Below are 144,179 nucleotides of genomic sequence, written 5' to 3'. Positions count from 1 at the left end.
CTAACAATGGTTCATGCCTTCCCAGTTTTAAATTGTTAGATCTGATTGAACTTTTGAACCCATATTGCTGGCATTTAATTGTTGCTAGTGCAATATCCAATGGCAGCACCGTAAGGAGAAAGCCAACCACAACATTCTGAGCTCATTGAGAAGTCTCGTCAGTGATACTGATATCAGTTTTTCTTATTCGTTTACTTACAGATCATTTATTTCACACTCAGTGGTAGCTCTGTTGTCCATTTATGCATCCCCTTCAAATGAGGCAGATGATATCTCTAATTCAGTAACTATCTTGGAACAAATATGCAGAGTCTAGTAATCGCTATAGCATGAACAGTGACCCAATCGAGCAAGGAACAAGAGTTGGTCACTTGGCCTTCAAGGCTCCTCCACCATTCAATAACACCATATCTGATTTGATTTTAATCTAAACCTTACAAAAAACAAAGAACAAAGAAAATTTACAGCCTAGTAACAGGACTTTCGGCTCTCCAAGACTGAGCCAATCCAAATCTACTGTCTAAACCTGTCGCCCAATTCCTAAGCATCTGTATCCCTCTGCTCCCACCCACTCATGCATCTGTCCAGATGCATCTTAAATGAATCTACCATGTCTGCCTCTACCACCTCTGTTGGCAACGCGTTCCAAACGCCCACCACCCTCTGCGTGAAGTACTTGCCGCGTGTATCCCCCTTAACCTTTTAACCTCTCACCTTGATTTTTTAATGCTGTGTGATCAAATGCTCCTTTTTTTTTGTTTTAACCCCCACACTACCGCCTAACTGCGGTAGTGCTTATTTATTCCCCAGCACCCATGGTGTATGACCTCTCACCTTGAAAGTGTGACCTCTCATTAGTGAATCCCTCACCCTGGGAAAAAGCTTGTCTCTATCCACCCTGTCTATACTCTTCATGATTTTGTAAACCTCAATCAGGTCCCCCCTCAATCTCCTTTTTTCTAATGAAAATAAACCTAACCTACACAACCTCTCTTCATAGCTAGCACCTTCCATACCAGGCAACATCCTCGTAAACCTACTCTGCACCCTCTCCAAAGTGTCAACATTCTTTTGGTAATGTTGTGATCAGGACTGTACACAGTATTCTAAATGCGGCCGAAACAATGTCTTGTACAATTTTAACATGACTTGCCAGCTCTTGTACTCAATACACGGTCCAATGAAGGCAAGCATACCATATGCCTTCTTGACCACTCTATCCACCTGTGCAGCAACCTTCACGGTACAATGGACCTGCACTCCCAGAACTCTCTGCCCATCAAATTTTCCCAAGGCTCTTCCGTTCATTGTATAATTCGCTCTAGAATTAATCTTGCCTAAATGCATCACCTCACATTTGTCTGGATTGAAAACCATCTGCCACTTTTCTGCCCAAATCTCCAGTCTATCTATATCCTCCTGTATTCTCTGACAGTCCCTTACGCTTTCTGCTACTCCACCAATCTTCGTGTCATCTGCAAACCTGCTGATCTTACAGTCCTGCATCATCTATATTCCCCCAAGGAATAAAGAACCTATTTATCTCTGCCTTAAAAATCTTTTAAAATTCTGTATCTATTATCTTTTGAGGAAAGGAATTCCAAAGACTCTCAACTCTCCCGGGCAGCACAATGGCTCAGTGTTTAGCACTGCTGTCTCACAGGCACCTGGGTTTGATTCCAGCCTCAGTTACCTATCTGCGTGGGTTTCTTCTGGGTGCTCTGGTTTCCTCCCACAGTTCAAAGATGTGCAGGTTAGGTGGACTGGCCATTCTAAATTGCCTCAGTGCACACACTAAGTAAATGGGAAATGCAGGGTTGCAGGGATAGGGTGGGTCTGGGTGGGATACTCTTCAGAAGGGGAGTATGGAATTGATGAGTCAAACGGCTTGCTTCCATAATGTAGAAATTCAATGATTTCCTAACAGAACAAAATGTTTCCTCATTACTATATCACATAGGTGCCCCCATTTTTAAAACGATGATTCCTACTTCTGGATTCTACCACAAGAGCAAATATCCCATTCCACATCCACCTAGTCATCACCTCAAGATCTTATATTTTCAATTAAGTTACCTCTGACTCTTCTCAACATCAGAGGACACAGGCCTAATTTGTCTTACCCTTTTTTCATAAGGCAATTCGCCCATTCAAGGCATTAGTCTAGTAAACCTTCTCTGAACTTCTTCTAACACATTTATGTCTTTTGTAACTACAGCGATGAGTACTGTGCACAGTATTCCAGGTATATTCTCAGGAATGCACTGTGTAATTGAAGTATAACCTCCCTACTCCTGCATTCAATCACACTTGCCATTAAACATAACATTCTGTTAGCTTTCCTGATTACTTGCAGTGCCTATATATGAACCTCTGTAATGCTTGCACTAGGAAACCCACATCTCTCTGCATCTCAGAGCTCTGCAATGTCTGCAATCAAACCATTTAGATATCATGCTTTTTTTCCCATTCATTCTGCCAAAATGGATAATTTCATACTTTCCCACATGTACTCCATTTGTCCACTTACTTAACCTACATATATTCCTTTGTCTTATGTCATCTTCAGACCTAACTTTTCTACATAGCTTTGTGTCATCAGCAAATTTACCTTCATTCCTTTCATCCAAATCATTTATATAAACTCTAGGAGTTGAGGGCCCAGCAGAGATCCTCCTGGCACACCACTCATGAAATCCTGTCAGCTTGTAAAAGTCCTATTTATTCCTACTCTCTGCTTCCAGTTAGCCAGTTAATCTTCTATCTATGCCATTCTGTTACTCCCTACACCGTGAGCTTTCATTTTCCACAGAAACCTATATATGGTATTTTTTGGAAATCAAAGTACAATCCATTCACTAGTTCCCTTTTATCTACAACACAAATTATTTCTTCAAAGAACTACAATAAATTAGTTAAACATGATTTCCCTTTGACAAAACTGTTTTAGCTATGCCTAATCACTTTGAACTTATCCAAGTGCCCTTTTATGATATGTTTAATAATAACTTCTAACATTCTCTATAACAGATGTTAAGCTAACTGCCTGTTGCTTCCTGCCTTCTGCCTTCCTCCTATTTTCCCATCATAAGAAACCTTCTGAATCTATTGAGTTTTGGAAAATTAAAAATATTCTATTAGCAATTTCACTTGCTACCTATTTTAAGGGTGAATCCATTAGGACCTGGGTCTTGTCAACTCACATGTCTAACAATTTACTTACCTTTCCCTGGTAATTGTAATTTTCTTGAGTTCCTCCCTCCCAATTATTAATTTACAGTTATTTCTGGTAAGCTACTTTTATCATCTCTTGTGAAAACTGAAGCAAAGTATCAATTCCTTGAAAATGGAGTCTCAGGTAGACAGGGAGTAAAGAATGTGCTTGGCAGGCTTGCCTTTATTGATCAGTGCATTGAATATAGGAGTTGGCATATCATGCTATACAAGATATTGGTTTAGCCTTTTTGGAGTACTGTATTCAGTTCTGGTCTCCCTGCTATAGGAAGGATGTTGTGAAATTTGAAAAGGTTCAGAAATGATTTACAAGGTTCTTGTCAGGGTTGGAAAGTTTGAGCTATAGGAAGAGACTGAATAGGCTGGGGCTGTTTTCCCTGAGCGTCGAAGACTGAGGGGTGACTCATAGAGGTTTATAAAATCATGAGGGGCATGGATAGGGTGAATAGCGAAGGTCTTTTTCCCAAGATAGGGGAGTCCAAAACTAAAAGTCATAGGTTGAAGGTAAGAGGAGAAATATTTAAAAGGGACCTAAGGGGCAACATTTTCATGCAGAAGGTAGTGCATGTATGGAGTAAACTGCCAGGGGAGCCAATGGAGGTGGGGACAATTACAATATTTAAAAGGCATCTGGACAGGTAAGTGAATAGGAAGAGATTTGAGGGATATGGGCCAAATGCTCGCAAATGTGACTAAATTAGTTTAGGATATCTGGTTAGCATAGATGAGTTGGACCGAAGGATCAGTTTCCATGCTGTACATCTCTATGACTCTAAATCATCTACCATCTCTTTATTTTTCATTACTAATTCTCCCAGACTCATTTTCTATAGGATCAACATTTTGTTAATTATTTTCTTTTCTAAACATTTGAAGAAATTTTTCCTGTTTTTATAATTTTGGCCAACTTTCTCTCATACCCTAATCTTTCCCTACTTGTTAATCTTTTAGTAATGCTTTGTCTTTTTTAGATTCTGTCCAATTTTTGACCTGCCATTTATCTTTGTACAATAATACATATTCTCTTTGAGCTGGATATTATCTTTGACTTTTTCAATTAACCATGTATGGTGGGTTTGTATCTTAGAATTTTACTTATTTGCTGGAGTGTACTGTTCAAATGTCCTGGAAAGTTGGAATATTCACTTAAAAGTTTGATACTGAATCTCTATTGTCCTATGCTCTAATTTAACTTTCCAGTTCACTAATTCTACTTTCATTCCCTCATAATTGCTCATGTTTAAAATCAAAACAGTAATCTTGAACATATACTTATTTTTCTTAAACTGTGTAAAATTCAATCATATTATGGTCATGATCCCCAGTGTTCATTCAGTGCAAGGTCAGTAATTAATCCCATTTCATTGTTTTAAACAAAGTCTAATATAGTCTGCTGTCTGATTGGTGCCATAATATGCTGGTCTAAGAAATTGTTCCAAAAACATTCAATAAATCCCTTACCTAGAATACATCTTCCCATTGGATTTTTCCAGTCTACATATAGTTTAAAAATCTTGACGCTAATTGCTTCTGCCACACTGCCACAGTTTCTGCCTTGATGTCCTGTCCTACCCTATGGTTACCATTACGGGGGACCTATAAACAACACTTATAAGTGAACTCTTTGCCTTTATCATTCCTCATCTCTACCCAGACTACTTCTACATTATAAACAAAACAAAAAAGGGTTACTGGACCCGTAATGTTAACTTTGCTTTCTCTCCACAGATGTTGCCAGACCTGCTGAGATTTTGCAGCAATTTCTGTTTTTGCTTCTATATTGAGGCTTCTTGAATTTAGGTAATCGTTTTCTATTGTATCAATGCAATTACTAATTAACAGAATCACTCCTCCACCCCTTCCTTGCTTCACGTTTTCCTAAATGTCACTAATAGTTTTGTGCTGAAAATGTGTTGCTGGAAAAGCGCAGCAGGTCAGGCAGCATCCAGGGAACAGGAGAATCGACGTTTCGGGCATAAGCCCTTCTTCAGGAATGAGGAAGGTTTGTCCAGCAGGCTAAGATAAAAGGTAGGGAGGAGGGACTTGGGGGAGGGGCGTCGGAAATGTGATAGGTGGAAAGAGGTCAAGGTGAGGGTGATAGGTCAGACTGGGGTGGGGGCGGAGAGGTCAGGAAGAAGATTGCAGGTTAGGAAGGCGGTGCTGAATTCGATGGATTTGACTGAGACAAGGTGGGGGGAGGGAAAATGAGGAAACTGGTGAAATCTGAGTTCAACCCTTGTGGTTGGAGGGTTCCTAGGCGAAAGATGAGGCGCTCTTCCTCCAACCGACGTGTTGTTGTGGTCTGGCAATGGATGAGTCCAAAGACCTGCATATCCTTGGTGGAGTGGGAGGGGGAGTTGAAGTGTTGAGCCACAGGGTGGTTGGGTTGGTTGGTCCGGGTGTCCCAGAGGTGTTCTCTGAAACGCTCCGCAAGTAGGCGGCCTGTCTCCCCAATATAGAGGAGGCCACATCGGGTGCAGAGGATGCAATAGATGATGTGTGTGGAGGTGCAGGTGAATCTGTGGCGGATATGGAAGTTTTCTTTGGGGCCTTGGAGGGAGGTGAGGGGGGAGGTGTGGGCGCAAGTCTTGCACTTCCTGTGGTTGCAGGGGAAGGTGCCGGGAGTGGAGGTTGGGTTGGTGGGGGGTGTGGATCTGACGAGGGAGTCACGGAGGGAGTGGTCTTTACGGAACGCTGATAGGGGAGGGGAGGGAAATATATCCTTGGTGGTGGGGTCCGTTTGGAGGTTGCGGAAATGACAGCGGATGATGCGCTGTACATGGAGATTGGTGGGGTGGTAGGTGAGGACCAGTGGGGTTCTGTCCTGGTGGCGGTTGGAGGGGCGGGGCTCAAGGGCGGAGGAGCGGGAAGTGGAAGAGATGCGGTGGAGGGCATCGACGACCACGTCAGGGGGGAAATTGCGGTCCTTGAAGAAGGAGGCCATCTGGGTTGTACGTTTTTGGAACTGGTCCTCCTGGGAGCAGATGCGGCGGAGACGAAGGAATTGGGAGAATGGGATGGCGTTTTTACAGGGGGCAAGGTGGGAGGAGGTGTAGTCCAGGTAGCTGTGGGAATCGGTCGGTTTGTAGTAGATGTCCGTGTTGATTCGGTCGCCTGAGATAGAAATAGAAAGGTCGAGGAAGGGGAGGGAGGAATCTGAGACTGTCCAGGTGAATTTGAGGTCGGGGTGAAAGGTGTTGGTGAAGTGGATGAACTGTTCAACCTCCTCGTGGGAGCACGAGGCGGCGCCGATACAGTCATCGATGTAGCGGAGGAAAAGGTGGGAGGTGGGGCCAGTGTAGTTGCGGAAGATGGACTGTTCCACATATCCTACGAAGAGGCAGGCATAGCTGGGGCCCATGCGGGTGCCCATGGCTACTCCTTTCATTTGGAGGAAGTGGGAGGATTGGAAAGAGAAGTTGTTCAGGGTGAGGACCAGTTCAGTCAGTCGAAGGAGGGTGTCAGTGGAAGGGTACTGGTCGGTACGGTGGGAAAGGAAGAAGCGGAGGGCTTTGAGTCCTTCGTGATGGGGGATGGAGGTGTACAGGGACTGGATGTCCATGGTGAAAATAAGGCGTTGGGGACCGGGGAAGCGAAAATCATGGAGCAGGTGGAGGGCATGGGTTTTGTACCAATCTAATAGTTTTGTCCCAATCTAAGTCATTCTGCAGCAATTTCTCTGTAATGGCCATTAGATCATACTTATTTATCTAATTTGTACTACTAGTTTGTCTGTTCTGCTTTGAATGCAAATTCAAATACAGAGCCTTATGCTTTGTCCTCTTATTATTTTTGTAGCTGCTAATCTTATCTGCTGATTTGCTCTGAGATCTGCATTTTCCGTCCTGACCTGTCATTGTCTGTTTCTCATTTCTTATATTAATTTCTTCCCCTGTTGAATTTTCCCCACACTGATTCACCACAATTTCCAAAATCTATGCCGAGAATAACTTCTGTAGTCCTGCTAACTATGTCTCTGGGCAAATATCTTAACAGGTGGTAATAGGCCAACTACTTAAACCATTGTAGTTTGTAATGGTTAGATACAACTGAAAGGCTTACTAAACCACATCCGATGATAGCTTAGCATCAACTATTGGCCAAATATGGCCTGATTTAATGAAGATAACAGGGCCTTTTCTTCAAAGGATTGATTATGATATATCCATTGTCGTTCACGGATTCTTTGCTATGTCACTGTAACCTAATTCAATTCCATTCATAATCATTGCCCACTATTAGTCCAATTACATTTTTATCATGGTCTCTGATCTTTTGGAATACTTGCAAGGGTGGGAAGAGAATTTGCTGGAGTGGATGTTACTGCTGGCAGTTGTTTTAAAAATGGTCTGAAAATTCCAAACAGGATGATCACTTTATATTACAAATTGGAGAAATGGGGAGACGTGAACCCAGTGGATGCTGGAGTGAATATGGTCTCTTTTCCTCAAGGACTATAATCCTATGGAGAGCATGTTGTAATGCATTTGTATTCAATATGGGGCTATCACTCACACTAAAACATTAAATGGGTTATCTTTTCTGTAATTTATTGGTTACTGGGAAATATTTAGTAATGTGTTTTTATTTTATTTGGTGTAGGAAAAGTCCTAAAATCTAAAATATTATTGTTCATTTCCCGTAATTTGGGTTATTGAAATTTGAATATCTATTTAAAAGTTATCAGTTTCTATGAGGATCGCAACAGGTTTCATGGTTATTTTTAAAATTTATGACTGTATCACATTGCTCAAGTTTTAGTTTTAGGACGATGTCAGAGTGACAGATGAGGAAAATATGTAAGATTCTGACTGGGCTTCTTTGGGTAAATGCTGAGAGGATATTTCTCCTTGTGGAGGAGTCTAGTATAATGGAGCATGACTCCATAATAAGGTGTCAACCATTTAGAAGGTAGAAATATAGGATGGTAGTTAAACTTCACCTGATGTAATGAGTGCAGTTCTTAGCCCTTTGCCTAACAACAGATATACTTGTTATGGGAGAGTGCTGTAGAAGTTCACCAGACTAACTCCCGGTTGGTGGGACAGCCTCTTTGAGGAGACAGTAAGAGCCTGTATTCTCTGGAGTTTAAAACAATGTGAATCAATCTCATAAAAATTTAGAAAATTTGAAAGGGATAGACAGAATAGTGCATAAAGACAACCACCTGATGAAGGAGCAGTGCTCCGAAAGCTAGTACTTCCAATTAAATCTGTTGGACTATAACCTGGTGTTGTGTGATTTTTAACTTTGCATAAAGGATGTTTCCCTTATCTGTGGGATTGAGAACCAGCAGATGCAGTCTCAGAATAAAAGGTAGCCAGTTACAACTAGATATGGAGGAACTTCTTCACTCAGAAAACAGTGAAACTTTGTGTGGAAAAAAGTGGAAGTTCTGCCATTAAGTAAGTTCAAGATAGAGGTTGCTAAGTTTCTAATTACTAACGACATCAAGGGCTATGGGGTAGTGAACTTGGCATTGAGGTAGTTGCGGCGTGGGGTTTCGCTGTGGTCTGACGATGGAGGAGTCCAAAGACCTGCATATCCTTGGTGGAGTGGGAGGGGGAATTGAAATGTTGAGCTACAGGGTGGTTGGGTTGGTTGGTCCGGGTGTCCCAGAGGTGTTCTCTGAAACGCTCCGCAAGTAGGCGGCCTGTCTCCCCAATATAGAGGAGGCCACATCGGGTACAGAGGATGCAATAGATGATATGTGTGGAGGTGCAGGTGAATCTGTGGCAGATATGGAAGTTTCCTTTGGGGCCTTGGAGGGAGGTGAGAGGGGAGGTGTGGGCGCAAGTCTTGCACCTCCTGCGGTTGCAGGGGAAGGTGCCGGGAGTGGAGGTTGGGTTGGTGGGGGGTGTGGATCTGACGAGGGAGTCACGGAGGGAGTGGTCTTTACGGAATGCTGATAGGGGAGGGGAGGGAAATATATCCTTGGTGGTGGGGTCCGTTTGGATGACGACAGTTTGGATTGAGGTAGTTGATCAGCCATGATCCAAAATGGCACACCAGGCTCAAGGGACTGTATAGCTTTATCCAATGAGGTGGAATTTCTTCTCATGGACAGTTAGTTATGTTATGAATCATTTATCTCAGAGATAGTGGGAGTGTAAAATTGACTATACTAAAGGACAATTAGAAAAATTTTCTTTTATCAACAAGGAAGTCAAGGGCCACATGAGGTTGCAGAGAGGAAAGTGGTTCTGAGGCCACAATCTAATTGGCCATATTTTTTTTACAGGGTACAGAAGGCTCATTAAGCCACATAGCCTAATGCTGTTCATAGTTTTTATGTTCTTTTATGTACTAAAGTGATAAATTAGCCAGGATTCTCACTCCTGATCACCTACTGGGAAATAAATACAGTGTATGTGAGCATGTGGTTATCAGATAGAAAAAAGATTCTTCTCAATGTAAGACAAGTTTTAGACAAAACATAATAGTTTAATTTTGTTGACTTTTACTTAGTCACGTTTATTTAGATAATCAGGGACAGAATCAAGACTTAATCCTAGTGCAGTGAGTAAGTCCATCACAAAATAGATGACAGCCATTTGTTTGCTCATTTCTCAGGGAAATGCCATCAACCAATCGGAGGCAACCTGCCTGGTTTATAATTTCAACAAAGCCTTGCTGTTAAAGGCTAGTCATCATTAATGGGTAAATTTTCAATGACAATTGCCCTCCCAATCAGAATCCACTTGTCAACTAATCCACACTCTCTTCTCCTGAAGTATAAATGATGAATATCCTGGCAAATACCAGGCAATGACCATCTCTAATAAGAGACAATCGAACTAGCACCCCTTGACATTCAATGGTATTAGCATCACTGAATCCTCCACACGAACATCCTGGGGTTACCATTGACCAAACACTCAAATGGACTCACTGTATAAATACAGTTGATAAAAGAGTAGGTCAAAGGCTAGGAATACTGCAGCACATAACTCACCTCCTACCTCCCCAAAGCCGGTCCACCATCTACAAGGTATGATTGAGGAGTGTGATGGAATATTCCCCACTTGCCTGGATGATTGCAGCTCCAATAACACTCAAGAAGCTTGACACCATCAGGACAAAACAGCCTGCTTGATTGGAACCACATTCACAAGTATTCTCTTCCAACATTGATGTTCATTAGCAGCAAAGTATACTACCTACAAGACACATTTCAGAAATTCACCAAACATCTTTAAAATGTCACTTCTATCCAGAAAGACAGGGCAGCAAAACCTGGGAACACCTTCACTTGCAAGTTCCCCTCCAAGCCGCTCACCATCCTGACTTGGACATATATCACCATTCTTTCACTGTTGTTGATGCAAAATCCTGGAGTTCCCTCCCTAAGGACGTTAAGGTACAACATGCGGTAGGTTACGGGTCACCAGATACAAGGGAACACCACATCTGCAAGTTCCGTTCAAGCGTCTCACCATCCTGATTTGAAAATATATTGCCTTTCTTTCAGTGTCACGAAGTCAAAATCTTAAAGTTCGCTCCCTAAAGGCATTGTGGATGTGCTTACATAAAACAGATGACAAAGGTTCATGAAGGCAGCTCACCTTCTCAAGGGTTACCAGGGATGGGCTATAAATGCTGACCCAGTCAATGATGCCCACATTCCACACATGAATTTGAAAAATGAAATAATAAACTAAAATATTGTGTGCCCCCACTGGATATGTTCTGTTTGTGGGGAGGGCACAACATGTAATTCAGGAAGAGTACCCATACAACTGATGCACTTAATGGTTTTGTATACGTTAATCTGCATGCAGTATACCATAGAACGTGGTTGTAATGGAACTGTCTGGTGTAGAGCATAGCAGCAGCAGCCCAGTGCAGAGAGGCTGCAGAGACCTGGTGTGGAGAGGAGGCAGCAGCATGGTGCAGATCATGATGGCAGCCAGTGGTCAGACCCCATGGAGGCCCCTGTTTCTGGTCTGCTGTAGAGAGCCCTTCAAGCAAGACTATGATGTTTACCTTTTTAATTTTGCTTCTTGCTTTTCTGATCCATGGCTACTGTGTATAGCTGTAATGTAACTTTTTGTTTTTTTAATTTGTCTATTCTGTAACTAAGGATTGTACCTAGGTTTTCTGTACCTAAGATGGTGCCATGTTGGTCACATTGTTATACTGTGACTAGTCTTGTAACTGAACAAGTTTTATCTAAGTACCTTTGTATCTAAGCGAGCGCTGTAAGTGGCAACTTATAAACTTTTCACAGTACATGTGACAATAAAGCTAATTCTAATTCTAATTCATATTTGAGCATTGTCAGTGTTCTCAGAACAGAGTGCAAGCATGTTTCAAAAATTAAAGATTTTTCACAATGATTGGGATTGAATGGGATTTAAACATTTGCCTTCTGCCACACAGAGACTGACCTCTTGTGGATTCCAATTGTATGACACATTTAATTGCTATATCTTAAAGTGTCTGTTTGAATGCCTGTATTGCAAAACACTATTACATTACTTATATAAAACAATAATTAAATAATTCATTGAAATTCACATATTTTCCTTCAATATAATTAATTTAAAATCTTGAAAATGTTACTAACTTAAATTTGGTTAAAAAACTGAAGTACTGCTCTAAGATATATCAAGTCATGGTGCTTTTTGTTATATACTTTTTCAAGATTTCATAGATTAATTTTCATACTATTTTCAATTCAACAATGATGGTAGGTTTGCATTGTGAGCATACAGTGGTGACCTGAATCAATGGGGCTCAAGTTTTTTGAAACATCAAACCAAATTCAATTTGAATAAAAGTGAGGTGAGATCAGAGTGATGTTGGAAAAGCACAGGTCAGGCAGCATCTGAGGAGCAGGAAAATTGACATTTCGGGCAAAAGCCCTTCATCAAGAAAAGAGGCAGGGAGGCTCCAGGTTGGAGAGATAAATGGGCGGGGGGGAGGGCCCTGGGTGGGTGGGCCTGGGGAGAAGGTAACAAAGAGTAAAATAGGTGAATGGGGGTGGGGATGGAGATGATAGGTCAGAGGGGAGGGTGGAGTGGATAGGTGGGAAGGGAGATTGGCAGGTAGGACAGGTCATGAGGACAGTGCTGAGCTGGAAGGTTGGAACTGGGGTAAGGTGGGGGAGGGGAAATGAGAAAATTGGTGAAGTCCACATTGATGCTAAACTCTGGCTTCCAGCATCTGCCGTCCTCACTTGTGCCTATAAGAGTGAGGTGATGCAATTGTGCAGGTCAAACAAAGGAAGGGAGGATACGATGAAGGGAGGATGCCAGGAAACACGAAGGATCTTGGTGTACATGTACTTAAGGGACTAGGACAGGTGGACAGAGATGATAAGATGGCATTTGGAATAGTTACTTTATTAGCCAAGGCATAGAGCAGAGAGGTTAAGGTGGGGCTATAGAAACGTTGGTTGGGTCACAGTGTGTGAAGTTTAGAATTATAGGAGGGATGTGATAGCACTGCGGAGGATGCAAAGGAGATTTACTAGGATGTGTAATGGAAAATTAACATTTATTGTGAAATCTATAAAAGCATGGTTGAAACAAAGAAGTAAGGGCCTGACTTTGCAAAGCATTGCAGACAGACAGAAAAAATGTAAAAGTTAAACTGACAGTAGGGAATTACAAGGACAGTAAACTATCATATCAACAGTCAAGGAATGAGAAAGACAACTCCATATATGGAAAGGAACTCCAATGTTCCAGGCTCCTGGCCTTGACATGTTGATAAGGAGAAGTGAAGTACAGTATAAAGGGAATATGTGAAAGCCGTCAGGCGCCCCTTACATGAGGTGTCTTGCCAATGTATTGGGTCGACTCTGCACAGTCCAAAAATAAATTTATTCTTTGCTCTTGCTAGCATTTGAGTTGAGTCGATTTAATTTCCACGACAGTAAATTTGGGGGCTCGTCCAGGATCCCATGACTGAGTAAGATTCTGAAGATTCCCAGGAAGCGTAGGCGCCAGCGCCTTGAAGGACTTTCACTTAATCTCAAGCGTTAAGTTGGCCCCTTTGCACAAGAGGGCTGGGAATCTGTGGATTGCCCCAGCGCCAGGGTCCGAATCAAATAGGGTTGGGATAAGAGTCGTGGCTTAAGTAATCCTACATAGAGACTCGCTCTAAGAGAATAAATGAATCAGGAAAAGAGTCCAGTGAACTCTCGCATGGTATTCAAGTAAAACTCAAGGGAAGGGATTGCCGTCTCTAGAGTGTTTAAGAGACAGCAAGTTTAAGGGTGGTTTTAGACTTGGAGCCACCACTGGCTGAGTTGGACTTGCCAACGCCGTAACAGGTACGTGGTTTCTTGGTTTACGAAAACCAAGGCATTGAGGCGGATGTGCCCAATGAGAAGGGACCTCTGGAGGTAAAAGCAAATCATATTGGGGAAAAAAAGATAACGGTACCGCAACACTTTTCCAGTAACGCTGAAAATGGGCCCCAGCAAGAGCAAACAAAAAGAGGGTCCACAGAGGACTTGGAATGGTCAATCAAAATACAATACATGCTAAATAATTATGGCCCAGAGTCTGTAAAGCAGTTAGAATAGTGGATCAAAGAATGTGGTTTTTCGGAGGGAGAAAGTTTTAGTAAAAGGCAGCTGGAAATACTGAAGTCACGGTTGGAGGAGAGAGAGACGGAGAAACAGAAGGGAAAAATAAATGAATTGGAGTGCTTATAACATGTGGAAGGCGGATGCTGATATCAGGGAAAGGAAATCTTCAATAAAAGATAGATCAAATACACATACAAACACCAGCACACATGCAGATGCACGTGGAAAACAACCTAATGAAGCTGTACAGTGTCTTAAGTTTGTTTCAGATCCCAACCTTAATGGCTGAACTCCGAGACCTACAGCCCCCCCTACGAGATCCGCCTGGCGAAGATTCCAAGTCAGCAGCGGCCGCCTCAGGATCTGCTGGATCACCGGTAGCATCTCATACCCATAACAAATCGAAGCAAGAAGCCCAAAAGAAAGATGGCCACTCCAAGACGGAAAGGCGTCCAGGGCCTGTCAGCAATCACTCCATGACATACAATCACCTAACCAGGTGGTTCTGCAGGCACCAATGGTTGATGTTGCAGGTCTGGAAGGGTACGCGATGTTGGTCCACCGGTCATGGACCATGAAGGATTTGGAAGGTGTCTATGCGCAGTGCCTGACCCACTCGAGATTGGAGGTAATAAGTTCGCCGAAGAAGTGTCAAAGTTCGGCATCGAGTTCCATCCCACATTACAGGAGATGAGACGTCTCCTGGGAAGAAAACTGGGTGCCAATGTCACCAAAATCAGGTATAACTGGCCAGCCGCAAACGTCCATACTAGAGCAGCCGACCCGCAAGCGGAGCAGAATGGTGACTTTAATGCTTTTGCTGCAGCGTTGGCAACTGCCTGTAGGAAGGCATTCCCGGTACGAATGGACATGACCAAAATTGCAATCTGTAAACAACAAGAAAGTGAGACAGTGTCCCAGTACCGTATGCGCCTCTCTGAAGTCCATAACGCCCATAGTGGACTGATACCACCTGAGGACATAACGACGGCAGAAATTACACTGTATGGGATAAACCTCAGGAACAGCTTCATCAATGGAATGAAGGACGAAATAGCAAAAAAGCTTAAAAACACGTATTACCTGGGACATGGGAAAGCTGAATTTATTAGAACAACATGCGATACATGCTGAAAAATTGCTGGCCCAAGAGAAGGATAAGCGGAAACTAAAGATGGAACAGCAAGCACATAAAGCTCAGCTTACTATAATGGAAATGGCTGCCCAGCTATTGCTGCGAAAAATGAGAGAGAGAGAAGTGGAGGTTGCGGAAGAGGTGAAGGTCGCGGAAGAGGGGCTGGCAGAGGTAGATCTGGCGGGTGCTTTGTTTGTGGAGCAATGGACCACTGGGTGAGACAGTGCCCGCACAGACAGCCTCAGTTGGTACGCCAGTTACCTTTTTGGTAGATACAGGGGCAACATATTCAGTCCTTAAATCAAGCCAGTTCAGAGAGTCGACATAAATAAAGATGAGTGGAAGGTTCCTGAACTCAAGGGGTGCATCAGGAGTCATGATACAAGAGAGATTTACTGCACCCTATTGTGCGAAACCAGTAATGGGAAACATTCCAATTCTTGTTTCTGTTATCGGAATTCTGTCCTTTAAATCTGATGGCTTGGGATCACATAGTGAAACTGGGGTTGGATTGCTGAGTACCCTGACGGGCTTGCAAGTAATACAAAAAGAAGATTTACCAGTGCAGGCTGTAAAATACGACTCACGACCCCTAACGTATATCTATGAATGGTGATTAAGCCAGACAACAATAAGTTCAGTGAGCAATTCACTCGCCCTGGAAGCAAGTAACCTTGTGAATCCTATGATCACCGATTTTCTTGCTGGGGATATGCTGCACTGCACAGCACACATACACCGCGATGGCCCTGACGAATCATACGAGAAGGATTGGTTCAGGAGATTGGTTAAACCAGATCAGTTGTTATTGTGCGAATTTTATTGGAATGATCACAGATGTGCAGTTAGTGTGAACTTATCTAAAGTATCTGTGACGGCAAGTAGACCCTATCTTTTTGATGTGGAAGGCTTTTTCCTCACTGTGTCATTGGCGAAGGCGTGCAGCGACAGGTGTCAGGAATTGGGACCATGGGTACTGAAGGCACAAAAACGTCTTTAGAGATAATGTGGGTGTCTGGTTCAATGCAGATATGTGGACATATAGGAAGAAACTCAGTTGGCTAACTCAGGCAGATAGGGCAGTCCAGGTAACCCACGGTAGCCCTGATGAGCCTAGGAGGGTAGCCTGATGTTTCACTAAGGTAGAAGTCTCGGACCCAAGATTAAAAATGGTCCCTACTGAGTTGTGGGCAAAAGGCAAACATGATGTGGGGCTTATATGAGGCTGTGAACCCATAAGAATAACTCGAAGTCGGGGACTCAGCAAGATGGCGGCCATTCTGTAGAACTGCTATGGACAGCTCTGCCGAACAGCCAAGGCATACTGGTGTTTTTTGTCATCCCTGCCCAACTTACGTGTTGGAATTATTAGTTTAAAACCTTACAGAACACATATTTGTTTACATTTGGGAATGGGAAGGATGCCAAAGGGAAAAGGAGTGAGCATACAGCAGCAGGGAGGACACTCCCCTGCAGGACCTACCACACCAGAGACTGCAGCAGCAGCAGCCTCTCCTGACAGACTCACAGGAAGTGGCTGCAGCAATGGAGAGTTGGAGCGGTGATTGAGGAGATCTGTGGGGAGATTCATGCCCAGGTCCAATCTATTGCATCCATGCTGCAGAAGCATGAACAGGAGATCCAGAGCCTCGGGGAGCGGCTGGAGGAGGAGGAGGAGGGTCGAACTAAGGCCTCGGAAGCTGTGATGGAGTCCTCATCCAGTCGAATCCAGGTGCTGGAGCGAGAGGTGCGGGCCTCGCGCGACCATATCGACGCCCTCGAAAATCGAGGTCGGAGGATAAATGTCCAAATGGTTGGGCTCCCTGAAGGTGAGGAAGGTGAGCAGCCAGTCAGTTTCTTTGAAAGCTGGCTACTGAAGTTTTTGGGCCTTCACATAGAGTCCAGCAGGCTGCAGATTGAAAGGGCTTATTGGGTTACAGTGCACAGGTCAGGGCCGGTTTCAGCACAAGCAAAAAGTCATAGAAGCTTCCAGTTCCCTGGGAAAAGATCCGCAGGCACTGCTGTACAAGGGGTCAAAAATCATGTTTTTCCAGGATTTCTCTGCAGCTGTAATTCAAAAGAGGAAGTCCTTTGATGAAGTTAAAAAGAGGCTGAGGAACCTGGGCATCCAGTACTCCATGAGATACCCCACAGTGCTCCATTTCAGCCACAAGGACTCAGTTTATACATTTGACTCAGTGGATAAGGCTAAAAACTTTGTGGACACTTTAAAATGGACGGATTGTCTTGAAGAATACGGTTAACATTTGTTCTCTTTTCTATCTTTCCCCATGTTTTCCCTCCTTTTTTTTATTCCTTTCTTTCTCCCTAATAATTTCCGTTTTGGAAAGGGGGGAAAAGACTTTGGAATAAGTTGTTCCTTTTTTTTAATAACTGGATTTTCTGATGGGAAATTTTGTGGATGTTCTTTGTTGTCTCTCCCCTTTTGTTTTGTTCTGTTTCTCTTTTAGTCACAAGTAAGAGTGACATGAAGCCAGGGATGGGTGGACTGCTCATCCTAACTTTGTCTTTTTTCTGTTGATTGAAGGATCATCTCCTTGTTTTTTTTCTGGCCTAAGGCTGGGGCACAGTCTGGGTTTGAAGGAGCTGTGAAGGAGAGGATGGGTAGAGTGAGTGCCCCCTATGGCAGGGGGAAAAACCTTCCATTCAAGATTTTATAGTTGTTTTTTTTGTAGTTTTTGGTAGTAATAGTTGTTTACAGTTATAATAGAGTAGTTTTTGTATATATGGTTCTTCGACTCTACGAGTCTTTATTTACTTAAGCTCGGCGATTTGTAAGCAGCGTTCTCCCTCTGAGGGGTTCAAGGGTTTCTGAAAGGGGATATGGCTCAGTGTCTTATTAAATGGTGCACCTGGAAAATTAAAGGAAGTCATTCGCCTGTTAAAAGGAAAAAAGTGCTTTCTAGCCTTAAAAGAGAAAGGGTTGATATTGCTTTGTTTCAGGAAATCCATCTTGATGATGGGGAATACCTGATTTTACAACAGGGGGGTTATAACCGGGTATTCTCTTCATCCTTCACTACTAAAAGTAGGGGAGTGGCGGTACTTATTCAGAAAAATCTTCTGTTCACATTATTAGAGCAGGTGAAAGATGAGCAGCGACGGTTTGTGATACTTAAAGCCCTGATACATGGGGAGGAATATGGCATTTTAAATGTCTACGGTCATCCAGCCATCCCCTCAAGTTTTTGATAAGTGCTTTCTCTAAGTTGAGTGCTTTTGGAACACGGCACATTATTATAGGGGGGATTTTAATTGTCTTTTGAATCCATCAGTAGACGGGATGCCTTGTGGGCCCCCAACTATTTCTTTGCAGGCCAAGCAGGAGGTTGACTTATGCGAGGAGTTGGGGCTGGTAGATATTTGGAGATGTCTTCACCCTACCAGCAGGGACTTCACCTTTTTTTTCAAACCCACATAAATGTCACATGAGGATTGACCTCTCTCTGGCTCCCTTGGCCCTTCTAGATTCAATTATGGGTTGTAAAATTGGGAATATAGCTATCTCTGATCATGCGGAGTATATTTGGAGGTTAAGGCCAAAAGTGAAGGGCTAGGTTTGCGGCACTGGCGTTTGGACTGTTTTCTCCTTAAGGATTCCAAATTTGTTGAATAAGTTTTGAAGGAGTTTCAGGAATTGTTGACTATCAACTCGGGCAGTAGTCCGTCTATGCTATGGGAGACTGCTAAGGCCTTTGCTAGGGGATTAGCTATTTCCTATTCAGCTAGCCAGAAACAACAGAAGGGGGAACAGCAGCATCTACTTGAGATGCGGTTGAAAGCTGCCGAAGCGGCACATTTTGCGCAGCCTTCGGTGACTAAGCTACAATGGATCACAGCCCTCTGGGTTGCCTTGAAATCAATACTGCCACAAAATGCAAAGAAAGAACTTGCTTTTGCTAGACAAAGCCTGTTTGCCTATGGGGATAGGCTAGGGAAGTATTTAGCGTACCTGACTAGGAAAAAGCGTGCTCCCAATCCATTACTGCAATCAGAGACAGCACCGGGGTCCTTGCATACGATGCTAAAAAGATTAATGAGGCTTTTTGGAGCTTTTACTCTGAACTGTATTTGTCTGAAGGTTGCAAGGACAGGAGGGCTAAAATGGAGACCTTTTTTAAGAACTTGGACCTCCCAGGAGTAACCTTGGAACAGGCCTCTCTCCTTAATGCCCCCTTGACAGTTCAGGAAGTACAGGAAGCAACTAAGCAACTTCAGAGTGGGAAAGCGCCTGGCCCTGATGGTCTCCCGGGTGAGTTTTATAAGGAGTTTATAGGGATTCTGTCAAGGCTGATGCTGGAGATGTACAATCACTCCTATATGCAAGAATGCCTACCATCTTTGAGATAAGCTAATATTTCTTTAATTCTTAAGAAGGGAAAGGCTCCTGAGGATCGTGCCTCATACAGGCCCATCTCTCTATTAAATTCAGATTTCAAGATTCTGTCCAAGGTCCTGGCGCTGAGATTGGAAAGGGTGTAGCCCCATATTGTTAAAGAGGACCAGACAGGCTTTATAAGGGGCTGCAGGTCCTCAAATATTAGAAGGTTGCTGAATATGGTCCAAGTTGTCACCAACGATCAATTCAGGGGTTGGTGATTTCCTTAGATGCAGAGAAAGCACTTGACAGGGTGGAATGACCATATCTTTTTTATGTCTTAGAACAATTTTGGTTGGGTGGAGTCTTTGCTAGGTGGGTGGAGGTTTTATATCGCCATCCTCTGGCCGCGGTCATCACCAACAGGGTGAAGTCTGGGAATTTTAGGATTGGTAGGGGTAGTCAGCAAGGCTGCCTCCTCTCACCATTGTTGGTGATAGAGCCGCTGGCAGAGGCCATTCGTCAGAACGTCCACATAACCGCTCCGGAAGTGGGACTGAGGGCACACAAGATTACACTGTATGCGGATGATGTCCTTCTGTTTTTATCGCACCCCATGATCTCCATACCCCATTTGATACAATGAATCAATTCATTTGGGGCTATTTCAGGATATAAGGTTAACTTTGCAAAATTGAAGGCTACGCCTTTGGGGAACTTTAAGGATGTGCCAGAAGTTGTAGGTGGCCCTTAGTTCCCTTTAAAGTGGTCACGGGCAGGGTTCCGATACCTAGTCATTTTTATTACCCCCAAGTTTGATCAGTTATTTTGGACTAACTTTGCTCACTTGCTCGACAATATTAGGCGAGATCTCCAGAGATGGGAGGCTCTTCCAATTTCATGGCTGAGCCAAATAACTCTCATTAAGATGAGTGTTCTTCCTCATTTGCTGTATCCCATGCGTATTCTCCCTATAATGTTTCCCAGGTCAACGCTGCGGAAGCTTATGGGGTGATTTGGTTCCTTTGTCTGGCATCGTGGGCGGCCCCTCATCAAACTTAGTAAATTGCAGTTGCCTCAAGGAGGGGGAAGAGTTGATTTCCCAGACATCAGAACATATCAATTGAATTCCCTGCTGTCCTTTGTCTGTGATTGGGTAGGTAACGATACAAATGCAATATGGCTGGATATTGAGGCTTCCCAGGCAAAGTGCCCTCTTATTAACCTGTTGTTCATGCTGAGGGGGTGACCTTATAGAGGTTTACAAAATTATGAGGGGCATGGATAGGATAAATAAACAAAGCCTTTTCCCTGGGGTCGGGGAGACCAGAACTAGAGGGCATAGGTTTAGGGTGAGAGGGGAAGGATATAAAAGAGACCTAAAGGGCAGGTTTTTCACGCAGAGGGTGGTACATGTATGAAATGAGCTGCCAGAAGAAGTGGTGGAGGCTGGTACAATTGCAACACTTAAGAGGTATTTGGATGGGTATATGAATAGACAATAGACAATAGGTGCAGGAGTAGGCCATTCTGCCCTTCGAGCCTGCACCACCATTCAATATGATCATGGCTGATCATCCTTAATCAGTATCCTGTTCCTGCCTTATCTCCATAACCCTTGATTCCACTATCCTTGAGAGCTCTATCCAACTCTTTCTTAAATTAATCCAGAGACTGGGCCTCCACTGCCCTCTGGGGCAGAGCATTCCACACAGTCACCACTCTCTGGGTGAAGATGTTTCTCCTCATCTCTGTCCTAAATGGTCTATCCCGTATTTTTAAGTTGTGTCCTCTGGTTCGGCACTCACCCATCAGCGGAAACATGTTTCCTGTCTCCAGAGTGTCCAATCCTTTAATAATCTTGTATGTCTCAATCAGATTCCCCTCTGTCTTCTAAACTCAAGGGTATACAAGCCCAGACGCTCCAGTCTTTCAGTGTAAGGAAGTCTCGCCATTCCAGGAATTGACCTCGTGAACCTACGCTGCACTCCCTCAATAGCCAGAATGTCTTTCCTCAAATTTGGAGACCAGAACTGCACACAGTACTCCAGGTGTGGTCTCACCAGGGCTCTGTACAGCTGCAGAAGAACCTCTTTGCTTCTATACTCAATCCTTCTTGTTATGAAGGCCAGCATGCTATTAGCCTTCTTCACTACCTGCTGTACCTGCATGCTTACCTTCATTGACTGGTGTACAAGGACACCCAGATCTCTTTGTACTGCCCCTTTACCTAAATTGATTCCATTTAGGTAGTAATCTGCCTTCCTGTTCTTGCCACCAAAGTGGATAACCATACATTTAACCACATTAAACTGCACTGCCATGCATCTGACCACTCACCTAACCTGTCCAGGTCACCCTGTAATCTCCTAACATCCTCCTCACATTTCATCCTGCCACCCAGCTTAGTATCATCAGCAAATTTGCTAATGTTATTACTAATACCATCTTCTATATCATTAACATATATTGTAAAAAGCTGTGGTCCCAGCACTGATCCCTGCGGTACCCCACTGGTCACTGCTTGCCATCCCGAAATGGAGCCGTTTATCACTACTCTTTGTTTCCTATCAGCCAACCAACTTTCAATCCAAGTTAGTCCTTTGCCCCCAATACCATGCGCCCTAATTTTGCTCACTAACCTCCTATGTGGGACTTTACCAAAAGCTTTCTAAAAGTCCAGGTACACTACATCTACTGGATCTCCCTCATCCATCTTCAGAGTTACATCCTCAAAAAATTCCAGAAGATTAGTCAAGCATGATTTCCCCTTCATAAATCCATGCTGACTCTGACCTATCCTGTTACTACTATCCAGATGTGTCGTAATTTCATCCTTTATAATAGACTCCAGCATCTTTCCCACCACTGAGGTCAGACTAACTGGTCTATAATTTCCTGCTTTCTCTCGCCCACCTTTCTTAAAAAGTGGTACAACATTCACCACCCTCCAAACCGCAGGAACTGATCCCGAATCTATCGAATTCTGGAAAATAATCACCAGCGCATCCACGATTTCTCGAGCCACCTCCTTCAGTACCCTGGGATGTAGACCATCAGGCCCCGGGGACTTATCAACCTTCAGACCTAACAGTCTCTCCAACACCAATTCCTGGCAAATATAAATTCCCTTAAGTTCAAGCCCTTCAGCCACTGTTACCTCATGGAGATTGCTTGTGTCTTCCCCAGTGGACACAGATCTGAAGTACCAATTCAATTCTTCTGCCATTTCTTTATTCCCTGTAATATATTCCCCTGTTTCTGTCTTCAAGGGCCCAATTTTAGTCTTAACCATTTTTTTGCCTTTCACATACCTAAAAAAGCTTTTACTATCCTCCTTTATATTTTTGGCCAGTTTACCTTCGTACCTCATTTTTTCTCTGCGTATTTCCTTCTTAGTAATCCTCTGTTGTTCTTTAAAAGCTTCCCAGTCCTCCGTTTTCCCACTTATCTTTGCTCTGTTATACTTTTTCTCCTTTAACTTTATATGTTTCTTAACTTCCCTTGTCAGCCACGGCCACCCATGCCTCCTCCTAGGATCTTTCTTCCTTTTTGCAATGAAATGATCCTGCATCTTCTGCATTATACATAGAAATATCTGCCATTGTTCCTCCACTGTCATCTCTGCTAAGGTATTGCACCATTGAACTTTGGCCAGCTCCTCCCTCATAGCTCCATAGTTCCCTTTATTCAACTGAAATATTGTCACTTCCGATTGTACCCTCTCCCTCTCAAATTGCAGATTGAAGCAATAGGAAGGGTTTGGAAAGATATGGAAGAAAGGCTCATGCCCGAAACGTCGATTCTCCTGTTCCCTGGATGCTGCCTGACCTGCTGCGCTTTTCCAGCAATACATTTTCAGCTTTGGAAGGATACGGGCCGGGTGCTGGCAGGTGGGACTAGATTGGGTTGGGATATCTGGTCGGCAGGGACGGGTTGGACTGAAGGGTCTGTTTCCATCCTGTACATCTCTATGACTCTATGACAGTTATGGACCACTGCCGGAACTCCATTGTCATTAGCACAGTTAACACACTTAGCATGGAGGGAAATGCGTCAGAGTGGGGGTTGTTTATCCAATACTTCGCCACTTACGCCTATAGTTGGCATGCCAGGGTTCCGATCAGGAACGATGGACTCAGGGTTCAAAATATGGGCAGCGAGACGGGTTTCTAATTTGGGAGACTTATTTGAGGGGGAGGTTATGATATCTTTTGAGCAACTGAGCCGCAAATACGGGTTGCCCAGCAGAGATCTTTTCCATTTGTTTCAGGTTAGGGATTTCATCCAGAAGAAGACTACGCTTCTCACTAAGCCCTATAAGCCAGATACAGAGAGGTTGTTGCTACGTTCCACAAACACCTTTTCGGTTAGTGCCCTCTATCGCCTGCTGTGTGGCAGGGCCTGATAGGATATTAACCAGTTATGTGAGGTCTTGGAGCAAGAGCTAGGAGTGGAGATCTCTTCTGAAACATGGGAGAACATATGGGAGAATACTCAAAAGATCTCAATCTGTAATAGGACATGCGCTACGCAGTTAAAAGTTCTGCACAAGACTCATCTGGCACCAGACTGTCTGGTGATGTTTAAAAAAGGGGCATCTTCAGTATGCCCTAAATGTTAAATAAGTGTAGGTACTCTTACCCATTGCTTCTGGACATGCCACAGGCTCCGTGTTTATTGGAGCGGTGTGGCGGGAGAGATAGGGAGGGTATTGAGGACTGAAGTCAAAGTAAGACCATAAGACATAGGAGCGGATGTAAGGCCATTCGGCCCATCAAGTCCACTCCGCCATTCAATCATCGCTGATGGGCATTTCAACTCCACTTACCCACATTCTTCCCGTAGCCCTTAATTCCTTGTGACATGAAGAATTTATCAATCTCTGCCTTGATGCAGAAACAGGCCCTTTGGCCGAACCAGTCCAGACCCATTTCCCTCTGACTCATGCACCTAGCACTATGGGCAATTTAGCATGGCCAATTCATCTAACCTGCACATCTTTGGACTATAGGAGGAAACCCACACAGACACGGGGAGAATGTGCAAACTCCACACAGACAGTCGCCCAAGGCTGGAATTGAACCTGGGACCCTGGTGCTGTGAGGCAGCAGTGCTAATCACTGAGCACCGTGCCACCCTAAGTAGACCCGATATCTCTCCTCGTAGGTCTACCAAATTTACCATCTTTAGACGGGCATGGAAAGAAACTATTTAATATTCTTGTATTCTGTTCACGGAAGAGTATTCTGATGAATTGGGTGTCTGAGAACCCACCGGGCTTGCTGAGATGGCAGAAATTAATTATGGAGCACATTCCCTTGGACATTTTTACAAACATGGTGCACCACACAACAGACCATTTTTAAAATACATGGCAGCCCTACTTGAGTTATTTGGATATAGATTTATCGGTTATCTTAACTAGGGTGTTTGTTTAACCAGGATGGTTAGATTTGTCAAGCCCTGGGCCCTGGGAGGGGTCTCCTGAGTTAATACAGGTGTATATACAATGCTCCCGTTCCTTTGTTTGGGAGCTTTGCGACGAGCATAGCTGTTCTGTATTTTGTGGGGGCTTTTTGCTATTTTTAGCTTTTCTTTCTTTTTTTGGTGTTGTTTTGCACAGTGTTACTGTTGTTTTGTATTATAGGGTAGGTTAGTAGTTAGTATTCAGTAGCTGTATTGTAACTTGTGTTTTTTTTCTTTTTATTATGCTGATAATTGTTATCGATTGTATTTTCAATAATTTTATATGATTGTAAAGTTAAAAAAATTTGCTAATAAATGTATTAACAAAAAAAAACCCCCAAAGTCTGAGTATCGTCCTTGCAGAGCTCAATACCCATTAAAACCCGAGGCTATCAATGGAATTACTCCAGTCTTTGAATCCCTCCGAAAGGCTGGAGTGATAATCCATTGTCAAAACTCACTGGTGGGAACCCCCATTTTTCCAGTCAAAAAGGCAAACATTCCAGGTGAACCGGAGGAATGGAGGTTTGTTCAAGACCTGCAGGCAGTCAATAATGCTGTTGTTCCCCGCGCCCCAAACGTTCCCAATCCCTATAGTATATTGGCTCAAATTCCACCGGACATTAAATAATTCTCTGTTGTGGATTTAGCAAATGTCTTCTTTAGTATACCGGTACACCCAGATAGTCAATTCTGGTTCACTTTTCATTTAAAGGGAAATCGTATACTTTCATGCAACTTGTCAAGGTTACTGTGAGTCCCCCACCATATACAATGAGGCTCTATGCAGGAGTCTGGAGACTCTTGTTTTAACCCTGGGGTCAGCATTTCTGCAGTATGTAGATGATTGCTTAATAGCAGCACCAACAGAGGAACAATGTGAGAAAGATACCCTTGCATTGCTCTGCCACCTAGCTAGGGAAGGGCACAAAGCTAGTCTCGCAAAACTACAGTTTGTGCAACACCAGGTCACTTGATATCTGAACAAGGGAAGGCCATTGGTCAAGACAGAGTTCAAGCAATCTAGCAAATTCCAAAGCCTCACGTGAAAAAAAATTGCTAACATTTTTGGACATGTGCTCCTACTGTAGAATGTTTATCCCACATTACGCAACCCTTGAGGTGCTCCTATGTGACATAGCCCATGGCAAAGGGTTGCAGAACCGTTGCAGTGGAATTGTTGAATTGAAAAAGGCACTCCAAACAACACCTACACTGGGGATTCCAAATCCAAAGAAGCCTTTTGTACAAACGGTAGATGAGAAGCATGACTGCATGACATCTGTGCTGTTGCAGGATCATGGGGGAAAATTGAGGCCGGTAGCTTTTTTTTGGCTAAACTAGACCCATGGCGACAGGATCGCCTAAATGCCAGCGAGCCATGGCTGCAGCTGAAAAAGCTGTTGTAGCATCCAGTGACATACTCGGCTATGGTGAATTAACCCTACTGGTCCCACATGCGGTATCCTTACTATTTTCCAAGCAAAAGACAGCACACGTCTCGGCAGCACATTGGCTCAGCTACTATACTGTGTTATTAGAGATGCCTAACATTACAAAAAAGCGATGTAACATCCTTAACTCTGATAGCCTTCTCCCCACAGAAGGAGACGGAGACCCACATGACTGTATTGCTGTAACTAATGAAATTTGCAACCCTATACCAGACATGCAGGATTCAGATATGGAGTTTTTTAGTGGATGGGTCAGCATTCAGGAGCAAAGAGACAGGCCAGAATTGTGTTGGGTATGCTGTAGTAACTACCCACGAGGTAGTCAAAGCGGGATCACTCCCTTCTCATCTGTCAGCACAAGCAGCGGAACTGATTGCCTTGACTGAGGCATGTAAATTGGCTAAGGAAAGGACAGTGAATTTTTACACTGACAGCAGATATGCATTCGGGTGTACATGATTTTGGAACCCTGACCTCCACCAGAAAGCCCATCACACACCGTGGCCTAATTTCTGACCTCCTGGAAAATCACTGTGTGTATATGTGAAGCCCACACGAAAACTAACGATTCCATTTCTCAAGGCAATGCAAAAGCAGACTCAGCAGTAAGGACAGTAGCGCAGCAGCCGATAAGTGATCAGGTTGACATGTGTATGACAAAAATTTGTACCCAACAGCAGACGTATGGGAGTTACAGTCGCAGGCCACGCCGGAGGAGAAGCGTGAGTGGACAAGAACAGCAGCATAAGGGAAGAGGTGTGGTGTGGCACCAATGGTAAACCCTGTCTACCGCGATCATTACTCCTATTCTATGCCAAACTGATACACGGTAAGGACCATGTATCAAAAGGGGGGATGTACGACAGTATTTCGGCACAATGGTACACAAAGGGATTTACTCATTACTCCCAGAAATATTGTGAACAATGTGTTATCTGTGCCACTAATAATGTGGGGAGGGGAATACAGATGAGTCAGGCAGCACACCCCCAACCCCAAAGACCTTTGAACATTTACATTGGATTTTATTGAACTAACAACTCGTGAAAGGAAAAGGTATTGTCTGGTAATGGTGGTTATGGTAGGGGGTTTTAACTTTCCAAAGATAGACTGGGACTGCCATAGTGTTAATGGTTTAGATGGAGAGGAATTTGTTAAGTGTGTACAAGAAAATTTTCTGATTCAGTATGTGGATGTACCAACTAGAGAGGGTGCAAAACTTGACCTACTCTTACTAAATAAGACAGGGCAGGTGACTGAGGTGTCAGTGGGAGAGCACTTTTGGGCCAGCGACCATAATTCTATTAGATTTAAAATAATGATGGAAAAGGATAGACCAGATCTAAAAGGTGAAGTTCTAATTGGAGGAAGGCCAATTTTGACGGTATAAGGCAAGAACTTTCAAAAGCTGATTGGGGGCAGATGTTCGCAGGTAAAGGGACGGCTGGAAAATGGGAAACCCTCAGGACTGAGATAACAAGAATCCAGAGAAAGTATATTCCTGGTAGGGTGAAAGGAAAGACTCATAGGTACAGGGAATGCTGGATGACTAAAGGTTTGGTCAATAAAAAGAAGGAAGCATATGTCAAGTATAGACAGGATAGATCGAGTGAATCCTTAGAAGAGTATAAAGAAAGTAGGAGTATACTTCAGAGGGAAATCAGGAGGGCAAAAAGAGAACATGAGAATGCTTTGGCAAATAGAATTAAGGAGAATCCAAAGAGTTTTTACAAATACATTAAGGACAAAAGGGTAACTAGCGAGAGAATATGGCCCCTCAAAGATCAGCAAGGCGGCCTTTGTGTGGAGCTGCAGAAAATGGGGGAGATACAAAATGAATATTTTGCATCAGTATTTACTGTGGAAAAGGATATGGAAGATATAGACTGTAGGGAAATAGATGGTGACATCTTGCAAAATGTCCATATTACAGAAGAGGAAATGCTGGGTGCCTTGAAACAGGTAAAGGTGGATAAATCCCCAGGACCTGATCAGGTGTACCCTAGAACTCTGTAGGAAGCTAAACAAGTGATTGCTGAGCCTCTTGCTGAGATATTTGTATCATCGATAGTCACAGGTGAGGTGCCAGAAGACTGGAGGTTGGCTAATGTGGTGCCACTGTTTAAGAAGGGTGGTAAGAACAAGCCAGGGAACTATGGACAAGTGAGCCTGACGTCAGTGGTGGGCAAGTTGTTGGAGGGAATCCTGAGGGGCAGGATGTACATATATTTGGAAAGGCAAGGACTGATTAGGGATAGTCAACATGGCTTTGTGCATGGGAAATCATGTCTCACAAACTTGATTGAGTTTTTTGAGGAAGTAACAAAGAGGATTGATGAGGGCAGAGCGGCAAACATGATCTATATGGACTTCAGTAAGGCATACGACAAGGTTCCCCCGGGAGACTGATTAGCAAGGTTAGATCTCACGGAATACAGGGAGAACAAGCCATTTGGATACAGAACTGGCTCAAAGGTAGAAGACAGAGGGTGGTGGTGGAGGGTTGTTTTTCAGACTGGAGGCCTGTGACCAGTGGAGTGCCACTGTGTCCTCTACATTTTGTCATTTACATAAATGATTTGGATGCAAGCATAAGAGGTACACAGTTAGTAAGTTTGCAGATGACACCAAAATTGGAGGTGTAATGGATAGCAAAGAAGGTTACCTCAGATTACAACAGGATCTTGACCAGATTGTCCAATGGGCTGAGAAGTGGCAGATGGAGTTTAATTCAAATAAATGCAAAGTGCTGCATTTTGGGAAAGCAAATCTTAGCAGGACTTATGCACTTAATGGTAAGGTCCGAGGGAGTGGTGCTGAACAAAGAGACCTTGGAGTGCAGGTTCATAGCTCCTTGAAAGTGGAGTTGCAGGTAGATAGGATAGTGAAGAAAGCATTTGGTATGCTTTCCTTTATTGGTCAGAGTATTGAGTACAGGAGTTGGGCGGTCATGTTGCAGCTGTACAGGACATTGGTTAGGCCACTGATGGAATATTGCATGCAATTCTGGTCTCCTTCTTATTGGAAAGATGTTGTGAAACTTGAAAGGGTTCAGAAAAGATTTACAAGGGTTTTGCCAGGGTTGGAGGATTTGAGCTATAGGGAGAGGCTGAACAGGCTGGGGCTGTTTTCCCTGGAGCTTCGGAGGCTGAGGGGTGACCTTATCAAGGTTTACAAAATTATGAGGGGCATGCATTGGGTAAATAGACAAAGTCTGTTTAGGTTGGTTGGTCCGGGTGTCCCAGAGGTGTTCTCTGAACACCTCTGGGACACCCGGACCAACCAACCCAACCACCCCGTGGCTCAACACTTCAACTCCCCCTCCCACTCCACCAAGGACATGCAGGTCTTTGGACTCCTCCATCGCCAGACCATGGCAACACGACGGCTGGAGGAAGAGCGCCTCATCTTCCGCCTAGGAACCCTCCAACCACAAGGGATGAACTCAGATTTCTCCAGTTTCCTCATTTCCCCTCCCCCCACCTTGTCTCAGTCCCAACCCTCGAACTCAGCACCACCTGTAACCTGTAATCTTCTTCCTGACCTCTCCGCCCCCACCCCCACTCCGGCCTATCACCCTCACCTTAACCTCCTTCCACCTATCGCATTTCCAATGCCCCTCCCCCAAGTCCCTCCTCCCTACCTTTTAACTTAGCCTGCTTGGCACACTCTCCTCATTCCTGAAGAAGGGCTCATGCCCGAAACGTCGATTCTCCTGCTCTTTGGATGCTGCCTGACCTGCTGCACTTTTCCAGAAACACATTTTCAGCTCTGATCTCCAGCATCTGCAGTCCTCACTTTCTCCTAAAGTCTATTTACGGGAAGTACGTGTCAGGAACAAGTTGAATCTTTTGGAAACAGTAGAGACAGATGACACTGCCAATCCGCAAGGTGGCCAGGTCTGTCAATCAAACGTTGGTGTGGAGACAGAGCGGAAGAGTCGGACATCGCACAGAGCCGTGGTAATAGGGGACTCCATTGTGAGAGGAACTGACCAGGGTTTTTGTGGCAGCAGGTGGGACTTAAGGATGGTGTGTTGCCTTCCTGGTGCAAGGGTTAAAGACATCACAGACAGAGTGCAGGAAATCCTCAAGGATGAAGGTGAGGAGCCAGAGTTGGTGGTACATGTCGACACAAATGATGTCGGGAAGAAGAGGAGGAACATACTACAGCGGGACTTCGGAGAACTAGGAAGAAGACTGAAAAGCAGGATGTCCAGGGTGGTTATCTCCGGTTTGCTTCCAGTTCCGCGGGCTGGTGAGGCCAGAAACACGGAGATAATGGACTTGAACGTGTGGCTGGGGTACTGGTGCCGGAAGCAAGGATTTAAATTCTTGGATCACTGGGATATGTTTTGTGTTAAGCATAAATTATATAAGAGAGATGGTTTGCACCTTAATAGGTTGGGGACCAGCATTTTGGCAGGCAGGTTTACTACTGCAACACAGCAACGTTTAAACTATGTAGCGGGGGGGAGGGGACAATCTGGATGTTTAAGAAGGAAATTGAAGGGAAAATTAGAACAAGGGAAGTCAAGAAAGACAACTGTATCAATGAAGCAGAAAACTCAAAAAAGGATCATGCTGTCAGGTTGAGTGAAAAAGGAGTTGATGGGAAGGGTGAGGGGAGTAACAAATTAAAAATACTATATATGAATGCACGAAGCATTAGAAGTAAGATGGATGAGCTTGAGGCTCTTTTGGAAATTGGCAGATACGATATTGTGGGGATAACTGAGACGTGGCTTCAAGTGGACAGGGCCTGGGAAATGAATACACGTGCTACACGTGCTATCGTAAGGACAGACTGACGGGCAGAGGGGGTGGGGTGGCCATGTTGGTAAGGGATGATATTCAGTCCCTTGCGCGGGAGGACCTAGAATCAGGTGATGTAGCGTTAGTGTGGATAGAGCTGAGAAATTCTAAGGGTAGAAAGACCCTCTTGGGAGTTATCTACAGGCCCCCAAACAGTAGTCTGGATGTCGGATGTAAGTTGAATCAGGAGCTGAAATTGGCCTGTCGCAAAGATGTTACTACAGTTGTTATGGGGGATTTCAACATGAAGGTAGACTGGGAGAATCAGGATGGTATTGGACTTCAAGAAAGAGACTTTGTGGAGTACCTGCGAGATGGATTCTTAGAACAGCTGGTGCTGGAGCCTACCAGGGAGAAGGAAATTCTGGATCTGGTATTGTGCAATGAACCAGAATTGATCAGGGACCTCGAAGTGAAGGAGCCATTGGGAAGTAGTGACCCTAATACAATAAGCTTCAATCTGCAATTTGAGAGGGAGAGGGTACAATCGGAAGTGACAATATTTCAGTTGAATAAAGGGAACTATGGAGCTATGAGGGAGGAGCTGGCCAAAGTTCAATGGTGCAATACCTTAGCAGAGATGACAGTGGAGGAACAATGGCAGATATTTCTATGTATAATGCAGAAGATGCAGGATCATTTCATTGCAAAAAGGAAGAAAGATCCTAGGAGGAGGCATGGGTGGCCGTGGCTGACAAGGGAAGTTAAGAAACATATAAAGTTAAAGGAGAAAAAGTATAACAGAGCAAAGATAAGTGGGAAAACGGAGGACTGGGAAGCTTTTAAAGAACAACAGAGGATTACTAAGAAGGAAATACGCAGAGAAAAAATGAGGTACGAAGGTAAACTGGCCAAAAATATAAAGGAGGATAGTAAAAGCTTTTTTAGGTATGTGAAAGGCAAAAAAATGGTTAAGACTAAAATTGGGCCCTTGAAGACAGAAACAGGGGAATATATTACAGGGAATAAAGAAATGGCAGAAGAATTGAATTGGTACTTCAGATCTGTGTCCACTGGGGAAGACACAAGCAATCTCCATGAGGTAACAGTGGCTGAAGGGCTTGAACTTAAGGGAATTTATATTTGCCAGGAATTGGTGTTGGAGAGACTGTTAGGTCTGAAGGTTGATAAGTCCCCGGGGCCTGATGGTCTACATCCCAGGGTACTGAAGGAGGTGGCTCGAGAAATCGTGGATGCGCTGGTGATTATTTTCCAGAATTCGATAGATTCGGGATCAGTTCCTGCGGTTTGGAGGGTGGTGAATGTTGTACCACTTTTTAAGAAAGGTGGGCGAGAGAAAGCAGGAAATTATAGACCCGTTAGTCTGACCTCAGTGGTGGGAAAGATGCTGGAGTCTATTATAAAGGATGAAATTACGACACATCTGGATAGTAGTAACAGGATAGGTCAGAGTCAGCATGGATTTATGAAGGGGAAATTGTGCTTGACTAATCTCTGGAATTTAGATTAGATTAGATTACATTACATTACAGTATGGAAACAGGCCCTTCGGCCCAATAAGTCCACACCGACCCGCCGAAGCGCAACCCACCCATACCCCTACATTTACCCCTATACCTAACACTACGGGCAATTTAGCATGGCCAATTCACCTGACCTGCACATCTTTGGACTGTGGGAGGAAACCGGAGCACCCGGAGGAAACCCACGCAGACACGGGGAGAACGTGCAAACTCCACACAGTCAGTCGCCTGAGGCGGGAATTGAACCCGGGTATCTGGCGCTGTGAGGCAACAGTGCTAACCACTGTGCCACCGTGCCACCCAATGCCACCCTGAAGATGGACAAGGGAGATCCAGTAGATGTAGTGTACCTGGACTTTCAGAAAGCTTTTGATAAAGTCCCACATAGGAGGTTAGTGAGCAAAATTAGGGCGCATGGTATTGGGGGCAAAGTACTAACTTGGATTGAAAGTTGGTTGGCTGATAGGAAACATAGAGTAGTGATAAGCAGATCCATTTCGGGATGACAGGCAGTGACCAGTGGGGTACCGCAGGGATCAGTGCTGGGACCGCTGCTTTTTACAATATATATTAATGATATAGAAGATGGTATTAGTAATAACATTAGCAAATTTGCTGATGATACAAAGCTGGGTGGCAGGGTGAAATGTGAGGAGGATGTTAGGAGATTACAGGGTGACCTGGACAGGTTAGGTGAGTGGTCAGATGCATGGCAGATGCAGTTTAACGTGGATAAATGTATGGTTATCCACTTTGGTGGCAAGAACAGGAAGGCAGATTACTACCTAAATGGAATCAATTTAGGTAAAGGGGCAGTACAAAGAGATCTGGGTGTTCTTGTACACCAGTCAATGAAGGCAAGCATGCAGTGAAGAAAGTTAATAGCATGCTGGCCTTCATAACAAGAGGAGAAAGTGAGGTCTGCAGATGCTGGAGATCAGAGCTGAAAATGTGTTGCTGGAAAAGCGCAGCAGGTCAGGCAGCATCCAGGGAACAGGAGAATCGACGTTTCGGGCATAAGCCCTTCTTCAGGAATGGGGAAAGTTTGTCCAGCAGGCTAAGATAAAAGGTAGGGAGGAGGGACTTGGGGGAGGGGCGTCGGAAATGTGATAGGTGGAAAGAGGTCAAGGTGAGGGTGATAGGTCAGACTGGGGTGGGGGCGGAGAGGTCGGGAAGTAGATCTCAGGTTAGGAAGGCGGTGCTGAATTTGATGGATTTGACTGAGACAGGGTGGGGGGAGGGGAAATGAGGAAACTGGTGAAATCCGAGTTCGTCCCTTGTGGTTGGAGGGTTCCTAGCCGGAAGATGAGGTGTTCTTCCTCCAACCGTCGTTTTGTTGTGGTCTGACGATGGAGGAGTCCAAAGACCTGCATATCCTTGGCGGAGTGGGAGGGGGAATTGAAATGTTGAGCTACAGGGTGGTTGGGTTGGTTGGTCCGGGTGTCCCAGAGGTGTTCTCTGAAACGCTCCGCAAGTAGCCGGCCTGTCTCCCCAATATAGAGGAGGCCACATCGGGTGCAGAGGAGGCAATAGATGATATGTGTGGAGGTGCAGGTGAATCTGTGGCGGATATGGAAGTTTCCTTTGGGGCCTTGGAGGGAGGTGAGGGGGGAGGTGTGGGCGCAAGTCTTGCACCTCCTGCGGTTGCAGGGGAAGGTGCCGGGAGTGGAGGTTGGGTTGGTGGGGGGTGTCGATCTGACGAGGGAGTCACGGAGGGAGTGGTCTTTACGGAATGCTGATAGGGGAGGGGAGGGAAATATATCCTTGGTGGTGGGGTCCGTTTGGAGGTAGCGGAAATGACGGCGGATGATGCGCTGTACATGGAGATTGGTGGGGTGGTAGGTGAGGACCAGTGGGGTTCTGTCCTGGTGGCGGTTGGAGGGGCGGGGTTCAAGGGCGGAGGAGCGGGAAGTGGAAGAGATGCGGTGGAGGGCATCGTCGACCACGTCGGGGGGGAAATTGCGGTCCTTGAAGAAGGAGGCCATCTGGGTTGTGCGTTTTTGGAACTGGTCCTCCTGGGAGCAGATGCAGCGGAGTCGAAGGAATTGGGAGAATGGGATGGCGTTTTTACAGGGGGCAGGATGGGAGGAGGTGTAGTCCAGGTAGCTGTGGGAGTCGGTCGGTTTGTAGTCGATGTCCATGTTGATTCGGTCGCCTGAGATAGAAATAGAAAGGTCGAGGAAGGGGAGGGAGGAATCTGAGACTGTCCAGGTGAATTTGAGGTCGGGGTGGAAGGTGTTGGTGAAGTGGATGAACTGTTCAACTTCCTCGTGGGAGCACGAGGCGGCGCCGATACAGTCATCGATGTAGCGGAGGAAAAGGTGGGGGGTGGGGCCAGTGTAGTTGTGGAAAATGGATTGTTCCACATATTCTACGAAGAGGCAGGCATAGCTGGGGCCCATGCGGGTGCCCATGGCTACTCCTTTCGTTTGGAGGAAGTGGGAGGATTGGAAAGAGAAGTTGTTCAGGGTGAGGACCAGTTCAGTCAGTCGAAGGCTGTGGGAGTCGGCCGGTTTGTAGTAGATGGCTGTGGGAGTCGGTCGGTCCCTCTTCATAACAAGAGGGATTGAGTATAGAAGCAAAGAGGTTCTTCTGCAGTTGTACAGGGCCCTGGTGAGACCACACCTGGAGTATTGTGTGCAGTTCTGGTCTCCAAATTTGAGGAAGGACATTCTGGCTATTGAGGGAGTGCAGCGTAGGTTCACGAGGTCAATTCCTGGAATGGCGGGACTACCTTACACTGAAAGACTGGAGCGACTGGGCTTGTATACCCTTGAGTTTAGAAGACTGAGAGGGGAATCTGATTGAGACATATAAGATTATTAAAGGATTGGACACTCTGGAGGCAGGAAACATGTTTGCGCTGATGGGTGAGTGCCGAACCAGAGGACACAGCTTAAAAATACGGGATAGACCATTTAGGACAGAGATGAGGAGAAACTTCTTCACCCAGAGAGTGGTGACTGTGTGGAATGCTCTGCCCCAGAGGGCAGTGGAGGCCCAGTCTCTGGATTAATTTAAGAAAGAGTTGGATAGAGCTCTCAAGGATAGTGGAATCAAGGGTTATGGAGATAAGGCAGGAACAGGATACTGATTAAGGATGATCAGCCACGATCATATTGAATGGTGGTGCAGGCTCGAAGGGCAGAATGGCCTACTCCTGCACCTATTGTCTATTGTCTTTTCCCTGGGGTGGAAGAGTCCAGAACTAGAGGGCATAGGTTTAGGGTGAGAGGGGAAAGATATAAAAGAGACCTACGGGGCAACTTTTTCACACAGAGAGTGGTACGCGTTTGGAATGAGCTGCCAGAAGAAGTGGTGGAGGCTGGTACAATTGCAATATTTAAGAGGCATTTGGATGGGTATATGAACAGGGAGGGTTTGGAGGGATATGGGCCAGGTGCTGGCAGGTGGAACTAGATTGGGTTGAGATATCTGGTCGGCAGGGACGGGTTGGACCGAAGGGTCTGTTTCCATGCTGTACATCTCTATGATTCTAAATGGGCGGAAGCATTCCCCACTTCCAAACAGGATGCCAGTGCAGTAGCAAGGCTTTGCTAACTGAAATAATTCTGAGATGGGACATCCCTGAAAGGCTTAGTAGCGACAATGGGACACCATTTTTCAATAATGCCCTACAGCAGATCAGTGATTACTTGGGAATAAACATGAGACAACATGTGCCTACCACCCAGCGAGCAATGCGGCAGTGGAAAGAGAGAATGCTACCCTAAAAAATAAATTGACAAAATGCTGTGAGGAACTAGGGGTGACATGGACAAAGGCACTTCCAATTGTGCTAATGTATATGAGATCTAGAAGGAGAGGAAGAGCCAATCTTAGCCCGTTTGAGATTTTGTTTGGTAGGCCGCCCAACACAGGAATTGGCCAAGACCTAAGGTAAGACAAATAACAGACCACTGTGAGGATGAGATGTTATGTTACTGTATATAAAACTCTCTACACTTTTGTCTCAAATACAGAATCAAGTGAAAGCAGCACTAACCCAACCAGCAGAAGCTGCATGATCTAGAACCTGGAGACTGGATAGTGGTGAAAGATTTCAGGAGGAAAAGCTGGAAGGTGAAGAGGTGGCTGGGACCATTTCAAGTGCTCCTTACAACACAGACAGCTGTTAAGATCACCAAACAAGGCACCTGGATACATGCCAGCCATTGCAAACGTGTAGCTGGACTTGAGGAGACATCGGATGACATTGGAACCAAATAGGTGCAAGTAGTGAAACTCCGAAAACCAGATTGGACTAATATACATAGGGATTGTAAGGTTGTTAGATGCCTTATATAAATATGGAGCTGCCCCAGCTCACACTGTTAGCAAGTGCCCTGGCAGGACTATTCGTAAGGGCAGGGGTGTCTGGGATACAGCCGCAGACGATAATCTTAACCAAGGGTGCTAAGGGGACCTTTATGTGCGACCCATGGCCGTTTAGTAACCAGGATGACTATAAATGGGACAATAAATATTTATGCAGGGATCCTTGTGGTCCCAGTGACTGGCACTTAGTAGTAGCCACTACGGCTACAGGGACATCTGACACGGAAATAGGTATTCTATTATCAAGGAAGGAGGTTCCCTGGTCACGGGTGATAATATCCAAGACTCACGAGAGTGATGAGGGAGCCTGGTGGTGTGGAATAGATAGACCCTTCTCTGACATCTATAGGCAGGTGAATATAATGGTACAGTTGCCCCCCCCACCCCCCTCCCGGAAATGCAGTGCAGAAGGTCCTACAGGAAATAGTAACACCAGGGCACGGCAACCAACCAAATCAAATCATGTGGCATCCCTGGGTGGGCACACAGCCCAACAGTGGACTGCCGAATCAATTACAGAGAGCCTGGCAAGAAATGCTAGCTGCCTGCTTCTGCAGGCAGAGACTACCCTGACCTTGATAGGGGGAGCAATTAGGGCAAATCTCGCACCACCACCCGAACTCAAGGCTAACTGCAGTCACAATGCTGACATGCTTCCGACCACAGCCTTCCATATAATGGAAGGCAAGGGAGAAACATGTATTTGCACAAATCAGGAGAGACTTCATTTGGGGATCTCCCAGTGTACTATTACACTGTACTTGAACAATGACTCTTGCTCAGCAACCTACGCAAATGGTATGATTATAAACATTACTTGTTCCTTTATCAATAATCAGACCATGATGGCGGGTATAATATGGGCCTATGGAGACAGAAGGTACCACCACCTCCTTCTGGGATGGAAGGGATGCTGCTACCCCACAGTACTGTCCACTGGCATGACAGTGTTCGTCCCAAAGGCCAGTAACATGTGAACCCGACGGGACATTCCACGGCATTGGAATGGGTACACACTCGCAGACCCAGGGGCAAACATTGGTCTATTCTTTTGGGAGTAGGAACAATGGTAGCAATAAACAAGATTAATGGCCTCGCATGTAGCGTATTACTGTTAGCAAATGAGATGGAGGAAAGTCTAACACTCATTAATACTGAGTTAACGGCAGTAAGGGAAGCAGTGATACAAAATCGATTAATACTCCACATACTGATGGCTGAAAGAGGGACTGTCTGCAAAATGTTAGGTACCTCATGCTGTTTTAATATTCCTGATGAGTCCCAGAATATCACTAGTGTAATAAATCATATGAAGGCGGCAATAAGACTGCCTCCCCCAGCAGATGACTCCTGGTTCCAATGGCTTACCTCCCCTTGGGGAGGATGGGGGTAGGACTGGTCATACACATAGTGCTTTGTATAGGACCCTGCTTGTGTACCTGCCTACGCCATTTGCTTATGAATGCAGCGGGATACCAAATGGTTAAACAATCAGAGGCCCCACAGCAGGAAGATCCGATTGCATGGATCCCATCATACCGTAATGTTGAAGTGCATGACGTGTGAAAATGGGCTATGTACAGGGCACACCAGAGCAAGTGATGATACCATCAGAAAGCAGTGTTGCAAGTAGATGATGTCTGAGGAAAGGCCTGGTGCTCCATTAGCAATTTGATGTATAGCTATCTGGCTCTGTATATTTCTTATGTCATTATTGTCATAAAATGACAAAAAGGGGGGAAATGTAATGGAAAATTAACATTTATTGTGAAATCTATAAAAGCTTGGTTGATACAAAGAAGTAAGAGCCTGACTTTGCAAAGCATTGCAGACAGCCAGAAAAAATGTAAAAGTTAAACTGACAGTAAGCAATTACAAGGTCAGTAAACTGTCATATCAACAGTCAAGGAATGAGAAAAACCACTCCATATGTGAAAAGGAACTCGAATGTTCCAGGCTCCTGGCCTTGAGATGTTGATAAGGAGAAGTGAAGTATAGTATAATGGGAATATGTGAAAGTCGTCAGCGCCCCTTACATGAGGCATCTTGCCAATGTATCGGATCAACTCTGCACAGTCCAAAATTAAACTCTTTTTCAATTAGACTAGATTCCCTAGTGTAGAAACAGTCCCTTCGGCCAACGAGTCCACACTGACCCTCCGAAGAGTAACCCACCCAGACCCATTTCCCTCTGACTAATGCACCTCACACTATGGGCAATTTAGCATGACCAATTCACTTGACCTGCACATCTTTGGATTGTGGGAGGAAACCCACGCAGACATGGGAAGAATGTGCAAACTCCACACAGTCACCCGAGACTGGAATCGAACCTGGGTCCCTATGAGGCTGCAGTGCTAACCACTGAGCCACCGTGCTGCCCTTTGCTCTTGCTAGCATTTGAGTTGAGTCGATTTAACTTCCATGACAGATGTTACCTGGGCTGTAGAGTTTCAGTTATGAAGAGATATTGGACAGGTTGGGTTTGTTTTCTTACAGCAGGGGAGATTGAGAGGGGACAGAAATGGGAGGTATAAAATTATGGGAGGCATCGAAAGGGTAGACAGGAAGAAACCTTTCTTCTTGATGGAGGCATCAGTAACCAGTGGACATTGTTTTAATGGGGCAGAAATTGTAAAAGAATTGTGAAGATCTTTTTAACCAAGAGGGTTGTGGGAATCTGGAACAAGAGTGGTAGAGACTGATATCATTATAACATTTAAAAAGTATTTAGATGTGCATTATGGGTCAAGTACTGGAAAATTGGATTAGATGTTGGGCCAGATGTGATGGGCCAAAGTACCCTTTACTGTGTTGCAGACCTCTATTACTCTATGATTCAGTGACAGACTAAGAATAAGCATTAAGGTGCATTCACATAATGCACAATTTCATCATTGAAAATTTGAACCAAGTTACCCCATAATGTTAAAAAAAAAGAGCAAGACAGAAAATTCCTTAATTAAAATAAGTGTAATTATAGTTTTTTTTAAATTTTGTTTCAGATAGCATTGGAAATTTTCAGCAGGTCTGACATCTTTTCCTTTAACTCACTCATGGGATGCAGGCAACAGTGGCTGGACCAGTATTTATTGCTCATCCCTTGTAGCCCTTGAGAAGCTGTTGGTGAGCTGCCTTCCTGAACCATTGCAATCCATGTGATAGTACCATTGAATTGTATCATGGCCAATATAAAATGCTCTCTTGTTCATAGTCATTGCCTGGCATTTGTGTGGTGCATATTTTAGTTGCCTCTTTTCAGTTGTGCAGTCTTCAGTGAACATCCTCACCTCTGACATTAAAATGGAGAGAGGATCATTGATAAAGTAGCTGAAGATGGTTGGGCCTACACATTATCCTGAGAAACTCCCACATAGATGCTCTGCAGCTGAGATAACTGATCTCCCACAACCACACAATTTTCCTTTGTACCAGGAATGATTCCAGACAACAGTTCTCCCCTGATTTACATTGACTCCAGTTTTACTAGGGAGGTTTGATGCAGAACTGAGTCAAATGTGGCCTTGAGTCAAGGCCAATCACTCTTACCTCACCTGTGGAATCCATGTTTAAACCAAGGTTGTAATGACATCAAAAGCTGAGTAACCCTGGTGGAACACAAGGCATCACTTAGCAGGTTATTGCTGAGCAAGTGCTGCTTGATAGCACTGTTGATGATAATTTCCAAGACTTTACTGAGATCAAGAGTCGACTGATGGGTGGTAACTGCCAAATTAGAGGTGTTCAGCTTTGTTGTGTACTGGACAGATCTGGGCAATTTCCTTAGAGCAGAGGAGATTGAGAGGGGACACGAATGAGAGACATAAAATTATGAGGGGTGTAGAAAGGGTAGACAGGAAGAAACCTTTCCTCTTGATGGAGGGATCAGTAAAATGTCATATTGCAGCTTTACTGAATCAGCTTGGCTAGGTGCTATAAGTTCTGGAGTACAAATCTTGATTGGTTGCTGCAATGCGGTCAAGGTTCATAGTCCTTGCAATATCCAGTGCCTCCAGCTGTTTCTTGATATCACTTGGAGTGAATCAAGTTGTTTGAAGACTGGTATTTGTAATGCTGGGAACCTCTCGAAGAGGTGCAAGTGGATCATTCACTCAACGTTTCTGGTTGAAGATCGTTGCAAATGCTTCAGCCTTATATTGTACTAGTGTGCTAAGCTCCCATATTCTTCAGGATGGAATATTTGTGGAGCCTCCTCCAATGAGTTGTTTAATTATCCACCAACAGTCATGACTAGATATGCAAAGCTGCAGAGCTTAGATCTGATCTGTCGCTTGTGGAATTGTTTAGCTCTATCACTTGCTGCTTTGGCATGAAATTAGTCCTGTTTGGTAGCTTCACCAGGTTGGCGCCTCATTCTTAGGCATTCCTGATGCTGCATATGGCAGCCTTGCAGATACCCAATCATGATCTGCTAGATCTGTTTGAAGTCTATCCCATTTAGCACTGTGACAATGCCACGCAAAACAAGGTAAGGTATTCTCAATGTGAGTGTGTGGAGGGAGAAACAGAATTGACAGGCCAGATTTTGTGTGGCTGTGGCTGGCTAATCTAGTGGTCAGAGAAGCAGCAGATAAATTCTGTCAGTTATATTTTCCTTACTTTTTCATGGGAGGTGGGCATTACTGGCAAGGCCAGCAATTATTGCTGATCATCCTTCGGAGCTTGCTAAGCTATTAAGAGTCAACCACATTATTGCAAGTCTTGAGCCACATTTAGGTCAGACACCAGGTAAGAATGGCATATTTACCTTCCTATATATATAAAAAAAGAGATACATAGGTTTTATGGGTAATCAATAATTTCATGATGACCATCATGCTGCTGAACAGGAGTTGCACTGTGCATTGAAATTGCCTTCTCCAGTTGTGAAGTTATCTTCTGTTGTATGCAAATTACTTTTTGTAGTAGTAATATATGATGTGCGAAATTTTCACACTCCCTTATTCTGCTTATCAACCCAGCTGGTAGCAATCATCAAGACAAGTATGTACAGTTCCAGCGCAGATGCTGAAAGAAATTGTTAATGTAGTGCCCTGGTATGTTAGTAAATTAGTGGAACAGGATCATTGGTACTCAAGAAGGTGAGAAAGGGAATTTAAAATAAAATACACCCAAGAAATTATGCTTGTGAAATGGTTGGTTTCAAATGTAATTAAGGGATGATTTAGTCCCATTCTTGATACTATTGGTGGCGTTAATTATTTTTTGTCTTCCAATTTCACTACCTCCCCTGGACAATGCTACTACTGCCCACTTCCTATCAAGCCTTTGCACCCAGAGTCTTGTTATACTATTTAACCCCCTGTGCCAATTTTGGAAAAAGGCAAGATGAAAAAGCAGCATTTCCCTCCTCCATTCCACTTTATGCAGCAAGCTCTAAATATTGATAGCATTAAAGTATGGGGTTATACTTATGTCATTAGACATTTCTGACTTGACAGGCAATTTCCACAAAAATAGCTGTGCACAGAGAACAGACAACAATTTCAAATGCAGCCCTCAATGGTGTGCCCAAAGCCAAGATGACTTTAAACAGTTTGCTCTCAAAGATGGGCATGTCTCAATCAAAAGGCATAGATCCATTCCACATGAATCAATTGATCCTGGTCAAAGGCATTTCAGCAGAGTAGCAAGATAAAACTTAACTCTTAACATCTTTGTGGTTTGGTCTTTGATTTAATTTCTGAATACTCCAGGGAATGATTTGACTTGTACTAGATTTATACTATTTGACATTTGTTTTTCTTAAAGACAGTGTACTCCAAGGGTTCTTGACATGCAGTTTTGAATAAAATCATCTCATCTTACTGCAACTATTCACAAAAGATCGCTGTTTCATATCAGAGGTAATTTGATTTTGGAAACCATACACTGTAAAAAAAAAGACAAATGATTCTGCCTATGGTCACTGGAAACAATCTGTGACAAGATGCACAGATCATGAATCCAGCCTGTAAACACAGACAGCAGCAAAAAAAAAAGTTTCTACATAACTCTATAAAGGTCATTGTTTGCCTAACAGTCAGAGAACTTGTACCTTTGTGCAAAGGCAGAAAAAAGGCATGTTAATTTTCTTTCTGCAATCCTATTTATTTCCGAATTCTTGAAAGAATTATGGGTGGACAAGAGAAAAGTAAGGAGACTACGAAAGATGTCGAGCATTTTTTATTTATTCACAGGATGTGGGTGCGCTGTCTAGGCCGGAATTTATTGCCCATCCAAATCACTCAGAGAGCAGTTAAGCGTCAACCACATTTGTGGATTTGGAGTCACATGTAGGCCAGATGAGGGCAACAAGATTTCCTTCTTATAAGGACATTCGATGATTGTAGAAAGATAGGAATCCACTCCAGTGCTACTCCAAGGTTAAAAGATCTGAGCAGGAGGAAGCACAAAGACTAAAAGATGTTTTCTTCTCTTGGGTATAGCAAAGATGCTGTAGAATTACAGCTTTTAGGTCCAAAAACGTCAGCAGCATTTGGTTATCCTATCCTTCACCTGGGCAAAAATTACAAGCATATACCACTGGCCATATGGAGATTATTTTCCATAGTTCTACAAGCTGAGCAATTATGAATTCACCACTTCCAATACAATTAATGAATCTCTTAACTTGACATCAACGTAATGTGGCCCAATGGTCTCTTCAAAAGCTCATGACTAGTGCCTACCTGTTTTTTGTGTTTGTGCGATGTAACAGTCATATCAATCATCTGATGTTCTTGGAACTTTTACAAGTTAAAGCAAACGGACACTTTGAATCAATTTAGTTGCAAAAAGAGCCATTTCATCCAATGGCAATTGCTTTCTAAACGTTTAGGCTATTTGCTGCATCATCAAAGTGCCAGGAAATGATCGTCTCCAAGAAGAAAGAACCTAATCATCTTCCTTAGACATTCTTTGGCTTTCCCAGCATGGAATCTCTCACCACATCCAGGGGAGGTCACCATTCATCAGAACTTCAATTGAGTGAACCATATAAATACTGGTAATTTAAGAACTGGAAATTCTGTCAAAACATATTCTGACTCCCCAGAGCATGTCAATCATCTACAAATATCCAGAATAAAGTAGCCCATTTGACTGGGAATCCATCTAATAGCCTCAACATTCACTCACTTGACCCATAGTGACAACAGAGTGTACAAACTGTAAGAGACACTACTGCAAATTATTAAGGGTCCTTCAACAGTACCCGACTGTGTGTCAGATCAAGTGACAGTATTGTTGCTTTGAAGTGCCCCTCCTCTTGGTCTTTAGCTTTAGGCAATGCTGACTGGCCAGGTGAAAGTATTTCAATCTCTGAAAGTAGTTTTTCACAAGGGGAGGGTTAGGATGAGTGAAGAGGAAGTGCACATAAAGCTAGAGGTATATTGCGATATAATCTGCAGCTTGCATGTTATCCAAGATTGCATCACGAAGGTGAAGTGTTATTTCTGACAGTGTGTAAAGGATGGTATGTACATTCAGGTCATACTGGACAACTCCATCAATCATCAACACCAGATGCCATGGCTTCAACATAGCCTCATTAATAGTCAAGCTCCATCTCCTACGAGAGAGTGGGGATATTGAAATATGCTTGACCTCTATTTATTTTCCTAAGTGTTATTAACAATCTTGTATTGCACAAGGTAGGGAAGAGTGCCAGTGAATGTGTTGCAATGCATTTTCATAATGTACCTGTCATGGTGGAATAACTGGAAGCAAAAAGAATCTTCAAGAAGCAGATATAAGACTTGCAGCAGTGGTAAATGTGTGTGATGAATTGGATTGAATGAATGTTAGACAGAATTATTGATTGCTAGAGATTGCTGACTGGTGAACAATTGTTCTGGTGTAACTGGTGAAATGTGTGAGATTGGTGGTTTTGTGAGGAAATACTATTTGAAGAAATAGTTTCTCACCTTGCCCACTTAGGCGAAATTGTTGAACTTTTTTAGCACTGTATCTAGATCCTTGAGACCAGATTATTGACATTGATTTTCTTTATTTTTTCATTGTTTCTGGAGGACCACATTTGTGAAGTTCAGCTCTATCTCCCTTTCCACCTTCAAAATGAAGACCTCCAGTCAGAGTAAATAAATTTATGTAGTGCCTTCAATGTAATTAAATATCCCAAGGTATTTCACAGGAATATTACCAAAGTATGACACTGACTCTTATAAGATGACATTAGGTCCAGACTTTTTAAATCAAATTCCACCATCTGAAATGGTAATAAGACACACTTCATCAAAACAATCTTCTACATGTCTTCCTCTGAAAGAGATTGAGAGAATTTTGTGACTTGCTGGTTGCTGATGTGGAAGAATTCAATCAAAATGAAGTCATATATTTTTCATACCTTAATCAAGTTGTGGGATGCGTCATTTTGTCTCTGGTTACTACCAGATCACATATCCCAGGCACTTCAGTTGCAATCTATTATGCAAAAGGTTATTTCAAAGGCAGTATTCTATTATTAATTTATTTGACTGAAAAACAAGTAGTAGCCTAGAAATAAAATGATGTAGACACCAAAAATGCAACAGGAGCATCTACTTATTTTTCGTCTGGAGAGAGATAACTGTAATGTCTAAGAGTTGGAAGGGAAAAAAATGGAATAAAGAACATGAGAGCTATATAAAAACAAATGAACTGTAAGTAATGCCAAACAGAAAGAGAGGGAGAAACAGCAAAAATCCTGGTGAAGAACAACTGGAGTGATGCAATTTTTCAGACACCTTTGAAATGCTTGTTCTCTTTTTCATATTGTATCCATTTGAATTATCCATAGAAATCCCATGAGGGCTTGAGATCTGGAGGTAAACTTGGGAATGACCTATGTTCTTCTCTTGGGTTGGAGCATGCTTTGGATATAGTTAGAGACGGAAAACCAGGTTGTTTTATCTGCATTTCATCATATCATCTACTATAAATGAAAGACAATCATCAGTCAATGTAACAAATTTAAACTTTTAAATAAACATTCATGCATGAATTATATGCAGGGTAACAACTATTCTATTCTGATCCTGCATCTAAGAGATGTGACACTTATTCCCATTCAACTCCAACTCAATAATTCCAAGATAGCGAGATTTCAGGTGGCAACATTTGTTACAGATATTTATCTAAGGATAGTTTCACTGTCCACAAGCTTCCACACAATGGTATCCAGGCACACACATTTATTGTATCATACTCTATATTATTTATAACTTTTCAATTTGGTCTTTTTAAAAAAATTTCAACCCACAATCTTGCAAACAGTCACCAAAACGTATGTTAAAATGTTAAATGATTACTGCCACAACCTTATGCAAATCATGACAAATACTGAAAGCAAAAGCAGCATGCTGTCACCCTCTTACAATGGGTCAAATGACCTCCTTCTGCACATAACAATTCTGTGATTCTGTTTTGAAATCCTATTCCCATTAAATTACCAACTATAACACTATTTATGACCAGACTGAGTGTCAATGTGAAAAAAATTACTTTTATTACACCTTTTGGATTTAATTACAAATTTCAACACTTCCTCTATTTGCAGTAATTAGCAGAACATTTTGCAAAATAGCTACAAAAAGGGAGTAGCTGAAATGTGTTGCTGGAAAAGTGCAGCAGGTCAGGCAGCATCCAAGGAGCAGGAGAATCGACGTTTTGGGCATGAGCCCTTCTTCAGGAATGAGGAAAGTGTGCCAAGCAGACTAAGATAAAAGGTAGGGAGGAGGGACTTGGGGGAGGGGCGTTGGAAATGCAATAGGTGGAAGGAGGTTAAGGTGAGGGTGATAAGGTGAGGGTGATAGGCCGGAGTGGGGGTGGGGGCGGAGAGGTCAGGAAGAAGATTGCAGGTTAGGAAGGTGGTGCTGAGTTCGAGGGTTGGGACTGAGATAAGATGGGGGGAGGGGAAATGAGGAAACTGGAGAAGTCTGAGATCATCCCTTGTGGTTGGAGGGTTCCTAAGCGACCGCCTCCAACCTCATAGTCCCACAACCCCGCACCGCCCGTTTCTACCTCCTGCCCAAAATCCACAAACCTGACTGCCCCGGCCGACCCATTCTCAGCCTGCCCCACCGAACTCATCTCTGCATACCTCGACATGGTCCTGTCCCTCTTAGTCCAAGAACTCCCCACCTACGTTCGGGACACCACCCACGCCCTCCACCTCCTCCAGGATTTTCGCTTCCCTGGTCCCCAACGCCTTATCTTCACCATCGACATCCAGTCCCTGTACACCTCCATCCCCCATCACGAAGGACTCAAAGCCCTCCGCTTCTTCCTTTCCCGCCGTACCAACCAGTACCTTTCCACTGACACCCTCCTTCGACTGACTGAACTGGTCCTCACTCTGAACAACTTCTCTTTCCAATCCTCCCACTTCCTCCAAACCAAAGGAGTAGCCATGGGCACCCGCATGGGCCCAGCTATGCCTGCCTCTTCGTAGGATATGTGGAACAGTCCATCCACAGTGCAGCTACACTGGCACCACCCCCCACCTTTTCCTCAGCTACATCGATGACTGTATCGGCGCTGCCTCGTGCTCCCACGAGGAGGTTGAACAGTTCATCCACTTTACTAACACCTTCCACCCCGACTTCAAATTTACCTGGACCATCTCAGACTCCTCCCTCCCCTTCCTAGACATCTCCATTTCTATCTCGGGCGACCGAATCAACACGGACATTTGCTATAAACCGACCGACTCCCACAGCTACCTAGACTATACCTCCTCCCACCCTGCCCCCTGTAAAAACGATATCCCATATTCCCAATTCCTTTGCCTCCGCTGCATCTGCTCCCAGGAGGACCAGTTCCAATACCGTACAACCCAGCTGGCCTCCTTCTTCAAGGACCGCAATTTCCCCCCAGACGTGGTCGACGATGCCCTCCACTGCATCTCCTCCACTTCCCGTTCCTCCGCCCTTGAGCCCTACCCCACCAATCGCCACCAGGACAGAACCCCACTGGTCCTCACCTACCGCCCCACCAACCTCCGTATCATCTGTCATCATTTCCGTCACCTCCAAACGGGCCCCACCACCAGGGATATATTTCCCTCCCCTCCCCTATCAGCGTTCCGAAAAGACCACTCCCTTTGTGACTCCCTCGTCAGGTCCACACCGCCCACCAACCCCACCTCCACTCCTGGCACCTTCCCCTGCAACCGCAAGAAATGCAAAACTTGCACCCACACCTCCCCCCTTACTTCCCTCCAGGGTCCCAAGGGATCCTTCCATATCCACCACAAATTCACCTGCACCTCCACACATATCATTTACTGCATCCACTGCACCCGATGTGGCCTCCTCTATATTGGGAACACAGGCCACCTACTTGCGGAACGTTTCAGAGAACACCTCTGGGACACCCGGACCAACCAACCCAACCACCCAGTGGCTCAACACTTCAACTCCCCCTCCCACTCCACCAAGTCATGCAGGTCCTTGGACTCCTCCATTGCCAGACCATAGCAATACGACGGCTGGAGGAAGAGCGCCTCATCTTCCGCCTAGGAACCCTCCAACCACAAGGGATGAACTCAGACTTCTCCAGTTTCCTCATTCCCCCTCCCCCCACCTTGTCTCAGTCCCAACCCTCGAACTCAGCACCACCTTCCTAACCTGCAATCTTCTTCCTGACCTCTCTACCCCCACCCCCACTCCGGCCTATCACCCTCACCTAAACCTCCTTCCACCTATCGCATTTCCAACGCCCCTCCCCCAAGTCCCTCCTCCCTACCTTTTATCTTAGCCTGCTTGGCACACTTTTCTCATTCCTGAAGAAGGGCTCATGCCCGAAACATTGATTCTCCTGCTCCTTGGATGCCGCCTGACCTGCTGCGCTTTTTCAGCAACACATTTTCAGCTCTGATCTCCAGCATTTGCAGTCCTCACTTTCTACAAAAAGGGAGTATAAAAACAAGTAAATAAGAGATCACTTAACTAACATTAAATATCTTTACAATTCTATTAGGAAACAGAGGTTAGTTAGGAACAATGCAGAGCCCTTGAAAACTGATTATTGTAATATTGTTAATGGAAAAGTAAGGAAATGCTCAATCTCAAGTTACTTCGCATCAGTATTTACAGCATAGGAAGAGTTCAGCATGCCAGACAAACCAAGGATATTATTATTGAATCTGGAATGAGAATATACCTGAATTAAAACAGGCAAAATGGTAATGAGGAAATTCATGGCACTTAAGAATGATAAATTCCTAAGGATGAGAAGGTTACCATTGCAATGTTTTAATGTAAATAAGTGAGAACAGTATAGATGCCCAAGTATGATCTCCGAACTCTGACTTCTAAGGAAGGATCACTCAACCTGAAATGTTAACTCTGATTTCTCTCCACAAATGTTGTCAGACCTGCTAAGCTTTTCCAGTAATTTCTGTTTTTGTTTCTGAGAATATAACATCTCTTGCTTTAAACAAAGATTCTCTTAACAGCTGCATAATTTCAATCATTTTTTAAATTTTTTATCTAAATTATGTAAACTTTACAAATGTAAAAATTAAATATATAATTCTGAACTTAAAACTTTTTGAATGCTTGTTTTCTTTTCTTAGAAAAGCCCATTATTCACTTTGCTGCTCAAGTATTGAAATGTTCTGCCCTCTTCTTCTGAACTGAAGTAGCACACTTGAGTCAGTCTTTGGCCTGCTACCCTGTCACCTCAAGATCTGCATTACAAATTTGCAGTTTGTAATTCTCTTCCAACTACTGCCTGTCTTCCACTAGTTTTTTCAACTTTCTGCTTTGCTTTACTTGTCTACTTGGCTTCTTACTTTCTGTATTTCCTTTTCCTTTTTTAAAAGCTCTAAAATACCTTGTAATTTGTTACTAGTCTCCAGTAATCCTTCTCTGACTGTGACTGTGTTAAGCTGCATTTACAGTTCTCTAATCATTCACAGAATCCTTACAATGTGGAAATACTCCCTTCAGCTGTCCCTCCGAAGATATCCCACCCAGACCCACCCTTTACCCTATCACTGTAGGCCTGCATCTCCCATGGCTAATCCACCAAGCATATGCACCTCTGGACCCTATGGGCAATTTAGATAGTCAATCTATCTATCCTACACATCTTTGGACTGTGGGAGGAAACCCACACAGACATGGTGGAGAATGTGCAAACTCCATACAGACAGTCGCCCTGAAGCTGGAATTGAACCCGGGTCCCTGGCGTTGTGAGGCCACAGTGCTAATCACTGAGCCAATGTGCTGCCCCCTGCTAATTTACCACCTTGTATAAACATTATTTTTATTCCATACTCTGACACTTTTGTCAGTCAAGAATCTACTTAACTTCTATTTACGTTTCCTCTGCTAACTGTACAAATTGCAGTTTCTTTTCTATATGCTGTTTTCCAGCATACCATTTTATGCTCTGCTCAGTATTCAGGCTTTCTAGGTCAGCGACTTTATTCTCTTATTATACCTTTTCACCTTGGAGTGCTCCAAATTTATGGAAATCTTCCTTTTTAACTGCTTAAATGTTCTGAGTTACCTCTCTTTCCTTTCTTATCACGAACTCTTTGTGTCTTTTGATATTGGCTTTGAGAACTCTAATATCTGACAGCAATCCACTCATTTGCCTTTGCATGTTTTTTCACGTAGCAATGAATTTACCCAAACTATTGATTCCAAGCCTTTGGGTAAAGTCAAACTATAGGTTCCAAGCTTTTGGGAGTCACTTCCATTTCCTGAAGTTCTCATTCAATGTTTCTTTTCAATTTCATTGGTACTGACACTACAAGGACTTGAAATACTAGTTTCTTCTCAGGATCATTGGCAATAAGATACTTAAAATCTTCAAAGAGTCCATCTCATCAAACACTCCATGTATATTTAGAACAGATTTTTTTTGTTTTCGATTGGAGGGCACTTTTAGTAGACAATAGACAAGAGGTGCAGGAGTAGACCATTCTGCCCTTCGAGCCTGCACCACCATTCAATATGATCGTGGCTGATCATCCTTAATCAGTATCCTGTTCCTGCCTTATCTCCATAACCCTTTATTCCACTATCCTTGAGAGCTCTATCCAACTCTTTCTTAAATTAATCCAGAGACTGGGCCTCCACTGCCCTCTGGGGCAGAGCATTCCACACAGTCACCACTCTCTGGGTGAAGAATTTTCTCCTCATCTCTGTCCTAAATGGTCCACCCCGTATTTTTAAGCTGTGTCCTCTGGTTCGGCACTCACCCATCAGCGGAAATATGTTTCCTGCCTCCAGAGTGTCCAATCCGTTAATAATCTTATATGTCTCAATCATATCCCCTCTCAAGGGGTTACAAGCCCAGTCGCTCCAGTCTTTCAGTGTAAGGTAGTCCCGCCATTCCAGGAATTGACCTCGTGAACCTACGCTGCACTCCCTCAATAGCCAGAATGTCTTTCCTCAAATTTGGAGACCAGAACTGCACACAGTACTCCAGGTGTGGTCTCACCAGGCCCTGTACAGCTGCAGAATAACCTCTTTGCTTCTATACTCAATCCCTCTTGTTATGAAGGCCAGCATTCGATTAGCCTTCTTCACTGCATGCTGTACCTGCATGCTTACCTTCATTGACTGGTGTACAAGAACACCCAGATCTCTTTGTACTGCCCCTTTACCTAAATTGATTCCATTTAGGTAGTAATCTGCCTTCCTGCTCTTGCCACCAAAGTGGATAACCATACATTTATCCACATTAAACTGCACCTGCCATGCATCTGACCACTCACCTAACCTGTCCAGGTCACCCTGTAATCTCCAAACATCCTCCTCACATTTCACCCTGCCACCCAGCTTAGTATCATCAGCAAATTTGCTAATGTTATTCTAATACCATCTTCTATATCATTAATATATATTGTAAAAAGCTGCGGTCCCAGCACTGATCCCTGCGGTACCCCACTGGTCACTGCCTGCCATTCCAAAATGGAGCCATTTATCACTATTCTTTGTGTCCTATCAGCCAACCAACTTTCAATCCAAGTTAGTACTTTGCCCCCAATACCATGCGCCCTAATTTTGCTCACTAACCTCCTTTGTGGAACTTTATCAAAAGCTTTCTGAAAGTCCAGGTACACTACATCTACTGTCCAACTTCTAATCTTCAGTGAAGTCTATGCACCTCATGATTTTGAAGTACTGTTCAACTATGTTCTTTCAACCTTTCAGGAACATTCAGATATATGCTGTTATTCTATGGTCCAGCTTGCTGTTTCAGGTTCAGATTTATTTCTCACCAAATTCTTAATCTGAATAGTTCTGGGAAGTGTCAGATCCATATTTTTGTGCAATTGTAAGATTCCTATGCTTGGTATGAAAAATTATTGTTTTTGTTTTCATTTATAATGTTGCTTTGCCTCTGCTAATTTCTATGCAATTTGTTTTTCATTATTTAGCATATCTTTTCCCCAAGGTTGACTTTCCCTCAAACTCTGAAATTTGATGCATATGTGTGAGATTTCCTTCTGGGAAATTTCAAACCAGCGCTCCCAGGAAAACATGTGGACCAAATACTGAACTACAGAAGCAATCATCCCAGCACCCACAAATGAAGCTGCATTAGAACATTATTTCAATGAGCCACGACACACCGCAGCACAGAGGAACTACGAAGAGCAGAGGAAAATCTCATATACAACATATTCCAAAAGAATGGGTACCCAATGAACACAGCCCGCTGATTTCTCAGCAACAAACCCAAACAAGCAGACAAAAAACATTCCAGAAACCCTAGCCACTCTCCCCTACATCAAAGACATCTCAGAAATGACTGCCAGAGACAAAAAACATTCCAGAAACCCTAACCACTCTCCCCTACATCAAAGACATCTCAGAAATGACTGCCAGACTACTCAGACCTCTTGGCATCATGATAGCTCACCAACCCACCAACACACTAAAACAGCAGCTAATGAACTTAAAAGACCCTATACAGCTAACAAGCAAAATAAATGTCATTTACAAAATGCCTTGCAAGAACACTACACTGGGCAAACTAGGCAGAACACTAGACACAGAAAGACATGACTCACTATCACTAGTATTCTTACATACAGATGAGGAAGGACATCACTTCGACTGGGACAACAAATCCATCCTAGGACAAGCCAAACAGATACACGCATGAGAATTCCTAGAAGCATGGCATTCCAACAAACACATCAACTTGGACCCCATTTACTACCCTCTCAGAAAATGAACTGAAAATGACATCACCACAGGAAATGACATTGCCAACCCAAGGAAACCTAAATAGAAAGGTCATAACACCAATGCTTCATCAGAGGCTCACTGATGATGTTACCCAGTATGGTGATGAAACATCTGAAAATGAACCTTCCAGCTCAGTGAGCAAAATTACATCCAGATTGCCTTCTGTATATGAATTATTAGTCATCCACAACTCTAGCACATCTTTCTCTATGTTTAGTGTTCATTCTTTAATTACTGTTTGATGCATCAATACTGTTGCCTTTGCCTAGACATAACTAAAGAATATCCATCTGAATATTTATTATCTTCAGCCTTTGTTTCAGGCATAAGCCTTCATCAGGAATATGGGGGTAGGACAGGAGGGGGCTGAGAGATAACCAGGAGGGTGGGGGTTGGGGGAGAGGCAATAGTCAGAGTCAAAACGTGTAGCGCTATTAAAGCTCAGCAAGTCAGACAGCATCCGAAGAGCAAGAGAGTCGACACACGCATCCAATAACCCCACTGTGCTGTGGCTGACCACTTCTATTCCCCCTTCCATTCCACCAAGGACATGGAAGTCCTGGGCCTCCTCCACTACCATTCCAAGCCACCTGACATCTGGAAGAAGAACGCCTTCTCTTCCACACTGCATCAATGTGGACCACTAGTTTCCAAACCTCCCCTGAAGAGCTTTGGCTCGAAACATTGACTCTCCTGCTCCTTGGATGCTGCCTGACCGGCTGTGCTTTTCCAGCACATTTTTTGATCTCCAGCATCTGCAGTCCTCACTTTCTCATATCAGATCCAACTCGCACCACCCTCTTGACCTGTCACACCTGTCCAACTTCCTTCCCGCCAACCTATCACAATTACCCATCACCTGCATCCACTTTCTCCTTCCCAGCTACCTCCGCCCCCCCCCCCTATTTATCTCTCAGTCCCCTTCCCTACCCCACATTCATGATGAAGGGCTTATGCCAGATGGGTCGACTCTCCTGCTCCTGGGATGCTGCTGTGCTTTCTCAGCACCTCACATCTCGATCAAGCTACGAAAGCCTGTGATTTCAAACAAACTATGTTGGACAAAGTGTCAGTTAGACTTGAAACGTCAGCTCTTTTCTCTCCTTACAGATGCTGCCAGACCTGCTGAGATTTTCCAGCATTTTCGCTACGTTGGACTATAACCTGGTATCGTGTGACTTCTCATTCTGGATTCGGAAGAACAGAATGGATTTGAAATAAACTTTAAACAGTGGAACTCAAAGTTTTGAGTGGGAGTTTGTCCATACTACGTTATCCCCATTGGAACGGGGCGAGACCATTTTCAAATCAAGAACCCCAATTTCGTATTAGGGAAAACTTTGATCTCGGCTCTCGCTCTCTCTTGGCCACATCAGTAACATCCTACCTTTCGACCAGCTGGGGTTCGGGCTCAGCGCACTCTGTCGGGTGTTCCCAGGCCGCCCCGCCCCGAGGGTGTGGTCCCATCCGCATCATGGAGCACCCACCGACCAATCGGAGTAGGGCTGCGGAGCTTGGTCCCCGCGGTGGCAGCGTCATAACGGTTTCAGAGCGTGGCTGTGCGCGAGAAGCGGGCGGTGAGACCGCGAGCAGGTGAATTGCGGGAGTGGGAGTGTTTGTGGGGTTGGGGAGGGGGCCGACCTGTCCTGTCCAGTCCACACTCCTACACCGCTTGGGGCCGCTTAATATTAGCACCGAGGGAGGGATCACCGAGCTCTACTCCTTTCTCCTACTGGCCGTGGGCAGACTCCCGATGTGGCGGATCAAAGGATTTTTCTTGTAGCAGCATCTGATTTATTTTAAGGCGGTTTATATTTGAGGGAAATGTCAGCTCCTCATGTAACTCATTACTGCGTAGGTTCATAAAGGATCTTACCTCACTCGTGTTCCTTTTAAAATACGGTGTTGTAGGATCAAAGCTAGAATACAATATTGTAAATACCCTTACTATGTGTATTATCTTTGAGGAGAAAGTGAGGTCTGCAGATGCTGGAGATCAGAGCTGGAAATGTGTTGCTGGAAAAGCGCAGCAGGTCAGGCAGCATCCAGGGAACAGGAGAATCGACGTTTCGGGCATAAGCCCTTCTTCAGGAATGGGGAAAGTTTGTCCAGCAGGCTAAGATAAAAGGTAGGGAGGAGGGACTTGGGGGAGGGGTGTCGGAAATGTGATAGGTGGAAAGAGGTCAAGGTGAGGGTGATAGGTCAGACTGGGATGGGGGTGGAGAGGTCGGGAAGAAGATCTCAGGTTAGGAAGGCGGTGCTGAATTTGATGGATTTGACTGAGACAGGGTGGGGGGAGGGGAAATGAGGAAACTGGTGAAATCCGAGTTCATCCCTTGTGGTTGGAGGGTTCCTAGCCGGAAGATGAGGCGTTCTTCCTCCAACCGTCGTTTTGTTGTGGTCTGACGATGGAGGAGTCCAAAGACCTGCATATCCTTGGTGGAGTGGGAGGGGGAGTTGAAATGTTGAGCCACAGGGTGGTTGGGTTGGTTGGTCCGGGTGTCCCAGAGGTGTTCTCTAAAATGCTCCGCAAGTAGCCGGCCTGTCTCCCCAATATAGAGGAGGCCACATCGGGTGCAGAGGAGGCAATAGATGATATGTGTGGAGGTGCAGGTGAATCTGTGGCGGATATGGAAGTTTCCTTTGGGGCCTTGGAGGGAGGTGAGGGGGGAGGTGTGGGCGCAAGTCTTGCACCTCCTGCGGTTGCAGGGGAAGGTGCCGGGAGTGGAGGTTGGGTTGGTGGGGGGTGTGGATCTGACGAGGGAGTCACGGAGGGAGTGGTCTTTACGGAATGTTGATAGGGGAGGGGAGGGAAATATATCCTTGGTGGTGGGGTCTGTTTGGAGGTAGCGGAAATGACGGCGGGTGATGCGCTGTACATGGAGATTGGTGGGGTGGTAGGTGAGGACCAGTGGGGTTCTGTCCTGGTGGCGGTTGGAGGGGTGGGGTTCAAGGGCTGAGGAGCGGGAAGTGGAAGAGATGCGGTGGAGGGCATCGTCGACCACGTCGGGGGGAAATTGCGGTCCTTGAAGAAGGAGGCCATCTGGGTTGTGCGTTTTTGGAACTGGTCCTCCTGGGAGCAGATGCGGCGGAGTCGAAGGAATTGGGAGAATGGGATGGCGTTTTTACAGGGGGCAGGATGGGAGGAGGTGTAGTCCAGGTAGCTGTGGGAGTCGGTCGGTTAGTAGTAGATGTCCGTGTTGATTCGGTCGCCTGAGATAGAAATAGAAAGGTCGAGGAAGGGGAGGGAGGAATCTGAGACTGTCCAGGTGAATTTGAGGTCGGGGTGGAAGGTGTTGGTGAAGTGGATGAACTGTTCAACTTCCTCGTGGGAGCACGAGGCGGCGCCGATACAGTCATCGATGTAGCGGAGGAAAAGGTGGGGGGTGGGGCCAGTGTAGTTGCGGAAGATGGATTGTTCCACATATCCTACGAAGAGGCAGGCATAGCTGGGGCCCATGTGGGTGCCCATGGCTTCTCCTTTCGTTTGGAGGAAGTGGGAGGATTGGAAAGAGAAGTTGTTCAGGGTGAGGACCAGTTCAGTCAGTCGAAGTAGGGTGTCAGTGGAAGGGTACTGGTCGGTACGGCGGGAAAGAAAGAAGTGGAGGGCTTTGAGTCCTTCGTGATGGGGGATGGAGGTGTACAGGGACTGGATGTCCATGGTGAAAATAAGGTGTTGGGGACCGGGGAAGCGAAAATCACGGAGCAGGTGGAGGGCATGGGTGGTGTCCCGAACGTAGGTGGGGAGTTCTTGGACTAAGGGGGACAGGACGGTGTCAAGGTACGCAGAGATGTGTTCGGTGGGGCAGGAGCAGGCGGAGACAATGGGTCGGCCGGGGCAGTCGGGTTTGTGGATTTTGGGCAGGAGGTAGAAGCGGGAGGTGCGGGGTTGTGGGACTATGAGGTTGGAGACGGTGGATGGGAGATCACCCGAGGTGATGAGGTTATGGACGGTCTGGGAGATGATGGTTTGGTGGTGGGGTGTGGGGTCATGGTCAAGGGGGCAGTAGGAGGAGGTATCTGCGAGCTTGGGCTAGAGGATAAATCTTGTTTCAGAGTCTGTGGTAGCGTTCTGTTGCCAGGAGTGAGACCCATGTGGAATTAAGTGTGAAATGACCCAAACAGAATCACAAGATGACTCAGTAAAGAAGGGGGTCATTTGACCATCTTGTTGGTGTCAGTGCTTTGCTTTAAGTGGCCCTTCCTGTGCTTGTTCCGCCCAGTCCAACAAATCTTTCCATTTCAAGTATTAATCCGGTTTCCTTCTGAAAATTGTCATGAATCCACTTCCGTCAGCTTTTCGGCCATCCCAGATCACAGTGTACTGGGTGATTTATTTTTTCTCTCTGATTTCCCTCCTGGTATTTTTGCTAATTTATCACTTAAAATCTGTGTCTGTTTGTCACTTATTACTTGTCATTAGAAACAGTATCTCAGCAAAACAATCGAAATCTTTCACAATGTTGAGCACTTCTAATAAATCTCCCTGTAGCTAGTCTCTAAAGGAGACTAGTCTCACCATCATCTGCCACCTTAGCATTGTTGTGAAAATGTGATGCTCAAAATTGTCCATAATACTAGGATTAAGTGATGCTGTCGTGATAATGTTACCGGACTGATAATTCAGGGGCTGAGGCTAATGCTTTGGGCATGTGGGTTCAAATCCTATTTGGCAGAAGGTAGAATTTTAATTAAATTTGATAAATTTGGATTGCAATGTTAGTGGTACTTTGTTGGACTGAATGGTCTGTTTCTGTGCTGTATATATCTATGACGCTAAACCCTTGTCAGTTGCTGTAAAATCCCACCTGATTCACTATTATCTTTAAGAAATCTGCCGTCATTACATGTACTGATACTGGCATTTAACTCCAGACTCAAAGAATGTGGTTAACTCTGAAATTGCCTAGCAAGCAAAAGCACTTGGGAATGGACAGCAAAATACTATCACTCCTGATGAGTTATAGAGTCATAAAGCCAAAGCTCTGTCAAAAATGCCTTTTTAACAACTTCTCAACATGTTCTGATATCTTCAAAGGACAAAATATGACTTTTTGTTCATTTTTGTGCCCTCTTTATAGTTATACTATGTTATTCATTTTGACTTTCTTCATTCTTTCTCAAATGGGCTATTACGCACCTGTTAAATTTAATTTGTCATATATATGCTCACTTCACCAGATTCCTGAAATCAGTTACTGTATGTTTCACAGTTTAATGCATCGGACTCCTTATCATTGTTATAAATGTTGATACTTTGCCTTGGAAACTGATGACCAGGATATTCACATATATTTTAAAGAAAACTGGCATTAATACTGACATCTATGAGGCAGCACTGTATACATCCCTCAAGTCAGAGAACAACTACTCAGCACTACCCCAAAGTTGTTGTCTCTTAACAAAACTTGTATCCATGCAACTACCATCCTTTTAATCTTTCAATTTTGCTGAATTTACTTTTTGGCACTTTGAAGTAAGATGAAGAACAGCATTGGTTTTGTCACACAGCCAATAATTATTAAGCACTAATTAACTATGGGATGTCTTTGTTATCCTAAAGTTGAGCTCAGATCTGTTTTCTTAGACTAAATGTTGCCATGGAGGAAGCAAACCTTACTTAGTTCTGGGTACTGATGCATACCAAGTAGTTCACCTAAAAGAATGACAAAATTTTAAGTCGTGTGATGACAATGTATTTCAGTGTAAGATTGAAAAGTAAAAAAAAATTTAAGGAGTAAATTATAAGAGATGAAAGGAAACCTGCAAGGATCGATGAGGAAAAATTTCAAAACTACAATGAGAAATATTTAAACTGGAGTTGAACCTCAGAGTCATAGAGATGTACAGCTGGAAACAGACCCTTCGGTCCAACCTGTCCATGCCAACCAGATATCCCAATCCAATCTCGTCCTTCCTGCCAGCACCTGGCCCATATCCCTCCAAACCCTTCCTAGTCATATACCCATCCAAATGCCTCTTAAATGTTGCAATTGTACCAACCTCCACCACATCCTCTAGCAGCTCATTCCATACACGTACCACCCACTGCATGAAAAGGTTGCCTCTTGGGTCTCTTTTATATCTTTCCCCTCTCACCCTAAACCTACGCCCTCTAGTTCTGGACTCGCCGACCCCAGGGAAAAGACTTTGTCTATTTATCCTATCCATGCCCCTCATAATTTTGTAAACCTCCTATAAGGTCACCCTCAGCCTCTGACACTCCAGGGAAAACATCCCCAGCCTGTTCACCCTCGCCCTAGAGCTCAAATCCTCCAACCCTGGCAACATCCTTGTAAATCTTTTCTGAAACCTTTCAAGTTTCACAACATCTTTCCGATAGGAAGGAGACCAGAATTGCACGCAATATTCCAACAGTGGCCTAACCAATGTCCTGTACAGCCGCAACATGACATCCCAACTCCTGTACTCAATTCTCTGACCAATAAAGGAAAGCATACCAAATGCCTTCTTCACTATCCTGTCTACCTGCGACTCCACTTTCAAGGAGCTATGAACCTGCACTCCAAGGTCTCTTTGTTCAGCAACACTCCCTAGGACCTTACCATTAAGTGTATAAGTCCTGCTAATATTTGCTTTCCCAAAATGCAGCACCTCGCATTTATCTGAATTAAACTCCATCTGCCACTTCTCAGCCCATTGGCCCATCTGGTCAAGATCCTGTTGTAATCTGAGGTAACCTTCTTCGCTGTCCACTACAACACATTTTGGTGTCATCTGAAAACTTACTAACTGTACCTCTTATGCTCGCATCCAAATCATTTATGTAAATTACAAAAAGTAGAGGGCCCAGCACCGATCCTTGTGGCACTCCACTGGTCACAGGCCTTCAGTCTGAATAACAACCCTCCACCACCACCCTCTGACTTCTACCTTTGAACCAGTTCTGTATCCAAATGGCTAGTTCTCCCTGTACTCCATGAGATCTAATCTTGCTAATCAGTCTCCCATGGGGAACCTTGTTAAAAGTATATAATAGCAAAGAAAAGATAATTGGTTCCATCGATGAATACACAAAGTAGAGCTAGCTTGAAACTGAAAAGATAAACATTATGCAGCAGATAAAACAAAAGTCGGAGCACATGTATAGAACAGCGGATATCTGCAGAATGAGTGTTTGGAAGCTGAAAGTTAGCATTAAAACATGAAGGAGAGAAACAGAAGTTTATTATTATATTAGTAACAATTGATTAATGTTGCATGGATTGGGTAAATAGATAAAGTCTTTTCCCTGGGTTGGGGGAGTCCAGAACTAGAGGGCTTAGGTTTAGGGTGAGAGGGGAAAGGTTTAAAAGACACCTAAGGGGCACCGTTTTCACACAAAGGGTGGTGTGTGTATGGAATGAGCTGCCAGAGGAAGTGGGGAAGACTGGTACAATTGCAACATTTAAAAGGCATCTGGATGGATACATGAATAGGAAGGGTTTAGAGGGCTTTGAGCCAAGTCCTGGCAAATGGAACTAGATTAATTTAGGATATCTGGGTGGCATAGATGAGTTGGACTGAAGTGTGTGTTACCATGCTGTACATCTCTATGACTCTATAAGAGAGGCAAATTTGTCGTGGGAAGTGAAGGAATAGCAATGGTACCAAATAATATCTCCTTTTTCGGAGAGGTCACATCAATTGATATGGAAATTGCAGAACTACTTGAGCTATATATGGATAATTAGGAGGATCTGTTATTCAAAAAATCTATTAAAGATAGAATATTTGGATGATAAAGTAAATTCTATCAATAATTACTGAAAAATGTTGGAAGCTATGACCAAAATTTTTCAGACTTTGATGTCGTCTGCTGTAACATTTTTGGTAGTGATGGAGCATTTAATCACATTTGAGAATGCTGGTTAGGACCTCCATTAGCCTTCACCCCACATTTAATTGCCTCATTCTGTGGGAAAAATGTTATTGCAGATTTAATGAACCAGATAGCCTGTTTGTGCTCAAGCATTTTATTAAACTGCAAAGTTTTTAATTGGGAGAAAGTGAGGACTGCAGATGCTGGAGATCAGAACTGAACAATGTGTTGCTGGAAAAGCGCAGCAGGTCAGACGGCATCAAAGGAGCAGGAGAATCGATGTTTCGGGTATAAGCCCTTCCTGAAGAAGGGCTTATGCCCGAAACGTCGATTTTCCTGCTCCTTTGATGCTGCTTGACCTGCTGCGCTTTTCCAGCAACACATTTTTCATCAAAGTTTTTAATTGGTCTGGTTGAACAGGTGTAGCGTAAATAACAAATCAATTGTACATTTGAATGGAGAATTACTAGAAATATATCAGTAGTTGTCTGACATAGAGTCATACAGCTGGAAACAGATCCTTCAGCCCAACTCGTCAATGTTGACCAGGTATCCCAAACTTAACTAGTTCTGTTTGCTGGTGTTTGGTCTATATCCCTCTAAAACTTTCCTGTTTGTGTACCTATCCAAATGTCTTTTAAATATTGTAATTGTACTTGCCTGTACCACTTCCCCGACAGCTCATTCCATATATGCAACACCCTCTGTGTTAAATAGGGCCCCTTGGGTCCCTTTTATATCTTTCTCCTCTAGTTTTTGATTCCTCTCCTCTTGGCTATTCACCTTATCTAAGCCCCTCATGATTTTATAAACCTCTACAAGGACACACCAGGGCAAGTCCCAACTGATCCAGCCTCTCCAGTCCCAGGAATATCCATGTAAGTATTTTCTGCACCCTTTCTAGTTTAACAACATTCTTCCTATTGCAAAATGACTAGAATTGAACGCAGTATTCCAAAAGTGGCCTTACCAATATCTTCTACATATGCAAGATGACATCCCAACTCCTATATTTAAAGCTCTGTCCAATGAAGCAAACATGCCAAACATCTTTATCACTACCCTGTGTACATGTGATGCCATTTTCAAGAATCTATGAACCCCTTGGCCCCTCTATTCAACAACACTCCCCAGGGTCCTACCATTAACCATGTAAGTCCTGCCTTGATTTGCCTTACTAAAAATGCAACATCTTCCATTGATCTTAATTAATCTCTAACTGCCACTTCTTGGCCTTCAAAGTTTGTGAGAAGATTTGTAGCTCGGGTGCTCGTTGTTGTGGTTCTGTTCGCTGAGCTGGAAATTTGTGTTGGAGACGTTTCGTCCCCTGTCTAGGTGACATCCTCAGTGCTTGGGAGCCTCCTGTGAAGCGCTTCTGTGTTGTTTCCTCCGGCATTTATAGTGTATATATAAATGCCGGAGGAAACAACACAGAAGAGCTTCATTGGAGGCTCCCAAGCACTGAGGATGTCACCTAGACAGGGGACGAAACGTCTGCAACACAAATTTTCAGCTCGGCGAACAGAACCACAACAACACTTCTTGGCCTATTGTCCCATAAGATTGTAGTCTTAGATAATCTTCTTTATTATACCACCAATTTTGCTGTCATCCACAAACTCAACACCTAGCTTATTTCTTACTCCACCACAACTATCAAGTTCATTCTTGTTTCAGCGAAGGGTATCATACCAAAAGTAGCATTAGGCATACAATCAGTTCTGCTATAACATGGTAGTTCCATTCTCATGCAATCCCTGTGTTATAAGAAAAATGCTTAATAGCAGCACTATTTAAACTTGGGGCCAGAATCATGTTCTAACCAATATGTGTTTTAAAAACATTGTCCCCAATTTGTCAATTGTGTTATATCAAATTCATATTAACAGAATGTACATTGTAGCAGAATGACCTGTACCTAAAAATAAGGTCTCACACAACATTGTGAAGTGATTCTGATATACATGCAGACCTGATGCAATTTCATAACTAAGGAAATTAAATCTCTTGTCTGTTGTGAGATAGAACAGGGATATGGAGGAGGAAGTTTGGGGGTAGTAGAAAAAGAGGTGATAACTCATGAATATCCACCCCTCCTAACGTGTTGTCAGTTGATGGGGCATCATGTACTAAGAAAAATGTTTCTCTCATTTTCTGTGAAATAACTAGCTAAAGTTCTGAATATTGAGAAGTTTAGATAAATATGAGGTGCTGCATTTTGGAAAGGCAAATCAGGGCAAGAATTATACACTTCATGGTAAGGTCCTGGGGACTGTTGCTGAACAAAGGGAACTTGGCGTCCAGGTTCATAGTTCCTTGAATGTACTTACCTTTATTGTCAGTGCATTGAGTACAAGAGTTGGGAGGTCATGTTGCAGCTGTACAGGACATTGCTTAAGCCACCTTTGGAATACTGTGTGCAGTTCTGGTCTCTCTGCTGTAGGAAGGTTGTTGTGAAACTTGAAAGGATTCAGAAAAGATTTACAAAGATGCATCCAGGCTTAGAGTTTTCAGGAGAGGCTGGACAGGCTGGGGCTATTTTCCATGGAGCGTCAGAGGCTGAACGGTGATGTTGTTGAGGTTTATAAAATCATGAGGGGCATGGATAGGGTGAATAGCCAAGTCTTTTCTGTGGGGTGGGGGATTCCAAAACTGGAGGGTATAATTTTAAGATGAGAGGGAAAAGATTTAAAAGGGATCTAAGGGGCAACCTTTTCTCGCAGAGAGTGGCATGTGTATGAAATGAACCGCCAGAGGCAATGGTGGAGGCTGGTACAATTACAACATTTAAAAGGCATCTGGATGGGTATATGAATAGGAAGGGTTTAGAGGAATATGGGTCAAATGCTTGCAAATGGGACTAAATTAATTTAGGATATCTGCTCGGCATGTGTGAGTGGGACCCAAGAGTCTGTTTCCATGCTGTACAGCTCTATGACAATTAATAGAGATATTCTATGATTTTGCTGTCCTTGGCTCCTGGGTTACAGTTTTGCCAAACAGCGTATGCAAATAATGTTGACTCTTCTATTTAGATTCCCTCTCGACAGAGTAGATCACAATAATTCGTCTCCACTATATTTCTTTTGGCAGGCCTACAGCATTAAAATGTTGGCCTTATTATTATATGCAATTCCTATCTGGCATGGCAGATTTCTCAGCTATGCTTATAAATAAAAATGAAGTAAAAGGAGCAACAAAAGGCAGAAGTCAGTATGTCTGTTTAGTCTCTTATTCAAACTTCTAAATTTCTACTTGCAGAGTGGTTAGGGTTTAAATTGTGCCTGAACTGGTGGAAGTTTTTCTTTCCTTCAAATTTCTGCTCAAACTCTTTTGTATATTGCAGAATGTGAAATCTGCCAATACTGAGTGCAATTTGGCAACATTTAAGAATGTCGCTATAAATATTATTCCCTGATAAACGTAAGAGCAGTAACCTGCTGTTGTTCAGTTTAGTACAGTTGAGAACGGATTTATCACAATAAGCATTTTAATATATTTATAAAGAGTTAGTGACATTTTTAATTTTAAAAAAAACTCTTAAAGTTTGCTTTTTAGTGTTCTTGTGCTCAATAGGGAAGGGTCTATTTTTAAATCAAAGTTGTGTGAGTAACTGAGGTGGCCACTGAATAAGAAAAGGGTTGCCAGGTCCTTCCTCTTCACTTGGGAGTAAAATAATTTGGGCTATCCTGTCCAAAACTGGAAGAAAAGGAGAAACCTTGTCTGGTGTTTCGACATAAGAAACTGCATGTTCGATCCACAATTTCAACCCCCAGACAAGAGAATTACAGTAGCTAAATTGTTATTTTAAAAATATTTTTAAAAAGCAAAACTACTGCAAAAGGCTTTCTTGTATTTGATTTGCAGCAATAACAAATGTTAGGATTTGGTGCCAGTATGTTACGAGCTCAATAAGAAGTAGAAGATTTAAAAGTTCTGTCCTTAATCAGCTAAAAGATTTATTGAGGCTGTTATGGGAATTATAATTTCATCTAAAAGCCAGAAAAAGCAAAATTTTAAAAGGGGTAGCTAAATATTTGCAGGTGGAACCTGAGGTCAATGATTAGCCGAGAGTTGCAGAAAAGTGGACCAGCAGAAGTATAGAATTTCAAGAAAAAACAAGCAATGATCAAGAAGTGTAGGAGAGGGAAAGAAATGGAAAATAAAAGAAAGAACAGTGAAGGAGGACAGAGAATTTTAGGAAACTTAAAATGAAACATTCATTAAATTCTGAATATGTAAGAATCTTGAACTTTCCCACCAAATTCTTCCTTTTCCCTTCCGCTTCCTCTTGAATGTTATGAATCTCAGCAACATTAACAAATTTGTCAAAGAATTAAAGATATATGTAGCTAATATATCTCACTTTTATGCAGATATAATGGCACAATTTTTTAACAATATCAACTCTTGGATTTATAGTGAACGAAGTGCAATAGCTACCGATAGACTTAGTACTGGTCTGAATGAATGAATGAATCAAAACGTGCTGTAGTAAACCAAATGGACTATGTAGAGTTATGAATCAATAGAGATGCAATATAGTAAACAAAGAGCGATGAGTAGAGTTACTGGTATGAATGAATGAATACGATTTCATTTAAGCGTTAATGCGAACATCAGTTTCCTTTGTATGAGGTTTATAATGCAATATAGTAGGGTCAACTTTTACATGAGATATATAGAAAATACAAGACTTTTTGTCCAACAATAAGGGGTCAACTTTTACACGAGATCGACTTTTACACAAATATATAGGGTAAAACCCCTATCTTGAAATAACATTGAACACTGTTGTAATAATTTTTCTTCAGTACTTATGTTGAGAATGGTAGTATACTATTAGGCAAATCCTTTTAAGACTTCAAACTATTGGACAGGGAGGAGGCTTGTTTTATTGGAAAGTGTATGTGGGTTGCTTGCAATTTTCCATCCAGGGAAGATTGTGAGTGACACAGCAGAGATTTCTCACTGATTGTGTAGGTGTACAGTTAGCTAAAGTTCTCAAAGTTTCAAAAATTCCATGTGTTTTCACATCATCTCTTCTAGCAATTGCACCATCTCAGCAATGTATATCCTACATATCTAAACTTGGATGCTGTTTGTGACCATTTTATTTAGAAATATTTCTTGGTACTAGTTATGCCAGAGAAATAAATGTGCCCTTGGAACTGGACCCCAATTAAGTAAGCACTTCCTAGATTAGATGGGGAACGAGAGAACATTTTGGTTATAAAGAGGTTTTAATATTGCATTGAGCTATTGCATTGATATGTAAACAAAGTTGATAGATGTTATTTGTGTGTTGCAGCTGGTGTCTAAATACCTAACCATAAATAAATGAGTATCATGACACCTCACATCAGGCAGATGTGTCTTTGCTACATTGCAATTACCTTGACTCTCACTGAAGCTATATCTCTCCAGCTGAATCAACCAAAAGTGTTGCTGGTATCGTTTGATGGATTTCGATGGGATTACATCCATAGAGTTCGAATGCCACGCTTTAAGTATGTCATGGAAAATGGCATTCATGTAAATCGGGTTACAAATATTTTCATCACAAAAACCTATCCAAACCACTATACCCTTGTTACTGGGTTATATGCAGAGAACCATGGAATTGTAGCAAATAAAATGTATGATCAGGACTTAAATAAAACCTTTTCTATGGATGGAATGGACATATTTGATCCAGTATGGTGGGATGAGGCCTATCCACTTTGGGTTACAAACCAGATTCAAGGCCATAAGAGTGGGGCTGTAATGTGGCCTGGTACTGATGTTCAAATACACGGGATGTACCCAACTCACTACATGATCTATAATATCTCTGTTCCTTTTGAGGATCGAGTGACTCAGTTGATTGACTGGTTCAGAGGAAAAGAACCTGTTAATTTTGGCCTGTTGTACTGGGAAGAACCTGATCAGACAGGCCATGAGTTTGGGACTGACAACCCTTTCATGGATAAAGTCATTGCAGATATTGATCTAAAGCTTGGCTACCTTGTAGAACAACTTCAAAAAGCTGGACTCTGGAACACGGTAAACTTAATAGTCACAAGTGACCATGGGATGACTCCGTGCTCTAGAGACAGGATCATTGAATTAGATCTATACATTGATCGTGATCTGTACACATGGATTGACTTTACACCAGTTTCTGCTATATTGCCCAAAGAAGGTAAGATAACATTTATGACTTTTTTTTTGATAAATCTTGGAATCAACATATTTGGAATATAATTCTGAGATCAGCTATCTTGAACCTGAACAAAGCAACTTAGAAATTTTCTTCATGTTGATAGACTGAGTTGTGGAAAAGAATTGGGTTTTGGGTGTCCACATATACAAGTCACAAGGCTAATGCACAGCTATAGAAATTAATCTTAAGCCTAAAGGAATATTTACTCAAATGGATTGGACTTAAAGCACAAAGGGGGGATTTCAGAGTAGCATTATGTTGATGTACCACCCAGACCAGTGTAAGGTGGTCAGCTATTTACAATTTCTATAAATGACTTGAATGAGAGGATGGGCAATGCATTTGCCAGTGACTTAAAAAAGATGTGTAGGAACATTAATTGTGAACATGAAGCTATAAAACAATATAGATAGGTTAAGTGAATGGGCAAAGATGTGGCAAAATGGAGTATAATGTGGTAAAATATGAAATTGTCCACTTTGACAGTAGGAATATTACCTAATGATGAGAGATTGCGGAGATCTGAGATGCAGATATCTGTGTTACCTCGTGTATACATTACAGAAAGTATATGCTATAACTATATATTAAATCAGGAAAGCTAATAATGTTGTTCCTTATTGCAAGGGGAATTGAATACAAAGGAAAGGAGGTTATGCTTCAGTGGTACAAGGCACTACTGGGACCACATCTGGAGCACTATGTATAGTATTAGTCTCCTCATTTAAAATAAGAATGTAAATCTATGGGAAGCAGTTCAGGGAAGATTTATCATATTTAATACCAGGAATGGAAGGTTGTCTAATGAGTAAAGGTGGGACAGGCTAGGCTTGTATCTGCTGAAGTTTAAAGTAAGAGGCAACTTGATTGAAAGGTTTATGATGCTGAAAAATCTTAACATGATGGATGCGGAGAGGATGTTTCTATCTAGGAGTGAATCAAAAAGTAGGGGTTATTGTTTAAAAATCAGGACTTAGCTATTTAAAACAGATGATATCAAATTTTGTTCTTCAGAGGATCATCAATGTCTGAAACTCTCCTCCAAAGAAGATGGTGGAAGCAGCATCCTGAATTTGTTTAAGACAGAGGTGAATAGATTCTTGCTAAACAAGGGGATAAAACATTATAAGGGATAGGAGGGAATACAGATTTAGGGTTACAGTCAGATTAAATAGTGAAGACAGTTTAAGATGCTGAATGTGCTATTCCAGTTCCTTGTTCGTATGAATGCTCTAGCTTCATTTCCAGCTATCTTTCAACAAAAAATTTGAATGTGCTTTTTGCACCAGCCACTGATGTGACAGCCATTTTGTTTTGCTGCAGGTAAATACTATGAGATATATAATGCTTTAGTGAATGCTCACCCCAATATGACTGTATACAAGAAGGAGGATATTCCAGATCGCTTTCGGTACAAGCACAATAAGAGAATCCAACCAATAATAGCTGTGGCAGATGAAGGGTGGACAATTAATCAGAATAAGACAACTGGAAAATTTAATTGTAAGTATTTTCTTTTTAAAAATGCTTTCTAAAATTCTTTTAAAGAAATAGAAAATTGACATTCTTTTTGGATAAGGCAGTTATTAATAAAGGGGGGCAATTTCTTCTCGTGTCTAGCTATGCACTTTTGTCACTCTTCAACTATCATAAGCACATTACATGCTTTTATTTGGCTACTTCAAAGCACATTGAGAGAAGATTGCATTAATTTAGCAATCTAAAGACTAAAAAAATTTCAAACTGCAAGGATAAAGAACTGATGCATGCACCACAATATATGAATTGCTCTTAATAAGACCATAAGACATAGGAGCATAAATTAGGCCATCCAGCCCATTGAGTCTGCTCCACCATTCAATCATGGCTGATAAGTTTCTCAACCCTATTCTCCTGCTTTCTTCCTGTAACCCTTGATTCCCCTTGACAATCAAGAACCTATCTATCTCTGGCTTAAATATACTCAATGACCTGGCCTCCACTGTCTTCTGTGGCAGTGAATTCCACAGATTCACCACTCTGGCTGAAGAAGTTTCTCCTTATCTCTATTGTAAAAAATCTTCCCTTTACTCTAAGGCTATGCCCTAAGGTCCCATTCTCTCCGACCAATGGAAACATCTTCCCAACATTCACTGAAACTTACAGAATACTCAATGGTCTGAACAATTATGTCCTCCCTCATCCTACTAAATTCCATCGAGTGTATTCGCAGAGTCCTCAAACATTCCTCATATGCTAAGCTTTTCATTGCTGGGACCATTCTCATGAACCTCCCCTGAACTTGCTCCAGGCCAATATATCCTTACTGAGATATGGGCCCAAAACTGTGCACAATACTCAAAATGTGGTCTGACCAGAGCCATATAGAGCCTCAGAAGTACATCCCTGCTTCTCAAGTCCTCACAAAATAAATGCCATCATTGCATTAGCCTTCCTAACTACTGACTCAACCTGCAAGTTTACCTTTAGAGAATCCTGGACTAGAATTCCCAAGTCTCTTTGCACTTCAGACTTCTGAATTTTCTCCCCATTTAAAAAATAGTCATGCTTCTATTCTTCTTAGAAAAGTGCATGATCTCATACTTCTCCACATTGTACTCCATCTGCCACGTCTTTGCCCAATCTCCTAACTTGTCCAAATCCTTCTGCAGCCTCCTCACCTCCTCCATACTACCTGTCCCTCTACATATCTTTGTTTGTCTGCAAACTTAACCAGTATGCCCCCAGCTCCTTCATCTAGATCATTAATGTATGAAGTGAAAAGTTGTGGCCCCGACACTGACCCTTGTGGAACACCACTTGTCACCGGCTGCTATTCCTGAAAAATAGAAATACGTAAATATATATTTGTGTTCCAATTTTCTCTCTCAATCTTTTTTAAGCATCTTACTATTTGATTTCCATTGAAATTGTCTTCCATTCTGTGTGCACTTATAGTTTGCGAGTATTTTCAGAACGACTTTTTCGTATTTAATGATCATCTAAAGCTAGACAGAGCAAAAGTGATAGTTGTAAAATCTTACTGGTTCACCAGTGTCCTTTTTACAGTGTCCTTACCATTTGGTCTAACCTATATGTGTCTCAAACTGAATTGGTTAAATCCTGAGTTCATTCTGAAGTCACCTAGCAAGTCATTCTGTTGTATCAACCATACTAAAACAGCTAAAGTTGGGCAACAAATGGCGGTCATGCCAGTGGCATTCATATCCCAAGTTCCTAACTGAATACGTAATGTTCAAATTGTATCTATCAAAATGATGCATTTTTATAAGTTAATATCCCCTTTTAGAGATTTGCTTTTAAGTGTAGATAACTCAAAACTTAACATGTTTCCTTGGTACTCAACAAGGAACTTATATATAATAAGAATGATACTCGCGTACCCATATATGCAAGGTTGCCTGGGGATTGGTCAGTTGTTTCTTAGCAACTTCATCAAGCTTTTTGATCAAGTTAGCAACTAGTTCTTTGTTCTCTAGTTCTGACATGATTAATGAAATGATAATCTCATCCCTGCCAAGTTCTTGGTCGCCAAGCAACCAGCACATATAGTGCATTTGTTATAAATTTAACAGTAATTTTAACCTTAACAATTTTATATTCAATCTGATCTAGATTGCCACCTTGCAGGTTATCATCTTTTCAGTTTCCTTAACAATAGCACAGTTACACCACATTAATCTCACATTAAGTTTAGAATCAAGATAACAAGACCTTTGGATTTAAGTATCACTTAAACTTTGAGTACTGCAAACAAACTTCACGTTCTTAAAGATTCATAGGTTCAGCTGAACACACATTACAGATTCAATATGTTACACCATACCTCTCCATTCTTTTGTCAGCATTTGTTTCTTTTCCTCTTAGGTTGTTTATGTACATCACTCTTCAGCATGCATGTATAGCAGATGGTAAAGAAGTTAAATGGTATGTTGGCCTTCATAGCGAGATATTCCGAGTACAGCAGCAGACATGTCTCACTGCAATTGTACAGAAGTTTGGTGAGATAACATCTGGAGTATTGTGTGCAGTTATGATCCACCTATCTGAGGATGGATATTCTAGCTATGGAGGAACTGCAGTAAAGGTTTACCAGACTGATTCCTGAATGGCAGGGCAGATGTAAGACATATGACATTTTATGATCAGCCACAAGTGATGGAGCAGGCTTGAAGGGTGACTGGTCTACTCCATTTCTCATTTTTGAAGTTTCACCAGATGTCATACTGCTTGTGGCGCCAATGGGAAAAGGCAGCAGTTAGCTTAAAGAGTCTGACCCTTTAAATCTAATCAGGTTTATTCAGAGTCTAGTAAGGTTTTGATAAAATCTTCCAATTCATGATTCCCTGGCTTCCCCCAAGGAATTCCTTTTTGGAAAACCTCTCCCATAATTGTTTGCTGTTCCAGTTCCTTGCTTCTTGTTGAACTGACAGAGAACACCACAAGGTCACAACAACCCCACAAACTGAGCTAAGTCCAGAAGGTTTGAGGATGTGAACTTGTGCATTTATTCTCCAGTTCATCCACCAGGTGGTTACTTGTATTTCTTTGATATACAGTTGCACTTGGCTTCTTTTAGACATCTTATGCACTTGGTCTAACTCCTATTGGACTTTGGTGATATGCCATGGCTGTGGAGGTAGGACAAAGGGGATTCAGTTTAAACAAAAGTGGTCCAGACAGATGTCAAATTGTCATTGGTCACAGGATGACTATTTCTTATTGTTTATGTCCACCAGCTCCATCTGTTCTACTCAAGTGTAGTTTTGGGGCCAAACAGACCATACCATTGCCTAGGGTGCACTGCATCACACCATGTTAGAATGATTTTTGGAAGGCTGTCATAACTTATCTCCTCTTGCTTGGGCATGCTGAGCCAGACTCATGACCACTGATGCTACCTTCATAGTGCAGTTAACAGCAATCTTAAACCTGCATGAGGCTTCCTCAGTAGCCTAGGTAGATTTAGGAGCACATTATATAGTTGATTCCTCCATATTTCACTCCAATGACATTACCAGTATTAAATTCATACTTGGTTTCTGTATTTACAAAGGAGGGTGGAACAGAGGCACAGCGGCACAGTGCTTAGCATTCCTGCCTCACAGCATCTGGGACCTGGGTTCAATCCCATCCTTTGGTGAATGCTTGTGTGGAGTTTGCATGTCTTCCAATATCTACAGGGGTTTCCTCTAGGTTCTTTGGATTTCCCCCACAGTCAAAAGATGTGCAAGTTAGGTGGATTGGCCATTCTAAATTGCCTAGTAGTGTCTAGGGATGTTTAGGCCAGATGGATTAACTATGGGAATAGAGTGGGAGAGTGAGGTGTCTCGGTGGGATGTTTATCAGAGGGTCAGTGAAACTTGATGGGCAAAATGGCCTCTATCTGCACTGGAAGAATTCTGTGATTTTATGAGGACACAAATAAGATGCAGAAATGATGGGGAACACAGTGATTAGTGACAGGGAGGAACTGAACCAAATCTGTATTAGTAGAGAAATGGTGTTGGAGAAATTGTTGGGATTAAAGGTTGATAAATCTCCAGGGTCTAATAATTCACATCCCAGAGTACTTAAGGAGTGGCCCGAGATATAGTGGATACATTGATGTTCATCTTCCAAGATTCTTTGGAGTCTGGAATATTTTCTAATGTAGTCCCACTATTCAAAAAAAGGAAGGTGGAGAGAAGACAGGGAGTTATAAACCAGTGAGTCTTGATATTGGTCACAGGAAGATGCTAGTCTCCATTATCACTGTTTTTTTAGCAGAGCACACGGAAACAGTGGTAGAATCGGACACAGCTTGGATGTGTAAAAGGGAAAACATGCTTGACAAATCTACTGGAATTCTTCAAGGATGGAATGAGTTCAGTTGATCAGGGAGCCCAGAGGATGTGATTTATTTGGACTTTCCCACAAAAGAGATTAATACGTAAAATTAAAGTGCACAGGATTTGGGGTAGTGTATTGAGCCTGATAGAAATTGGTTGGCAGACAGAAAAAAAAGAGTAGGAATGAATGGCAGGCACTAGAGGGATACTGCAGGATCCCAGCTATTTACAATATATGTTATGATTTACATGATGGAACTAAAGATAATATGTCAAAATTTGCATATGACAGAAAGCTAGGTGGAAGGAAGAGCTTTTTAGGAGAATGCAGAGATGTTGCAGTGCAGGCTGAGCGGTCAAATGCATGGCAGATTCAGAATAATATAGGTAATTGTCAGGTAAATTGAGAGCGAGGAATGTTCACCAAGACTTGGGTGTCCTTGTGCATCAGTCACTGAAAATAAGCGCACAAGTGCAGCAAGCAATAAAGAAGGCATACTGTATGTTGGCCGTCTTGCTGCAGTTATACTGGGCATTGGTGAGGCCACACCTGGAATATTGTGTGTTTTGATCTCCTTATCTGAGAAAAGACCCTCTTTAGAGGAAGTGCAGCAAAGATTTACCAAGTTGATTTCGAGAAAGGCAGGATTGATGTATGAGGAGAGATTGAGTCGGTTAGGATTGTGTTCACTGGAGAAAGTGAGTACTGCAAATGCTGGAGATTAGAGTCGAGAGTGTGGTGCTGGAAAAGCACAGCACGTCAGGCAGCATCCGAGGAGCACGAAAATTGACATTTTGGGCAAAAGCTGTTCATCAGGAAGTGTTCTCTTGTGTTCACTGGAGTTCAGGAAAGTGAGGGTGGAATCTCATAGAAAACCTATAAAATCTATCAGAATTTTTTAATTCATTCATGGGATGAAGGCATCATTGGTTAGGCCAGCATTGCCTATCCTTCCCATTCCTAGTTGCCCAAAGGGCAATTGGTGTGGGGTCTGGTATCACATGGAGGCCAGACCAGGTAAGGATGGCAGTTTCCTTCCTTAAAGAACATTATTGAACCAGATAGATTTTTTTTCTGACACTTGACAATGGTTTCATCTCTTAATTCCAAATTTTTTCTTATTGAAATCAACCTTCACCATCTGTCCTGGCAGGGTTTGAACCTGTGTCCCCAGAACATTATCTGGGTCCTTGGATTAACAGCCTAGCGAGAATACCATCAACCCTACTGGAATGTAACAGAATTTGACAGATTAGATGCAGGAAGAATGCTCCCTGGGGAGGAAAGGGGTCATATTTGAGCATAAGGGGTAAACCTTGTCAGACTGAGATGAGAAATTTGTTCATCCAGAGAATGGTGAATCAGTGGAATTCACTGCCACAAAAACTGTTTGAGGCCAAAACATTGTGTTTTCAAGAAGGCGGTAGATACAGCTCTGGTGGCTAAAGGAATCAAGAAATATGGGGAAGGGCAGGATTCTGGCATTGAGCTTGATGATCAACAATGATCATATTGAATGGCAGTGCAGACTCGAGGAGTAAAATGGTCTACTCCTGTTCCTCTCTTCTACATTTCTATGTAAAAAACAGTGGGACTGCTAATGGTGGTAAAGGAATAAAGGATGTAAAATGCATGTGATCAGAGGTCTCAATAGAAGCAAATAAGTTAATTCCACTGAGAACAAAGCTAACAAGACACAAACAACATGTGGTAGAGAGCGGGTGGGATCAAAATGCAGGACAGCGTTCATACTCTGAAGTCATTGAGCTCAACATTGAGTCCTGAAAGCTGTAAAATGCCTAAGTGGAAAATGAGGTGCTGTTTGTCCCAGCTTGTGTTGCGCTTTGCTGAAACATTGCAGTAGCTGTAGGATGGAAATCTTGGCATGGAAGTAAAGTGGTTTGTTGAAATGACAAGTGGATGAATGAAGTTATTCTTCGAGACAGGGCATAGATATTCTGCAAAGCAGTGACCCAGTCTGTGTTTAGCTTTGCCAACGTAAAACAGACTGCATTGTAAGCAGTGAATACAGCAAACTACATTGAACAAAATACATATAAACCAAAGTTTCATGTGGAAAGTGTGGAGAGAGGTGAAATGAGCACTTGTTGCAACTTTTCTGGTTGTATGGAAAGGTACATGTGAGAGTGAGGAAATATTTAGCCATGATGGAAGACTGGAAGGTATCATGAAGGGACAGACCCTATGGAATGCTGACAAAGAAGGAGAGGGGGAGATGTGTTTGGTGGTGGCTGGAAGTGGCGGAAATGGCAAAGGATGATCCTTTGAATGTGGAGACTGGTGGGGTGGAAAGGTAAATACAATGAAAACTGTCCTTGTTCTGGAAGACAGGGCAAGTAGTGAGGGTTCAGAACTGTGGGAAATGAGTCAGACATGGCTAACGGCCCTTTCAATCAAGAAGGATAAGGTTAACACATCACTGGTATATCTGTGGAAAATAGCATCATCAGAACAGATGCAATAGCGTCTCTTTTCCCCCACTAACGCAGTGTATTTTTGGTCAACTCTGCTGATAGTAAAGCCTGATTTTCTCTAATCAAACCTACATTCTCACCTATTTTGCATTTCAATCTCAACTTTACCACTCTTAAGCATTCCGTCTTTTGCTTTGGGCACCTTCACCATCTCTTCTACTTTCTCCTCCCCACTTTGCCAACAAAATAAAGTCATTTTCCAATCCCCTTCAGTTCCAAAGAAAAGTCATTGGATTCAAAACATTAACACTGTTTCTGTCTCCACAAAGTTAAAGATCACACGACACACAGGTTTATTTGGAAGTACAACCTTTTGGAGCGCTGTTCCTTCAGTTACTGCCAAACCTGCTAGGTGTTTTCAGCAACTTTTGTTTTTAATTCCAGTGAAGTTAATCTGGATTGACCGTCATAGTTCCTCCACTCTTCAGCTCACTCCCAATACTCCCTTTTACTGTGGTTTGGGTTGTTTTACAGACATACCAATCAACCCTATTTTCTCTCCACTGATGTCAGACCTACTGAATCAGTCCAGCATTTTTTTGTTTCCTTCACAGTCCTCTATATCTGACTACATTCTAGGCCATCATATTACATTTTGATGTATTCCCAGGTTCCCTCATTCCCTTAATGCCATGCACTGGCACTTCCATGGGATAGAACATAGAATATTACAGCGCAGTACAGACCCTTCGGCCCTCGATGTTGCACCGACCTGTCATACCAATCTGAACCCCATCTAACCTACACTATTCCATGTACGTCCATATGCTGTATAACTTTCCATCAATAGTCTTCAGGTACCACCCATCTGTCTCTTAAATGACATACACACTGTCATTGGCTTTCATGGTCCTCTAAGGCCTTTTTTCTTCCTGTTTTGCAGGATTGATTTCCTCAGAAACTGGATTCTTAAGTTAGCTTCCGTGAAATCTGGGTGTGGGCTCACCAATGTGACCTCTTGATTACCCATAATGGCTGCCACTATTCTGGACTCATAGTGATCCCAAGACTACTTTCAGTACAATAACTAATGTAGAAAGCTAAGTACCCTATGTTGTATGATTTGATTTAAAGAACATATCTAGAAAACAAAGGAAAATGAATTCAAAGTGAGAATGTTAACACATTGTCTTGGAATTCATCCCCATTCATAGGTATTCACCCTCCTAGCTGGATCATTATTCACTCCTTTATCTGTCCAACTGTTCTCTCTCTTACTGTTCTCTCTCTTTCAGCTCTACCCTTACCTATCGTTTACTCTTTACCCCCTCCCCCAACCCTATCTTCTGCATATAAACTGATATTTTCCTAGCTGCCATCAGTTCTATGGAAGGGTCACTCAACCCAAAATGATAACTCTGATTTCTCTCCACAGATGCTGCCAGGCCTGTTAAGTTTTTCCAGCAATTTCTGTTTTTGTTGGAGTATGGAAATGTTTCCTAAAACCAAATAAGTTCAATAACTAAGTATTTCTTCAATTATAATATGGTTACTGTGGCTTTATTGAGTTATTTCAATATGCATTTAAAAAATTATTTAGGATAGTGAAAACGTATTTGTTATACTTTCCTTTATTGGTCAGAGTATTAAGTATAGGAGTTGGGAGGTCATGTTGCGCTGTGCAGGACATTGGTTAGGTCACGTTTGGAATATTATATGCAATTCTGGTCTGCTTCCTATCAGAAGGATGTTGTGAAACTTGAAAGGGTTCAGAAAAGATTTACAAGGATGTTGCCAGGATTGGAGGATTTGAGCTATAGGGAGAGGTTGAATAGGTTGGGGCTGTTTTCCCTGGAGGGTCGGAGGCTGAGGGGGTGACCTTAGAGGTTTACAAAATAATGAGGGGATTGGATAGGATAAATCGACACAGTCTTTTCCCTAGGGTGAGGGAGTCCAAAACTAGATAGCATAGGTTTAGGATGAGAGGAGAAAGATATGTAAGAGACCTAAGGGGCAACTTTTTCACACAGAGGTTGGTACGTGTGTGGAATGGACTGCCAGAGGAAGTGGTGAAACTAGTACAATTGCAACATTTAAAAGTTATCTGGATGGGTATATGAATAAGAAGGGTTTAGAGGGACATGGGTCAGGTGATAGCAGGTGGGACTAGATTGGGTTGGGATATCTGGTCGGCATGGACGAGTTGGACCGAAGGTCTGTTTCCGTGCTGTACATCTGTATGACTCTGTGGTTTGAAACTTCTTAAAACTGTATCAAGAGCAGTTAGAGTATCCAAGTACATTAGCACCTGTCAAAACACACTTTCTGTTCCCATTGCTTATTGCAATTGAATTGCAGATGCATCTGTGCACTTGCATGTGGATCCAGGTGGTTACTTGTAATGATAGAATTTGCTGTGTTGAGCATAAATTCTCCATTCAATAAGGACTTTCAGGAATTATGTGCTTATTTGAAATTGATTTGTTTGTCACACAACTGCTCTTTTCTTTCCTTTAGTGGGTGATCATGGATATGATAACACCATAAACAATATGCAACCATTACTGATCGCCCATGGTCCTGCTTTCAAGAAGAACTTTACCAAGGAAATCATGGATATTGTTGATATTTACCCATTAATCTGCCACATTTTGGGAATTGTCCCAATGTCCAATAATGGCACCTTAAACAATGTTCGAGAATTATTAGTTGATGGAAAAATGATTGCAACTGAAAGTTCAGTCGTGGATATTGTATCCCAGGGTGAAATAAACACAAGGGGTTCATATGCTTGGCTTGGAATTCTCCTTGGAAGTGTACTGGTTGTTTGTTTTCTTATAGTATTTATACAGCAGGTTACAAAAAGCCAGATGTCTGGATTGAATATTCACCAAGGTGAAATGTCTCAACCCTTGCTGTCAAGATGAATTTGAGTGTATTGAACTGTTCTTTGATATGGAACTTAACGTTTCTATATACCTTCTGTCAATTGTCATTTATCATCTAAAAATGGTATTAACTATCTGAGAGACTGTAGTCATACAATATGTGAAATTAGGGTTATAGTTTTGCAGATTCAGAAAATGTCTGTCAGTTATGCCCTGTAGCAGCTTGGGATGGTAACAGTACTCAAGTGGGTCAGATCTACTAGTGAGTTTAGAAAGTAATGCCATAGAGAAACTTTATTGAGTGATGACTACATGATTAATGTTAAAAGAATTTGGTTAATAAATATTTACTCAAATACCTTATTATAATTTTAAAAAATCACATAACAGCCATTCTAGCAACTGTCACCTGTTGTAAGTCACAATCTAAGACATTACAGGCAGAATTTTGTGGTTCACATTGTTAGGAAGAAGAGAGGGAAGGATGGGGTAAAAGTGGTAAAATTCCCAAGGTGGTCCTCCTGCTACCCCTCCTGCCTCTCCCAACTTAGCTGCAATTTTATGAGGGTCAGATGTGGCCAATTATTTGTCACTTAAAGACTGCCCTGTTCACCCTAAATCTCAAATTTGATGCTGTTTTGAGTTGTACAGTGAGAACCCGAGCAGGTCACCACATTTAGGCCTCAGGTGTGAAAAGAGTGAGGTCCTCCCTGGAGGACTCCCTTTCCATTAGGTGCCCACCCCCAGAGACTGTCAAATAAGTGGGATTGGGTTAGATCCTGCCTCTACTTAACTAATGTCACTTAGTATTAAGTGACTGTGTAAATCACAAAACATGTAAAAAGTGAAACTATCACTGTATTCTAACAGATGAAAGGCTTAACAGACAATCAATTCTTCAATGTATGATTTCAGTTACATCACACTGTAAATTTTTGCTATAAATTCTGTGTTAGGATTGAGCCCTTCACCATCACCTGATGAAGGAGCGTCGCTCCGAAAGCTAGTGTGCTTCCAATTAAACCTGTTGGACTAATGGTGTTGTGTGATTTTTAACTTTGTGCACCCCAGTCCAATACTGGCATCTCCAAATCTAAATTAATCTGTTTGTGTAGAAATGTAACACCTTTATGATTTTGAGATCCATTGAAGTCAATCATGCAGGATGTAGATCATTCTGGGGGTGGAAGAAGTTCTAAAGTGATATTGATATAATGAGATGGGCAAAATGTGGCAGCCAAGTTTAAATGGCTTAAATATGAATTGAACTCATAGTAAAAATGTAATTACACTTCAAGGAAAGTTAGTTGCAGGGAAGAGCAGAAGGATTTGAGAGTCAGGTTTACATTGATGGTAACACATATTGGTAAAAAAGAAATCCACGAGGCTGGATTTTGTTGTGCACAATGGCATTGGGCCAGGAGAATTGGACAGAAGTCCCTTCATTGAATCCCCAACATCAGTTCATTAATAAGATACTTAAAGGCTATGGTAGCAGGAATTTGAAGATGTCTCTGGATTTTGCCTGTAGCTTCGTTTGGGTGTGGCCGGGGGAGGGCTGGAAGAGATCCCTTCTTCATAGGCACTTTGTCATTTGAGGGATCACGGATCTACCAAATCCCTACCTTTTACCTGATATCACCTAGTCAGTAGTGTGGTGCTGGAAAAGCACAGCAGGTCAGGCAGCATCCTGCTCTCCTGCTCCTCGGATGCTGCCCGACCTCCAGTGCTTTTCCAGCACCACACTCTCAACTCTAAACTCCAATACCTGCAGTCCTCACTTTCACCTGTGACCTCATCAGTAACCATCTCCCTGTGATCCCTATCCCACCCTACTTGCTTGTCTCCACAGATTAAGCATTGATCCTTGGTGAAGCCTTCTCTCTCATTCAGTTAAGAAATTTTCTTTTCCAGAGTGTTCAGTCTTTGGAATTAGATTCCACAGAAGGTGGTGGAAGCAGTGCGTTTGAAATAAAGAAGGAAGACCCATTCCTGTTTTCTATAAGCTCTTCTAGCCCTATTTTTCCCCACCCATGGTAATTTGGCCTTCATTCTTGACTGCATTTAATCAATTGAGACCGTATGTTTTGGAATACATTTCTGCCTACTCCTGACAACCTATCTTGTCCACCTTTCTAATCTTTGCTATTTGTTGGTGAAGCACATTGGGTATTTACTATGTTAAAGTTACTACATAAATGTAAGTGGTTGTATTTTCTGTAATCATGATCAAATGCACCCATTTGTGGCTCTAATCTGCCAGAGGTACAGCTTTACCTATACAATGGTGGAAGATATTTATTAGCATTCAAGAAATCCTATGGTAATTTGGGACACTTGGATTATACACTTAAAACAGAATTTACAAATAAATGAAGCTGATCACCAAGTGGGTTTGTTGTCACATTGTTAAATTAGAAATCCTTGGAAAAGGAACAAAAACAAAATGTAGCTTATTCATTTGGTACAAATATTATTTAGGGCATATTTCTTTCAATTCCTTTTGCGATCAAAATGATTTAAATAGAGTTGGTATTCAAATTAAAACCTCAACTGCAATCTAAGTAACTTCTTTCATTGAATTTTTCTGGTTTACTCATTTGGGAAGTGACATCACTGAAACAGTGGAGGTGGGGGATAAAAGCATGGGGAAGAGTGCACACTTCATCAACTGACCATGTAAAGAGTACAACTTACGGTTCTAAAGACAAGAGTTAGCAGTTTGTTGCATAGCTTTTAAATTGTAATAAGTTAAGATAAATCTTCAAGGAAAAATTGATAAATGCAAATTGTAGTGAATGGATTAAGAGCAATGTAAATGTATTTGTTTCAACTATTCCCATTTGATTTTGATGTTTGTCAAATCAATTCATTAAAAAGAAATCAAAAAAACTCGTCAAATTGTGATTTTTAAAAAAAATGTTCTGTGTATATATAGTGAAATGGAGCTGTGTACTGTGGCATAACATTTTTTTTTGTCTAATTTGAAACTTTATTGAACTGTCACTTCAATGTAAACGTTTCTCTGAGAGAAACAACTGGTGGTAGTTTAACCTGACAATCACCACACCTTAGATGGAGGTGGAAGAGGTTTAGAAGCAGAATCATTCAGCTAACCTCAGTTAGTGCAGGAATTTAACCTATACTATTGATATGACTCTGCATCACAAACCAGCCATCTGTCCAACTGAACTAAACTAACCTCGTAATAATAGTAAGCAAAGGCTGTGTCTTAGCAGTACACTAATTCTGAGAATAAAACCAAATTAGTGAATTCTTGGTAATAGGTATAACTGGAATATATATTACTTACGTCTAAAGATCCATCAATTTAAAAATTGCAAGGATGTGTTAATTTAACAATTGGATTTGAATCTAATTTACTAAGAGACAGCAAGTTGTGACAGTACAGAGCCATATGTAAAAGGACAATGATTAATATGATTCTGCAGTTTCCATTAATTATAAAGCATTTGCAAGAACAACTTCAAAAGTAACATACAAAGAAATCTCAGCAATTGGTGGAATAAGTTAAGGGGGGGGGGGGGGGAATGTACAGAATGATGCACAAAGTTTAATGTTGATAAAATTAAGGCCCAGGTGTATTACAGAAACCATGTGATTTCTTGCGAAAAAAAAGCTGATAATTCCTTTTGTTGCAGAATGCTTACCAGGTTGGGATTGAATGCTAAAAGTCATTAGACCCAGCAGCAAAAATTCATCTTTGTGGATTTATAATGATATATATGTATATATCTTGAGGTAGCTTGCCAGTTTTAAATTCGAGTAGATGTAACTCATTCAGTGCTTATCTTTAAGTCTTGGGGAGGTGGGGGGGGGAGGAATAAACCAGTGACCGATATTGGGGACCAGTAATGCCTTTAATGACTTGGTAAAGTACTGAAGAACCCAAAAGAACTTGGGTTCAGTCTCCATTCAATTCTGACAAATTTGAAAGTGAGATCCTGAAACAGATGTTTAGAGTTCAATGTAAGAAAAGAATCCCAAGGGTGCTTTAGGCATCACCAGAGACAAGTGTCCAAAGTATAATGTTTTTATTTCATGCGTTTGAGACATTGGAGGAAGTTAATTTTTTTCCCCAAGAGTCTCTGTAATGCAAATGAAAAAGTTCATTGAGGATTCAATTCCTCCCCCTATCCTACTCCCAAGCCTGGCCCTACTGGACTAGTAGCTAAATTAGGTAATGCCATAACAGCACTTCAAAACAAGGAGAAACTTCAATGAAATGCTCCAAAACAGTCAATTTGCAAAGCTTTTGCTTTCTTTAAGGATACTTGTATTTTCCAATCCATCAGATTGAAAGCCCTTGGAACAGAAATAAAATCCGCACATCTTGCATTTGAATTGGTTAAGGTGAAAAAGAACACATGGAAACAGTTGCATAGTGGTCATGTCACTGGACCAGTAATCCAGAAGCTCAGGGTAATCCATTTCGGACATGAACTCAAATTCCACCATAGCAGATGGTAAAATTTAATCTGGAATTAAAACTCTCTCAATGATGGTGACTGTAGAGCTCATCATTGTTGTAAAAACCGATCTGGTTCACGAATGTCCTACAGAGAAGAAAATTTGTCATCCTTACCAGGTCCAGCATGTTGGTGACTCTAGACCCACAACAATATGGTTAGCTCTTTACTGCACTCTGAAGTAGGCAGCACCCAAATCCTATTGAATTTTCTTTTTAAAAGTCTGATCAATTTACACAAAAGTGTCTGAGGTTAATATTTAAAGGGCATTGACAGTATAGCTTTGTTACATGTAATTCTATTTACAACAGGCAGATCTCATACAACTAAATGGGAGAATGAAAATGAGAGGATGTTGATGTCTGTTGAATTTTGTTGATGTGAGAAGCATCAGCCAGTTTAGTTCAGGGGAATGGGCTACCCGGATTGCCATTACAGAGGGTTGGCATGACCTTGAAGCACTGAATATCCTCCTTCAGATGCATAATGATATGAATCATTGGTCATTTTAACAAACAATAAATGGAAATAACCCTTGGAAGATATTACTTTACACTTGAACTATGAAGCACGCAGCTTTTACCTGTAAGGATTAGACATGGAACCACAGTAAAATGATCCAGTAACTTTCAGCAGCAATGGAAGGAATAGGAACAGTACCTCCATAACCACAGATGATTGAAATGACAATATAATTTCAACAATATGATATAAACATTTGATACAAATAAAAAATCAAATTAAAATATTTATTGTTCATTTTTAGAATCCAAATAAATGAGAATACAACCAATTTCTGAAAAGTCTTATTACTTTACAGTCATTTATGTACCAAAAGTATCTTATTTGGCTTGGAGTTCGAAAGCCGATTTTTGCTTTCTAAATGCTAATATTTACCATTCTAACAGTGGAACATAGCACATTAAGAAAGGACAGAATTGTTATTTGAGTTCCCAAGTGATTCAAAACCAGAAACCTAAAAATGAGAAACACCTCCACTTTAAAATTAACCATATTATTGTTGAAGTAATCCATTATGATTGAGGATATACTCAAGTTCAGTATTACTAAAAAATTAAATCTTACAACTAATGATCATATGATAAATGCTAAATTTAAAAACTACATGTGAATCAACATGTAATTTGTGAATCAACATTTTTAGCATCCACTGTGTTGCCAAAAAATAATCGAAAAGTTGTGTTTTGACTTATGAAAATTAAGAATCCTAGTCCCGAAGCAAATAGATCTGATGAATTGTACAACACAATATTGACAAGAAGAGTTTATGAATTGCTCATTTTTTCTTTACATTTTGAAATTCTGAAAGTAATGGGAGGCAGGTTTAATGTTTCATGACTGTGTTCATTTTGTTTTCTCAATTTAAACAGCAGTTTTTGTTGGGGAGCAAGTTTGAGTACTCCTGATACAGGGCTTTTGCCCGAAACGCGATTTCGCTGCTCCTTGGATGCTGCCTGAACTGCTGTGTTCTTCCAGCACCACTAATCCAGAATCTGGTCTCCAGCATCTGCAGTCATTGTTTTTACCTAAATGAAATAAACTGCCTAATTCCTTATTAAGTACTATATTGTTCACACAGCTTGTACCAAACATCTCCAAGTATAATGTGATAGTGGCATCATGTGATGTTGAACATTTACAAATCTTGTGTAGAACATGATCATATTATGTTAGTACATTGGCGCAGAAGGGAAGAGAAAGACTGGAACAATGCCATTAAATTAACTATAGAATTATCTCTAGGAACATTAATAAGCCACACTTTTATAATAATTTATAAGTGTAATGTTTGAAAGGTAATGGGATTTAAAAGCAGCTGAAGAGCTATTTTTATTATTTTATTACTTCAATTTACATAGCACCATTCATGATCTATCAAAACCCTAAAGCATTTGAAGTGTAGTCAATGTTGTAATACAGCAATCAAGACAGCTTATTTGTGCACATGCTCTCACAACCAAAAAATGAATAGTTCATGTTTTAGGTGGCAGCTAGATGAGTAAATAATTGACCAAGACTCTGGGAGAACTTGCATACTTTTTAATATGTGTAACATATTAGTCCTATACTGAACACAATTTAAATAATTTTATTACTTCTAATCATCATACTTCCTTTAATTCCATTACTTAATGTCTTGTATTTTCTTTTCGTTTTGCTAACTTTGAATGCAACTTCTCATGTTTTTTTTTAAGTTAAATGAAAATAATCAGCTTTGGCTATTAATGACTTCAAATCAATAGATGAAAGACTTGAGATAGAGTTGAAAACTCAAATAATGGATGGGTTCCAATATATGTCACTACACCTTTAGCATTAGAGGATTAATGCTCTTGGGTACCTTACCTCATAATTTTACATGGAGTTTACAACTACATTCAAGTAAAAAGAGGAAACTTTCAGGAAGTGAACTCTTATTTTCTTTTCTTGGAGTCACATATCTCGTACAACTGAATCTCTAACTTTGTCTCTATTGCAAAGATTAAGCTGGCAATTGAATGTACAATGGGATGCTGTTCCAGGAAAATGCAAGCTATTTAGCAGAGCAACTTTTAACATAACTTTATTGAGGTGAAGTATTTCCTATTTTCTTATTTGGAAAGTTAATCAAACAATTTTTTGTTTGAAACTTAACAAGAATTCTCTCATTAGCTAGCATAAATGCATGAAGTTAACATCGTGCATTAAAATATTGAAAAAGAAACTTAAATACTCAAGGTTTTGAAGAATATAATCCAAGCAGTAAAAAATGTTGTTAACATCTAAAATTTATATCATATTGCCTTCGACTGCTCATTAATATATACAGAAAAGCAATTAGCAATAAATACTGTTTGCATCATTGCCACCTGAACTTTGGTGTCAAAAAACATCTTGTACTTTAACTGTTGCCCACACAAGTTCTTTTTATAAAACTAGCAGGTTGAAAAATATGCAAATGGAGTGAAAATGTGTTGGAGCACTTTCCATACTACACTGGATTCAGAAATGAGGTACTGTATAAACATTTATTACATTGGACAGAATCTTGTCCCATTCTGTGCGAAGTTTAGTTTTGTGTGTGTGAGAGAGAGAGACAGAAGGTGTGTGTGGGATTTGATCAGGCAAGAAGTTGGGAAGTTAGCATGTCGTGACTCCACAAACTTCTGTCTCCACCCAAATTCAGTCCATGGCAGGATGGCCCTATTAAGCCTAATTTGAATTCTCATCCCCCTGCTTCTTGGTATTAACTCTGCAGGGACTTGTATTTTGCCAAGTGGGGAACATGACAAGCAAACTTGCTAGCTCCTGGTTGGTTGGATATCCTCATTTAAAGGCAGTTGGTGTTCGATTGAGGAACTTTGCAGGGCTCGCTGTGAGCTATTCCTTTGACCCACTGCATCTCTTTCCTCATGTCTCACCAACACTAGCCTGGGATCCAGTGAAAACACTAGATGGTTGTTAGACCTCTGAATGACTAGAACTCTGTGCCCTGGAGTATTTGATCCCCAGATTTTAAACAGAGTGTCTCAATGCTGAACAAGATGTGGTGAGCCTTCCCAAAAGGAGGTAACAAAACCTCTCTTGCAGCCTTTAACACCATTGTTACCTGCACAAGATTCTAACCTCCAATGTAAGAAGTAATAGTCAATACATGCTGTATGATTCCTTTTGCTTTAGCTATATAAAGCCACATAATTAAATGCACTTGATTATTGGCTCATACTCAACAAAGAGAACTAGAAGAGTAGTGAACAAATACAGGTGAATTGAAATAATGGTACAATCAACATCTATTCAAGTTGTTTTGAGACAGCACAGTCATAACTTCGAGGATCTGGATATTGTAGACCATTAAAGTACTAACTGGAGATTTTTTTTAAAAAAACCCTACTTCCTCTGGATGGTTGCAATCCATCAAACGGTCATCATATTACAAGCATTGGAAATAATCATTCTTATCATCTAGTGGTTGACCGGGTTAGCAGTAAAAAGTAGTGATAAATTAGTGGTAAATGTTCACAATGTTATTTTCAAAATACGCCATCTTCAGCATAATTAATATGAGTAAAAACTTTAAATGAAAATTGCTAAAATAAATGGTGGGCGGCATGGTGGCACAGTGGTTAGCACTGCTGCCTCACAGCGCCAGAGACCCGGGTTCATTTCCCGCCTCAGGCGACTGACTGTGTGGAGTTTGCACGTTCTCCCCGTGTCTGCGTGGGTTTCCTCTGGGTGCTCCGGTTTCCTCCCACAGTCCAAAGATGTGCAGGTCAGGTGAATTGGCCATGCTAAATTGCCCATAGTGTTAGGTAAGAGGTAAATGTAGGGGTATGGGTGGGTTGCGCTTCGGCGGGGCGGTGTGGACTTGTTGGGCCGAAGGGCTTGTTTCCACACTGTAAGTAATCTAATCTAATCTAATCTAATCTAATCAAATGTTACTTTTTCAGTTAATGTTTTTACTAAATCCTAAATTACAAGTTCATTTCACCCTACCCCCCCCTTATAAATTCTATTAAAACTTTTCTCCAAAATATAATCTGTTTAAATCATAGTTTAGTCCTAATATTTATGTGCATATTTCCCAATAAACTACTTCAATAACTTTGTGAATATGCAAATAACATTTTCATATATCATTCCTTTGACTCCTCGACTGCCAGCAGATCCAGAGCCAACCTCAAAACAAAAGACCATTCGAATGCATTGCCACATTGAAGTAAACTGTAGCATTAGAGCAAGTACTTCAGATGCTGACATTATTTTACAGCATTATTCTCCAAGATATCCAAAGTCTTGTCCTCCTATCCATATTCACTACTCATCTATTTATATTCACTTTTTCTTTGAATAAATTGGTTCTGTACTTAATAAAACTGTTAAAGACATTGCATTTTGTGGTCAACAGGCTCCATCATTTCTTTTTAAATCAGTGGCATCTGGAATTCTGATAAATGCCACTGCAAACCCTAAAGTATAATCAAATGCAATCTACATTTAAGCACTAACTAAACCAAAGTCTGTCAGGAAACCTTATTGCCACAACAGGGTTAATGCACTGACAAATAATTTCATCTAAATATAGACATATTTGCAGTTTCAATGCACACTCAGTTTTTGGCTTTTTGAGGCTGCACTGTCTACAGTTTCACAAATTTTTTTGAAGTTAAGAATTGGAGAAGTTAAGAATTGGAGAAGTTAAGAATTGGAGAACTCAATCACAATTTCAGGCCACCCTAACCTTCAATTGCTGTAAATTAAATTTCCAAATATTCCTATCAAATCTGCTGTAATCAACTCCATCTCAGTTCACGAAAACTATTTTTATATTGACTGCAGGTGTGGATAATCCATGAGAATTGTCATTTTGTTTTTGCTTCATTTGAACTGCTTTCTAACATATCACTTCTAATCTACTATAAATTGTTTTGTGAGTTTGAGCTGTGTACAGTCACTTGCAATCCTAAATGCAGGGGAACTTTACAGAGTTCATTTCAGGAAGTGTCTGTATAAAATGGGGTAAAATAAAATTGAATCTTGTTAAATGTGGCAGGGATTAATATGGACAAGAACAGATTTGTGAATCTCATTATTTCAGTTTAAATTTTGATAACGGCCATTATGAGAAGCAGGTTAATCCCTGTTACTTGGGTGATTTCATCATTACAGCATGCAAGTTAAAGGAACTTGCAGTATTAAAAAGTACTTGGATAACGGAAAGACAAAATAATTCTATTGCTAATATCTCTAAAAATAAAGCACTTCTCCCACTGCCACACTAAAATAAATACATTTTACTACCAGCTTTCCACAATAGTAGGCTCAAAACTACCCTATTAAAGGATCATCATCGTCGTCATCCTGTAACTGGAGACGAGCAAATTCATGTTGTGGTGAAATTCGCTTTTTCATTAGTATTATAAGGCAGGACAATGTTACCAATACCATTAAGGAGCCAATTACAATTCCAATTACATCTGGTAGATTCACACATAGCTCATTAGCCAACAAACATCTCACATTTGCAAAGGTTCCATTGTTAGCCTCCTCCTTCAATCCCAGGATGTGGCACATTAACGGGTAGATATCAACACTGTTAATGGTGTTAGTTTTGTAAGACTTTCGAAATGCTGGTCCATGAGCTACCAGAAGAGGATGCATGCTGGGTAAAGCATTATCGTAACCATGATCACCCACTGAAGAAAAAAAGCAAAACAAAAATCAGTCTTGAAACTTCCTAGATATTGAAGAGATTATTTTCCATGTTTGTACTCCATAATGTGAATCATTCATTGTCCAATGGACACATGCATAAAGCTCACTGCACACACAGTTCAACAGGTTTATACCAGGTTTATCTTCCACATGATCTTCATATACCTTACAAATCCTCAACCATTAATAAATCCATTGTTACTTACCCTTCATGTTTTTATTTAGCTTCCTTTTAATACACAATTAAATTTCTTTCACCATATACTTCCATGAATATGTTAAATTAGGAAATTGCTTGTGAAAAAGTTAATAGACATTAATGGCACAATATCTTTGACACTATAAATTACAATGTAATTTTTTAAGTGTTAATACTATATCCTAATTTTCCCTTTGCACAGAGGGCAATAAATTTGTTTCTCACATTTTGCATCTGATATCTACTGATTTCATATGCTCCAGTTCTCTGTGACTTTGTTTTGGATATCCTTTTTGTTTTTGTAAAGATTGCATACATTTTTCTAACAAAGCATGTTTCTTTCAATGTTTGTCAGTGCTCCTTACCGGTTAATCATCTTTAATCTAATCTTCCACACTTTTCTATACATCTCTTAATGCCTCCATATGCAACACATACATGGGCTTCTCTTTACTTTAACTTTAGCTTACCAAATGGTAGCCTAAGCATACTGGTGTGATAACTAGGTTTGTTTGATATTGTGGTTCTGTTCGCCGAGCTGGGAATTTGTGTTGCAGACGTTTCATCCCCTGTCTAGGTGACATCCTCAGTGCTTGGGAGCCTCCTGTGAAGCGCTTCTGTGATCTTTCCTCCGGCATTTGTAGTGGTTTGAATCTGCCACTTCCGGTTGTCAGTTCCAGTTGTCCGTTGCAGTGGTCGGTATATTGGGTCCAGGTCGATGTGCTTATTGATTGAATCTGTGGATGAGTGCCATGCCTCTAAGAGTTCCCTGGCTGTTCTCTGTTTGGCTTGTCCTATAATAGTAGTGTTGTCCGAGTCAAATTCATGTTGCTTGTCATCTGCGTGTGTGGCTACTAAGGATAGCTGGTCGTGTCATTTCATGGCTAGTTGGTGTTCATGGATGTAGTCCCATGCAAGGACTGCACAAAACACTACATAGGACAAACAGGAAGACAGCTAATGATCCGCATCCATGAACACCAACTAGCCATGAAACGACACGACCAGCTATCCTTAGTAGCCACACACGCAGATGACAAGCAACATGAATTTGACTCGGACAACACTACTATTATAGGACAAGCCAAACAGAGAACAGCCAGGGAACTCCTAGAGGCATGACACTCATCCACAGATTCAATCAATAAGCACATCGACCTGGACCCAATATACCGACCACTGCAACGGACAACTGGAACTGACAACCGGAAGTGGCAGATTCAAACCACTACAAATGCCGGAGGAAAGATCACAGAAGCGCTTCACAGGAGGCTCCCAAGCACTGAGGATGTCACCTAGACAGGGGACGAAACGTCTGCAACACAAATTCCCAGCTCGGCGAACAGAACCACAACAACGAGCACCCGAGCTACAAATCTTCTCACAAACATTGAAGGTTTGTTTGAGGACAAAGTTGAAAAGCATGGTGCTGTAAAAGCACAGCATGTCAGTCAGCATCTGAGGAGCAGGAGAATCAATGTTTTTGGGCATAAGCCCTTCAACAGGAATATTGGGAAGGGGGTAAGGGGGCTGGGGCTAGGGAGGAAGGTAGCTGGGAAAGTGATAGGTAGGTGCTGGTGGAGGGTGGAGCGGATAGCTGGGAAGGAAGATGGACAAACAGGACAGTTCAAGATGGTGGTGCTGAGTTGGAGGGTTGGATCTGGGATAAGGTGGGGGAGGGGAGATAAGGAAACTGATGAAATCGACATTGACGCCATGTAGTTGGAGGGTCTCAAGGCAGAACATGAGGCGTTCTTCCTCCAGGCAGCAGGTGTATAGTGTTTGGTGGTGGAGGCGTCTCAGGATTTGCATGTCCTTGGTGGAGTGGGAGGGGGAGTTGAAGTGGTCGGCCATAGGGCAATTTGGTGCATGTGTCCCAGAGATGTTGTCTGCAACGTTCCGCGAGTTGGTGTCCTATCTCCCCAATGTAGAGGAGACTACATCAAGAGCAATGGACATAGTAGATGAGGAGTTTGGATATGCAGGAAAATCTCTGCTGGATGTGGAAGGATCCTTTGGGGCCTTGGATGGAGGTGAGGGGTAGGTGTGGGTTTTGTACCTCTTGCGGTGGCAAGAGAAGGTGCCGGGAGTGGAGGGTGGGTTGGTGGGGGTGTATGGACCTCATCACCTCAGGGGATCTCCCATCCACAACCTCCAACCTCACAGTACTGGAACCCCACATCACCCAGTTCTACTTCTTCCCCAAAATTCACAAATGTGACTGCCCTGGTCGACCTGATGTCTCTGCTTGCTTCTGCCTCACCAAACATATCTCTGCATACCTTGACACCATCCTGTCCCGCTTGATCCAGAATCTCTCCACATACATTTGGGACACCAACCATGCCCTCCACCTCCATGACTTTCATTTCCCCGGCCCCACGTGCCATCTTCAACATGGACATCCAGTCCTTGTACACATCCATCCACTATGCTGAAGGCCTTCACCAAGCCCTCCGTTTCTTCCTCTCCCGCCAACCCAACCAGTGCCTCTCCACTGACACTCTCATTCAATTGGCTAAACTTGTCCTCACCCTCAACAACTCTTCCTTCAAATCCTCCCACTTCCTTCCGATCAAAGGGGTAACCATTGGTACCTGCATGAGCGCCAACTATACCTGCTTCTTTGTCGGGTACGTGGAACAGTCCAGCTTCCATAGTTACACTGACACCATCCCCCACTTTTTCCTCTGCTACATTGATAACTGTGTCGGTGCCACATCGTGCTCCCACGAGGATGCTGAACAGTTCATCAACTTCACAAACACCTTCCACCCTGATCTCAAGTTCACCTGGACCATCTTGAACACCTCCCTCCCCTTCCTGGACCTCTCCTTCTCTATTTCCAACACTGACTCAACATGATCATCTACTTAAAAACCCACCAACTTCCAAAGTTACCTGGACTACACCTCCCTCCTGTAAAAATATCCCTTATTTTCAATTCCTCTCTCCGCCACATCTGCTCTTAGGAGGAGCAATTCCACTCCAGAACATCCCAAATGGCCTCCTACTTAAAAGGACCACAATTTCCCCTCCCATGTGGTCAGCAACATCCTCCAGCTCATCTCATCCACTTCCCACACCTCCACCCTTGAACCCCACCCCTCCAACCGCAACAAGGAATGTACCCCACTGGTCCTCACCTTCCACCTTTCGGCCACGTATAGTCAGATCCCACCACCAGAGATATATTTACCTCCCCCCCCTACCTTATCAGCATTCCGCAGAGACCATTTCCTCCATGACTCCCTCGTTAGGTCCACTCCCCCCACCAACCCACCCTCTACTCCCGGCACCTTCTCCTGCCACTGCAAGAGGTGCAAAACCTGTGCCAAAACCTCCCCCATCACCTCCATCCAAGGCCCCAAAGGATCCTTCCACATTTAGCAGAGATTTTCCTGCATGTCCAAACACCTCATCTACTGCATTCATTGCTCTCGATGTGGTCTCCTCTACACTGAGGAGACAGGACGCCAACTCGCGGAACGTTTCAAAAAACATCTCTGGGACACACGCACCAAAATGAACCCGCCACCCTGTGTCCAATCACTTCAACTCCCCCTCTCAATCTGCCAAGGATATGCAAATCCTGGGCCTCATCCATTGCCAAATCCTAGCCACCCGAGGCATGGAGGAAGAACGCCTCATGTTCAATCTAGGAATCCTCCAACCACATGGCATCAACATTGTTTTCACTAGTTTCCTCATCTCCCCTCCCTCCACCTTATCCCAGATCCAATCTTCCAGTTCAGCACTGCCCTCTTGAACTGTCCCACCTGTTCATCTTCCTTCCCACCTATCCCCTCCACCCTATCACCATCACTCTTCACCTGCATCTACCTATCGCCTTACCAGCTACCTTCTTCCCCTCAGTCCCATGCCCCTCACATTTATCTCTCAGCCCCCTTTCCCCTCATTCCTGATGAAGGGCTTATACCTGAAATGTCGACTTTCCTGCTCCTCAGATGCTACCTGACTTGCTGTGCTTTATATTATTTTCTGTTATCTACATGTTTAATAGTACTATGCAGCTAGCTTGACCTCAAGCAAGGAGAAAGTGAGGACTGCAGATGCTGGAGATCAGAGTTGAAAAGTGTGGTGTTAGAAAAGCACAGCAGGTCAGAGTTGACATTTCGAGCTGGACCCTTCATCAAGAGGGGGAAGGGGGCTGCAAAATAAATAGGGGGAGGCGGTTGAGGACTGGAGGAAAGATAGTTGGGATGGCAATAGGTGGGCGAAGATAGGTGATTGTGATAGGTCGGTGGGAAGGAAGATAGAGAGGTAGGTCAGGTCAAGAGGGTGGAGTCAAGTCGAAGGTTAAAACTGGGATGGGGGATTGTTGGGGGGGTGTGGGGGGAATTTGGAAACTGGTGAATTCAATGTTGAGGTTGTGTGGTTGTAGGCTACTGAGGCAGAAGATCAGGTATTCCTCCTTCAGTTTGCGGGTGGCATTGTTTAGGTGGTGAAGGCCCAGAATAGACATGTCATGGGGGAATGTGATTGGGAGCTACAGGAAGGTTGAGTAAATTGGTGCGTACAGATGAGAGATGTTGTGTAAAACATTCTGCGAGTTTGGTCTTGATCTCTCCAATGTTGAGGAGACCACATCAAGAGCAACAGATGCAGTAAATGAGGTTCGAGGATGTGCAAGTGAGTCTCTGCCGGATATGGAAGGATCCTTTGTGGCTTTGGATGGAGGTGAGGTGGGGAGAAGGGGGGAGCAGTGGTGGCGGTGTCTGATGCTGCCTGACCCGCTGTACTTCTTCCAGCACCACACTTGATCAACTCAGACTTATTCAGCATCTGCTGTGCTCACTATCTCCTAACAGAAAATAATATGGAGATTGAAAGTGGAATGAAACTAGGAGCCATATGTAATCAAATATCATGCAGTTTGAGAACATATTGGTAGGTGGTAGGACCTGTTCAGACTGGGGCTCAAACCACACTTTGAGAACAGAGTAAATGATCTGAAATAGAAAGGTGTGCAACTTGAGATGATGGCAATTTATTATTTTGCTGATTTTATCCACCTAGGTAATAGAAACCTCAGAAAACTTGAAAGGAGATCTCAGCTATCTGTAAGAATAATAGGGTGGTTATGGTAGGGCATTTTAAATTTCCAAACATCGACTGGGACTGCCATAATGTTAAGGGTTTAGATGGAGAGGAATTTGTTAAGTGTGTACAAGACAATTTTCTGATTCAGTATGCGGATATACCTACTAGAGAAGGTGCAAAACTTGACCTACTCTTGGGAAATAAGGCAGGACAGGTGACTGAGGTGTCAGTGGGGGAGCACTTTGGGGCCAGCGACCATAATTCCATTAGATTTAAAAATAGTGATGGAAAAAGATAGGCCAGATATAAAAGTTGAAGTTCTAAATTGGAGAAAGGCCAATTTTGACAGTAACAGGCAAGAACTTTCAAAAGCTGATTGGGGGCAGATGTTCGCAGGTAAAGGGATGCTGGAAAATGGGAAGCCCTCAGGACGGAGACAACGAGAATGCTGGATGACTCAAGAAATTGAAGGTTTGGTTAAGAAAAAGGAAGCATATGTAAGGTATAGACAGGATAGATCGAGTGAATCCTTAAAAGAGTATAAAGGCAAAGGAGTATACTTAAGAGGGAAATCCGGAGGGCAAAAAGGGGACATGAGATAGCTTTAGTAAATAGAATTAAAGAGAATCCAAAGGGTTTTTACAAATACATTAAGGGCAAAAGGGTAACTAGGGAGAGAATAGGGCCCCTCAAAGATCAGCAAGCGGCCTTGTGTGGAGACACAGAAAATGGGGGAGATTCTAAACAAGTATTTTGCATCAGTATTTACTGTGGAAAAGGATATGGAAAATATAGAATGTAGGGAAATAGATGGTGCAAAATGTCCACATTACAGAGGAAGAAGTGCTGGATGTCTTGAAATGCATAAAGGTGGATAAATCCTCAGGACCTGATCAGATGTACCCTAGAATTCTGTGGGAAGCTAGAGAAGTGATTGATGGGCCTCTTGCTAAGATACTGGTATCATTGATAGTCACGGGTGAGGTGCCGTAAGACTGGAGGTTAGCTAACATGGTGCCACTGTTTAAGAAGGGTGGTAAGGACAAGCCAGGGAACTACAGACCAGTGAGCCAGACGTCAGTGGTGGGCAAGAGTTTGGAGGGAATCATGACGGACAGGATGTACATGTATTTGGAAAGGCAAGGACTGATTCGGGATAGTCAACATGGCTTTGTGCGTGGGAAATCATGTCTCACAAACTTGATTGAGTTTTTTGAAGAAGTAACAAAGAAGATTGATGAGGGCAGAGTGGTAGACGTGATCTATATGGATCTCAGTAAGGCGTTCGACAAGGTTCCTTATGGGAGACTGATTAGCAAGGTTAGATTTCACGGAAAAGAGGGAGAACTAGCCATTTGGATACAGAACTGACTCAAAGGTAGAAAACAGAGGGTGGTGGTGGTGGAGGGTAGTTTTTCCGACTGGAGGCTTGTGACCAGTGGAGTGCCACAAGGATTGGTGCTGGGTCCTCTACTTTTTGTCATTTATATAAATGATTTGGATGCGAGCATAAGAGGTACACAGTAAGTTTGCAGATGACACCAAAATTGGAGATGAGTTGACAGCAAAGAAGGTTATCTCAGATTACAACAGGATCTTGACCAGATGAGCCAATGGGCTGAGAAGTGGCAGATGGAGATTAATTCAGATAAATGCGAGGTGCTGCATTTTGGGAAAGCAAATCTTAGCAGGACTTATACACTTAATGGTAAGGTCGTAGGGAGTGTTGCTGAACAAAGAGACCTTGGAGTGCAGATTCATAGCTCCTTGAAAGTGGAGTTGCAGGTAGTTAGGATAGTGAAGAAGGCGTTTGGTATGCTTTCCTTTATTGGTCAGAGTATTGAGTACAGGAGTTGGGATGTCATGTTGCGGCTGTACAGGACATTGGTTAGGCCACTGTTGGAATATTGCGTGCAATTCTGGTCTCCTTCCTATCGGAAAGATGTTGTGAAACTTGAAAGGCTTCAGAAAAGATTTACAAGGATGTTGCCGGGGTTGGAGGATTTGAGCCATAGGGAGAGGCTGTACAGGCTGGGGCTGTTTTTCCCTGGAGCGTCGGAGGCTGAGGGGTGACCTTATAGAAGTTTACAAAATCATGAGGGGCGTGGATAGGATAAATAGACAAAGTCTTTTCCCTGGGGTCTGGGAGTCCAGAACTAGAGGGCATAGGTTTAGGGTGAGAGGGGAAAGATATAAAAGAGACCTAAGAGGCAACATTTTCACACAGAGGGTGGTATGTGTATGGAATGAGCTTCCAGAGGAAGTGGTGGAGGCTGGTACAATTGCAAAATTTAAAAAGGTATTTGGTTGGGTATATGAATAGGAAGGGTTTGGAGGGATATGGGCCAGGTGCTGGCAGGTGAGACTAGATGGGTTGGGATATCTGGTCGGCATGGATTAGTTGGACCGAGGGGTCTGTTTCCATGCTGTACATCTCTATGACTCTAATTAGGGGGTGATACCAAAGTGAGACTGCCACTACATTCTGTTAGTAATATTTATTATAATGGGACAATTGGAGGGGGGTGTGTGTTAAAAAACAAGTGAAACATTGATCAAATGGACAACATCGCCCTGAATTGTTCCAAGATTTGACTGTAGCTGTATCGATACACAGCCAGTCAATTGATGATTATTCCATCATGCTGCTGACTGGAGCATTTTAGGCAGTAAAGAGGGTTTGAGGGATTGGGGATGGCACTTGTTGCAGAATGCCCATTTTTGCCCTGCTAGAACTAGATGTTTTGGTGAAAAATAATTGTGAAGCTTTACCACACACACCCGACATACTGAAACAACACTGGGAATGAAAGCTCAAACTTCAAAAACAAAAATATATCCTTTTGCATTTTGAACTTACTCCTGGTGATTGATCCATTCTGAACAATTGTCCACCCTTCATCAGCAACAAGAAGAATTGGCTGAATCCTTTCATTGTATTTGTAGTGAAAACGGTCTGGAATATCTTCTTTTAAATATACCTTCATGTGACTGTCACAGTTCAACAACAATTTGTACACATAACTTATGTCTGTTAGAAAAAAAACAAAATGGAATCATGTGTTGAACCTTATATTCAAAACTGACTAAAATTGCATGTTAAAACAAAAGACATACTGTATAACTCTGCTATGTACAATTCAGAAGACAAAAGGCATGTTGGCCTTTATTGCAAGGGGATTGGAATACATGAATAAAGAAGTCTTGTTACAATTGTTCAAGGTTTTGGTGAGCTTATATCTGGATTGTGTGTGCTGTTTTCATCACTATGTTTAAAAAAGGAAAGATATACCTGCATTGGAGGCAACATAATTAAGATTCACTCGATTAGTCCCTGGGAGGAGTTGTCCTCTGATAAGAGGCTGAGCAAATCAGATTTATGGAATTCAGAAGAATGGTTCTATTGAATCGTACAAGATTCTGAAGGGTAAATGCTGAAAAATTGTTTCCAATAGTTAGAAATCAAAATGCGGAGCAGTCTCAGGATAGAGGCCAATCATTTTGGACCGAGATGAGAAATTTCTTGAGTTAAAGTGTCGTGAATCTTGAGTATTCTCTTTCTCAAATGGCTCTGGAGTCTCCATCTTTGAACACATGCAAAGTTGGAGTAGACAGCTTTTTGGTCTCTCTGGGAATCAAGGGACATTTAAATTGGGCAGGAAAGTGGAACGGAATCCCAATTTAGCCATGGATCAACCATAATTGTATGGAATGGAATAGCAGGTTTGACAGGCCATGAGGTTATTTTAACTTAGACCATTTGAATTTTAAAACCTTTCTTTGACTAGACTTAAAAGTTACAATATGTTTAAACTGAAATTGTCACACTTCTTTCCCTGGACACTGGTCATTAGATATTATTTAATATCAGATACACTGTACTCTATAAAACCATAGCTATGCGTTCTGAAATTACATCAAATCGCTAACTGCATCAAGTATATTTACTCCTTGCACAGCTGATTACAATATTTTCAAGAACAAAAACACAAATACAGTCATCATTTCGACAAGCTTAAAGAAAACTTAGTCATACAGTGTATACATTTAATCAAATATATAAGAGGCATAATCTTGTTTTTATCTGTAAATACACACCAATAACCCTCATACAAATGTTACTGAAGTATCCAGGTTTTAGTAAAGCAACTGAAAGAAACATTACAATCACTTTAATGACATCAGCCCCACATGACGATATAAAATTGGCCTTTCTACCTATGTCACTAGCAGGAGGTGCACAAGATCAGGTGGAACTCAAGTATTAGGCTTTAATGGACAGTCACATTTATTGAGATAGAAAGCCATGTTGCTCATGACCCAGTCAGTCTCTTTGCAAGATGATTAGGTTAAAATAGCTTCCTCAAGAGTTCCCCTGCTGATTTCAATTAATCAAATGTACTGAACTGAAGGAATAGTCCAAAAATCTCAGCAGCAGTAGGTCTTTTGACAAGTTGACCTTTTTCTTTAATATGGATGATTATGATGGGAAGTTGACTCCCCCACCATCAACACTCTGCTGACTAGGAGTGTCAGTAACCAGAACGTACCAGTTTCAGACAATTGACAAAAGGACTGGAAGGAAGAGAGGAATTACTTTATGATGTGAGCTATTATGCTCTGGAATGCACTGACAGCATGCTAGAAACAGATTGAATGGTAGTTTATAAATGGAGAATTTTTTAAAATGGTTAAAAAGACAGAAAAAGCTGAGGGCTATGAGGAAAATAGCAGGGCATTGGGTCTAATTGGATACCACTTTGAAATAGGTGGCTCAGGCACATTACATTGACGATTGCATGTTGATACTGGAATTTACCAGTCATCAGCATTACTTTCAATTAATTTCTGCACTAATTTGAACAGGTACAACAGACAACAACCAAAGAAGGTGCCACATGGGTACACCAAATGAAGCAATAAAATCAACCATGTCAGAGCAGATGCTCTAGTTACATGACCAGATGTGCTGCAAAAGGAGTGGATCCTAATTTTATTGGAGCAAAGCCCAAATACTCTTGAGAGGAAAAAAAGGAAATGAAATTTAACTTTTAAAGCCCATTTTTCTGAGAATTATTCATATAACAGGTCATACTTTTGGCCTTTATCCTCTACAGTTTAAAAGGTTCAGAGTGATCTCATTCAAGCACACAAAATTTTTATGGTGATTGATAGAAGGGTAAATGCATGAAGGAATGTTCACCTAGCTGGGGATTTATAGAACCAGGGGCAGAGTGTCAGAATAAGCATCACACCTTTGAAGGTTCAGTTGTTGAGTATATTTATAACTGAGATTGATAGATTTCTACATATTAAAAAAAGGCATACAGGGAAGATGCATCAATGGTGTTAAAGCAGAATATCACCATGATGTCACTGGTCAAATCTTGCTCCTTTTTTTATGTTCTTTCCTTATACTATAGACAGACAAAAGGAAAAACAAACAAATACAACCTTATTTACAACCAGAAACACCCACAAAATCTCAGCTTTTCATATCCCTTAACTAAGAATTAAGTCAGGAAAAGTCTTCCATGTGCCATTCTCCTCTCCTTCCCTTTAGTGTCTGCATTTATCTTGTGGTTTTCTCTCTCATTTATTTCACATTTTTCTCCCTCCTTCTTCCCGTTCCTGCCTCCTCCCTGGTAATTCACCTCCCATTTCACTTTCACTTTTTTGATTTGCTTTCTCTCCAAACCCAACCATTTTCCGATTTCTTCTATTCAGCCACTATCTCCATCTCCCACACATTCTGTTTGTTTTCTTCATCCATTCTCTTTCTCTTGCTGTTTTTTTTTAAATCATCGAATGACTAAAAAATGGAACAGTAAAATGGCCTTGGCTGAGGGAAATAAGAAGGTGTATTCAAAAGTAGCAATTGGAGCAGAACCAGGGCCAGTGCAGTAGCCATCAGACCTTCTCTGGTACCTTTAATATAATAGATAATCAAAGAACTTTAGGGAGAGAAATCCAAAGATAGGACTCAATCAATTGAAGAAAGAAATCGAAACTCTTAAGGGCAATAACGAAAAGGCCAGCTTCAGAAGAACAGATGGGGGGAATTAGGTTATTTTAAATTCTTCTATGGCTTTGTCCAATGCCAATTATATTGAATGAAATATGTCAGTAAAGATAGAGTGCTGGACAAACAGGACAATAATGTCATTCAAGAGAGCATCAAGAACGTCAACTGTTTGGTTTATATGGAGTAGTGGTTTGGGAGAAATTATAAAGATTGTAGTTTGTCACTGAGAGTGAAGACAAAGGCCAATAATCTTGTCTACGGCAACACAAAAACTGTAATAAAGATAATGACAATTTGGCACCACAAGAGGAATTTTAACTGTTTACTGCTTCCAAAAATACAGTTAAGTCATACGGTACGGAAAAAGACTCCAACTAGCCCACGTTGACCATGTTCCCAAACTAAACAAGTCCCACCTGCCTGCACTTGGCCACATCCCTCCAAACCTTTCCTATTCATGAACTTTAAAATGTTATAACTCTAACTGCATCCACTATTTTCTCTGGCAGTTCATTCCACAAATGAACTGTGCTCTGTGTAAAAAAATTGCCCCTTCTGTCCTTTTCAAATCTTTCACCTTAAAAATATGTCCCCTAGTTTTCAACTCCCCACCTAGGGAAAAGACCCTGGCTATTCACCTTATTTATGTCCATTGTGATCTTATGAACCTCAATAAGGTCAGCCATCAACCTGCTATGCTCCAGCGAAAAAGATCTCAGTCTTTCCTGTCTATTTTTATAGATTAAACCCTCCATTCCTGGCAAGATCCTGGTAAATCTTATCTGAACCCCCTAAAGTTTAATAAATCTTCCCTATAACAGGGCAACTAAATAAAAATAAAAGCTTAAAATTCACAAAATAGCCCTTCTAATAATGATAATTTATCAATTACGTAGCAAATTGAGAATCTATCAGAACAGCACCACTCTGCTGTTAGCAAGATGTCACTTCCGTGACACGTAGAGTCAGAGTCATAGAGATATATAGCATGGAAACAGACCTTTTGGTCCAACTCATCCATGCCAACCAAATATCCTAAATCAATCTAGGCCCATTTACTAGCATTTGGCCCATATCTCTCTAAACCCTTCCTGTTCCTGTACCCATTCAGTTGCCTTTTAGATCGTGTAATTTTACCAGCCTCCACCAGTTCCTCTGGCAGCTCATTCCATACACTCACCACCCTCTGCCTGAAAACGTTGCCACTTAGGTCCCTTTTAAATCTTTGCCCTCTCACCCTAAACCCTCTAGTTCAGGATTCCCCCACCCAGGGAAAATACCTTGTCTATTTACCCTATCCATACACCTAATGATTTTGTAAATCTCTATAAGGTTATCCCTCAGCCTCTGACGCTCCAGGGAAAACAGCCCCAGCCTCTCACTATCGTTCAAACCCTCCAACCCTGGTAACATCCTCGAAAATCTTTTCTGGACCCTTTCGAGTTTCACAACATGGGGGAGAACCAAAATTGCACTATATTCCAAAAGTGGCCCAACCAATCTCTTGTACAGCTCCAACACCCAATGCTCAACCAATACGGAAAGCATACCAAACGCCTCTTCACTATCCCATCTACTAGCAACTCCACTTTCAAGGAACTATGAACCACCACACCAGGGTCTCTTTGTTCAGCAACACTCCCCAGGACCTTACTATTAAGTATGAGTCCTACTCTGATTTGTTCTTCCAAAATGCAGCTCCTCACATTTATCAACATTAATCTCCATCTGCCACTCCTCAGCTCATTAGCCCATCTGATCTGAGGTAACCTTATTAGGTGTTCACTACACCTCCAATTTTGGTGTCATCTGCAAACTTACTAAACTATATCTCCTATGTTCACATCCAAATCAATTATATAAATTACAAAAAAAGCCGTGAACACAGCACCGATCTTTGTGGCACATCACTGGTCACAGGCCTCCAGTCTGAAAGGCAGCCCTCCACCACCACTCTCTGTCTTCTACCTTTGAGCTAGTTCTGTATCCAAATGGCTCGTTCTCCATATTCCATGATATCTAACCTTGCTAACCAGTCTACCATGAGGAACCTTGTTAAATGCTTTATTGAAGTCCTTATTGATCACGTCCACTACTCTGCCATCATTAATCCTCTTTGTTACTTCATCAAAATACTTAATCAAGTTAGTGATACGTGATTTCCCAACCACAAAGCCATGTTGGCTATCCCTAATCAGTCCTTGCCTTTCCAAATACACGTAAATCCTGTTCCTCAGGATTCCCTCCAACAACTTGCCCACCGCCGATGTCAGGCTCATCAGTCTATAGTTCCCTGGCTTGTCCTTATCATAGTTCTTATTGCACCCAATACAGAGGAACCTCGATTATCCGAATATCGGATTATCCAGCAAGATTGCAAGATCCCAATGCTTGGCTAAACTAGGTTATCTGGCATTCGATTATCCGGAATTCGATTAACCAAACAAAATACTCCCACCCATGGACTTCAGATAATCGAGGTTCATCTGTATTCCAAAAATGGCCTAATCACCAATGTCCTATACAGTTGCAACATGACCTCCCAACTCCAAAACCAATGCTCTGACCAAAAAAGGAAAGCATAGTAAACACCTTCCTCACTATCCTGTCTACCTGTGACTCCACTTTCAAGGAACTATAAACCTGCACTCCAAAATTCATTAAGAAAGATGAACTTGCTATACATGCACAGTAATTAAAAAGCAAACTCAAAGAGTATTATGTTCAGTAATTTCAAATCCAAGCACCCATTGGATGACATGGAAGATACTATTTACTTCTAGTCAAACTCGAGCATTAAAATTAAGCAGAGATTTTCAATCTCAGGTTTTAATTATGATTGGAAAATTCTTTTACTTTGCATTGCATTTTCATTTAATCTATTTTAATCTTCAATCTTTTTCTTCTTTATTTCTATTTTTGCACCTGATTTGACACTGAATTCACTCATTAACACATACTTTAAATAGAGCCTGTAACAATCCTTCAATCCAATTTGTTAAACATACAGTCTATAACGGGCAACAGAATTTCAATCTTGCATTTCAGGCAGATTTTCACAGAAAATGTTGCTATAAATGCCAATTGTTGACCGGTCGCAAGAAGTTATGAGCCAATCGAGGATTGAATTTATTTTTCAACAATTAGTTTTAGTTTAGTTGGTGTAATGATTGAGCAAGGGAAGTATTAATATTGTACTGACCACAGTTTGACAGAATACAAGCCATGTTTCTGTTGCAAGTGAGGTTGGCCTTACAGTCCAGGTCAAATGTAAGGTCATGGTTTTATTACTGCTTTACTGACCACAGGATAACATACTCTCAGTAACAGAAGATACAATTTTATTGTAAACAAACTCTGAAGCCATTTTGAAGTGGAACAGCTTTTGCTTGAAGTTACACATTAAAAAAACAGCAACTCTGAGCAATCCAGATTGCAGTTAAGAGAAGACAGAAGAACTTCAGTCAACAGAAGGAGACACGTGCCCTGTCAGCAGTAAGCTGGTCCACTGCTTATATTAAGTATCATTTCTTTGTGGGAGAAAGTGAGCACTGCCGATGCTGGAGATCAGAGTCGAAGAGTGTGGTGCTGGAAAAGCACAGCCGGTCAGGAGGCACCCGAGGAGCAGGAGAATCGACATTTTGAGCACAAGCTCTTCATCAGGAATAGCTTTCCTGATGAAGAGCTTATGCTCAAAACGTCGATTCTCCTGCTCCTCGGATGCTGCCTGACCGCTATACTTTTCCAACATCACACCCTTCAACTATCATTTCTTTGTGTTTATTGTGATAAACGTAATTAAGTTCTTTGAAACTTATGTAAACATACTTGTACATGAGGTTACTTAGAGCAAAGCAAGACTGGAACAACTTTCAGAACTCTATTTATAATTATGATTGACTTTTCATTTTACCATTAAGGTTAACATGGACACTCCAGATCTAACTCTAGTAAAAACGTTTGTGGCTTAGAAAGTGGAAATTTGCCAAAACAACCATCCAGCACAGGCTACCAATATGGGCAGAAGATACTATCCATGCTGCCTGCTGATTATAAATGATTCCTGTGTGCAGCTAACACCATTATTGGCCTTTTAGGATTCAGCCAATAATCAAAAGATGCTGGAGGTGCCAAAATCTGAAACAGAAACTGGAGGATTTCTGCCAGAAATACTCAATAGGTCAGGCAGCATGGTCCTGAATGGACTGCGCTATAGAAAACTGGTTTGGTCTCAATGGACTGAATGGCCTGTCTTCCATGCCAGTAATTACTCTAGTTCAGGCAGCATCTATTGGGAGGAATATCTGAAAGGTTAACTGTTTTTCTCTCTCTCTCTCTCTCTTCACAGATGATGTTTGGCTAATATTTATTGCTCAAATCATTATTACAAAAACAGACTATTATCACACTGCTACTTGTGAGAGCTGCTGTATGCAAATTGGTTGCTGCATTTCCTATATCAGAATAGTGGCGACACATCAAAAGTGATTAATGTTTGGATGTCCCGAATTTGTGAATGGTGCTACATACACGCAAATTTTGTTTTACACACCTGAGCCCGCAAGGATAATGCTTTTCTCACAAATTTCTCACATCATATAATTTATGTGCAATGTATCTAAGGTGTGAATAATTTAACATAGTTAGATACTGTATATTAGCAATATCTGCACCAGAATCCAGGTACCAACACAGAATTATGCAATTTCAACTTTTGCTTGGTTTAAAACAGAGGTTTTCAAACCGGGGTCTATGAGAGAATCACTGGATGATTGATGTTAATTTCTATATCATAATCCTGTTTTTATTGAATTACTAAATATATTTTGTGAACATCCAAGTGCATCTTCTACTATTATAGTTAGAGCTGTTAGAGTAAAAATCATAATCAAGGAATAGAAAGTCTTTAAACCTGTAGTTCAGAATATTATAGTACAATTTCTTATATCTGACTTGATTCAGAATCTCATTTTAGAAATAACATGATTCTACAGTTGTTTAGTCAAAATTGCCTATTTATCACTACTTACTGTTATGGGGCAATATAGCTGTCACTGGAGAATGAGTCACCTCTGTATAGTTATCACGTCCAATACATTTATCCAATTCTATAACTCTGTCTTTAGAACATTGAGCCATTCCATGGTCACTGGTGAGAATTACATTAATTGTGTTCCAAAGTCCAGTCTTTTGAAGTTGCTCAATTAAATAGCCAATGTGATCATCCACTTCTTTCAACATATTGACTAGCTGTTGACTTTCGGGTCCATAATGGTGTCCAGTGGAATCAGGCTCTTCCCAGTACAATGCACCAAAATTAATGGGTTCTGTTGAGTTGGTAAACCACTTTATAATGTGGTCAACTCGCTTATTGAATGTGACATTGTGGTCATAATTCAAGTAGTAGGAAGGGGTTGTATTTTGTATGGACACATCAGTACCAGGCCACATTACTCCTCCACTCTTGTGCCCTTGTTGCTGATTAGTTACCCAAATTGGTGTAGCCTCATTCCACCAAAATGGATCTTGGTCTGCGAAGACTGAAAAATTCTTTCTGGTGGCTGCATCATACATTGAATTGGCCACAATACCATGGCTTTCTGCATAGCGGCCTGTGACGATGGAATAGTGATTTGGGAAAGTTTTAGTAACAAACACATTTGTTAGATGCTTCACATGTGCCCCATCATCAATCATTTTCTTCAGGTTTGGAAAGTTGTATCGCTCAAGATAGTCAGCCCTGAATCCATCAAAGGACACGAGAAGCAATCTAACCTCGGAGCCGCTTGTTGCATTATTGCAGTGGCACTTGAGGAATCCAGACACAAATACCAAGATGTACCAGAAGCTATGCATTCTAGGATAATTTTCTGCAAGCAGCCACAGCCTTATAAACCTTCAGAAAAGCCTGCTTGGTGCACTGAAAGATACAAGACAGTCATTAAATGGCAAGAGTAACAATCAAAATACTTTTTATCTTTTACTTTTTTTTTAAAAAAAGAAAACAATAGTAACAAAGAGATTCACATTACTTTGATACCAGCATTTGGCAGGTCCTTTTTGTCCGTGACAAGCACTGTATTAATGCTACGATCTTTGCCCATATGACAGTTTGTGACAAAATAGATCAGGCAATTGTTCCAGTAAAGCACAATTTGTTGAGATAAATACTTTGAAATCAAATTACAAAGAAGAAATTGCATATGAAAGCTCAAGCTTCACTAATTATATAAAACAGTTATAATTAAACCAAAGAAAATATTGCAACATTTTCAATTTCTCTTGAGAGAGTTAGGAAAAACTTAATTCATTACCTCAGTTAAACCACATTAGAAAATGTCAGCAAACTTTTGGCACTATTTGTGCTAGATTGGAAATTTTTGAGATGTACTTAAGTTAGTTAACAATTTGCATCATAAATATATCAGTCACACAAAATACCTATTTGTATTAACAATTAATAAAAAAGGTCTTGGTAAGCTAGTCTATCATAACGATACAATTCTAATAATCTATAAAATTCATTTTTACTTTCAGAAAAATTAGACTGAAGTCATCGAAATTGAAACATCAATACTGTAGAATATTTGACATTTGCCTTGTCAAATGGTCAGTGCTTTGTCATTTTTGAGGTGAACAGTAATCAAGTAATCCTGTTCTCCCAAGAAGGTAACAGAGTCATAGAGATATACAGCATGGAAACAGACTTTTCAGACCAACCCATCCAGGCCAACAAGATATCGCAACCTAATCTAATCCCATTTGCCTGCATTTGGCCCATATCCCTCTAAACCCTTCCTGTTCATATACAAATCCAGAAGCCTTGTAAATGCTGTAATTGTACCAGCCTCCACCACTTCCTCTGACAGTTTATTTCATATATGCACCACCCTCTATGTGAAAAAGTTGTCCCTTAGGTCCCTTTTATATCTTTCCCCCTCGCACCCTAAAGTGCCCTCAAGCTCTGGACTCAGCCACTCCGGGGAAAAGAACTTGTCAATTTATCCCATCCATGCCCCTCAAGATTTTATAAACCTCTCTAAGGTCACCCCTCGACCTCTGACACTCCAGGGAAAAGAGCACTACTTATTCAGCCTTTCCCCATAGCTCAGCCTTTCCCCATAGCTCAAATCCTCCAACCTTGGCAACATTCTTGTAAATTATTCTCTGAACTTTTTCAAGTTTCACAACATCCTTCCAATAGGAAGGAGACCACAAATGCCACAATATTCCAAAAGAGGCTTAATCACTATCCTATACAGCCCCACCTGACTTCCCAACTCCTATACTCAATGCTCTGACCAGTAAAGGAAAGCTATCCTATCTACCTGCCACTGTACTTTCAAGGAATTATGAGCTTGCATTCCAAAGTCTCTGTTCAGCAACACTCCCCAGGCCGTTACCATTAAGTGTATAAGTCCTGCTCTGATTTGGTTTTCAAAAATGCAGCAGCTTGTATTTATCTAAATTAAATTCCATCTGCCACTCCTCAGCCTATTGAACCATCTGATCAAGATCCCATTGTACTCTGAGGGAATCTTCTTCACTGTCAACTACACCTCCAATTTTGGTGTCATCTGCAAATTTACTAACTTGCTCACACCCAAATCATTTATATAAATGACGAAAATCAGTGGACCCAACACTGATCCTTGTGGCATACCACTGGTCACAGGCCTCCAGTCTGAAAAGCAACCCTCCATCAGCACCCTCTGTCTTCCACCTTTAAACCAATTCTGTATCCAATTGGCTAGTTCTCCCTGTATTCCATGAGATCTAACCTTGCTAATGACTAATAATTAGAAGTCTTAGAGATTTCACAAAATTGCAGGTACAATTTATAAATAGTGATCATTTTGGGAAAACGGCATTGGTCTCAAGAAGCTCACAATCACATGGGTCTAGATTTGGGAGTCTGGAACAAAGCAATGGAGTGCATTGTTTGGCTCAAAAGAAAGCTGTGCACAAAGATACAGTTACATCTGTGGCATAGGCCTCTTTTCCTGACTGCAGTTTAAGTTTGGAACCAGGGCAAGGGTATTTCCCGTGATGCGTCAGTGGTGATGTCAGCAAGCAAGGCCAAATGCATTACTCTCACAGACAGCAAACAAGGAACCTAAAAGCATTTTATCCTTTACTTTGAATATAAATTTTCTGACAATGAAATAAATGATTATGATTACGCTAACTAGGATTTAGATGGAAGGTGTCATTCACTATAAATGTAATTTTGTTAGAAACAAATCTGTAACCTTCAGCAATACTAACAGTGTAAGAATGGAAGTTAGAGTCAATTCAACTGATTTTCCATTAATGAGTTGGACAGGTGGGTTGAGAGAATGGAATCTCAACTGCACGCCCTCTCGGAAAACAGTACTTAATTTTTACCTCCATAAAAGCAAATGAATTTTGAGAGAGTTAACTTTTCATCTGCAGAATTACTAACAGCAACCTGTGGATTTCAAAGGTATTCCATACCCATGTAGACTCCCAAAGTTCCTGTCAATTTCAGTTGAGTAATAGCAGCAAACATTGATAATGACATTGAAGGTGCCAATGTTAATTCTACATTAAACTCTAAAAGGCTTATTGAAATATTTAGCCAAATCTGAACTAACTTTGAAATTAGGTCATGATTTGGAGATGCCGGTGTTGGACTGGGGTGTACAAAGTTAAAAATCACACAACACCAGGTTATAGTCCAACAGGTTTAATTGGAAGCACACTGGCTTTCGGAGCGACGCTCTTTCATCAGGTGATGGTGGAGGGCTCAATCGTAACACACAGAATTTATAGCAAAAATTTACAGTGTGATGTAACTGAAATTATACATTGAAAAACTGATTGTCTGTTAAGCCTTTCATCCGTTAGAATACAGTGATAGTTTCACTTCTTTCATGTGTAAATCACAAAACCTTTTTTTTTTAAAAGTTGCATTCTCGGGTTAGCTGTTAACAATGGTGATAGCTAGACAATATGTTGAAGGTATTAGCCCCCTGTGTTCTCTGTCTATGCCATGATGTTTAGATTGATTCTAATCTAAAAAGTGAGATAACGGAGTTTTACATAATTCATGCAGTTTTTGAGCTCAGAGTTCTACATGAATGCATGCAGTTTTTGAGCAAAGTACAATGTAACCCTGCAAGTACAAATTCACCCCACACAATATATGTGTGCATGTGGGTCTTTGTCTGTCTGTGTGTGTCTGTCTGGGTTGGGGGTTGTGAGTGTGAGAAAGTGTATGTGTGTGTGTAGTGAGTGCAGAGTGTCTTAAGTTTGTGAGGGGGTGCATGTGAGAGTGTGGGAGTGTGTGTGTCTGTAAGCTGAAAATGTGTTGTTGGAAAAGCACAGCAGGTCAGGCAGCATCCAAGGAACAGGAGAATCGACGTTTCGGGCATAAGCCCTTCTTCAGGAAGTCTGTAAGGGTGTGTGTCGGTGTCTGTGTGCGCGTCTGTGTATATGTGTGTCTGTGTGTATAGGAATGCTGTGTGTGTGTGTGAGAGTGTGCGTGTGTGTAGGAGTATCTGTGTGTGTGTGTGTAGTGCAATGGTGGTCACCTGTAATGTGACATGAACCCAAGGTCCTGGTTGAGGCCCTCCCTATGGGTACCAAACTTAGCTGTCAGCCTCTGCTCGGCCACGTTTTGCTGCTGGCTGACCTGAAGTCCACCTTGGAGGATGGTCACCCGAAGGTCCAAGGCTGAATGTCCTGGAACACTGAAGTGTTCCCCACCTGGGAGGGAACACTCCTGTCTGTTGATTGTTGTGCAGTGCCCATTCATCCATTGTCATAGCCTTTGCTTGGTTTCCCCAATGTACCATGCCTCCGGGCATCCTTGCCTGCAACGTATAAGATAGACAACGTTGACTGAGTTACATGAGTACCTGCCATGTACAAGGTGGGAGGTGTCCCCACGCGTAATAGTGGTATCTATGTCCACACTCTGACACGTCTTGCAGCGCCTACCGTGACAGGGTTGTATGGAGTTGTCCTGAAAGCCGGGCAGCCTGCTACGAACAACGATCTGTTTGAGGTTTGGCAGTTGTTTAAAGGCAAGTAGTGGAGGTGTGGGGAAGGTCTTGGTGAGGTGCTCATCCTCATTGATAATGTGTTGCAGATCACAAAGAACATGGTGTAATTTTTCAGCTCCTGGGAAATACTGAACAACAAAGGGTAATCCTATAGGTTGCAGCACGTGTCTATCTCCTGAGGAGGTCATTACGGTTCCTTGCTGTAGCACGTCGGAACTGGCGATCGATGAGTTAAGCATCGTACCCTGTTCTTGTGAGGGCATCCTTGAGTATTTCCAGGTGTCCGTCACGTTCCTCCTCATCTGAGCAGATCCAGTGTATGCGTAGGGCTTCTCCATAGGGGATGGCTGTTTTAATATGTTTTGGGTGGAAGCTGGAGAAGTGTAGCATTGTGAGGCTGTCTGTGGGTTTGTGGTAGAGTGTGGTGCTGAGGTGTCCATCCTTGATGGAGATGCACGTGTCCAAGAATGAGACAGATAGCCGAGAGTAGTCCATGGTGAGTTTGATGGTGGGATGAAACTTGTTGATGTCACTATATAGTCTTATCAGTGACTCCTCACCATGGGTCCAGAGGAAGAAAATGTTGTCAATTTGTGAATTTGTACTTGCAGGGTTACATTGTACTTTGCTCAAAAACTGCATGCATTCATGTAAAACTCCGTTATCTCACTTTTTAGATTAGAATCAATCTGAACATCATGGCATAGACAGAGAACACAGGGGTCAACACCTTCAACATATTGTCTAGCTATCACCATTGTTAACAGCTAACCCGAGAATGCAACTTTTTAAAAAAAAGGTTTTGTGATTTACACATGAAAGAAGTGAAACTATCACTGTATTCTAACGGATGAAAGGCTTAACAGACAATCAATTTTTCAATGTATAATTTCAGTTACATCACACTGTAAATTTTGCTGTAAATTCTGTGTTACGATTGAGCCCTCCACTATCACCTGATGAAGGAGCGTCGCTCCGAAAGCTAGTGTGCTTCCAATTAAACCTGTTGGACTATAACCTGGTGTCGTGTGATTTTTAACTTTGAAATTAGGTGTTCTTCTATATGACGGGTTCTGGGAAGGGTTAAGGAAAGTTAGGCAGAAATCATCCCGACATAGCTTAGATCAAAAAGGGACCCTATTGTACTTTTAGGTTGTACTATTATATAAGCAGTGCACAAATTTTTATTGGTGTGATTAGTTATTATTTTTGATTCAGAACCAAAGTAGAATGAAAACTTGTAAAAGTTTTCTGCAAATCTGAGGATGAAGTGAATGAATTTTGACAAAGGTATTAAATGTCTGCACAAAACCAGTTTAATTCTTGCATCATTTCAAAGGATAGACCAACTTTCCTGAAATATAAATGTATCAGTCTTACGAATATACATTTTGACAAAATAATGAGCCAGCATTTGATATTAACATAAAGCTAGCTGTAATGAAACAAATTTAATCCAATTGATGCTACCATATACGCATGTACCAATAGAGGAGTCTCCTATGAACAGATAAAGGATCCTAGTTTAACAACTCAGGCAGTTCATATTCTAAATTAATCATACAACCAGCTTAGTCAGCTACTGGGCTCAATACAGTATTTTTGGAGCCTCCCATACTACTGGCTAATTTGTACTGACAGCGTTGTAGAAGTGTATGACTGTATTGCAAAACTTTTACAAGCTACTGCTAGCTGAATATATAACTGTTTCTATTCCAAGAACTTCACAACAGCCTGCATTTTGAAAAGGAAATCCACCATCTTTTTCTTCACTAAAAGTTCTAATATCTGATGTGGAGGGGTGGGGTGGGGGGAGCGGAGGGAAGAAGTATTAAACACTGGCAGTAATTTTATCCTGGTGTTGCTTTTTAAAGCCTCATTAAAGCATTGACTGAAGACCAGTGCTTTGACATGTGTGTTTCCTACAGTTAGGCAATGTGTCTACTCACTGCTGGTGCCTTGACGATCAAGTATATGAAATGTAGATTTACATTCAAACAGTAAAGCACACATATGAATGTTCTCCAGCCATATCATGCGCCATATGTTTAAGTATTGTATCCAATCTGGTTCAAGCAACCAATCTGTATTCTGGTTAGCAGAAAGTAAGGGGTTTGCCAGCCCTTAAGATAGTTCACAGAGTAGCCATTCCTCCCCAGAATTAGAAAACCAACATGAAGAACTTGAGCTTTTCAGAGTTGGGGAAAAAGGAAAAAGTAAAGCCAAGAGGCAACCTTACAAGGTATAAAAGACAGTCAACTACTCTTCAAATTATAGTATAAAAGAGAACCAGAGGATACCGATTGAAATTGGTAAAAGACAAATTTAGAATGAATTGAAGGGAGATCTTTGCACAGAGCATGAAAAATGAATTGAATAATTGTGTCATGGAGACAAAAACCCTGGATTTTCCTTGATGAAAAAGGTAAGTTTAGTCAAATGCTGTATCAACTTAATTTAGCTTGGTGCTGTTGTGAGGTAGGAAGAAAGAAGAGAATGTTCCTCACCTAATATGAAAGTGTTATGAGAAGTGATTGAAATCAACATTAAAAATGGATTCCGAAGACAACTTGATTGCTTCTGGAAAGAGGATGTACTGAATCATAGCTCTAATAAAAGAAAAACAATTTTGTCTGTGAAACATTATGCTTATTGACACGTCCTTCTGGTAAGAATGCATGGAACAATCACTTACAGAAATTATCTAGTGTGAAACATACACGTCAAACCAGTTTTGAGAGAAAGGCTTTAGTTTTACCTGCCTACGCTTGGTGGTAATCAGTCGATGGGACAAACAAAATAGTGGGAATTACTTACTGTGTCCCTTCTGCTCCTTTCCGATTCTGTCAACATTCTGCTCTTTTATGCAGGCCACCCACAGGAAGTAAGTGTGGTCCCGATTTAAATTTATGTATCATGATGCAATGATGTTTCAATTTCACGAACTAACGGAAGAGTGGGGGGAGCTGATGTGCCAGCCCCACAGGCAAAGGACTAGGAAACTAGATCATGCTTCAGAAAAGGCACAGGTGACTCCTCTGGCCTCAAATATCTACTCTCTCCTCCTTCCAATCATAACAATACCTCCTACTACCATTGGCGCCATCTCCATTGTTCCCTGATTCTGGCCATCTGTCAGCCGCTCACAATCCTGCTCCTGGACAGGCTGTTATTTAAACCAAACTCTGTTATTAGGACTGCCAGCTTGTTACACTGTTCCCAGGAATTGAAAATAACACTTAAGCAGAAACACAACTGACATCATTCATATTTCTCCAAACACACTATGTGGTAGGAATGATGCATTGTAAGTTTAGTACCAGTTCAGTAGTTAGTGATTTAGCATCCTGAAATCTTATGTATGCACAATCACTAGCTACTGGCCTTCATTGGCCTCTTTATTAGTTCAAATCAATCCATTTTGAGTTAACTGTTCCACTCCCCATCCAGCCTCCAGGAAAATGGCTCTGATGTAAGACAGTACTGGCAATTACACTCCCACTCAACTTCCTTCATAAGCATTAATCCCACACCTAAATGTATAAAAGTAATTTTAAACTTTACCACCACTCATTTTTAAAATAAAATATTGAATGCTCCACAAACAGAAATAGTTAGAAATATATTTCAGATCCATAAGCATTTGAAGGGATAAACCACTGAATACTTGTAAAACAGGTACTGAGTTGTGGATGTAACACAAGTAGCTAACCACAAAGCTGCAGGACACGGGGAAATGAAACAAAAACAAAAAAAGCAGCAAAACCTAAGGAACTGAAACAATAAATTTTAACAAACAGGTTCACAAATATAATATGTGATTACCACAGCCAAAAAAACTTTCCTATCAAGTTACTGTTATGCAGATTAACAACATTTTGCCTATGCAGGTAACATGATTCCATCTTCTGTCAGCATTTGGTCTGACCTGCCAGGAACTTGTGAAGGATATCCAAAAATTGGAGGAAACAGACTTTAGACACGATTGTTGATTTTCCAAATTTGCTGTTCAAATAAGTAACGGTATTGACAAAGATATCAACTTAAAATTAATAATAATCTTTCTTAATCACATTTGCAGCCCAACTTAAATATTATTGCTTATTGACATTTTTAAAATGCTCTTTGCTGTAATTTAACGCAGACAGGTTCGACCAGCTTTGTACATACAAATAAATCATGTGACCTTTAATGAGTGAGAAACTATGGCTCTGACTATATTAACTGGAAAGGAAAACTGGATTATGGAAATAACTTACAATATTATAGTATATCTTAATTGTTTGAGAGTAAAGATAACATTTCTGATCTTATTCTTTCTGTACTGGGATTCTTAGTGTTGGAAAGCCCCATTTCCACAACAGCATTAACAACTACTCTTTCAAGTTTTTCTCCCAAAGCAGAAAATCCTTGGTCTTTTTTCTTTGCCAAAGTGGCATAGTGGTCATATCACTGGACATGAACCAAGACTAATGCTCAGGAAACATAGGTTCAAATCCCACTACAGCAGTTGATCAAATTTTAATTCAATTACCAACCATTGAATTATAAAGCTACTCTCAATAATGGTGGTAATAATGAGTAACTGTTAAAAACAAACAGATTGCGTGGTTCCCTAATAACCTTTAGAGAAGAAAATCTGTCATTTTACCTAGTCTGATCTGCACTTGACTCAAGACCCACGATAGTATGGTTGACTTTTAAGATGGCCTCTGAAATGCCCAAGCACACCAATACGTTCAAAAACAAATTGAAATGGGCAACAAATGTTGGCTTACCAGCAGCACATTCATCCCATGAAGGAATAAAGAAATGGATGGAGACATTATCGTCTGAGGGTCATATCGGACTCAACATTGACTTTGTTTCTCTTTTCTCAGGCGTTGCCAATTTTTCCAGTACTGTACTTTTGTTTTATTTTAACACTCTCTCAGCTCTCTGTTAAAGTGTCAGCTTAGTTTACAAATACCTCAAGGTCTCCTTTGATTTTATAATTTTGCTCTCTTTTGGTCTTTACTGCATCCACTGTGGTTAACAATAATTGTAACCTAAAATGATGAACTTAAGACAGATAATTAAGTTTCTTTCTCCAGAGATGCTGTCTGACGTTTTCATTAGTTTTTGTTTTTACATTCACTTGCTGGTATCTGCAACATTATGCTTTTCATCAATGCAAGATACTGCAGCAACATTTGAAACAGAAGATGGGGATGGTAACAGTGATGGTGTGAAGGATTTGGTAGTCACATGATTTATCGTGTTGGATAGCACCCAGAGGTTGCGAGTACAAAACACACCAGACTGGCTGTAAAACTTAATTCAATTAACCTAACACTATGTGGGCTGGCATAAGTAAAATAAAGCCTAAAAAAAAATCACAACATCCTTTTGACAAGGTATTTACGCTGTCCGGCTGGCCTACAAAGGGTTCCAAACTCACACCATTCTGTTGACTCTTAATGACCAGAGGGCAACCAGAAACTGTACATAAATACTATTCACATACTACAAATTAACATGCAAACTGGTGAGTGGGCGCAGTGAAGATCAAAAAGACAAGATTACTAAATCAAAGGAGACCTTGAGGCAAGTTCAACTATTTGTCATCTAGGCTGAGAGAGTGCAAAAATGAAACAAAAATACTGGAAAAATCTGTAGCATCTGAGGAAACAGAAACAAAGTTAATATTAAGTCTGATACAACTCTCCTTTGGAGGGAGTGCTGTATTGTCACAATTGATAGTCATCAGACTCTGGGCTGCCTACTGGGTTCATCATTTGTTTCATGATTGTTGCCAGGTTGCATCATCTGGCTACTCCACTATGCCACTTCATGCTGGCGGCCATTACCTCTGGGGTCCACTCAGTTCCTCTGGGTTGGCTGTGAGGTTTTGGCTTTCCTGCTCCCTCCATGATGTCTGTGGCTAGGCTGGGTGGGTTTTTTCATTCCCTCCTTCTCCCTGGAAGCCAAGACTGCAGGCATTCTGCAACAGATCAATGGCACAGAGCAAATAAGCAGCATTTTGCCAATGCTGTTCAGTGGAGGATGGTAGCTGAAGATGTTCACCAGCTCCCCTGCACTGTTGTACTGCTGTACATGCTACGGTCTGCAGCAGAAAGCCCTGCACCTCTGACTTCCGTCTCTTGTGGGAATTCTCTGCTGAGCTCAAACATAGACAGTACCCTGTCAATTACATGGGGTGGCTCTATCATGTCCATGTGGGATGTAAGGGCAAAAGCTTCTGTTGGGTGGTGGGGGTGTCTGAAGGGATCTGAACCTGCTGGGCCAAGACTCACTGGTGCAGACATCAGGCAGTGGTGTGGCATATGGAGAAGCCTTGTTGGAAGGCCAGGCAATGGAAACATCCTGAATGAAGATAAGGAAGCTATGCTAAAATGGGTCAGGTGCTGTATTATAGTAATCAACATCAAAATGGTTCTCTGGGCACTCAGTGAGATTTCAATTTCCCAATAACTTCAGGAATTTAAACCAAAATGATATCAAAGAGGGCAACATTAAACAGACTACCAATAATTGGTCACTTTATCACATTACTTTGAGAGACTTTTCTGAGCACAGTTCGTGGCCAAGCTTCTATACATTACAATACTGACTACATTTCTTTAAAGATTTCATCAGCCTAGGACACTAAAATGTCAACCAATGAGTACAGTTTTAAATAAAAGTTCATTAATTCTTTGTTTGACACATCAAGGAGTGATTCTGCAAATATTCAACACGAAGCAGGCCTAAAAACTTGTCACAAATTTTTTAGTTTCCTCCCATTATTCCACATTTTTAATGAGGATCCTTGGATATTATAAAATTGTAATTCATTATTAATGGATTTTCCACCAAGGCTCAAAATAACCTTGGCTCAAATGAATCAAGCAGGTGTGATTCCAAAACGTGCAAGCAAGGTGACAAACATGAATATCTGTTTTTGTTTATATTTCCTTATAACATTAATATGCACAAATATCCTGATTGAGCCCTTTACATTACACTGTTAAAATTGAAAACTCCTGTAGAAACAAAATAATTTTCCTTCAACACAATCAGAGCTATTGCACTATATATTTTCTACAGTAACAACTCAGGCTATTTACAGTGTATCTTTGTTTCTGAAATCTTTGCTTCATTATGGACAGAGATCAAACATATTGCTTATTTTATATTAGATTTAGTACAACATGGTTAGTATGACATAGCTAGTATGCTTTGATTATTTAAATAACATTTCATGTCACATGATGGAATTGTTGGAAAAGTCTCTGAAAACTCTTGTGTTATGCTATTTTGAAACCAAATTGACTAATGATCCATTAAATTCAGAAATCATCTGACTTTGGTTTTCATGTCCAGCCAATTACCAAACATAAACAGCTCTAAGTACAGAACATGAACAAAATCCCAGTTTCACAGTTAACAATATTTTTTGAAAAATAAATACATCTTGCAACATTTATGGAAGAAGACAGGAAAGAAGAATGAGAGCAGTAGAGATTTCATAAAGGTTTACGTGTTTTAATATACAAGGATAAACTGTTTCCAGTAGCAAGAACCATAGGATGCAGACAGAAATGCGTGAATGTATACTTTTTTTATACTGCAACAAGTGGTTGTGACCTGTAAAACACTGCTGAAGGGGTAGTAGAAGCAGATTCAATCTTAGTATTCAAAGGAGAACTGGATTTAATAAAATGAAAAATTTATAGGGTTCAGTGGGAGGAGCAGGAAAATGGGTTTAACTAGATATCTTTGGCATAGGATTGAGGGCCAACAATCAACCATGCCTCATGTCACCCAACCATTAAATCCTTCATAGACACAGGAATAGGATTGTGCCATTCAGCACAATGAGCCATTTAATACGATAATGGCTGATTGAACACTTCAATGCCTTTTATGCATATTATTGCCACAACCTTTACGCCATTGAAAATCAAATATTTATCAACTTCTACGTTTAACATACTCAAAAACTGAGCTTTCACATACCTCTGGGGTACAGAATTCCAAACATTCACCACCCAAGTAAGACAATTTCTCCTCAGTCGTAAATGGCATCTCCCTTCCCTTTAACTAGTGTCCTCTAGTTCTAGGCTCTCCAAGCAGGGGAAACATCTTACCTGCTTCGATCCCTTTAATTATTTTGTAGATTTTAAAGAGATCACCTCTCATTCTTTGAAATTCTACAGGCCCAGTTTGCTCTCTTCTTGGGGCAGTCCTGCCCTTCAGGGAACAAGTCTGATGAAGCATTGTAACATTTCCTCTATGGTAATAATATATTTCCTGAGATAGAGACAAAAACTTCATATGGAACTCCAGGTGCAGTCTAACCAAATTCTTTTACATTTGAAGAAAGACTTCACTATTTCTGAACTCAAATCCTCTTGTGATAATTGGTAATATTTCAATACCTGTCTAATAGCTTGCAACACCTGTCATTAGCTTTTAGTGATTTCTTGACAAGGACACCCAAGTACCTTTGTACATCTACTTTACAACCTCCAAGCATTTAAGAAATATGCTGTATATCTGTTTTTCCTACCAAAGTGAATAACCCCACATTTATCCACAGTATATTCCATCTACCATGTTCTTTTTAACCAATCGCTAAGTCCATCCAAATCCTCCTGAAAACATTTTATATCGTCCTCATGGCAAATTTTCTGTTTAGCTTTATATCTCCTGCAAATTTAGAAATATTATGTTTGGTCCCTACTTAAAATTTCATTGATATATATTGTGGACAGCCGGGACCAAATTACAGATCCTTGTAGTACATACAAATCCCAGCCTGTCAATGTGAGAATGACCTATTTATTCCTTTTGCTTTTGTTAACTAACCCTGAATCCATGCCACTACATTATCACCTATACCATGCTAACTAATTTTGCCAAACAACCTCCAGTGAGCCTTACAAAAAGCCATATGAAAATCCAAGCTTCAGGAATTGCAGAGATAAGGAAGGGTTTGAAAACAATGAATTTTTAAAAATTTGGACATTGTTGAGTCAAGCCAATGTAGATCATCAAGGACAGATATAATGACTGAACAGGATTTTGACATAACTAGGAAATTAGCATAACAGCTTTGGACCAAGGTGGAAGATCACCCTGAGAAATTCATAGGTAACAAAGGCATGTCTGGAATTTTCAGTACATGAACTGCGGCAGGAGTGAAACATGGTGATTTTGATGAATGTTTTGGGTCAGAAGCTCAAGGTCAAATAGGGCACCAATAAGATTGAGGGAGTCAGGAATGTGGGGACAGAATTGGTAGCAGGGACTGAAGACACTGGGCATCCCGAAAGCGATGAGGCAAGATCAGAGATAGTGGAGCAGTCACGGGTGGCTGCCAACTACAACTGGTCATCCTCAATCTACATCTAGAATGTGACATTCCGTTTCTGGATAATAAGGGGATGTGTGTGAAATTGAAGTGGCTGCATCATCAGAGATAATGTAAGTGTAAGAGGAAGAGAAGCCATTGCAAAACATCTCACATGTTCACCCTGGAGAGTGCAGTGTTATTTTGTGTACTGATCTCATCAGTATGACCGGGTCATATGATATACAATAGAGGTAAAAGATCGAGTTGATGTCCGACATGATAATCCGAAAACTGAAGAACGGTTAACAATTACTAATCTGGCCAAAGCTCTGTCTGAAACATTTAACCACAATTCCCCGTGTATTGCCAGCATCTGAGAAAATGAAACAGCAGAAACAGCTTCGTTTTGGTGGTTTCCAAATAACAAATCCGCCCCTAAGATTTACGACAAATATGAGTCAGAATGAAACGCACTAAATGAAACCGGTTGCGCTGGTTGTGTAGTGATCTGCAGTAATGAGGTCTGCAAGATACAGTGGCATACTGAAACACGGGAATAACTCGCAAACACTGCCCGCATGCTACCGGCTGAGCTGCAGAATGTTCTGCTCCACAGCCTCAATCTCTGACTGACACCGCGGCTCGGTCAGTGCTCCAGACTTCACAACTTGCAGCATCAACCCACTCAGAACCGACCGGCCTCTGCTTACCTCTCGTGTTACTGTACCTGGCCAAGAACCTCTACACGAATACATACAGAAAAAGCACGCTCCTAACAGAAGAGCAAACAGTAAACATTAAAACAAAAATGGAACGAGGTAACTACAATCGTCCTCCTCTTGACTTCCGCATCCTACATGTTAGGAGGATTTGATTGACACCCAGGGGGCTGGGCTTTCCAGTGCACAGAAAATTTTACAGGGTATTACCACTTCTTTCATCTTGTCCCACAATTTTCCCCCACAAATGCAGCAGTTTTTAAAACGCGTTAAAATAAATAAAATTAACTCTAAAGTACTGGGTTTCTTAATCGATCTCCTCCAGGGGTAAAGTATCAAAGTTTAACACTGGGTAGAGTTTAGAATTTATGTGACAATAGTACAATGATGCGCTTTCCAAATATGATGGTAATACCCTAATTATTTACTGATACCTTAGACCTAACTGTCCATGTCATATTCTGTCGGTGTTACGGGGTGAGACCATTTCCTACGATGGTTCACAACAAACAAAACCCAAAGGCCTGGGCCCATTTATTTTGCTAAACTCAGAATTAGCTCCAGCAACAGAGTTGCTCCAGTTTCCACACTCCCAAATTGCAAATGAAAGTTTTTCCATTGACAAAACACTGCTAAATTTGAAAAAAATTAAAATTATTAAACTAAAGTTTTATGAGAAATTTGTAAATAAAAGATAAATGTTTGTTGATGGTGCTTTTCTGGGTGTTTTCCACAAAGATATTCTCTAACGAGTGTGCAACCCTGCAAGGACAATGGAGACTTTGCCTTTTACCTTATATCCCAACTGACTGACGAGATGGTGCAGAGGTGCTTATGATTATAGTAAGACAATACAATGCCCATTGCTGGCACCATATTGCATAATTAATCCTCACCAGTGACCATCATGTTGTGTGAGTTAGCTGAATTCTTGGTTACTGTAACGTAGATTTGCTGCCATCATCCTTTTTATATTGGGACCTACATTGTCTAGTGTGACTGTGGAAAACCGTTAGGTAGTCCAACAAGAAGAGGTTCTGACAAGTTATATTGATATGGTACACATAATTATTAACAACGGGGATACCTAGATGGTTTTTGGCCTGTCTGTTAAGAGGAAAAATGATTTCCTACCTTCACTATGCACCTCATAATTTTGTACACTTTAATCAGGTCCTCGCTCAACCATCTCTGCTCTAAGATAAACAACTCCATCCTGTCTAATCTCTCTTCATAGCTGAATCACCCCAACCTCTGCACCATATTGGTGAATCTCTTCTGCAGTCTCTCTAGTATAATCCCATCCTTCCTACAGAGCTCCAGTTATGGCCTTACTAAAGTTTTAAACAGCTCCATCAAACCTTCCTGTTCTTGCATTCAGTGCCTCAACAAGTAAAGGCAAGTGACCCATATGTCACCTTAACTGCCGTATCAAAATGTCATGCTGCCTTCAGGATCCATGGATCACACCAAGGCTGCTCTAATCCTCTCCACTTCCTACAATTCTACCAGCTATCATGTACTCCCTTGCCTTGTTAGTCCTTCCAAAAAGATCCTCACATTTTTCACTATTAAATTCTATTTGACACTCTTCTACCATTTGACCATAGAGTCATAGAGATGTAGAGCACAGAAACAGAACCTTTGGTTTAACCCATCCATGCCGACCAGATATTCTAAATTAATCTAGTCCCATTTACCAACATTTGGTCCACATCCCTCTAAACCCTTCCTATTCATATACCCATTCAGATGCCTTTTAAATGTTGTAATTGTACCAGCCTCCCCCACTTCTTCTGGCAGCTCATTCCACACACACACTACCCTCTGTGTGAAAAGGTTGTCCCCTTAGATCCCTTTTAAACGTTCCCCTCTCACCTTAAACCAATGCCTTCTAGTTCTGGACATCCCCACCCCTTGGAAAATACCTTGTATATTTACCCTATCCATGCCTTTTATGATCTTATAAACCTCTATAAGGTCATCCCTCAGCCTCCGACACTCAAGGAAAAAGAGCTCCAATCTATTCACACTCTCTCCTACAGTTCCAGCCCTCCACCCTGGCAACACCCTTGCAGATCTTTTCTGAACCCTTTCAAGTTTCACAACATCCCTTCAATAGAAGGGAGACCAGAATTGCACACAATATTCCAAAAGTGGCCGAACTAATGTTGTGTACAACTGCAACATGACCTCCCAACTTCATACCCAATGCTCTGACCAATACAGGAAAGCATACCAAATGCCTTCTTCACTATCCTATCTACCTGCGACTCCACTTTCAAGGAACTATGAACCTGCACTCCAAGGTCTCTTTGTTCAGCAACACGCCCCAAGACCTTACTACTAAGTCCTGCCCTGATTTGTCTTTCCAAAATGCAGCTCATCAAATTTATCTACATTAAACTCCATTTGCCACTCCTCAGCCCATTGGCCCATCTGATCAAGATCCCATTGTACTCTGAGGTAACCTTATTAGCTGTCCAATACACCTCCAATTTCGGTGTTATCGGCAAACTTACTAAACTATACCTCTTATGTTCATATTCAAATCATTTATATAAATGACAAAAAGCAGTGGACCCAGCACCGATCTTTGTGGCACACCACTGGTCACAGGCCTCCTGTCTGAAAGGCAACCCTCAACCAAGACTCTCTGTTTTCTACCTTCAAGCCAGTTCTGTATCCAAATAGCTATTTCTCCGTATTCCATGTGATCTAACCATGCAAACCAGTTTACCATGAGGAATCATGTTGAATGCCTTACTGAAGTTCATATATATCACATTAACCACTCTGCCATCATCTATCCTCTTCGTTACTTCTTCAAAAAACTATATCAAGTTAGTGACACATGATTTCCCATGCACAAAGCCATGTTGACGATCCCTAATCAGTCTTTGTCTTTCCAAATACATGTAAGTCCTGTTTTCCTCAGGATTCCCTTCAACAACCTGCCCACCATCAATGTCAGGCTCACAGTCCATAGTTCCCTAACTTTTCCTTCCCACCTTTCTTAAATAGTGGCACTCTCTTAGCCAACCTCCAGTCTGCTGCACCTCACCTATGACTATTGATGATACAAGCAAGTGACCCAGCAATCACTTCCCTAGCTACCCAGAGTTCTAGGGTACACCTGATCAGGTCCTGGGGATTTATTCACCTCTATGTGCTTTAGATATACAAAACCTTCTCCTCTGTAATATGGACATTTTTCAAGATGGCACCATCTATTTCCCACACTCTATATCTTCCATGTCCTTCTCCACATTAAACACTGATGGGAAATACTCGTTTAATATCTCCCCATCTCCTGCAGTTCCACATATAGGCTGCTTTGCTGATCTTTGAGGGGCCCTATTCTCTCTCTAGTTACCCTTTTGTCCTTAATGGATTTATAAAATCCTTTTGGATTCTCCTTAACCCTATTTGCCAAAGCTATCTCATGTCTCCTTTTTGCCCTCCTGGCTTCCCTCTTAAATATACTCCTACAGTCTTTATTCACTTATAAGGGTCAGTCTCTGCTGTCTATACCTGACATATGCTTCCTTCTTGTTCTTGACCAAAACCTCAGTTTCTCTAGTCATCCAGCTTTCCCTACACTTACCAGTCTTGCTGTTCTCCCTAACAGGAGCATACTGTCTCTGGACTCTTGTTATCTCATTATTGAAGGTTTCCCATTTTTCAGCAGTCCTTTTATCTATGAACATCCTCCCCAAATCAACTTTTGAAAGTTCTTGCCTAATACCATCGAAATTAGCCTTCCTCCAATTTCGAATTTAAGTTTTAGATCCGATCGAACCTTTTCCATCATTATTTTAAAACTAATAGAATTATGGTTGCTGGCCCCAAAGTGCTCCCCCACTGACACCTCAGTCACTTACCCTGCCTTATATATCTAACAAATTCCTCTCCATCTAAATCCTTAACACTATAGCAGTCTGGGTCTATGTTTGGGAAGTTAAAATCCCCTACCATAACCACCCTATTATTCTTACAGGATAATTTGTAAGATCTCCTTACAAATTTGTTTCTCAATTTCGTGCTGAATATTGGGGGAGGTCTATAGCACAATCCCAATAAGGTGATCATCCATTTCTTATTTCTCAGTTCCATCCAAATAACTTACCTGGATGGATTCCTAGGAAGATCCCCCTGAAGTACAGCAGTAATTCCCTTATCAAAAACACCACTCCCCCTCTTGTCCCGCCCCCCCTTTTAATCCTTCCTATCGAATTTGTATCCTGGAACATTAAGCTGCTAGTCCTGTCCATCCCTGAGCCATGTCGCTGTAATTCCTATGATATCTCAGTCCCATATTCCAAACCATGCTCTGAGTTCAACTGCCTTTCCTGTTAGGCCTCTTGCATTGAAATAAATGCAGTTTAATTTATCAGTCCAACCTCGTTCTCTGCTTTGTTCCTGCCTGCCCTGACTGTTTGACTCACTCCTCTTCCCAGCTGTACCAGTCTCAGATTGATCTCTTTCCTCACAATCTCCCTGGGTCCCACCCTCTGCCCGCCCCCCACCTTACTAGTTTAAATCCTTCCAAGCAGCTCTAGCAAATCTTCCTGCCAGTATATTAGTCCCCTTTCAATTCAGGTGTAATCTGTCCTTCTTATACAAATCACTTCTATCCTAGGAGATTCCAATGATCCAAAAATGTGAACCCTTCTCCCCTGCACTATCCCCTTAGCCATGCATTCATCTGCTATATCCTCCTATTGCTACTCTCACTAGCTCATAGCACCGAGAATAATCCAGATATTACTACTCTCAAGTACCTCCTTTTTAAATTCCTGCTAACTTTCTGTATTCACCCTTCAGAATTTCATCCTTTACCCTTCCTATGTCATTAGTTCCAACGTGCACAATGACCTCCTGCTGGTCCCTCTCCCCTTTGAGAATATTCTGCACTCTTTCCAGGATATCCTTGATCCTAACAATAGGGAAGCAACACAAACTTCTGATTTCTCACTGCTAGCCACAGAAATGTCTGTCTGTGCCTCTGACTAGAGAGTACCCTATCATAATCAATTGCTTGGAACCTGACGTACCCAATCTGTTAATACTCTCCTGTAGTCTAAGGCTTTCTTTCTTGCTATAAAGCACAACACCAATTGTCATGTCATTTGCAAATTTACTGATCATACCTCCTACATCCATGTCTAGGTCATTAATGTACACAACAAACAGTAAGGGACCCAGTACTGAGCCATTGGACGCAGACGTCTGATCCAAAAAACAACTTTCAACCATCACTTTCAGCCTCCAGCCACTAAGCTAATTTGGGATCCAAATTGCAAAAGTTCATAAGTTCATGGTATATAGCAGCAGAATTAGGCCAATACAGCCCATCGAGCCTGGCTGATCTGCTCCTCGCTCCCATTTTCCTGCCTTCTCCACACAACCCTTCAATTCATTACCAATTAAAACTCTGTCTAGCTCTGCCTTAAATTTACTCACTGTCCCAGCATCCAATGCACTTTGTGGTAATGAATTCCACAGATTCACAATCCTTTGACAGAAATAGTTTGTTTTTGTTAGCAGCAGGAGGAGCGGGAGCGATGACCAAGGGGCTGCCAGGAAGGTACATGACTGCTTTGAAAAGTTACCTCAAGCGTTGGGGCCCTCCATTTTTTGTTTAGCAGCAGGAAGAGCGTGTGGAACGACTCGGGGCTGCCAGGAAGTTAAATCACTGCTTTAAAAGCTTTCCTCATGAATAGGCAGAGTATACGCTGAGCAGGAGCAGACACAGGACTGCTGAGTAAGTGAAGTAATATATTTGGGTGGTTGCATTACCCAAAACACTACTTAGGTAGTGTCTCCCACTCATCCTCCTCCTCTAACCAAAAAAAAGAGTTCTGTGTGCCAGATTGGTAAGGTAACCAGTTTTTAAAAAATTCTTTATTCTTCTACAGTCTCTCTGGGAATTTAGAATAGTGGGAATGGAGGTTAGGGTAGTTGAATTTCCTCCTACAGAATGTGTGAGATAAGGGTCATGACTAGTGTCCCTGCTGACTTCACCTGCAGGAAGTGCACCCAACTCCAGCTCCTCAAAAACTGCATTAGGGAACTGGAGCTGGAGCTGGATGAACTTCGGATCTTTTGGAAGGCAGAGGGGGTTATAGAAAAGAGTTACAGGGAGGTAGTCACACCTCAGGTACAGGAAAAAAACAGATTTGGGCTACTGGGAGAAAGTGAGAACTGCAGATGCTGGAGATCAGAGTCAAGAGTGTGTTGCTGGAAATGTACAACAGGTCAGGCAGCATCCAAGGAGCAGGAGAATCGATGTTTCAGGCAAGACCCCTTCATCACAAATGAGGCTTGTGAACCAAGGGGGTTACAGTCAGGGAATGGAAAGGGAACTGGCAGGCAGTGCAGGGATCCCCTGTGGCCATTCTTCAATAATAAGTATACTTTTTTGGATACTGTTTTTTTGGGGGGCGGTGGAATTACCAGGGGTAAGCCATGTGGTACAGATCTCTGGCACAGAGTCTGTCCCTGTTACTCAGAAGAGAAAGGGGAGAGGAGTTGAGCATTAGTCACTGGGGACTCCATAATTAGGGGGACAGATAGGAAGGTCTGTGGGAACAAGGGAGACTCACAGTTGGTGTGTGGTCTCCCAGGTGCTAGGGTTTGAGATTTCTCGAATCGTTTTCTCGGGGTCCTTGGGAGGGAGGAGGAGCAGCCCCAAGTCATGGTCCACAACGACGTAGGTAGGAAAATAGATGGGGATTTAAGGCAGGAATTCAGGGAGCTAGGGTGGAAGCTTAGAGCTAGAACAAACAGAGTTGTTATCTCTGGTTTGTTACTCGTGCCATGTGCCAGCAAGACGAGGAATAACAAGAGAGGAGAATTGAACACGTGGCGACAGGGATGGTGCAGGAGGGAGGGTTTTGGATACCTGGATAATTGGTGCTCATTCTGGGGTAAGTGGGACCTCTACAAACAGGATGGTCTATACCTGAACCAAAGGGGTACCAATATCTTAAGGAGTAAATTTGCTAATGCTCTTTGGGAAGGTTTAAATTAATTCAGCAGGGGGATGGGAACCTAAACTGTAGTTCCATTGTCCAGGAGGCAGGGAGTAGTGAGGCCAGAAATAAGATTTCAAGGTCGCAAGAGTGCACCGGCAAGCGGGAGGATGGTTTGAAGTGGGTTTATTTCAAATCCAGGAGCATCTGGAATAAGGTGGGTGAATTTACAGCATGGGTTGTACCTGAGATTTCGATTGGCTATTTTGGAGACATGGATAGAGCAGGTACAGGAATTGTTGTTGCAGGTTCTGGGATTTAGATGTTTAAGTACGAACAGAGAAGGTGGTAAAAGAAGTGGAAGTGTGGCAGTGTTAGTCAAAGCTAAAAATCACTCAACACCAGGTTATAGTCCAACAGGTTTATTTGGAAGCGCTAGCTTTCAGAGTGCTGCTCTTTCATCAGGTGGTTGTGGAGAATAAAATTGTAAGACACAGAATTTAGAGCAAAAGTTTACAGTGGGATGTAACTGAAATTATAAATTGAAAAAGACCCAGATTGTTTGTTAATTCACTCAACCGTATTGGTTTCAGTTCTTTCATATGTAAATCGCAAATCTTTTGAAAAAAATTACATTCTCAAGTGAACAATTGGTGTAATGTCGATAAGGTATTGAAGGTGTTAGCTCCCTGTGAGGCTGTATGTGCCACAATGATCGGACTGATTCTAATCTAAAAAATGGATTTACAGAATCTTACATGGATTCATGCAGTTTTTGAGCAAAGTACAATGTAATTCTGCAAGTACAAATTCACCCCACAAGCTTAAATGTGTATGTGTGTGTGTGTCGGGGGTGGCTGTGGTTGGGTAAAGTGTAAAGGGGTTTAACTCTGTGAGAGGGTGTGTGGGAGTATATGTGTGAATATATGAGAGAGGGGTGTGTGTGTGTGTGTGTCTGTCTGTCTGTCTGTGTGTATAGTGCAATGGGGTCACCTGTAGAGTGACATGAATCCAAGGTCTCGGATGAGGCCATCCCCATGGTTATCAGCCTCTGCTCGGCCACTTTGCATTGTTGCCTGTCCCGAAGTCCGCCTTGGAGGACAGTCACCCGAAGGTCCAAGATTGAATGTCCTGGACTGCTGAAGGACTGGGAGGGAACACTCCTGTCTGCTGATTGTTCTGTGATGTCCATTCATCTGTTACCGTAACCTCTGTTTGGTCTTGTCAATGTACCGTGCCTCAGGGCATGCTTGCCTGCAGCTTATGAGATAGACAATGTTGGCTGAGTCACATGAGTACCTGCCACATACATGGTGGGAGGTGTCCCCATGCGTAATTGTGATATCCGTGTCGAAATTCTGACACATCTTGCAGCGTCTGCTGTGACAAGGTTGTATGGTATTGTCCTGAAAGCCGGGCAGTTTGCTACGAACAATGATCTGTTTAAAGTGTGGTGGCTGTTTAAAGGCGAGAAGTGGAAGTGTGGGGAAGGTCTTGGCGAGGTGTTCATCTCATTAATGATGTGTTGCAGGCTGCGAAGAACATGGCATAGTTTTTTGGCTCCTGGGAAGTACTGAACAACAAAGGGTACCCTGTCGATAGCAGCTTGTGTCTGTCTCCCGAGGAGGTCCTTACTGTTCCTTACTGTGGCACTTCGGAACTGGCTGTCGATGAGTTGAGCATCATACCCCGTTCTTATGAGGGCATCCCTGAGTATTTCCAAGTGCCCATCACGTTCCTCCTCATCTGAGCAAATCTGGTGTACATGTAGAGCTGGTCCATAGGGAATGGCTGTTTTAATATGTTTCGGGTGGAAGCTGGAGAAGTGTAGCATTGTGAGGTTATCCGTGGGCTTGCGGTAGAGTGTGGTGCTGAAGTGTCCATCCTTGATGGAGAGCATGTGTCCAAGAATGAGACAGATAGTCGAGAGTAGTCCATGGTGAGTTTGATGGTGGGATGAAACTTGTTGATATCACTGTGTAGTTTTATCAGTGACTCCTCACCATGGGTCCAGAGGAAGAAAATGTCATCAATGTACCTGGTGTATAATGTTGGTTGGAGGTCCTGTGTAAAGAAGTCTTGTTCGAACCTGTGCATGAAAATTTTGACATATTGGGGTGCAAATTTGGTCTCCAGGGTTGTCCCATGTGTTTGGATGAAGAACTCGTTGTCAAAGGTGAAGACATTGTGATCAAGAATAAAGCAGATGAGTTGTAGGACAGTGCTCGGTGATTGGCAGTTGTTGGTGTTGAGTACTGAGCTGATGCCAGAACGGACTTCGGGACAGGCAACAATGAAAAGTGGCCGAGCAGAGGCTGATAGCCAAGGTTGGTACCCATGAGGATGGCCTCAACTGGGACCTTGGGTGACCCCATTGCACTATACACACAGACACACAAACACAAACACACACAGACCCTCTCTTATAGACTCACACATACACTCCCACACACCCTCTCACAGACTTAAACCCTTTACCCTTTAACCCTTTACATACACACACCCTCTCACAGATACTCATAATACGCCCTATCCCCCCAACACACACACAAACACACACACACACATACACACGTGCACACATACACATATAAGTTTGTGGGGTGAATTTGTACTTGCAGAATGACATTTTAGTTTGCTCAAAAACTGCATGATCCATGTAAGACTCGGTAAATTCATTTTTTAGATTAGAATCAGACTGACCATTGTGGCACAGACAGCCTCACGCAGGGAAGCTAACACCTTCAATACCTTATCTGGGCTGACATGACACTAATTGTCAAAGTTCACTTGAGAATGTAATTTTTAAAAAAAGTTTTGCAATTTACAAATGAAAGAACTGAAACCAGCATGGTCATTCTAAAAGATGAGAGACTTAACAAAGAATCCGAGTCTTTTTCAATATATAATTTCAATTGCATCACACTGTAAACCTTTGCTATAAATTCTGTCTTACAATCTTATTCTCCACATTCACCTGATGAAGGAGCAGTGCTCCGAAAGCTAGCGCTTCCAAATAAACCTGTTGGACTATAACCTGGTGTCGAGTGATTTTTAACTTTGTACACCCCAGTTCAACACGGGTGTCTCCAAATCAGTGTTAGTGCCAGACAGTATTACGGTGGCAGAAAGGACATTTGAGGACTTGTCTACCGAGGTAGTATGGGCTGAGTTTAGAAACTGGAATGGAGAGATCACCATGTTAGGGGTTTCCTGTAGGCCTCCGAATAGTTTCAGAGGTGTAAAGGAAAGGTTAGCAAAGATGATTCTGGATAGGAGTGAGCATAACAGGGTCATTGTTATGGGGCTCTTTAACTTTCCAAATATTGACTAGAAATACTATAATTTAGATGAGTCAGTTTTTGTCCAATATGTACAGGAGGGTTTCCTGACACAGTATGTAGACAGGCCAACAAGGGGCAAAGCCACATTGGACCTGCTTCTCGGTAATGAACCTGGCCAGATGTTGGATTAAGAGTAGGTGAGCACTTTGGTGATAGGGACCACAATCCAATATTCTTGCTTTAGCAATGAAAAGGGATAGGTATATATTGCAGGGCAAGAGTTATAGTTGGGGGAAAGGTAATTACGATGAGATTAAGCAAGATTTAGGATGCATAGGATGGGGAAGGAAACTGCAGGGGATGGGCACAATTGAAATGTGGAGCTTATTCAAGGAACAGCTACTATGTGTCCTTGATAAGTATCCACCTGTCAGGCAGGGAGGAAGTGGTCGAGCAAGGGAGCTGTAGTTTACTAAAAACGTTGAATCTCTTGTCAAGAGAAAGAAGGCTTATGTTCGGATGAGACATGAAGGCTCAGTTTTGGTGCTTGCGAGTTACAAGTTAGCCAGGAAGAACCTAAAGAGAGAGTTAAGAAGAGCCAGGAGGAGACATGAGAAGTCTTGGCAGGTAGGATCAAGGAAAATCCTAAAGCTTTCTATAGGTATATCAGTAATAAAAGAATGACTAGAGTATGATTAGGGCCAATCAAGGACTGTAGTGGGAAGCTGTGCGTGGAGTCTGAGGAGATAGGAGAAGCATTAAATGAATATTTTTCATCAGTATTCACATCAGAAAAAGATAATGTTGTTGAGGGGAATACTGAGTTACAGGCTCCTAGACTAAACAGGATTGAGGTTCACAAGGAGGAGATGTTAGCAATTCTGGAAAGTGTGAAAATAGAAAAGTCCCCAGGACTGGATGGGATTTATCCTAGGATTTTCTGGGAAGCCAGGGAGGAGATTGCAGAGCCTTCGGCTTTGATCTTTATGTCATCATTGTTTACAATAATAGTGCCAGAAGACTGGAGGATAGCATATGTTGCCCTCCTGTTCAAGACGGGACAGTAGAGACAACCCTGGTAATTATAGACCAGTTAGCTTTACTTCGGTTGTGGGTAAAGTGTTTGGAAAAGGTTATCAGAGATAGAACATAGAACATAGAACATAGAACAATACAGCACAGAACAGGCCCTTCGGCCCACGATGTTGTGCCGAACTTCTAACCTAGATTAAGTACCCATCCATGTACCTATCCAAATGCCGCTTAAAGGTCGCCAATGATTCCGACTCTACCACTCCCACGGGCAGCGCATTCCATGCCCCCACCACTCTCTGGGTAAAGAACCCACCCCTGACATCTCCCCTATACCTTCCACCCTTCACCTTAAATTTATGTCCCCTTGTAACACTCTGTTGCACCCGGGGAAAAAGTTTCTGACTGTCTACTCTATCTATTCCTCTGATCATCTTATAAACCTCTATCAAGTCACCCCTCATCCTTCGCCGTTCCAACGAGAAAAGGCCGAGAACTCTCAACCTATCCTCGTACGACTTCCTCTCCATTCCAGGCAACATCCTGGTAAATCTTCTCTGCACCCTCTCCAAAGCTTCCACATCTTTCCTAAAGTGAGGCGACCAGAACTGCACACAGTACTCCAACTGTGGCCTAACCAAAGTCCTGTACAGCTGCAACATCACTTCACGACTCTTGAATTCAATCCCTCTGCTAATGAACGATAATACTCCATAGGCCTTCTTACAAACTCTATCCACCTGAGTGGCAACCTTCAAAGATCTATGTACATAGACCCCAAGATTATTATAGGATTTATAATAATCCTATATTATAGGATTTATAATAATCTAGACAGGAATAGATTGATTAGGGATAGTCAACACAGTTTTGTGAAGGTTGAGTCATGCCCTATACACCTTATTGAGTTCTTTGAGAAGTTGACCAAACAGTTGGATGAGGGTAAAATGGTTGATGTAGTGCAAATGGATTTCAGTAAGGCATTTGATAAAGTGCCCCATTGTAGGCTATTGCACAAAATACAGAGGTGTGGGATTGAAGGTGATATAGTGGTTTGGATCAGAAATTGGCTCGCTGAAAGAAGACAGAGGGTGGTGGTTGATGGGAAATCTTCATCCTGGAGTTCAGTTACTAGTTGTGTACCACAGGAATCTGTTTTGGGGCCACTGTTGTTAGTCATTTTTATAAATTACCTGGATGAGGATGTAGAAGGATGGGTTCGTAAATTTGTGGGTGGCACTAAGGTCAGTAGAGTTGTGGATAATGCCAAAGAATGTTGCAGGTTACAGAGGGACCTAGATAAGCTGCAGAGCTGGGCTGAGAGGTGGCAAATGGAGTTTCATGTGGAAAAGTGTGAGGTGATTCACTTTGGAAGGAGTAACAGGAATAAAGAGTACTGGGCTAATAGTAAAATTCTTGGTATGTAGATGAGCAGAGAGATCTTGGTGTCCATGTACATACATCTCTGAAGTTTAAGTATGTAAGTTAGCTTGCTGAGCTTGAACGTTTGTTTTCAGACATTTTGTCACCATATTAGGTAATATCATCAGTGAGAGTGTCCGATGAAGTGCTGGTGCTATGTCCCACTTCTCTATTTATAGGTCTTGGTTTCTTAAGGGGGTGATGTCATTTCTGTTTTTTTTTCAAGTGAAGGTAGATTGGGTCTAAATCAATGTGTTTATTGTTGGAATTCTGGTTAGAATGCCATGCCTCTAACAATTCTTGTGCGAGTCTTTGTTTTGTCTGTCCTAGGATGTTTGTATTATCCCAGTCAGAGTGGTGTCCTTCTTTATCTGTATGTATAGAAACTAGTGATCGAGGGTCATGTCTTTTGGTGGCCAGTTGGTGTTCATGTATCATCATCACAAGCTACAACAAATTAGAGGAAACATTCATCACCATCAACAATATCCTGACAGGCATAAAATTCACAAAAGAGGAGAACGACAACAGACTCCCATTCCTAGATATGCTGGGATTGGAGGGCTTGAACTACAAGGAGAGGCTGATTAGGCTGGGGCTGTTTTCCCTGGAGTATCAGAGGTTAAGGGGTGACCTTATAAAGATTGTTAAATAATGAGGGGCATGGATAGGATGAATAGCCAAGGTCTTTTGTCCTAGAGTGGAGGAGTTCAAAGCTAGAGGGCATAGGTTTAAGATGAGAGGGGAAAGATATAATAGGGACCTAAGGGACGACTTTTTCATGCACAGAATGGTGTGTATATGCAATAAGTAGACATGATACCCCATGCACAAACCCATGTTGACTGTTCGTTGAGTCACGACCAGCATGATCACAAGGAATGGACCAGATGTGCCATTCAACCACTTCCCTTCACCACCGCAGCTGCAGAAAGAAGAAAAAATGAATTTGATTCAAAAGTTAAATGAAGAAGAGAAAAGAAATAAGGATGGGAGAGGGAGTGAATGGGCCATTAGCCTAACACTTCCTACTCTGCTGCCTCCACCATCTTAAGTTACTTCACAGTTGTTTTGTTTTTACATTTATTTTACATTCTTCCCAACTCTCTTCCCCTTCATCTTCCTCACAGACAAAGTGGATCTTATAGTATTAGGCGTTAATCCTGTGTGATAGCCGAATGAGATGGCACATATTATCATAGGAAGTGATGCAATGTCACGTGATCTTGCCCTCTATTGCATCCTCTTGGTAAGTTGAAGCTACTTGGAAGATCTTTCTTAGATGAAGTTTTGTTTTCCTTGCCTGAGTAGTCTGTAAATATTCTTTGGCAGAAAAATACTCTAGGTCTTGTTCATAGAAGAATGCAATGATAAAGTTGAAAAGGCTCTGTTGATGCTGTCTGTGGTTAGACCATATGGAGCTTGTAGATTTGGGGAAATTATGGATCAGGAATAGTTGTGAATATATAAGATAACAGGTTTCACACACCACTAAGCAGTACATTTCCAACTTTGTCTGTTTGCCACTCCACTCCCTCAGTACATCCTCCGTGATCTCATGAAGTCATGTATCTCCTTCCCTGCTCAGGTCCTGCTAATGGTAGATCTTCAGTGGGTGGAAATGTGTCGAGATGCAGGTTAATGCTCCAAAAAAAGCTACCAATCACTGCTTCAATGCTAATCCTCATGCTCTTGTATTCTACCTTGAAATGAATGCTAACATTGCATTTGCCTTCCCAACTGCCAACCGATCATGTTAATCTTAAGAAAATCCTGAACTAGGATTCCTATGTCCATTTATGCTTCAGATTTCCAAAGCCTTTCACATGTAGAAAATAGTCTATGCCTCTATTCTACCTACCAAAGTGCATAATATCAAACTTTTGCACATTGTATTCCATCTACCACTTCTTTGCCCACTCTCTAGCCCAGCCAAGTCCTTCTGCAGCCTCCCCACTTCCTCAACACTACCTATCTCTCCACCTATCTTAGTGTCATCTGCCAGCTTAGTATAGGCCTTGGTTCTTTTCTTATTTAGCAGCCTCTTGAATGGCACTTTGTCAAAGGCTTTCTGGAAATCCAAATAGATCATATCTGCTGGCTTTCCTTTGTCTAATTTGCTTGGTACCTCGTCAAAGAATTTGAATAGATTTGTCAGAGATGACCTCCCTTTGATGAAGCTGTGCTGACTCAGCCCTATTTTGCCATGCATTTCCAAGTACTCTGCAATCTCACCCTTAAGAAGGACACTTTAATCTTACTAATGACCCAAGTTAGGCTAATCGGCCTATGATTTCCTGTGTTCTGTCTCCCTCTTTTCTTAAACAGAGGTGTTAAATTATACATTTTCCAGTCGTCTAGGAGCCTCCCCTATTCTAGTGATTCCTGAAAGATCACCATCATTAGCACTACAACATCTTAGGAGATTTCCTTCAGAAATCTGGGGTGTAGACCATCTGGTCTGGGTGATTTATCCATTTTCAGACCTTTCAGCTTCCCCAGCACTTTCGCCTTAGTGATGGTCACCACACTCACCCCTGCCCCTAACTCGCTTTAAGTTCTGGTATGCTACTTGTGTCTTTCTCTATGAAGACTAATATAAAATACCTCTTCAGTTCTTCTGCTGTCTGATCCAATGAACTTAGTGGCACAATGATGAAAATTGGTTGAGGGGATAATGAAGGAGTAGATCTGTGGATATCTGTGCTGGGTGCCTAATTGTTCATGATAAAGATAAACAACTCAGAAGAAAATGTGGAGGGATGATAAGTAAGTTTGTAGATGCCATAAGGATCCACTGGGACGCAATAGAGCTGTATGACATTATAAGGGTGAGGTTGGATTGAAGGCAGCTATTCCGCTAAATGAAAGGGTCAATAAGGGGACATAATTTGAAGGTGAAAGACAGGGGATTTAGGGGGATTTGAAGAAGATGTTTAAACCCAGAGGGTAGTGGGAATCTAGACTGCACTGCCTAGGAGGGTAATTGAGGTGGAGGGGTCTCTTCTGCACTGTATGATTCTATTATCCTCTGATGTCCTGCAAGAAGGCACCACATCACTCCACAGCACTACTGTAGCTCCCATTAGCTACAGCTCAACACTTCCATTAAACTGCAGAAAGCAAATGTAAGATAAATGTTGAAAGCACCAAACAGTATGGCCCACCAATCTTTCTAAGGGAGAACCTTGTGTTTAAATGGCAGCTGTCTGAGCTTCTAGCAAAGGTGCAAAAGCTTGTGACGTAAATCAAGAATTTACTCAATTGACAATCGATCCTGTCAGTTTCCGACCAGATGAATTGGATCCAAATGTTACCCCACCAGTATGTATTAAATCAGCAATACACAGGTAATAAAAGTAATACCAAAAGCTCAATGCTTTTCCACCAATAAATTCCTGAGATGAAGTACAATGTATTTGTGATTTTCTGAATACAGTCTGATGTAAGAAAACAGTTAAATCCTTTAAATTATAATATAGCATGTAAATGTTTCTGCATAGCATATTTCTGTTAGAAAACTGAAAATATTAGTTTAATTTCCAGTAAAATATTATGGAACGGTCAGTGTTTTTTTAACTGGCATGAAGTACCAATGGATTACCGCTGAAAATAGGTGGAGTACTGTGGTGCATGATTAACCCACACTTGTTCACTGTAATGTGCACCAACTTGATGCTCCATGATTTCAGCATCCAGCTGTTGATTAGGTGGACAGATCGCAAGCAGAAAATATTTTCAGTGGTTAGCATCAGTTATAGCTAACCTGCATTACATTAAAGAATAGTACAACATAGAAAAATAGAGGCATGATGATATTTGAATGTTGCTCTGGACGTCTTCGGAAAAGATGGAAAGGAGGAAAAATATCATATACTTTCAGGAGGCTCTCCAGATACATGCCCAAGTACATAGCTATCTATTGCCAGGAGATTAATCCCTAGAACCTGAATGAAGCACTTTAAGAGGTTATCTCAAATTCTGGAAATTTTCGGTATATGGATTATCAAATACAGTCTTGACAAAGGGTTTTGGCGTGATACGTTAACTTTCCTGTCCCTTGGATGCTGTCTGACCTGTTGTGCTTTTCCAGCTTCACATCTATTGGCTCTGACTTCCAGCATTCTGCTGTCCTTACTGTCTCCTAGTCACTACATCTTACCAACTGCATAATAAGTCTCACATACTGTTCAATTCACTTACTGCCCATCACTCATCTGTCAACAATCTCTATCAATCTCCTCTCAAACCTGAATTCATAAAGGAACATAGGAAAAGGTGTAGGCCATTCAATCCTTCAAACCTGTCATTTAATATGATCATGGATGATCAAACACTTCAATGCCTTTATCCCACACTATCCCCATATTCCTTTACATCATTGGTATTTATAAACCTGTCAATCTTTGCCTTAAACATACTCAATGACTGAGTTTCCACAGCTCTCTGGGGTACAAAATTCCAAAGGTGCACAACCTTCTGAGTAAAACAATATCCAAAAAATTCCTAAATTACTTCCCCCTTATTTTGAAATTGTATTTCTGATTCTCCCCAACCAGGAGAACCATCTTATCTGCATCTACCATGCTTTTAAATATTTTGTGGATTTCAATTAAATCACCTCTCATTCTTTGAAATTCTTTGAAAATACAGAACAAGTTTTCCAAATCGCTTTTCATAAGACACGTCTGGAACAAATTTGGTGAAGCTTTGTTGCAATAGCAATAAAATCCTTTCCAAGGTAAGACGATCAAAAGCATTCCAAGATGTGGTCAATACAACTGAAGGAATACATTGCAACTCCTGTTAGTAAATTCTCTGTGATAATTGCTAATATACCATTAGTCTTTCCAATTGCCTGCTATGTCAGCATGTTACTGTTCAGTAACTTATTGAACAGATCCATTTGTACGTCGATAATTTCTAACCTCTGCACAATTGTTCTTCCTATTGAAGTGGATAACCTCACACTTTTCACATATGTTCCATTTTCCATGTTCTTGACTGCTCAATAAGCCAGTTCAAATCCTCTTGAAGCATCTTTGCATCTTTCTCACAGCACACATTCCTATCTCGCTGCATATCATTTGCAAACTTGGAATGTCCCCACATTCAAATCATGTGTATATATATTGCGAGTAGCTGAGGCCCAATTACTGATCCTTGCATTGTCCACTAATCTCAGCCTGCCACCAGAGGAGTAACCAATTTTTCCTACTTTTCTTCCCTGTTAGTTAGACATCCTTCATCCATGCAAGTACATTGCCTCCTATCCTAAGTGCTTTCATTTTTCTAAACAAATTTCTGTGGGGGACTTTACCAAACCCATTCTGAAAATCCAAGTACAGCATTCCATATCCACCAACTCCCCTTTATTAACACTGTTAGTAAAATCTCAAAATCCCCAACAGGTTCATCAGGTATGATTTCACATTCACAAATAAGCTTCACCGAACCTCACAACTACTTTCTGCTGGAAGTCTCATACCCACATCTCTATAAATCATTTTACCTTTCTGTTAAACTCAGAGACTGAGATTATGATTAACACAACATTACAGTAAAACCAACACTTTCTTGAGAATTTTAAGCAAAATGGTTTCAATTAAATCATAGTTACTTCTCGGGATCAATTTGATATGATGTTAGGTTGCTTAGGAATAATCCATGACCAAATTTGTACTGCTTCTTCACTGGGTCTTCCCATGGATTTGTGTACAGTTTAAAAATAAACCATTCAGTAACACTGAGCTGGTGAATCTAAGATGACTGTATATTGCTAAGGAGTGATCTTTGACTGATTTTGATTGGTTGTTAATATGTATTTTCTGTTCTTTTAGGTGCTGTACATTGATACACATCTTTTGTCTTCTTCCTTGAGTGCCCCTGTGTGGGACTTTTACATGGGGTTACCTAGATTTTTTTAAAAGAGCTCATTCACAATCTTCATCTGGATGTGGATTGGTAACCCAGAGGGAAAAAAACCATTAAAACAAAAACAGTAATCCGTGAAAATGAATGTATTCATCAAACTAAAGCACCACATTGGCAAAGTTCCTCCAGCAATTGGAGATGACGGCATCAAAACTTTCAAGCAAGGTGACATCTTGGAGGAGGGTGGTTGGAGTGGCACCCTTGGTGAGATGGTGATGGCGGTTTGGTCTGGCAGCAGAGTCAGGAACTCTTGGTTGCTGTCGGCCCAGAGTGGGGCTTTCTGGTGTAGGCGAGGCAGGGGGCTGCAGCGGCGTTAGCATGGTATGCCCAGAGCCAGTAGTCCTGGTGGCTAAAAGGTGGCAGCAGAGCCAGGGACTCCTGGTTGTAGGGTGAGTGTGGATTCAGCATGTGACCTGGCATCAGCAGGGTGGAACCAGCGGCGAAGAGATGGTGCCTCAAGAGTGGTGACTCCGTTGTTGGTGGGTCTGGTGCAGGCAGCGGTGAAGCAATGATAGGATGGCAGCACTTAAGTCATTGGTGAGCAAGCTCAGAACTCTCTTTGAGTTATATCATTTATCCTTTTTATTCTGAAATTATTTTTGGATTGTGGGACTGTTGAAGCTTTTCACTGTATTTTACTGTATTACTCATTGTAAAATGCAAATGAAAATAAATAAATCATTCACTTTGGGTATAAAAAATGAGTTTCATCGCTGTATGTCATTTGTAAGGTTAACTGGAGTTTTCTTCTGGGTAGTTGGGTGCATGATTAACTGCTGGTTGGTTAATGCGTTCCCAAGGTGCACCCTCTACACATTTCCTGCTCAAGGAATTTAACTAATAAGCTTTCCGCTACAAGCTTTCTTAGTTTTAGTAGTTATTAATTTTTCCAAGGGTACAATGAGCACAGGACACACAATAAATCCAATTGAGTAAATTGTTTGATAGTTCAGGCAAAATAAAGTCTTGATAAAGGCATTTAGGAAATATTTTTGTTAAAACTAAAATTCATTAAGTGACAAGCGGTGAGGTAATCCTTTGACAACATATGAGGTCTGAAGAAGGGAAAAATATGGAATGTTAAAACAGATTCTTCAGAAATCTAAAAGGCTTGATCAGCTGATTGCCTCAAGCTCAAAACTTGTGACACAGTGACTTCTGTGGTACATGGTACTGCATATGTATTAATCTACAATCAGTGCTCATAATGGTGCGTGTGTAACTGCTGTTATTAATAATTTCCATTGTATGCTTAGTTCTATAAAAAGGCATATTTATCTTGAACTCTATTATCATGTGGAAAAATTACAGACTTACAATGAAGAATATTCATTCTCCAGATGAAGAGGACAAATGTGTTGATATTATTCATAAAATAGAAATTTTAGAATTTGAACTATCTGATTTTCAAGACAGCTTTGTTAACATATTTTATCACAGCATTATCAACCTGGATGCATGATTACAAAAATTTACTTCATGGAAAATCATGGAAACTAATTTGACAAAAGTGAAATACTGTGGATGCTGAATTTGAAATAAAAACAGAAAATGCTGGCAAAACTCTGCAGATCTGGCAACAGCTGTGTATAGACAAACAGCGTCAACATCTTAAATCTGATATAATCTCTGTATTTTAAACACATTTAATGACTAAGAGCCCTTTTGATGAGTATTCTAACACAAAAAAGGATCTGATAGTTTGTGATTATTTATGACCTCTCACATCTTGATATGTGTACAACATCATGTAATAAATTTGATAGGTTGTATAGACAGAGTTTGGAAAGCAGACTGGTTTCTGGTTTGGAACTAACAGTGGAAGAAGCAGTAATCTGGGACTGTATTCTCATTCCCAATGCAATTGTTCATTTTATCTTACATACATCTGCAGATCACTCCAACATCCCCACTACCACATCCGCCCAGTTACAACAAAAAAAGGTTAAAACTTCACAATATGCTTCTGTTAGAAGAGTTAGCATGAAAAGAACATAGTGCAAACAGGTTTCTCTTCTTTGCAAGTCTAGATGTGTCATGTTTGATTTTCACAGCTCACACGCCCTGTGAAATTCCACCATTCTTTTATTTTAGCCTGCAGATATAAAACCTATGAAAAAAATGTCACTAAGATGTCGCCCTCCTGTCAACACTATGTCTTTAGTTGTATTCAGTGTTGTTTATTGGCATTTAAAAAGGTGCATGAAGAAAAAAGCTGGTATAACATGCTGGTTATTCACTATTCTGTAAGTTTAGATATTTTCTAATCATTCTGTTTATGGATGTTTTTAAACTTATAGAGCAAAAGAGACTTGAATGAAGTTCTCCTGGCTTGGAAGTAAGACATGCACTATAAGAGCCTTTGTTTAGTAAGTTTGAGATATTATTCTGAATTAGAAACATTGTGATTAACTAACTTAATAACCTGTGAAAAACCGAATTGATTGTGGGTGAGGACACATGGGAGTTGTCTTCAAAGTAATTGCAATTGCAAAACCTGTCTTCACTGCAAAACCAACAATACCAGTTCATTTGAAGCTATTCCTGTTGTTGAGGGGCAAACTTGTTGTGTTAAATTGGCAACCCTTGTCTTACTGATTGCACTGCTATCTGGAATGGGATGATGTTAAAAAAGTATAATGGCCTCAGGCATAGTATAGTGGGATATTTGAGGATGAGAAAGATGTCCAAGAATAATTTTAATAAATGAAGTATGCTGAAAACTAGATACAATTTGTAAAATGTGAACATATGTTTTGGTGGGTAATGATTCTAGAAAGGAAGGTTCCTGAATTGAATTGAATTGAATTTATTGTCACCTATACCGAGGCACAGTGAAAAGCTTTGTCTTGCGAGCAATACGGGTAAATCATACAGTTAAATAGCATAGCTAAGTAAATAATAGGTAAACAGTGGCAAAAACCAAAACACAGGTACAGGCGAATGCTAAGAGTTTGCGAGTCCATTTAGTATTCCAATAACAGATGGTAGAAACTGTTTCGAAACCGGCTGGAGTGTGTGTTCAGGCCTCTGTATCTTCTCCCCGATGGTAGACGTTGTAGAAAAGCATTGCCGGGTGGGATGGATCTTTGAGATTGCTGGCAGCCTTTTGTTGACGGCGGGCCTGGTAGATGGATTCTACAGATGGGAAGTTGGCCTTTGTGATTGTCCGGGCCGAGTTCACCACTCTCTGTAACCGTCGCCGATCTTGAATGGTACAGTTGCCATACCAGGTAGTGATACATCCAGACAGAATGCTCTTGATGGCACACCTATAAAACTTGGCAAGGGTATTCGCCATCATGCCAAATTTCCTCAGCTGCCTGAGGATGAAGAGACATTGTGGGGCCTTTGTAACCAGTGTGTCCACATGAAGAGTCCAAGAAAGCTTGTTGTTGATGACCACTCCCAGGAGCTTGACACACTCCACTCATTCCAACTCTGTGCTGTTAATGTGTAGGGGGGCATGAGTAACATCCCGCCAAAAGTCAACAATGCGTTCTCCAGGGATTCATGAACGAAACAAATAGTACAATAATGGATGTGAAACTGGGTGAAAGGAAGTGATTGAGGAAGCAAAAACATGAAAATTACACTACCTGGCTGAGTCCAAAACCATTGCTGTAGATGATTATGGATCTGATGAATTATGAACTTGATTATGAATATGAGGAATTTCCCTAAAGGTTTATTGAAGGTATGATGCACCTGGGCATGCTACAATAAAAGATATCCCTTTATTAGCAACTTGGAAGTCAGAAAAGCATTGTCAAAATAATTAATTGTTGTATTTATCATGAGGTGGTTGTACTGTATCGTGAAAAATGTTTGATAAACCATCCACTTTCTGAGATATTGCAATCATGCAGGATGATAAATCCACTCCCTGATCTTTTGAGAAAATAACCTGAATGCATAGCAATGTCTTGTACATTATGTGATATTGAGGTGTGATTTATGTGCAAGTATGATATAAGGACATAATGTTTAGGAGCAGAGATAGGCCATTTGGCCCTTTTGAGCCTATTTCTGTAATCAATAATGATCATAGTTGATTTTCTATTTTGTAATGACTCACTGGGATACTACACTGAAAATTAAGCCCAGCTTTTCTCGGAGTCATCACAAAAGTTAACAATTTTATATATGTACATAAAATTTCCAAATTTACCTGTCTTTTTGGACCTAGGTTAACAGAACACATGGATCAAGTTTCACTACTTAACAAAAATTGCTATTCATGACAAATAAATAGATTGTAGTTGTGGCACAGTGGTTCAGTGGTTAGTACTGCTGCCTCACAGCGCCAGGTTCCTGCCTTGGGTGACTGTCTGTGTGGAGTTTGCACATTCACCCTGTGTCAGCATGGGCTTTCTTCAGATGCTCCTGTTTCCTCCCACAATCCAAAGATGTGCAGGTTAGGTGAACTGGCCATGTTGAATTGTCCATAGCGTACAGGGATGTGCAGACTAGGTGAATTAGCCATGGGAAATGCAGGGTTACAGGGATAGGGTCTGGGTGTGATGCTCCTTTGGAGGGGTGGTGTGGATTCATTGAACTGAATGGCCTGCTTCCACACTGAAGGAAATCTATCATACAGGTAAATAACAATGAACTGTTGGTATATAACTCTACTGGTTAATCTGTAACTCCCTTGCAAAGCTTTCTGTGTACAAATATACAGATAAATAGAATCAAATAAAGCCTTGGTATGATGCATAGAAGGAAAAAACTGCAAAAGCAGTTCAATGACAGCTGACAACAATGTCTGTTGGGAAGATTCTTTCAGCTTGCCAGGACATACTGTTTCTCGATTCCTCTTCTCCAGGTACTTTAACTTGATTGTAGAGCCACTGAGTGACTGGTTCACAACTTATGAAATCTCTGACTTATTTATTTAAACCAACAGCTTACAACAATTGGTGAGGGAAAGTAAATTGGCATTCTTCAAACTTTAAGTGCTTTTTTTCTCCTGCAAAGAAAAGGATACCATCTCTCTTTTCAGGAACCACAGGCTCCTGGGTATCTCATTCACTCTCATAACATGTTCAGCTCCATGGGAACCAATCACATAATTGTTGACAGGCAGAAGCTTCTGTCATTGACAACTGGTCTTCACTTGACAAACCAATCAGCTACTTAGCAGTCGAATCTCCCTTCATACTCATCACCTAGCTCAGCTCATCTGTGTAACCTCCTGCTGCTATTTAAATAAATGGCACTTACAATGAATA

The 144,179-nt window shown here is 41.8% G+C and overlaps 2 protein-coding genes across 7 annotated transcripts; one reads left to right on the top strand and one right to left on the bottom strand.

Annotated features, from left to right (window-relative positions):
* Positions 1 to 44,954: 44,954 nt before the first annotated feature.
* On the bottom strand, positions 44,955 to 120,446 carry enpp4 (ectonucleotide pyrophosphatase/phosphodiesterase 4). 5 transcript variants are annotated; one of them, XR_006310180.2, is made up of 6 exons: positions 120,288 to 120,446; positions 105,237 to 106,126; positions 97,042 to 97,212; positions 88,724 to 88,899; positions 45,179 to 45,745; positions 44,955 to 45,093 (listed from the first exon to the last, which is right to left on the bottom strand). XR_006310180.2 is itself a non-coding variant. In XM_043682791.2 (5 exons), exons 2-5 carry the CDS (start codon positions 106,060 to 106,062, stop codon positions 71,035 to 71,037), a joined length of 1,176 nt encoding a protein of 391 aa, XP_043538726.1. In that variant the 5' UTR covers positions 106,063 to 106,126; positions 120,288 to 120,446; the 3' UTR covers positions 71,020 to 71,034. The 5 variants fall into 5 exon arrangements, 4 of the variants coding, with proteins under 4 accessions (XP_043538726.1, XP_087836081.1, XP_043538704.1 ...); XM_043682791.2 differs by lacking the exons at positions 44,955 to 45,093; positions 45,179 to 45,745 and adding an exon at positions 71,020 to 71,037; XM_087979955.1 differs by lacking the exons at positions 44,955 to 45,093; positions 45,179 to 45,745 and adding an exon at positions 83,438 to 84,249.
* Positions 54,499 to 79,859, top strand: enpp5 (ectonucleotide pyrophosphatase/phosphodiesterase 5). 2 transcript variants are annotated; one of them, XM_043682756.2, is made up of 4 exons: positions 54,499 to 54,623; positions 66,164 to 67,036; positions 68,381 to 68,560; positions 77,842 to 79,859. In XM_043682756.2, the coding sequence occupies exons 2-4, from the start codon at positions 66,193 to 66,195 to the stop codon at positions 78,249 to 78,251; spliced, it is 1,434 nt and encodes a 477-aa protein (XP_043538691.1). In that variant the 5' UTR covers positions 54,499 to 54,623; positions 66,164 to 66,192; the 3' UTR covers positions 78,252 to 79,859. The 2 variants fall into 2 exon arrangements, with proteins under 2 accessions (XP_043538691.1, XP_087836061.1); XM_087979935.1 differs by lacking the exon at positions 54,499 to 54,623 and adding an exon at positions 54,763 to 54,884.
* Positions 120,447 to 144,179: the final 23,733 nt, after the last annotated feature.

The sequence above is a fragment of the Chiloscyllium plagiosum genome, unplaced genomic scaffold (genome assembly GCF_037043375.1).
Source record: "Chiloscyllium plagiosum isolate Xiang-an unplaced genomic scaffold, Cpla_swu_hap1 HiC_scaffold_3, whole genome shotgun sequence".
Taxonomy (NCBI): Eukaryota; Metazoa; Chordata; class Chondrichthyes; order Orectolobiformes; family Hemiscylliidae; genus Chiloscyllium; species Chiloscyllium plagiosum.
Note: the sequence above shows the minus strand (reverse complement) of the source record. Positions and strands in the feature narration are given on the sequence as shown.

What these genes read in the sequence shown, in the direction of transcription:
- enpp5 (XM_043682756.2), top strand. Translation starts at nt 66,193, where the DNA reads ATGAGTATCATGACACCTCACATCAGGCAGATGTGTCTTTGCTACATT. An exon ending in TGCTATATTGCCCAAAGAAG is followed by an intron (nt 67,037 to 68,380) that starts GTAAGATAACAT and finishes GTTTTGCTGCAG; the next exon opens with GTAAATACTATGAGATATAT. An exon ending in GACAACTGGAAAATTTAATT is followed by an intron (nt 68,561 to 77,841) that starts GTAAGTATTTTC and finishes TCTTTCCTTTAG; the next exon opens with TGGGTGATCATGGATATGAT.
- enpp4 (XM_043682769.2), bottom strand. Translation starts at nt 106,062, where the DNA reads ATGCATAGCTTCTGGTACATCTTGGTATTTGTGTCTGGATTCCTCAAG. An exon ending in AGCTATATTGCCCCATAACA is followed by an intron (nt 97,213 to 105,236) that starts GTAAGTAGTGAT and finishes TTTTTCTAACAG; the next exon opens with ACATAAGTTATGTGTACAAA. An exon ending in GAATGGATCAATCACCAGGA is followed by an intron (nt 88,900 to 97,041) that starts GTAAGTTCAAAA and finishes TTTTTTCTTCAG; the next exon opens with TGGGTGATCATGGTTACGAT.